At 34.3% G+C, this 144,179-nt stretch overlaps 1 protein-coding gene across 1 annotated transcript; it reads right to left on the reverse strand.

The window, feature by feature from the left end:
• Positions 1–2,430: 2,430 nt before the first annotated feature.
• Positions 2,431–114,641, reverse strand: DNAH3_2 (Dynein heavy chain 3, axonemal; the record flags this gene model as incomplete). The annotated part of the gene is made up of 42 exons (XM_051219062.1): positions 2,431–2,701; positions 4,087–4,178; positions 10,378–10,582; positions 15,656–15,945; positions 19,133–19,342; positions 22,299–22,460; positions 28,949–29,089; positions 33,464–33,764; positions 43,361–43,533; positions 44,770–44,995; positions 46,567–46,759; positions 48,352–48,566; positions 51,217–51,887; positions 52,788–53,316; positions 59,659–59,912; positions 62,746–63,108; positions 63,735–63,927; positions 65,894–66,075; positions 67,355–67,439; positions 69,034–69,314; positions 70,273–70,465; positions 72,175–72,341; positions 73,620–73,907; positions 75,416–75,922; positions 79,115–79,333; positions 82,781–83,026; positions 84,620–84,766; positions 86,017–86,109; positions 87,222–87,476; positions 88,299–88,646; positions 90,504–90,608; positions 93,434–93,724; positions 95,339–95,542; positions 97,396–97,782; positions 104,492–104,816; positions 105,654–105,988; positions 106,675–106,800; positions 109,792–109,927; positions 113,504–113,682; positions 114,261–114,352; positions 114,401–114,557; positions 114,633–114,641. 42 exons carry the CDS (start codon positions 114,639–114,641, stop codon positions 2,431–2,433), a joined length of 9,846 nt encoding a protein of 3,281 aa, XP_051069830.1.
• Positions 114,642–144,179: the final 29,538 nt, after the last annotated feature.

Consider the following 144,179-nt stretch of genomic DNA (forward strand, 5'->3'; position numbering starts at 1 on the left):
AAAAATAGCTTAGAAATCTACGAGTAAAAGATCTACTCAAAATGTGAACAACATGGTAATTTTTATTTACCAGAAGTGAGATTAAAATGTTACTGTTATAACTTGTGGAGCTTGTGCCCTATTAATATATAACGTAAAGATACCGCCAATTAGAGAACAGTGATTTATCGTGGAACGTAAATATGAATAGCTTAGGTACTTAACAATCATACAATAAGAATATACATATAGTATTAGTCCAGAAATAGATTCCAACAGTTACTATTCATTATCCTCATCAGGATATAACCGTTACATACAAAATTACTTCTGGAAAATCTCAACAACAACAAAAATAGTGTAAACTAATGCTTACGATCGTTCAGATAAAATACATTGAAATGAAATACTGACTACTTTACACTTATTATTTGTTGATTCAAGTGCATTAATTGAATCTAATTTTTAAATGTTAATACCATTTTGATAGTTATAATATAATTCATGTTTTAGGATTGAAGCTTTCAATACAAATCTTTCTATAAACTAGATTGAATGATCGAACTAAGTCAATGACATTGTGTTAATATGTGGTAGATTTAGATAAGAAAGTTACTTAGTTACTAAAAAACAATCAAATTGTATAAAAAACTTGAAAATCTTTTATACTTATGAATGCATCCGTTATTCGATACTTGAAAAATGATGAGTGTATTATTATCATCATTAAATGGTATTGGTACTTGCAAAAACCCTATACACGCTAAGTATATAGGGAAAAATACTGTATCATATTTTCACTAATGATATGATATAATCTAGAAGTCAACTTAAAATTGTATACATGTAAATAATACAGTTTACGAGAAGTAAAACAGGTAAACTGTATTAATATCAAAGTTACCCAAGCGATAAAACATTTCTGAATTGATGGACTTTTTAATTTAAAGTAAAGAAATCAAATTGAATAAGAATATTTTCATTCATTAATTAATCTTTCATGGCGAATTCAGATAGTTCTTATTTCTTTCATCTGGTTTTGTAATGAATAATGTTTCGTCTTTCAGTAAGTTTGGTGGTATCTTCCTAGTGTTTTTAACATGATTTGTTCAATTCACTGACTGAAACTATATCTACTGTATAAACAATTTGTGTAGACTATGGACAATCAGTCCTAATATTAATGCCAGGTTTCTGTCTTCATTAAGTTGATTGCTCGAGCAATTATAGATATTTCCTTTAGGATCTGTCAGATATTTATACCATACTAGTTTAGTAGTTAGGTAAGTTTATCTCTACTCCATATTTATATTTTTATCGTCAGTATAATTAACAAAAGGAACTATTCAAAAAAATATATTTGACAACCACTGACATCCATTGAATAACATCTTCAAACCCTAATGTTTCCGATTACTGCTTATAGTTTCACCACCTATACCACTATTGGGATTTGAATCGACAATTGTATCTCTGTACTAATGTGGTGTGGCAAATCGAGCTGATCTACGTACGTACGAAGTTCTACGGTGTTGCTGACTGACTGACATCCATTGAAAAGTTGTAAGAACTCATTTCATTTCATATTACTCAATATTGCATATAAATTTTCTGAACACAACCATGGAAATAGTTGAAAATCAGTTCACATTAATATGTGCAAAGATTATAAAAACATCCCCATTGAAATAAAAAATTACTTTATTAGATTGAAGGCTGTTTTTGGAATATTTTAAATCATCAATCTAATAGATAGGAATTTCCTAATATCCCATGAAATGTAATAATATCCAAAAGCACCAGATTTTAATTTATCAAATTTTGATGAATTTCAGTCAGTTTAATCGTGATCAAAGTAGCAGCAGACTCAGCAACAGTAGGTTTCAACATGCACAAAGCGAAAAGCAAAATTTTCCGATACAACACAACATGCAACAGTCCAATCACAATTGACGGAGAAGATTTGGAAGGTGTAAAAGCCTTTACATATGTGGGCAGCATCATGGATCAACATGGTGGATCTGATGCAGATGTGAAGGCGCGGATCGGCAAAGCAAGAGCAGCATATCTACAACTGACGAACATCTGGAACTCAAAACAACTGTCTCTTAACCCACACCAAAGTCATAATTTTCAATACAAATGTGAAGGAAGTTCTACTGTATGGGGCAGAATCTTGGAGAACTCCGAAAGTTGTCTACTCAAAATACTTCGGATCCATTGTCCAGACACTAACAATAACTAATGTCTATAATCTGTTAATACACTTTAATCCAACCTTTATTGATGCAATGAATAACAAAGTAAATATTTCATTGAAGATTTATTTTTAAGTAAATATTAGTTTGCATTAAAATACTCATTACTAGTTATACATCAGTACTTTTAAGTTTCTGACATGTTTAAAAAAAATTTAGTTTTTGTATGAAAAACAAACAAACAAACATTCGTTTAGTCATCTAACTGACACAAAAGAGCAGCTCCTCGTTTTATCCAATGATTTGGATTAACACTTGTTGGGAGTAATATCGGTAAAACAAAATTGGTTGAATGTCCAGTTGTAGAAAGTGTACCACGACGTTCACTTGTTTTATAAACTGGACAACTGTATCTAATTAATTTGGTTGATAATGCCTCAAGTTCCTCGCGAATTATAGGTTTCAACCAGATAATTGACATCGGTTCATTTAATATTTTTGGATATTGCTCACCAAGTTCCATGCTTCAAAAAATATATAAAACAGATGAGAAAATTCAGCCCAGATTAAAGAATGATAAATTAATTACATGGTATGAAACATTTTAAGGTGAAAATGTTGTGGCTAGAGTATCGTCATTAATATGTATGTATTGACTCTGTTGGATTCTCATTCTTACTGCTTATACTTAATAATCGGGAATCACTCCAACTCCTCGATTTAACCTCTTAACCTTTGAAACTTTGGAACCAATGCAATTTTCATTATGTAAAATAAGAACACGAAAGAACGGTGCATTGAGGACTGACTGACTCTTCGAAAACAATTCCCTAAACTAGACCCGAATCATGTTGTCACTAAACCAAAATACAATCATTTGCATACTAAAATTAACACATATATTAAAAATGCATATATAGAGGGAAATAAAGAGTCACTTTAAAAACAATCACAACGAATATAGGTCACATGAATCTATACAGAGAATACAAATGTTACAATGAACGAGGTTCCAACAAATTACCCTAGCCGAAAGTCATTGTAAATCGACACAAGAAATATTTGTCTATACACTATTATTTTGCTATCCTATCATGTCAGAAAAATCATATCAACACCTTAGTTAACAGAAAACGTATGGAATTCAAGACCTTTTCTTTGAATAATTCATATCCATGATATATAAATAAGATAAAAATAAATTCAGTGCTTATATACCTAAAAGAATTGCAATTATGTTTCTATAAGGCGGAGATACCATCTTTATTTTAATTGTCCCAAGAGTTAAAAAAACCATACCCGGCGAGACTATAATTTATGGACGAACCAATCACGTATGTGATAACTGATCTCGATTATTGGTGCGAAATTCACTCATTCATTCGGATAAATACAGTTTTGGCATTATAGTTGATGTCAGTTTGTTATGAAAATCCTAAATCTAATTTCTAACCTTAATCATCAACTGTAAATCATAATTCCAATTCTTCACATTGGTTTATAACCCTCATTTGATCCAAGTTATTAAGTGGACACTCTCAAGGTCAATCTGGCGTCTCTGAAAGGTCGTCCATAAATTATAGTCTCACCCCAAACCCTGTTATTTGTGTTTCACTGTACTAAGTTTCAATCTACAAAATTATTAAATCTCATACAAATAAGCAAAAAATTATCGAAAGTAGATTCATAAACTTAAGATTGAGAGCATACTAATAACCGGAAATTTACGGTAACACTAGTGTTTCAAAAAATATATATCCGTCCACCAATTAATGAACCGGTATACTGGTCAGTAGTTTGTTTTGTAATACAGTAAGAAAAACATGAAACCTTTAAGTTTTATTGATTGTCACAAAATAAAAAATATTTCATCTATCATAACAATTGATTATAATTGCAAAGGAATTACCTGTCATAGTCCCAACGACATCCATCCAAAAACAAGCCGTGAATATATGCCCCATCAGGAGGATCTTTAGTTTCTTTGTGTGTTGGACGAACCTGATTAAATCATACCAAAAAGTATCAATTTTTCAGAGTTCAGATTATGACTGGTTCCCGCCGGGATAATATATTATATTTAGTATATGTAAAAGTAAACATTGACCTATTCATCGTATAGTATGAAGACGAGTGAATCAGAATCGAAAATAAAGCTTTACGGATATTTGCCCAAAATTCATGTATATCGAATAACGGATGCTAGAAATATCTTCCCATAATATTCAAAGCGTTTAAAATGAAAGAAATCATGTGGAGGACAAATTATGGTGTTAAATATATAAAATATTCGGTTCTTCAATGTATATTGTACATAGTAGGCATATAGATAATATCTTAAATCTTAACTGTATACTCTCAACCCTATAACAAATGTTAACTCATTAGCATTATGTATTATGAATAAATTAATCATACTGAGTCACTTAAATTTCTAGGCAGAATTCATTCAGAAGGGGTTTTGTGGGGATTTTAGAAATTTCACTGGTTGAAGTCATGAGTCAACTGAAGATAGACCACCATGGAAAACCTGGAAGCACTGTACGGTGCCTAGCGCGAGACTAATAGGTCCTAGGTTCGAATCTCGCGGGATGCGGGATCGTGGATGCGTACTGCTCAGGAGTCCCATACTAGGACGAAACGGCCGTCCAGTGCTTCCAGGTTTTCCATGGTGGTCTAGCTTCAATTGACTCATGATTTCAATCAGTGAGAATTCATTCAATCATGTGACTATAAAGTATTTTTAACCAAACTTGATATCAATTCGTTTCTAACCAAGAGCAATGTGAAGAATAATTAAAATCTAAATGGTGTTCCTAAGAGTTTCATAAGATAGTTAATCAATGTGCATAAGTGCCAGTTTGTATGTCGTTTTTTTTGTTTTATAGGCATAGTTTTAATAGTAGAAGACTTTAAAAGATCCATTAATTATGTAAATTCTGTCTACATTTTGTAATATCTACTTTTCATTAGATTATTCGTTTACGAAATCTACTTTCTGATTGGCTGAAAACTGACTGAAAATTCATAATTGTTATTTTAACATAATCCCTATACCATACTCTTACTCTACTCAATTTGAATGTCGTTGGATATTGAACAACACTTAAATACAGTAATTTGTCAAGATATCAAGATAACAAAGTATTCATATAGCCTTTACAAAAGTTAAACAAAAGATTGTTAACGTATAAGAGATTTCTTTTGAACTCTATTAGACACTACTGATAATGTTGAGAAATAATGTATATCTTGCTAAAAACGAAATTATTAAATGATTCGATTTACGTCCAGACGACTAATAAGATCATCAAAGTATTATATAATATACTAATTGTCTTAGTAACGAAGTGAAAAGTTCTGAGTTGTTGAAAACCATTAAAATATAAAGTATAGTTTCCCTCCTAATCAGGTATATATATATATACCATTACATTGTAACGAATGCATTTATCACAATTGATTGATCACTGGGTGGTGATCAATGTCATGCTTGTCTAGTCCTTATTAGTGCAGATCAAATGCTATCGACTAAGTTGCAATGTGGCCACCAGTCTAGGTGACTCGACACTGCGGGCACTATATATTGAGATTTAGATGGTGGTTGAAATCTCGTCATCAAACGATTGAAACATGATACCATATCAACTATATTCAAATAAAGTTTATGGAAGAACACTATCTTCAAAGATAAAAATCATATTCAATGATATCAATAAAGACAAACTATCAATTACTTCAAAATCAAAAGCCAATAGATCAATGGGGATTTTTGTTCGACGTGCATAATTTTGTAAAACTCCAGTTAAAAATGCTTGTGTAAAAGAATCCAGATACCCAATAAGTTGATGGTTTATCATGAATAAACCATTCCTTAATGTAATTTTTTTTTCATTGTTGTTGTTGTTTGAAGGAAAACAAAAAAAATATAAAAAATAGAACAATCATCAGTTTATGTGAAAATTTGATTGGAAAATGAAAATGAAACCAAAAAAAAATAAAAAAAATAAAAATAAAAATGTATCTTACTTTGAAACTAGACAATTGGAATAGATTAGAATGGAATTTTAGCTGGCTTGGAATGTTTATTATTATTATTATTATTATTATTATTATTATTATTATTATTTACCATAGTGTCTTTGAATAGTGGCTTATTTTAAAGTGTGAGTAAATTATCCATTTTATTTTATTACACTAACTTTTCTTTCTTTTTTTTTCTTTTTTGGTATCTTAAATGGAAAGATATTAGATTTCAAATTTATGACAGAAAGGAATGAAGCAAAAATTTTGGAACAAATTTCTAGTTATCAAATAAAGTGGGTATTTTTTGTTGTTTCGAGAAATTTTCGAAATTATTGATATTTCACCATTTCATAATAATAATAATAATAATTACTATTATTATTAGTATTGAAGAACTACGAAAACCATCATCCAGAAGATACAAGTGTTTATTAAAAACCGTCTACGCGAAATATTTCGGATACGTTGGCCAGACATTATCAGTAACAACCTATAGTGGGAGAGAACAAACCAGATTCCAGTAGAGGAAGAAATCAGGAAGAACCGCTAGATGTGGATAGGACACACATTGAGAAAAGCACTAAACTGCATCACAAGGCAAGCTCTCAATTGGGATCCTCAAGGCTAAACAAAGGAGAGTCGGAAGATCGAATAACACATTACACTGATAAATAGAGACAGATATAAGAAGAATGAACAACAATTGGATGGAACTAGACAGGAAGGCCCAGTGGAGAGTGGGTTGGAGAATACTGGTCAGTGGCCTATGCTTCATTGGGAGTAAGAGACGTAAGTAAGTGAGTAATATTCTGAAAATAATAATTACAAAATCCACGCCAGTTTATAAACATGATCACCTTGATATACATAGTAACATTAAATGTAGAGAACAAACATGTGATATAAGATTCTTTTCAGTTTACTAGATCAAAAATTCTTCAGGTAGTACATTTAGTACATGTTTACAGTAATGAAATGTATCAGCCGGGAATTTTCGATTACTCTTGAGTGGATGTCGTGTTGATTTATGAACAGTGAATTTAAGGTCATTTCCTGCGCTTTAATGAATTTACTATAATCATCTGCAACTAGAAAAAATAAAGCAGAAGCAGATAGTATGGAACAAAAAAGATAATGATTATTAGGATAGGTTAGTTAGGTCAACCATAGTACATCTGTCAGTTTATTTTCTAATCTACTATTCATGTTAGATATTATTCAAATTAGTTAGAGTTGTCACGGTCGGTATTGATGTAAAGTAACAGCAGGTAGATGATTTTACTTAGTGAATTCTGTAATAAAAATAACTAAACTTTCAACGTTCCTAGAATCTCACTTGTGGAATAATGATACACTTAAAGGTGTTAAAATTATTAACGCTTTTACAATAGATAGGTAAGCATCAATGCAGCGAGCAAAGGATAAGAGAAATTTGTATTTTATGGATAGTATTATAGGATAAGTTACTTCACCCATAGTGATGGTGATGTGAAATGAAGGTAGGAATTTAAAAGTTACTGTTTTTAGTTCAATTTATATCAAATCTTAGTTATGTATATTGAATTTACCGCGAAAATTTCCGTTAAACATTATGTTGTCTTTATGTATTTATTCAAAATTTATTTGGAAATAGACAGAAATCATTACCTTCAGTAAAGATAATAACCATTATGAATACTATATATATATAGGCTTAAAGTTTATAAGTAAAGTGAATCACAGTGAACTATTTATTTTGTTCATGGAAAATTTTACTGAATATATTTTCAGTATGTTTCCTAATTTTTAAAAGCCATCTAACTGAAGATTTCTTTCTTTCAAATGAACATAAACTATCCTTAGTAAGGGATAATGATGAAATATGCTTATTAGAACAACACATATAAGCGAACAATTGTTTTCAATTAGATCGTCATCAGGCTTTACTCTAATATATATGAATATATATACGAAAATGTTAAACCAATCAAGGCAATGTGGGTCAATAATCACAATGAAATAAAGTTACCACGCATAATAGGTAAAATTCATGTTGATAATAGGAAGACAAGTGTACTGATAGTAGTAAGAATAATAAAATACGATAACAAAAGTCATCAATAGTTAAACATTCGAAATAGGAGGTCAAAAGTGGGTAAACAGACTGGGAATAGTCATCATAAAACATTAAAACCATTATGTAATAAGAAGTAAGTAAATAATTAGATAGTAAAGAATACAAACGGCAAGAGGTGGAAAATGACAAACAAATAATGGATGTGAAAATAAGGTTAATGATAAAAAAAATAGAATAAAATAAATAAACAATGATAATCATAGGAATTTAAAAAATAATCGTTTGTTAAGTTATAACTGTCCATGGAAGGGATAGGGGGGTTACGAATTTCTTCTGTACACATAAATTGAGGTTATATGTACGAATTCCCATGGCTTCAGCTATATGTAGGAGGTGGGAACGAACTCCGTTGGGAAATGATGGAGGTATACAATAGATCATTCGAAATGATTTCGATTTATCTACAGCATGACCGCTATCAATAATACATTTTAACAGAAAACCCTTCTGAAACTACTTTTTAATATATGTATACTTTATCTGATGTAATTTCATGATCTAATCTATAAACTAAAATAAATTTAAACTTATAAAAGATTTTGTATATAATGAAGAAAAAAAAGCTTAGTATATAAATTGTCAGCAAGAACTGTCACTTCCTTAAATCACAATTCTATGGAGATACTGTTAATGATGTTCTGCATGATAGATTAGCTATAATAGTAAAAATAAATGTTTCTTACATTAATATGTAAGTTGTGTCAAATAATTTAATCAATAAGCTATTGAGCATCTCCTAGCCTGGTTTATAAGGCTCTTAAAAAGTCAATACACGACTTCCTTTTATGATAGCTAGTCAGTTTTAATCAAATTGTAGATCAAATCAAATCATTCAACGTAATTTATCTATTCAATTTCAATTTTCTCAATACAATTTGATCATGCCTTTTTCTCATAAAGTTATAATGATTCATGTCAGAAAAACCCGAGTCGTTGTGTAGAAAAGCAGATCTGAATATATTCTACGACTAAAGAAGACCTAAATAGATGATCTCTACATACTTCTCATATATATATAATCGTATTCTTCTTATTGCGTAGTTTTTAATCAATTTTACTTGTTACGATTAGTTATGTAATCTATTCGATTACTATAACCGACACATAAATTCTCTTTTGATGGAGTTTTGTTCTCTGAGCTGGATGGTTTGGTCGTGGAGCTTTCATCGTTCTTCTGAACGACATCATCAGCACAAACTTCAGATAGAAATGAAGTGTTCGAATTTCTCCACATGTAGTTCACAGCTTGTTCTGTACACCTCGACGTTGATTGGTTCTTATTGACTTTAAATTTGTCATTGTTTACTTCTTTGTTTTGGTTGTGTCCCCCATTGGTTTGATATTTGTTCCTATATTTTCCTGATTGGTTGATAAATTGGATCGATATCAATGTGCTTATTGATTGCTGATTGACCTGAGTGCCAGGCTTCTAAAAATACTCTGGTGTTTTTGGAATTTCCTCTGTCTAAGATTTCCATATTTTTCCAATCGAATGAGTGTCCGCAATAAGAACCAATCAACGTCGAGGTGTACAGAACAAGCTGTGAAATGTATATGGAGAAATTCGAACACTTCACTCCTATCTGAAGTTTGTGCTGATGATGTCGTTCAGAAGAACGATGAAAGCTCCACGACCAAACCATCCAATTCAGAGAACAAAACTCCATCGAAACCATCCACCTGAGCTACAAATCTTTTCCACCATCACATAAATTCTCTATAATGATTTTTTAAATTTTTTTATATTTGTATACAAATATTAATGCAAATTAGAGTTAATCCTGATAAAAGTCTAACTGGAAATAGGTATTGGTTTAGTGCTTCCTAGTTTACAATAGTTATTTGATCATTCTACCCATGATGTAAAGCTTCATGTTCAACAATCTCCATAACACTATAATGGGAAAACAGTTTTATTTAGTCATATATGTGGGGTTTTTAAATAATGAACATTTTTTAAATGACGAAATATGTCTGACTATAATAAAGAAATATTCAAATACCTATAAATGATAATTGCTAAATATTACACTTAATATAAATACTACATAAACATACTTGAAAGAAGTTTAACCTTGCAATAAGATCACTGATATATGATCCAAGCGGCTTTAAACTTGGATATGATCGATGTGCCCATATAGCTGGTAACTTTCCAATAGACAAAGCAGTTGCTAAGGATTCTAAACTATCAGACATAATTGCAAGACCTTTGATTGCTTTTCTAAGATCATTCAATGTTGATTTGATAATTGTTGTTAAACTACAAATTAAAAATTAAAAAGTTAAATATCTTGGAGTGTTTTTAGTTACATTTCGGTTGTTATGTGTAATACTTTTATCCATTTAAGAATGATTTGATTTCATAATAACTTTCTGAGGTGTCGGTACATTTGATTATTATCAATATAACAGAAAGATCTAATATGACCGGAAGGATACTAATCTAATAATATGTCAGTGAAGTTTCTATACAATTCTCATAGTATTACTATACACGTTTTAATCGAGTCAATTAAACTTGCTAAATACTTTATAAATAAGCTTGTCTTCTTGTAACATGAAACTACGCTCTTTGTCAATCAAATACTTTTGTTTTATGATATCTATTCACTAAGAGTTTCAGATAAATCAAACAATTTCCTTCTCAACTCTATAAGTCTACCCAAAAATAATTCAGGTGATTAATCCCATATCCGTATAAGCATGTAATTTTCCTTTATCATGAAGAAAATGAATACTTATCAGCGTTTCATTAAGCGGGAAATCAAAACTTTCCTGTATTTGAAGTAGAGATTTCAAAAGTAGATAAGAAGTCAAGAAAAGATTAATTTGAAAGGTTTTATTAGCTAAATACAGAATTATGTCCGTCTGATATTTTGTCTAACTTTCAATTTAGAAAATTTGCATATCTTAATTCATCATTTTAACTACATTTCATAGTACTAGGAGAACACTATTCAAACCAAGAGATGTCATGTATCAAAGGTAGTCCTAATGAGACCTATCTCATATGAAGTAGTAAATAATTAAAAGAACCAATTTCTCAACTCATTGAGTGAGATATATGTAAACAACACTTCCAAGTGGTGTTAATTCACTCAACAAACATTAGAATTGATATTACGACTGAAAAATTAAGTCTTGTGAGGAAAATAATGACAATATTGATTGCTTACCATTCATATTATAAAACCAGAAGAATCACAATAAATTAAAACAGATTTCCTTTTCATTGAAAATCTAAGCATTAAAATACCTCATTACAAGTTATTAGAAACAGTAAAGTATGAGAATTTATTAATAATCAAGGTTGATCAAAAACAACAGAAAAGTGTAGTAAGGCGAAAACTAGGATCTATTTCATATTGGTAACAGACACTTCTACTATATGTGAAAATTATATTTGAGATAATCTCAGCAATTGAAATTTAAAATAATTCCAACGTTTCATCCAACAAACTTATCTGTACTTCTTCAGAGTAATAATCAATATCAAAATCATCAAAGAAATATATAGCATTTAACAATCAAATCAGATCAAATCTATACTGTGCTAATCCAATCATAATTGAAGAAGTTCAGAGAAGTTTGTTGAACGAAACGTTGGACTTATTTTAAATTTCAACCACTGAGATTATTTCAGAATATAATTTTCACATATAATAACTTCTCTATACTTGGCGTCCAATTTTTGTCAAACTATTCGTTCTATTATTGACGAATATTCGTATAGACACTTCTACTGTTCTAATGATATTTTAAAGTGCTGAACTAGATAATATCATCGTCCTCATCAACATCATCATCATCAGCATCCAGGGATAGATCTCCTAGGTTTACACTTTCACTCAAATAAATAAATTTCTAGGTATTAAGCATTTGTGATCACTTAAGACTGACCAGTTGATATCAATAAACAACTTAAAATTCAGTGGCGGATAACATGAATAGATAATTAGCATTATTCTAATTAGTTTATTTACGTCAAGATAAATTACATTGAGACGAATATAATTTTACTGAAGAATATATTGTTTCCAACCAAGATTATAGAAAAAAAACAATATATGCAAACTAATGTCGATACTGTCTAATTTATATGCAGAAATTTATTGACATACTTCTTTATCATGAAGGTATATTTCTGAAGGATAACATAGATTTTTGTGATTATTTCATTAATCAAGTATAACTTGGTTACATTTTTGCTTATTTTAAAAAAACAATGATATTCATGGTAAGCAACACAACAAAATTATGGGGAAGAATGGGATACAGTGGATAGCTAGGATGCAGCTGGACGAACTAGACTTTGCAGAAGACTTAGCTATTCTATCTCACACGCAACAACAAATGCAAGAGAAAACAGTGTTGCAGCAGATTCAGCAACAGTAGGTCCAAACATGCACAAAGCGAAAAGCAAGATTCTCCGATACAACACAACATCCAACAATCCAATCACACTTCACGGAGAACATTTGGAGGATGTAAAAACCTTTACATATCTGGACAGCATCATTGATGAACACAGTGGATCTGATGAAGATGTGAAATCGCGGATCGGCAAAGCAAGAGCAGTATATCTACAAGTGAAGAACATCTGGAATTCAAAACAACTATCAACCAACACCAAGGTCAGAATTTTTAATACAAATGTCAAGACAGTTCTACTGTAGTGGGTGGAAACCTGGAGAACTACGATAGCCATCATTCAGAAGATACAAGTGTTTATTAACAGTTGTCTATGCAAAATACTTGTGATTCGTTGGCCGGATACTATTAGCAACAACCAAATTTGGGAGAGAACAAACCAGATTCCAACTGAGGAAGAAATCAGGAAGAAGTACTGGATGTGGATACGACACACATTTAGGAAAGCACCGAACTGCGTCACAAGGCATTCCCTCACACGGAATCCGCAAGGCTAAACAAAGGGGAGCCGGAAGATTGAATAACACATTACACTGATAAATGGAGACATGCATGAGAAGAATGAACAACAATTTGATAGAATTAGAAAGGAAAGCCCATTACAGAGTGGGTTGGGGAATGCTGGCCGGCGGCCTATATGACACTGGAAGTAACAACAGTTAGTAAATAATACGGCCATATATATATATATATATATATATATATATATATATATATATATATATATAGAGAGAGAGAGAAATTGTATCGATTGTGTGTATTATACTCATATTTCCTGGAAAGTATATTACATAAAGTCCACTGTGTTGTAACGAGTTAATTATAGCTTCTTGTTCCAGATATCTTGTTGCATAGATGAAACCTACTTTTAATGTTCTTTTTTTGAGTGACATAATCATTGGGAATTGCAGATATGAGAAACATACCGACAAATGTCTTTTTTCAAATTTTCCTATGAATGTGAATTTATTCAACATTTTATATCTTCTGCTTATTCTTTTTTTGTGGTTTAGTAATGTGAAAACTAGCAAAGATAAAATCTTGTGGGATGTTGTTTGTTACAGACGTCTGTAGTAGTCGCTAAAATGTAATAATGCATAATCAATAATAGTTACTTTATGGATAAATATATATATTTTTTGGTGCTTATCTCATCTACTTTAATGTCAGTAATTTTCATCACCTAAGAAGGACGACTACTTATCGAAGGCATATTTGAGAGGAATTTAAAATTATTTTCTCAGTGAGTTACAGAAGCTATGATACTTATTATTATTATTATGCTTTACTCAGTATTGTATTTTTGGTACAATATAGAATTCTCAGCACGAAGTATTTCAACAAGTTTCCGTTTCTTAATTTTTAATCGATCCTGACGACAAATATTGAGTGATCGCCAGGTAGATGTCAGCAGTTTAGGAGTCGACTTTTGAATAATATTCATAATTTTCCACGCATATTTCCAGCCACTACTATATCTTTAATTGTACTTTATGTAATTTGTACAGAGATAGGCCATAAACGTTTTACGAACTCACCCGAAGAGGTTATGAGTATAATAGATATAATGATGTGTTAAAACAAACAAATCACTTGTTGAAATATCTAAATGGCAGGATCAGGTAGCCCAAATATTCAAGATGGTTACCCACGTTCTGCTGCTTTTGTTCGTATCATCATATTGGTAATAGAAACGGTTAATAATCCATTATTTGGACCATTTCAATAATTCAACTCACATAATTTTTTCTAAAAACTATTATATGTTAGTCAAGATTATATCGTAAGTTGACAATAAAATAATGATTTCTGAGAATATCTTATTGTATTAGCATTTCACAAGCTTCAGCAGGTTTGTTTTAAAACTCTGTAAATACAGTTTGAAGGAAAGCTGAAATATAATTTAATGACTTTATAGTGTGGATTTGACCGTTTTTCATATATGGTTAGCATTATCTACTGTTTCCCTAACATTCTGAGTGATAATCTAGGTTAAGCGATGTCTATGTTATCCACGAATACCCGAAAGTATCCAAACAATTTGAAACAACTGTAGTTTACGAGTAGTGTGAAGACTGTGGTGAAGTATTCAAATATTTCATTTCTCATCTCGAAATCCATTTAAAGATAGAAAAGGATTCTGCTGTAAAAAGATCAGTCAATAGGAGTTGCTTTCAGTACTACTTATGTTCAACCTTGTCACTGTGTTGACCGAATTATTGAGTTACTCAAGTGGTTTCCTGATCAGTTTATGTTTTAATGATTATTTTAATCGAAAATTTATATAACCTAGAGGAGGAACGAATAGAACTCTATGCAACCGTTGTATGGATGAGTCGTCACAAAGTAAAACAAACAGGAATTCCGAACATCTAATATTGATTTTTTAGATTGAGTTCATAGCAAAAACTATTCGATAGGAAAACTGTTGGGATTTTGACCAGAAGAAATACAAACATCACAGAATTTTTAGAAGCTGGTCACTTATATAAGTCAGTAATCAGCAAACATATAAAAATCGACTCAGTTCGCCAAACAATTAGAAAAATCAAGGACAAATTTAGTATCAAGATTCAGATCAAAGGGAGAGACAATCGTCATAAATATGGATGAACAACCAGTAAACATCAATATCGACATTACAAGCTATCAGTCATAGTTCACTTCTACACGAATTTAGTGGTGATGATATTGTGCAGAACAACAATGAGGGGATCACGAATATAATTATTCAGGTAAGAGAATGTAACTCCATCAAAAAGACTACGAGAACTAATGGATACGAATTGAATTCAATTTGAGTTGATTGGAGATGATCAATTGCTATCAAGAATTAATGAAATAAATTAAAGAAAGTAGTAACATCAATGGATGAACTAAATTCATATTTGCTTCAACTAACTTATTAAAACGTTCCATTTCTTGTACAAGAACAGTATTCATACTTTCTTCATACTTGACTGGATATTTTTTATATGCTTCAGATATATCAAAGGCGTTTGGTAATTTACCCAGGATATCATTAGCTATTGCATCAATTCGTGAATCCGTAAATCCACCCACTTCCGATGATGTCTGACCAACAGTTAATAGAATTGAATCAAACAATGTGCGTGTTTCACTCAACTCCCGTGTGATATCAACATTTCCATGCATTCCAAACACTTCAGGAGCTTGTATAGCGGGCAAACCCTAAATGTAATAAATAAATCATATATCATTAAGTTTATTTAAACATTGCTTTATACTAGTTGTTTCATCAATAAAATGGAAACCTATAATCTACTATACAACAAAATGAAAGACTGATTTTCTTTGATGATATCCACTATCTGCACTCAGTTCTGTAGACATTTGGGCTTGGAAACTAGTACTCTTTGTTCAAACGCTGGTAACATATGTAACTGATTTTAAACAATTATAATTGCAAAACTTATTTTATTACAATTGCAATCAATAAAGATCTATAAATAACGGCAAATAAGAACTTTCGTCTAAGTTTGAACGAATAGTTTCACAATATTTGGGCGCCGAGTTAATTTGAGACATTAAAAAGAAGAATATATTTGTAAAATCTCAGCGAATGAATTTTAAGTAAATCCAACGTTTCGTCTGGCAATCTGGTCCAAGCTTTTTCAAGGAAAATATAATCAAACAACAAAATTATCGAATATAAATAGGTACAAGGTTCTTCGGTTTACTGTATACTGAATAAGTCATCCAATCAACGTGAAGGATTTTTTATAAATAGGTATTTGTATTAATGTGTAAGAGACATGTTTATATGAAAATAATAAAGGTCAAACAATTAAAAGTTCAAGCAAAGATGGATAGTGGCCAGCAGTGGAATGCAGGACGCGCGTTTCGTCCTGTTTGGGACTCGTCATCTGGATGTACCTGCATCTCAGAGTTGATGTTCACTCTGGGACTCGAACTCAGTACCGTTCGCTTCAAACGCCATCGCGTTATCCACTTAGCTACTGAGTCCTGATAGCCACTTGCTTGTGCAATGAGTTGAAGTTTAATTCACTTGATATTGCTTTACTTGAATCTTCCCACTGATGTTTTTAGGACTGAATAACGCGATGGCGTTTGAAGCGAACGGTACTGAGTTCGAGTCCCAGAGTGAACATCAACTCTGAGATGCAGGTACATCCAGCTGACGAGTCCCAAACAGGACGAAACGCGCGTCCAGGATTCCACTGCTACCCACTATCCATCTTTGCTTATAATGCTTGTAAATTAAGGCAATATCGAGGCATACACACAGTATGCACATATGCCAATAAGAGACTGATCAATTTCAGTCCTAAAACATCAATGGGAAGATTCAAGTAAAAACAATATCAAGTGAATTAAAAGTTCATTTGAAAATAACCAAGGGGAAAGAAAGAATAAGAAAAATTGTCGTGTTATCCAAGGCCATAGAATGACTTAAGGATTACAAAGTAAATTCAAGGTTATAACAAACTTGTTTTTGTACACATAAGGACAAGGTATGTGTTATTGAAGCAAAAACGTGTTAAGACAGCAGAATGTGTTTATACGCAAGTGATGTGAGAAGAAATTTCATTCAACTAAATATTGACTACGGTCTGTGTATATTAAGAAAACAGATCATTTTTATATATGAAATGAATCAAAAATGCCACAGCCTGCATTAAATGAAGATAAATAAGATAAATAAACAAAATAAAAGAGGAATGTATATGTTGTCTTAACACCCTTTTGGTTCCATAACACATACCTTGTCCTTATGTGTACAAAAACAAGTTTGTTATAACCTTGAATTTACTTTGTAATCCTTAAGTCATTCTATGGCCTAGGATAACACGACAATTTCTTATTCTTTCTTTCCCCTTAGTTATTTTCAAATGAAGTTTTAATTGTTTGACCTTTATTATTTTCATATAAACATGTCTCTTACACATTAATACAAATACCTATTTATAAAAATCCTTCACGTTGATTGGATGACTTATTCAGTATACAGTAAACCGAAGAACCTTGTACCTATTTATATTCGATAATTTTGTTGTTTGATTATATTTTCCTTGAAAAAGCTTGGACCAGATTGCCAGACGAAACGTTGGATTTACTTAAAATTCATTCGCTGAGATTTTACAAATATATTCTTCTTTTTAATGTCTATATATAACGGTGTTACTTAATTAACGAAAACGTGGATGGTTCTCTGAACCTAAGTTTCTTCCTTGTCGATACTCATCAAAAAGTTGTGCCTGATAACTTGAGAGACTTATGCAGAAATAATAATTTCATCACACTTCTTCATTAGGAGCCATTAACATTGCACTATTCAAGCTGTCTAGATATCAAGCATGCGTCTCTGTGTCGAGTCACTTAGACTAGTGACTACGCAATGTAATGATCAATATAATTAAGCCAATCATATGGGGTAGACTATATGACGCTAGTTGTCGTTATTAGTGTTAAGTGGATTCCTCAAACATACATATCAAATAAATCAATTAAGTATGGCTGATTAGTTTTAAATGAAACTGAAAAAGATATTAATATTCCTTCTCAAAATATACTTCAAATTGTCATCGGCCTTGTGGCTCCCGAAGAATATCGACTTTTACCATAAGGCGTCATATTACTTCCTTCAACTTCCAGGACAGAGAACAAACTAGCTTGCAGCTGAAGAGGAAATTATGAAAAGATGAAAGAAGATAGGACGCACATTGAGGAAATCATCAAACGGCATCACGATGCAAGCCCTAACTTGGAATCCTGAAGGGAAATGGGAAAGAGAAAGACCAAAGAACACACTGCATCGAAAACTGGAAGCATACATGAAAAGGATGAATAGCATCAGGAAAAAACTGCAAAGTATTGCCCACGACAAGGTTGGGTAGATAATGCTGATGGGCAGTCTATGCTCCTCGACGAGTGGTAACAGGCGTAAGTAAATAACATGTAGTAAACAGCATTTCAGTAATTCGAAACAATGCAAAAGATACTGACAGAATTATTCTATGTTGTCAACAGTCTATCTTCTAAGGTGAATAGCCAAAAGATAAAATTTGTAATCTTACGCTAAATAAAGTTGTTTGGAACTTAAGTATGTCATTTTGTAACATATGAATGTGTACCTTTATTAATCAACTGTGTAGAACGTGAAACAGCTTAAATTATTTTACCTCAGCGAGGAGTTCATCTCAAGATTATTTGACTCGCACTTCAGGTTTAACTTCTTAGATCAAAATTTATTGAAAATCTTACAATTATTGAGCACAGTAAGATTATTAAAATACTCAATTACTACCGTTAGAGTTTCCATTCATAATTCGGTTTGTTCAGTTTATAAATTATATACACAGTATAAATGTAATAAAACACATTTCATTTGACTTACTTTAATAAATTCCAAATATTCATTATATTCCATTTTGGGTGGAGCATAATACAAACCACTTGGAGAAAATTTATAGTGTGGATCACTTACAACATTTTGACATAAGAAATCTAATAATATTGTCATTAAACATCTACGGTCACGTTCATCTGTTACTCGACCACCATAGTTACATTCACCAGTCATATACTGGATAGCATCATATGGAACCTGTCAATGAATAATAATAATAATATGAATAACAAATTTTACTGTTATCAGAGTGTACTACATGTATTTCAATGACAAATACATCAAATTTAAGAGTTATATGAAAACTAATTCAAATCTTAAAGAGAAAGAATGTATTTGTAAAATCTCAGCCGGATGAATTTGAAGTACATCTAACGTTTCGTCTGGCAATCTGGTTCAAGTTTTCTCAAGGAAATATTTACTTCAAATTCATTCGCTGAAATTTTACAAATACATTCCTCCTCTTTAATGTTCCACATCAACTCGGCAGCCAAATACTCTAAAACTATTCGATCAAATTTAGACGAAAGTTCTTATCTAATTCAGATCATTCTCTCTAACTTCGGCGAGACTATAATTTATGGACGAACCAATCAGGTATAAGATAATAGGTCTCGGAAATTCAATCATCCATTTGGCTAAATAGAGTTTTGGGCATTATAGTTGATGTCAGTTTGTGATGAATACCCGACATCTGATTCCTAACCTTAACCACAAACTTTAAATCATAATTCTAATTCCTCACATTGGTTTATAACCTTCATTTGGTCCTAGTTACTAGCTGTACACTCTCAGGGTCACTTTAGCGTTGCTCCAAGGTCGTTCATAAATTATAGTCTCACCATTTTATCTTATTTTCAAAATTCTTCTCTTCTGTTGAATATCTTTAACTTCATAAACTAAGAATACTTGTCAGAATTGTAGCAAATATTCATTTTGTTTCTTCATTACCAGTATTTAGGTGTGTAATTTTTAAATCCTGTCCTGTATTAAATGGATATAGAAGTTTCAAATTTCATTTCTTAATCAGTATATTGTCTTTTCGACTTGACAGTTCGGTGCATACGGCTTGGTAAATTAAAATTTACATGTAATGTTTTCATTATCAGTTCTTAATAATTTCTGAATTACGTAACTAATAATATAACAAATAATGCATCAACCGAGAAATCATCATATGCACAAATTCAGTACTACCTTTATGTATTACATGTATTATATTTTTCACGCCAAAAATTATCATTAGCTCGCTAGTGACTAACATCTGGAGGAAACCCCCAGATATCTAGTGAGAATGAGTGACCAGTGGAGTTAAACCTTCTCGAGTGTGAGGCAGGTGCCCACTGAAGACAATAAATGATGGTTACTCAATATTGTGGATTGTTTGGAGTTAGACATCGATAATGGTGGATGACGACTCAGTGATCTGAAGGTTAAATGTTTGTACTCGAGACCGAAGGTGATGGTTTCGATTTGTGGTTGCATGGTCGTAGATGTGCGCCTCAAGGTTAGTCACATATTAGGCCGAAACGATTGTATAGTGCTTGTATGTTTTCAATGGTGGTCTGAATTACATCGGTTCAGGATTTCAGTGAAATTCTACAAACTCCATATCCTAATGCTTAAAATTCGTGGATGTGTTAAGAATAAACTTTCACATTAGGCCATATCTATATACATCTCTAAGTGAATTTACTGTTGTGGAGTAGGTCATATTCGTGTTACATAACAAACGCTTTCCAAACGTATCTCATGACAATACCAAGCATAGTTTTTAAAATGGGATTGAAAAACAATGAGTAGCTCAATACAGGAGCACCTAACCAACTCTTGTTATATTACTTCCAAAGATCATACTTCATAATGATCTACAGCCTAAGCAATTGGATTGGAACGAAGCAAAAGCATTAATTCAAGTTTGAATTCTTTGTATAAACGTCAAACGTGCAACTATAGCATGTATGACTTGCTCCAGTATGTTTTGGTCTCGTTTTTTTTGTTTTGATTGGTAATCTTGTACTTTTTAAATCATAATCGGTTGTTATTTATTAACCTCCGACTTTTTTTCATGTTTATTAGTCGATTGTTATTATGACCTTTATGTTTTTCATTGCTTCCTTTATATTTATTGAATGAACGATTAATTTCCATATTTCTGATCCGTAAATTATTTTCATTCACGTAGTTTTCTTTAATATTTAAATCATTATACAACCTTGACTTTCTAAACATCGGATCATTTTATGATGAAATCTCTTTTTCATTGAAATCATGAACTGATCAATTTTAGATCATGATTGATTGATTCACGATTTCAATATAAATTCAACAATCGAGATTAGGTAGTGGTTGGGGGTAGTCGACAGGAAACCCTGGACTCGAGTTTCGTGCTATTTGGCACTCGTCAGTAAGGTGTACCTGTGATCTTGAGGGAACTGGTGCTCCCTGGCGGATTCGATCTCGTGTCACTCAGCTTCACAATCAAAGACGTTACCACTGAGCTATCCGGGCCGCGACCGACCTCTTGTAGTATTGATATGTAATCACAATTGATTGATCACTGGGTGGTGATCAATGTCATGTGTATCGAGTCCTTATTTAGTGCAGATCGAATGCGGGATTTAATCCGCCAGGGAGCACCAGTTCCCTCAAGATTACAGGTACACCTTACTGACGAGTGCCAAGTAGCACGAAACCCGGGTCCAGGGTTTCCTGTCGACTACCTCCAACCACCATCTGATCTCAATATATAGTGCCCGCAGGGTCGAGTCACCTAGACTGGTGGCCACATTGCAACATAATCGATAGCATTCGATCTGTGAATTACTATCGCTCAATTTTATGGACTAGTTGAAGTTAGATATTAACACCTTTGGATGCCGGCTCAGTGATTTAGATTTTCGTTTGAAATAATGAAAAACATGTCTTCATGCTGTAAATGTTGAAAAAACGTTATGTGGATGCCGATGATTTGTTTTACTTAAGTGCTCAATAGTTTAGTTTCATGAACAAAGTACACATTTCCCAACAAAAGATTACTAGGATGAATGTTCAATAGACAGCAGAACATATATTAAGATTAATGAATAATTTTAAGAGAGACGAAATACTCATGAAGAATTTTATGTAAAACTTAATTTTCACTAATTCTAACCTTATCATATTCGTTTACAAACATTTGTAACTGTCTGACTGATATACGTAAGTCTGATTCATTAAATCCATAAGGTATATTCCATCCAAGTGGACCAAATTTAATACGTTCTTGTACAAGAGCATGAAAGAAACACAAGCCGAATAATAATTTCTCAAAAATCTGAAATTAGATATATAAAAATACAGTATAATTAATCCAAAAGAAAACATTGGAAAAACATTTTTTCTCAAAGTCCAGTATTAACTTCATAGCTAATGTCGTTAATTACGAACAAGAATCTACATTAACGAACTGGTAGTAATTTTTCACCACAAATAATCTCGAGACTTGAAGAAGTTATCAAAAAAAGTTGTTAATGATGATTCTGATTGTAAATGGTTTATTTTGATACATCAATTCTAGAGATTGTAAAGGGACATTCAAGATATATATAAAGTGTTAAGTCCATTAAGTCATGTTTCATAATATTCAAAAACCACGGCAATGAGTAGGTCTGAAGTTATTTAATGCGTAGTTTGTTTCTTTCTCTCAAAGTTAAAAACGAAAATTTTATCTTAACCAGTCACATATGTTTCTTTTTTACTTTCTAATATTAAATTCGACCTCCACGACCAAACCATCCAACTCAGAGTACAAAACTTCATGAAAACCAATTTTTCTGTAGTAGTATTGAGTTTTACAACCAGGATAACCCATAAATAAAGGTTTCATTGCCTTTGTGGAATAATTGTTATAGGAAAAAATTCCAAGTGAAATTACTGATAAAGCACTTAACTTACAAAATTATCCTACGAACCCACTAACTTTTCCCTCCAATTCAGATTAATTCCTTTTAGGCTATACATTGCAATATGTTTTAGTTAAGTTATAATGTACGAGAACACAAGCGGGGACAACGAGATGTATTAAAGTTATTTAGTAAAATTTGAAAATCATATGTTCAATACTTGATTTGCAAAATGTTCATCACTTATCTCAAACTTCATTATTCCTTCATTTCCATAACAATTATCCTTTGTTCCTAATCCTGTTCTCTTAGATTCGATCTTACCAAACTTACGCTGTCAGCTGTTCCATTTCCGACTGGTGTTCTATACTACTTATATCGATATAATTGAAACAGACACAACACATAATTACTTGACTGATTCATATTTTAATGAGTATCAATTACAGATTGTAATCTAACAGTAAATAATTATCTTCCATTTATTAACTCATAACACTACAATACAATATTTAACATAATTAATAGTTTACCCTTATAAATTAAATACATAACAAAGTTCTAGATTTTCGGCCAGACTATACTTTATAAACGACCTTTGAGTGACACCAAAGTGACCTTGAAAGTGTCTAGCTAATTACTAGGGTTAAATGAAGGTTTTAAACCAGTGTGAGAAATTAGAATTATGATTTACAGTTGATGGTTAGGGTTAAGAACTAGATTTAAGGTTTTCATCAAGAACTGACATTGTGGTATGGGTTACTTATATCCACACAAGTAGTATATAACGGTGGTCAGGCATAGAATGTATTTCAGTAGAAAGTCGACGATGAAAGAACAGGAACGGAACGCAATTGGTATAAAAACGCATGAACAATTAAATCTGAGACAATGGATTGATGTTTGCAACAGGAACAGTCAAGTTCGATATGATGGATTGGTAGTTGCAAATTAACGATTTGCTATATGATTCTTAGATTTTATTGACGTGCTCTGTAATTTATTTTCAAATACATTCGATTGTCCCCCACTCGTGTTCTAGTTAATTACAACATCAGCTATAATGCCAAAATTCTATTTATCCAAATGAATGAGCGAATTTAACATCGAAATCCAAGACCTGTTGTCGTAAATCTCATTGATTCGTCGATAAATTATAGTCGCATCGATTTTTCTTTCATTAATCAATGGCTAACAGAACAAAAATCTACATCATTACAACAATATTACTTTTAATGTGATAACTACACTAATTTATCTAGTAAACTATCATTTTTTGGAAAGATTACATGTGTTAGTTATGCTATTAGCATTAATAATCAATCTAATGTAAAAACATCTTTATTTCATTCAAGATTTGTCGGGAAAACAATATTGCACTAAAAAGAAACATTTTACGTTCTCTAGATAGTGTACTATTAGGTAAGGTTGAAGCAAACTTAATTTTTAACCAAAAAGAAAAAGAGAACATGAAAAGACTATTACTGTAACGAATGAAACCAACTGTTCTCATCAAGTTAGTCACTTAAAATATTTTTTTTAAAAATCTGACTATCGACTTTCCCATCGAATCATCAACGAGTGGATTTCATTACCTCAGCACGTGGTTGAGGCTCCATCCATCGACTCTTTCAAAAAAAATTTTGATCAACTGAGAGACCATAATTGTCAGGACTAACACAGGCCATCAAGCCTCCTGTCCTTTCCAAACTGAAACTGAAGTTTCCAACAAAATCTCAAAGTAGTTATATATTTTCATCAAAATCCTATAAAGGTCAATGTGTAAAGAAACGGACACAACACTTACACATAAAAGCCAGTTACAAAAGAGTAGTGGTTGTAAATTTATTTTTTTACTCACAAAAGACATTTTACTTAAAATCTTACGGAGAGCCACATTAACAGAAATATCTAGTGAGTAAGAGTAACTACTAACTTATTCAGAGAATATGATGTTTAATTCATAATAGGGAAGCTTTGACTTTTTTAACGTCGTTGATATTAAGTGGTGAAACTTAATTAGTCATTGCTGGGAGTTGTGCATTATATGCAAAATGCCTAGATATAGCCATTATAAGTTATACATAATAGAAGGATTACGGTTAAAAGTGGAATCCAAGAGGCACATGTATCATAATGGCTGGATTGAAGAAATGCACATTTATCAATAAAGATTGATGGAATGTCGGTCCAGATAACTCAACCGATGTCAAATAATGATATGAAGTGAATGTTATACATATTTCATTGCAATCGTCAACTGAATAATGTTATACAACCATTGGGAAATGTGGAAGCACTGAACGACCATTCAGTCATCGAATAAGACTCCTCAGAAGTGAGCACACACGATCCTGTAAGACGGACGTGAACCCAGTTCTTTGGGTTTCATAGGCGAACTCCTAACCCTTAGGCGATTGAGCCGACATACGACGGCGCTAATATTTAACTTCAACCAATCCATAGTATTGCACCACCATATTTTGTTGCCTTTGTTGTGTGCTAGCTCAGTGATCTGAAGGTCAGGTATTCGCGTGCAAAACCGAAGGTCCTGGATTGGATCCTAGTGCGCACGGTCGTGGATACGCACTTCTAAGGAGTTCAATATTAGGAATAAATGATCGTTCAGAGCTTCCAGGTTTCCAATGGTTGTCTACCATTGATAGATTGATGGTATCAATGAAATTTGACAATCTCCACAACCCTCTACTGAAAAAATATATATACTTTGTTTCTAAATTTAAGCTTAGAAAAGTATCTCAGCAATTACATTATCTTTTCCATTATTTTAATTTCCGATTATAAAGTAATCAATAATATACACTTTAAGTTTTTATTTAGACTGTAGTAACAAAATATTCCAATAAGAAACTAATAGTTTAAAAAGTCTCCAAGATCCCAAAATAATGTACATCGTTTACGTCATAGGAACATTAAAGTAGGTGACGAGGAATTGAAAAAAAAAACATTTTACAACTTGATATTACATTTATCTATGTAGAATTGGATTACATCAATTTAAGAAGCTAAATCTTGTCTGATACACTATTATCTATTTATGTAAATGTTGTGCAAATGGCATCGAACCATAAATGATAAAGTAACTACTAAGTGAATAAAAATAGAAACGCTGGAACAGGATTATACAATTTTTCCCGTTGATAAACCTAACAGTATCAACGTATGTCATCTGCTTGATAGTATTGACAATTTTGATATTTCAAATCCTTCAAAATGATTATAACACAAACAACTTTGAATTCACAACATTAAACTGAGATCATCGCAACTATAAATCTGTAACCGAAACTGTGTATTACAAAAGATACAATTGTAAATTTCTTACTAGCTTGGTAGCTTCCATTTTTTTTCATTATTCAATTACGTAATATTTCGTTTTACAAACCCAGTAACAAATTCCTTTCTTTCGTTGTTGGGCCGATTTTGAGCTTTTCTCATATTACTCAGTTAATTTACTCAATTTTTTGACTGTTGTTACGTCACTTTAACACCAATATTCATTCTCCACAAAACAATCTTCATGGGCTTCAATTTTTATTCTTTTAGCATGTTCAAACTTAGTAATATATAAATACACATCCACCATATCACTGGATAATTTTTCCATACTCCTTGTCGTTATTTTAGTAGTCTTTTTAAATATGATATAATGTATGTATATTGGTTGTAAATGATAGCTACTTTCGTTTTTACATTGTAGGCGGTTTCTGAGAAACTACGGGAAAATGAATTATGAGGTTATGTGGATCATTGGGTTTTATTCAGGTCACGAATCGATCATAGTTTAGACAACCGTTGAAGATCTGGAAGAACTGGGTAGTGGAAGACGGTCTCTCAATATCATGCACTGTTTGAAGGTAGATTTGTACACCATCCCGGTTCAGAGGTCTAGAGATTAAGTGTTCTCGCGTGATATCAAAGGTTATGAACTCGATTCCTAGTTCCAGGGTCATGGATGTTCATTGCTGAAGAGTTTTATACCAGGAGAAAAAGTCAATCTAGTGCCTGGTTTTTCAATAATTCTTTAATTTACGTTGATTCATGATATCAACTAAATGAAATTATCTTATTTTGTTTCATATGTTGTTCTCTTTTAAATAAAAAAACGCTACGTTTCAAAATAAATTGCACACCGAGCCTGACATTTACAACGAATAATTTCAAAGTAGGGAGATATAGTTTGTCTAACCTAGGGAAGGAATCATTAGATATCTTCATATAATAGTTGATGACGTGAATCACTTGTGATAGTCAGGCTATTCATTCACCCCTTTTACGAGTTATTTCATTTTTTTCCCCACAATACATTTATATTGTTTTAACTGTGTTAAAGTACAGTGACAACATCAATTGAGAATTCGGTCTAAACTTTGATCCTCAAAAATACACCATGTATTTCATGATTTTATCCAATTGAATTAAAAACTGTTTAGTTGCTCCTTTTTAAGATCACATTCTTCATCATAAAAATTATTATGAACGTAGATTAATCCTCTACACAACGTTATTTTAAGTAGTCAATTAAATGGTACATAAATATACTGGATAATTGTCATATCTTTGAAGTAACTTCTGACATTGAATCAGGTATTTTAAAAACACAAGGATCAGGTCTAAAATCTTATCAGATATAACTATTGATAAATATAGAAGTTTGTGAAATACATATTGGGTAGTAAGTTGTCCAAATGAAAAGTTGATATTTCATCAAACACTACACTCGTAGGTACTTACTTACTTACTTACGCCTGTTACTCCCAATGGAGCATAGGCCACCGACCAGCGTTCTCCAACCCACCCTCTACTAGGCCTTCCATTCTGGTTCTATCCAATTGTTGTTCATTCTTCTCAAATCTGTCTTCACTTCTCGGTGTAATGTGTTATTCGATCTTCCGACTCTCCTTTGTTTTGCCTTGAGGATTCCAATTGAGAGGTTGCCATATGACGCAGTTCGGTGCATTCCTCAATATGTGTCCTATCCACTTCCAGCACATCTTCCTGATTTCTTCCTCAGTTGGAATCTGGTTTATTCTCTACCACATTAGGTTGTTGCTAGTAGTGTCTGGCAAACGGATCGGAAGTATTTTGCGTAGACAGTTGTTAATAAACACTTGTACCTTCTTTATGATGGCTTTCGTAGTTCTCCAACATTCCGCTCACTACAGTAGAACTGTCTTGACATTTATATTGAAAATCCTGACTTTGGTGTTGGTTGACAGTTGTTTTGAGTTCCAGATGTTCTACAGTTGTTAATATGCTGCTCTTGCTTTGCCGACCCGCGCCTTTTACCTACATCAGATTCACCATGTTCACCAATGATGCTGCCCAGATATGTAAAGGCTTTTACATCTTCCAAATGTTCTCCATGAAGTGTGAATGGATTGTTGCATGCTGTGTTGTATCGGAAAATTTTACTTTTCCCTTTGTGTATATTGAGACCTATTGTTGCTGAGTCTGCTGCAACACTGGTTGTTTTCTCTTGGATTTGTTGTTGTGTGTGAAATAGAATAGCCAGATCATCTTTGAAGTCTAGTTCGTCCAGCTGCATTTAAGATGTCCACTGCATCCCGTGTTTCCCTTCAGATGTTGACGTCTTCATGATCCAGTCGATCACCAGGAGAAAGTGAAAGAGTGAGCGTAAGCAACCTTGCCTGACATCGGTCTTTACTTTGAACGACTTTATCAGCTGTCCTCCATGCACGACTTTGCAGTTTAATCCATCATAGGGATTCTGTATGATATTGACTATCTTCTGCGGCACGCCGTCGACACACTTGTAGGTACACATTACTTTTATTATTTGAAGATAAAGGTAATAATAATGTATAAATATCATGGATATGTATAGTCAAAAATTGTAATCTTATTTTATTTCAATCTAACTAAAAATATAACTTACAGCTTCTTTATTTGGACAGCCATTGAAAAACTCTGGATCAGATATTGGATCATTTAAATAAGACTGTAAAAGATTTTGTCTTAAACCAGTAGGTGGTTCATTTGTCATTTTAATACCATTTTGTAGGACAGTAACTGGAAACTAAAAGAAATGTTTAACATATTTAGAGGTAGTGTTTTATTAATTAGTTGGAAAAAAATATACTACAAAGTAATAGTGTACTGTAACAATTGTAGGTGGTGTATAAAAGATATATTTTACGATATCCAATTACATGTACCTACATTTTTCTACAAGCATTTCCCTCCTTAAGTGTTTTAGATTTAATATACTTTTAATTACATTTGGTCCGATCTTAGGAATTCGACAAGAAAACGTTTAAGCTAATTTTTGTGCAGGTTCATACATATAAGGAGGATCTGGAATTGTGAGATCGCTGATACTTCTCATGGGACAAACACCTGAATCACTGCATAGCACAAATGATCATTTATAATTCTGAAAGTATTTTGAAGTAGCTTACAAATGAATAAGTAAACAACTATATCAATAGTTGATTCCTGGAATTTTTCTTTTCTTTTCAACATTTCAGAAAAGTAGATATTTGTGAGAAGATGAACAAATTATGAATACTTCGTAAAAGATATAATCAAAGTTCTTTTGGATTACTAGCAACTACTTGATTACACATTGTAACTCATTAACTTTCTAAGAAAATAACAGTCATTTTAATCTTTGTTATAATGAAAATGGTGTTCATGTAATGATAGATAGTAACTGGAAGATAATTGATTGTTTATTTCAAATAGACACATTTAAACAATGTCAGACTATTATTCCTATATGACATTGACAATTTAGTTGACTGGTGTTGGAAAATATAGTATTCTATAGATAATAAGAATCTATATGAGAACAATATGTGCATATGAAAGAAGTCTTTATATTTCACTAAGAAAATAGTCTTTTAATTAATATTTCTTATCAGTAAAGGGTTGTGAAGATTGCTGAGCTTAGATTTTGTTTATTTGTTTCCCGTCTTTACAAGTAAAATCAATTTAAAGGTTCCTTATGATTTACGTACGAAAAACTGAATATTAAAGTCGTTAAAAACACTATTAATAATTATAACCAAAGATAGATAGTGGCTAGCACTGGAATTCAATGTGAGTTACGTCCTGTTTAGGACTTGTCAGCTAGATGTACTTGTATCTCAAACTGATCAATTGCAGTCCTAAACAATACCAAGTGAGTTTAAACTTCACCCTATTGCATAAGCAAGTGACTATTAGGATTCGGTAGCTAAGTGGATAACACGATAGCGTTTGAAGTGAACGGTAATGGCTTCGAGTCCCAGAGTGAACATCCACACTCAGATGCAGGCACATTCAGCTGACGAGTCTTGAATAGGATGAAAAGTATGTCCTGAATTCCACTGCTAGCCACTATCCATCTCTACTTATAAAGTAGAGACTGAAGGCAATATCTAGGTTATCCGCACAGTATGCACATATACCAATAAGAGACTGATCAATTGCAGTCTCAAGCATCAATGAGACGATTCAAGTAGTAAAACAATACCAAGGTAAACTAATTTTAATTATCTAAGAAAGGTAATTAAAATTTATGTATGTTCAAAATAAAAAGTAGTTTACCCATCAAATGTTTATTACTTATTTCTTTCCTTTATTATACAAGGAAGGAAGAAAATCACACACACACACCTTATTACTAATTCATAACTATGTACGTATAGTCAGTCAGACAGCTTTATATGAATATAAGGTTACATTCATTCGATAACTAGTAAATGTTCTTTTCTCTTTCTGAACAACCATTTATTCTAACAAATATAGAAAATTGGCAAAAATGTTTTATTACCAGTGATAAAGTGAAATCGTATGTAGTGAAGTAAATCTATTCATCTATAGATAATCGTATATTAATAAGGTTTGTGGTTATTGATTCCAATGAAAGTAATATATATGAATTTATGATTAAGAATGTAATTGATGTGAACAGAGAAACATGAAGTCTTGACAAACTGTCGAAGTTATTTTTAGGGACGTTATTTTAGTTAATTTAAAGCTTGTGAAGCAGTAACATTTATTTTTATCCCTAGTCTATTCTATAGATCATAAGCTTTTGTTTGATGTATGATTCACTGCTATAGCCCTTTTCGTTCCAAAGTTATTGTAGTTTAAAAGTAATACTTTGTACTCTATTTTCGACGGTAATCCCCAGTTTTGGACATAATTGTATTTTCCTAATTATTGTACGTTGTGGTCGAGTTAGTCATTTATTTATTCACGTATCTTTTTACACTAATCTGAAATCGGCAACCAGATCGGAATTGAGAATAAAATCGAGTAGTGTTCTAGTTGAGTTCTCTTACTTGCGTGTTTGTCGGCTAACCAGACTATAGAATAGTTTTCTTTTCTCAAATCCACTTCGAATTCACGCATACTAGCCTAAAGTTCAAGCAAGTCAGCCTATCTTAATCTAGATTATACAAGTACCCTCAGCATTAAAAGTGGGTAGAAATATCAAGGACGTAACAGTAACTCATAATCACTCAACTATTAGAGGAGTAAAAGGTTTGTGAAGATATTCACTTAATGTTGTTTACTTGTATCTTCCCATTGTTAATAGCTAAGTAGGTAACGCAATGGTGTTGGAAGCGAAATGTAATGGGTTCGAGTCCCAGGTGAACATCAACACTGGGATGCTGGTACATCAAGCTGACGAGATCCAAATAGAATTCCACTGCTAGCCAATTTACATCTTTGCTTACGAAGTTTGTGAAGACAGTTAAATATCCCGGTTTCCGTTATAAACTGATCATAGTCAAACCGATATTGAGAGCCGAGCAGTACTGGATAAGTTTTGCAGTAGCAGAAAACTTATCAACAGCGATCATTTATAACTCACAACACTTGCTGTGTGACCTAAAAGTCTCGGATTGAATAATCGGTTATTCCAATTGTAAGTGCGTTTAAACTGATGAATAGTGTTAATTCCGACTAAACCAACTATGTTCAAATACTGAAGACAGGGATGGTTTTATCTCCGCATCCACTGTACATTAAGTGAATAAAAGCACTGGATATTTGTCATCCTCAAAATATCAAACAAATTCCACTTTAACGTTCTACTCACAAATATTTCCGCTTACATATTTGTTCATTATAATATATGTCACAGTTAAGTACACTACCTTAGTATAGAACGAACGTAACATGTTATTAGTCTAATTATACTACGATAATCACTAATTCCATTGTAAATATACTAAAATCAATACACAGAGAAATAGATTATTATTTATACAAACCTTTGGTGATGGATAACTCGTAAGCCATAGACGAAATGATGCATTCGTATTTGCCACAGTCATATCTTCACAAATTTTCTCAAGTGCTGTCATCCAACTCACAGCTAAATGACAATTCTGCAACAAAACCCATGATCCGTCTTGTTTACCCTGTGCTATCATTTTTGCCGCGATTGGACCTTGACCCTGTCCAAGACTAATAGACTGAAATCGTGCACCTCCAAAACCTTTGTCTGTAGCGAATTTCAATAACGCCATTGTTGGATCAGCTCCAGGAGAAAGAATAAAAATTAGTGGTGTGGTACAACTTGAATCTTGATAAGATTTCGCTAAATCAAATGGTGGAGGTTCAACAAATTTCCTGCCCAACTTCTCCCTCACATAATTCATTACACCAGGAACCACCTAATTTCATTTGAGAAAGAATCACATAATTGTGAATTTTATTTAATGAAACAAAATAAAAAGTGTTTGTAGAACACTTAACTATATTAAATTAATTCACATAGTGATGAGCTCAAAACGGTGTATACAGAGCACCAACCTAAATCATTCAGCATTGCTATCGAGGTTTCAGTGTAATGATTTACAGATAAGGTTAAGAGTGTCATAAGTAATACATTCTTTCAGCTATCACTACTTAGATCACTGTTATATCCAGTTTAAATTAATCATAATCTCTTAGCATCATTTCTCCTCAAACAAAGTTATATATATTCACTATTTTTCTCTTGTTAAACTCCGATTATGTTATACGTTCCACACGAAACAAAATATTTGAGAATATCATAACTGCTACGACTTCTCCTAATCTATATTCAAACTTCTCCAATAGAGGCTTTTTTCATCAACAAACGGTGATGAGAACAAATTTTTCAATATAGAATGGTTGAAGTTAGATATTAACACAGTTGGACTACGACGAGCTCAGTGGTCTAGTGGTTAAGCGACCGCTCACGCGCGAGGCATAGATTGTGGGTTGGAATCTCACGCGGCGGTATCGTGGATGCTCACTGTTGAGGAGTCCCATATTAGGACAAAACGGTTGTTCATTGCATCCAAGTTTTCCATGAAGGTCTAGCTTCAATTGTCTCATGAATTCAACTATTAAATATAGAATAAATCAAACTGATAAGCGGACAAACTTTCGTTTAAATCCAGTATTAAAAAAAGATTCAAACCTTATCTGGACGTATGCATCGAAGTATTATTAAACTTTTAAAGACATCTAATTTATCCCATGGTTCAGGTAGTTTATCTTCTTGAGGTTCTTTACTATCATAATATTGTTTCCATTCATTTAAATGTGTTGTAAAATGTTCACGAAATGTTTCAAATCCTTTTAATGTTGATAAACGACATATTTCATCCCAACATTTATCCGATAACCAATTATTAGCTGGATTAGCTAATTTATTTTCTAATCCAACACCTCCAGTTAAAAAGAACATAAATTCATTCATTTCTAATTCACCTCGAGATCTATACATTTTATATAACGTAATACAAAAGTAGTATAATGAAATTAAAATTAATCAAATAATGTTAAATTATGTTTTTTAACTATAATTTAGTTTAATTCATTAGATAACTTGAATAATTTGACTGCTGTTGTGTTGTGAGCTACTCATATCCACATAAGTAGTATATAATGATAATCAGGAATAGAATGTATTTCAGTAGAAGATAGAGAAGGAAAGAACGGGAACGGTTAGAAATTGATATGAAAATACAAGAACAATGAAATCTGAAACGATAGACTGATATTTGCAAAAAGAAATAGTCAAGTTTGAGACCATAGAATGGTATTTTGCAAATTAAGTATTTACTGTATGGTTATCAGATTTTACTGAGATATTCTGTAATTTTGTGTTCGAATACATTCCGCTGTCCCCACTCGTGTTCTTGTTTACTACACTGTCAATTTTATGATCAGGTATTGAATCTTGAGACTAACAGATTTATTCGCATAAACTTTTTCCTACTTTAAACTCTTTTGATATGAATACTGAATACCTTCTCTACTAAATAATTCAGAAATACAATAAAATGATTTCAGTAGTTGAGATAGTGAGTCAATTTAAGCTAGACTACTATAGAAAACCTAGAAGCATTAGATGGCCGTTTCGTTCTATTGTGAGACCCCTCAGAATCGCGCATTCACGATCCAGTCTTGTGAGATTCGAAATCAGGACATATCAGTTTCGCGTCCGAGCGCCTAATCTTCAGACTGCTGAGCCGGTCGGCATTCCAACTGTGTCAACGTCTAACTTCAACCCATCTATTTGAAATTATCTTCAGTGAGTTACTATTAACTCAATTGACTCATGATCTCAACTACTGAAATTACTATAATCTCCACAAAAACCCTTTCTGATATTAATAAAATGATTGTAAAAGATTCCTATATATTTTTGAAATAAATATAAGATAAAGGACTAAAATAAACCTATATCCATATTTGTTTACATATGAAAATCAAAAGTCAACTGATAATCAATTCTCATATTCATCGAATACATCATATTTTGATTCACTGGTATAAAAAACAGCAGAAAACAATCGAAGAAGCTTGACTAGTAATGACATTTGATCTATTTTATTGTAGTGAAAAACTCTTTGAAGCAATTAGATACTGGAGAGATACACTTCTGTTTTCAATATTTAAGTTACAGAATATCTAACTTTTCTAGATAGAATTTTATGTAAATAACATATGGTTAAGAATTTCAGTTTTTTTTTGGAAAGATCTTTCGAAGACATCTTGATGTTTAACACTTTACTGTTATCTAGTAATAATTATCAAGATCATTCAGTTGATTCACAAATTTCTATTTATTATAAGTGCTAAAACCATGAGAAAATACTTATTTTGTTGGAGAAAATTATTCATTTTATCCTTCTGATGAATGTTTTTCCATTACGACGAAACGTACATTGAAAGAGTTGGAACATTCAAAACCATTTTCCAAACTTTTAGTATCTAAATTTTTATAAACGTTTAATAGTATTTAAACGCTTTTTTAAAATCACGAATCTATCGAAGTAAAAAAAAATACCGAAAATCTGGTAACACTGAATAGCCGTTTTATCCCTAGTATGAGACTCTTCAATCTTATTTTACAATCTTAATTTTAGATTATGCATTGCGAGACTCTAATTTATGGACGAGCCACTCACAAGCGACTGAGGGATTTCAAGGTCACGGGGTCAATTTCAGTACATAATGCTCATGTACTATTGCTTACAGCGGATTTTAGAAAAGACTTGATTATTGAGCGGCTATAACAGATGGGACTATAAGAAGTTCATTTATTTGTGACTGCAGTTATCAAATGACTGCTGTACCGTGTTCACAGTACCCTGATGAGATTTCCTTTCGATGTTATTTATTTTGGATGAAGAAGTTTGCCCGGACGGACTGAAGGAGTTCTTGCGACCCTAACATGGTTCGAGAGGTCGATTATTGTGGAACCAGATAAATGAGTCCCTCTTCCGTATGCACTACGATTTCGGAATCTCTGAACCTTGATGTTTTTTTGAACCATGTACTAACTGTCTTCTGATTGGCTAATATTTCTCAAGGTCATTTAAGAATCCTTCAAAGGTCGTCCATAAATTACAGTCTCGCTGAATATTCGCGATATATAATAGTTTCACTTATTCAAATTCTACAATCAATTGTCCAGATAACCAGAATTTGTAATCTCTACTTTCACAAACGGATATCACACAAATTCTGCAAATCAAATGAAGATCATGGTAAATATGTTAGTTAATAAAATAGAAAAAAGTAGATGATTGACTAATTCATTAAGTTTAATTAGTAACTATGATATTCTGTCAATATATTAAATCTTTAAAATAAACAATTGGGAGATAAAAATTTAAGGAAAAACAAAAAACAAAATATATTTAAGGAAAAAAACAACTTTATCAACCTTAATTACCCATCACGTGTAAGTTTACTCAACGAACCAATCAGAGATAAGATAATAGATCTTGAATTGTAGCACGAATTTCATTTATTTATTTGATTAAATAACATTTCGGTACTCTTTAGCTGATGTCCGTTCGTGATGAATTCCTAACCTTAACTATCAACTATGAATCATAATTCTAATTCCTCACATTGGTTTATAAGTGTTTTAGTTAGTAGATGGATATTCTCAGGATCAGTTTAATATCGCTCAAACGTTGTTCATCAATTATGGTCTCATCAAAATAATTTTGAGTCGTTAGTTTCCACGATTAATGGTTATCAATTAACCAGGTTATTATGATTATTATAAATAGTACATATCGTTTATATGATTAATTTTCTCATTTTAGTTTCTAGTCAGTTGATTGATTAATTACATCAACAGTAATTTGATCTTATATATTATAAACATTTAGACTTATTTAGAATAAATTTCATTACGGAGATTTAAAATGGGAAAAATGAGGAATAGGATGATAATTAAATATTTATAGATGACTAGCTATGAGGGTATGAAATTCTAGTAAACATGAATGATATATGAATTCATTTGAGTTTTGAGTGAGTTGATCATTCATCGGTAATAATGGATAACAGTTAAGTTACATCATGAATAGTTGGAAATTCAAATCTATGAATAAATGAATTGTTATGCAGTGACTGAGTATGACTGTAACTCCGCCTGTAGCCTCTATGGGGTTACTGCCGGTCCCAAGCCAGGATAAAAGAAGAAGGGTTGGGCATCTGGTTAGCGACCCCATCCTGTAGAAAACTAACACGCTTGAAAAACACTAACCAGAAAAAGTAATTCAAACCATTTAAACTCTTCCCTGGGAGTTAGAAGGTCTTTATTTAGAACAGTTATGAAGTTTCATGATGAAAACCGAGTTTCTTCGAGAGTCACAAGGTTGATGTTCCTTCTGACAACCACAGCGATCATTAATTTAGGCACACGGAATGTTCGTACAATGTGGGAGACAGGGAGAGTCATCCAAGTTGTTGCAAAAATGGAAAGATTCAACATGAAAGTGCTTGGAATCAGTGAGTATGAACGTGGATTAGAAATCCAACTTTTGTTTATTTATGCTGTTTTTCGACCATCATTCGTTAACATCAGTGATAGGTTTTTAGAACGTTATATATGTGAACTCCATTGGTTACAATTTCTCACAAGAAATGCTGGAATATGTCTCAAAGTTATTTACTGGTTAGTAGTAGATAAACAATACAGTATTCTCTGTTTTCAACTGTTTATGTAGGTCAAGTCAGTTTGAGATATAAACTGTCTTTAAACTAATCTATAAGCAGTCCGTAGGAAATGTTTCCCAAAACCCTATCTATAAGATAATGAAACTACATTTATATATCATCATTATAAAAATATCAAAATATATACAACAACTTACTTAACAATATTGATACACATACTAAATGCGAACAATACTTTATGCTTTTCAAATAATGAACGACATACATTTGTATACAGATTATATTCAAAATGATCTTTTAAATAGCGTAATCGTCTTTCCAATATTTTTGATTTATTACTGACCAAGCATAATAGAGTAAACATAATAAGAAAAATTGTAATTATAATTTACAAAAATAGTAGTGCAAGCAATCAGGAAGTTATAATCAATGACAAATTATGTATTTGTGGTAAATCTTATGGAATATTTCGCATGTTATTATTTACATTAACTAATCCATCAAAATGAAACATATTCCAACCAGAAATTATTAAGTCAAGCATAGTTTTATTTTTGATTGAGATCAAAAACGGATTGATGTTAAACCACCATGGGAAACCTGAAAGCATTGAACAACCGTTTTGTCTTACTATGGGACTCCTCAACAGTGAGCATCCACGATACCGCCGCGTGAGATTCCAACCCAGAATATATCAGTCTTGGGCACGAGCGCTTAACCACTAGACCACTGAGCTGGTCGGCATCCAACTGTGTTAATATCTAACTTCAACCATTCTATATTGAAAAAAATTAGTTGTCATTACCGTTTGTTAGTGAAAGAAAGCCTTTATTCGAGAAGTTTGAATATAGATTAGGAGAAGAGAATGACAGATTAAGTCGTAACAGTTAGGATATTCTCAAATATTTTGTTTCGTGTGGAACGTATAACATAATCGGAGTTTAACAAGAGAAAAATAGTGAATATATATAACTTTGTTTGAGGAGAAATGATGCTAAGAGATTATGATTAATTTGTTTCGGTAAATCAAATTCACAATTATGTGATTCTTTCTCAAATGAAATTAGGTGGTTCCTGGTGTAATGAATTATGTGAGGGAGAAGTTGGGCAGGAAATTTGTTGAACCTCCACCATTTGATTTAGCGAAATCTTATCAAGATTCAAGTTGTACCACACCACTAATTTTTATTCTTTCTCCTGGAGCTGATCCAACAATGGCGTTATTGAAATTCGCTACAGACAAAGGTTTTGGAGGTGCACGATTTCAGTCTATTAGTCTTGGACAGGGTCAAGGTCCAATCGCGGCAAAAATGATAGCACAGGGTAAACAAGACGGATCATGGGTTTTGTTGCAGAATTGTCATTTAGCTGTGAGTTGGATGACAGCACTTGAGAAAATTTGTGAAGATATGACTGTGGCAAATACGAATGCATCATTTCGTCTATGGCTTACGAGTTATCCATCACCAAAGGTTTGTATAAATAATAATCTATTTCTCTGTGTATTGATTTTAGTATATTTACAATGGAATTAGTGATTATCGTAGTATAATTAGACTAATAACATGTTACGTTCGTTCTATACTAAGGTAGTGTACTTAACTGTGACATATATTATAATGAACAAATATGTAAGCGGAAATATTTGTGAGTAGAACGTTAAAGTGGAATTTGTTTGATATTTTGAGGATGACAAATATCCAGTGCTTTTATTCACTTAATGTACAGTGGATGCGGAGATAAAACCATCCCTGTCTTCAGTATTTGAACATAGTTGGTTTAGTCGGAATTAACACTATTCATCAGTTTAAACGCACTTACAATTGGAATAACCGATTATTCAATCCGAGACTTTTAGGTCACACAGCAAGTGTTGTGAGTTATAAATGATCGCTGTTGATAAGTTTTCTGCTACTGCAAAACTTATCCAGTACTGCTTGGCTCTCAATATTGGTTTTACTATGACTAGTTTATAATGGAATCAGGAGTGTTTGACTATGATGCGTTAAATTCTCAGTCATAAATTCATAAATCATACTTCCCTTCTTACTAATTTCTTTTCTACGAGCACAGGACTTATTAATATACAAATAACTATCCCATGGAAAAGATATGGACATATTTACTTCACTTCATAAGACCAAATTATCGCTGGTAATAAAGAAATTCGTCAATTTTCTGTATTTGTTAGAATAAATCGTTGTTTAGAAGAAAAACATAATTTGCGAGGTCCAAACGTGACTCAACATGAATGAATAAACTGTTCTCTACGGAGACTAGAATAACCGATTTGTGGTTCAAATCGTCAGTCAGTCAGTCATCTACAACGTAGGACCAGGCACATATATGCATCGGTTCAATATGTCATACCTCATTAGTACAATAAAATGAATAATTAATTCATAGAAACAGTTACTTTAACGACGATATATTGTAATTTGTCAACCTAATGGCAAAATTCCGATATAAACCTCTGTATAACCTGACAGTAGGAGAATTGGTAAGTAGAAAAGTTTGAAGCAGAATGATTCTTTTCCTATTTTCTTAAGTTTTTTCTTAAGACTTTATTTATAAAAAAAGAAGTATTTAGTGATTTCTCAACGTGTTGATTAGAGGCATTTATTGCTGGGAAATTTAGCTCGATCATATCTAAACCAAGCTGATGCTAGTAAATTATGGTATGCTTATATGTATACTCTTGTGGCTCTACGTTCATTAGCAAAGTACCTCATGTTGATGAACCTGTATCTCTATGTCCGGTAAAAAAAGAAGGTATGAAAATTAGAAAAAGTAAGCCAGTTTTTTCATTCAACAAATAATAAAAGTATTTTTTAAAGTTTTATTTCAACCTTCCCACAATTTACTAAAATTAATAAATCATTTTAGTATGATAAATATGAATGAATTAAATCTATTTATCTTCTTTATTTGTCTTGTCCAGTAATAAGATCATTCTATTCCTGACCAAATTGGTTATATCTGTGATGTGTGCTACTTATATTGACATAAGTAGTATATGATGTTAGTCATGAAAAGAAGGTCTGGCAGCAGAGAGGTAAGAGGATCGAACAGTAAAGAAAGGAAACACAATGCAATTTGTGCGAAAATACAAGAACAATGAAGTCTGAATCATTTTGAGACAAACGATGGACATTTTGCAAATTGAGATTTTACTTTATGATTGTTAGATTTTATTAACAAGTCCTGTGTTAAGTACATTCGATTGTCCCCACTCGTGTTCTGTTCACTACATTATATTATAAATTATTAGTATTAATCTCTTTCTATTAATCTCATTTCTTGTATTTCATTTTTACTACAAATTACTATTATTAGTAATATCACAATAATATCGATATCATATTTCTTCCATTCCACATAATCTTCACATGATATTTGTTTAGAATTCACTACTTTCTATAGTAAAATGTTTTCATTACTTCTTATATTCTAAATGATTTGTAATAAATACTGATAACATAAACGATATCATCTATAAATGATCACTACTGAAAACCTGAAAGCACTGGATGACAGTTTCGTCCTAGTACTGGACTTCAGTAGATCGTGGATTCATACTGCTGACGAGTCCCATACTAGGAAAAAATGGCCGTCCAGTGATTTCAGGCTTTCAATGGTGGTCTAACTTAGATTGAATCATGAATTCAACTAGTAAGATTGCTACAATCTCCACAAACCTTCATTCTGAATATGTAATTGTGTAAAATAAATTAAAGCTATCTGATTTATAATAATTATGATAATAAAACATTTTCTTGGTATCATAAAAATGGGTTCTGAAGTTGAAGTTATTCAAAGCAGTCTATACAGTTTAAAGATTCACACTGTGTCAAACGCATTTGCTTTTGAGTATAAGGTTATGAAACTGTTAAATTTCATTAAAGTTACGAACTGATGAAAAGTTAGATGAACATCGGTATGCTGGAAGCACAGAACGGTCGTTTCGTCCAAGTATAGGACTTTTCAGCAGTGAGTATCTTTGACCTATCAAGAAGGAGCCGAACCTATGACTTTCAATCACATGCACAACTGCTTAACTTATAAACTACTGAGTTGAGGTCGATTGGTGTACAAGTCTAACTTCAATCAATAATTGTCTTCAAAGTTCCTGGGTTCGATTCTCGGTTGTGAGGTCGTGAATGGGCATTACTAAGGTGTTCCATATTAAAACGAAGTGGTCATTCAGTGTTACCAGATTTTCAATGGTTCTCCAACTTTGATCGGTTCATGATTTCAATGAAAATAAATATTTTTATTTGTAATATAGCATATAGTCCTGATAAACTGCCTTCAATACGCGTTCTAATTATGACCATAACAATACTGTAACAATTCGTTAACATTGTTCCCTTTTAGTATCAAATGCAACTCTTTGAGTGATAAAGATGTTTAATAAAAGCATACAGGAATTCTCAAATATCAATCAAGTATTTGATCTAAAACAATTAGTCCCTTTGATAAATTTCGTTAATCCAATGAGAAGACGAAGTTTATCAGAGTTATGTGATATATTTGTGCAATGCATTCCGAACAATTTGATCGCATATATACTTGTTAAGACATTTTTATATGAAAACTAATAGGTCAACTAGACAGGCTAAAGGTAGGTCGTAACAAAAAAATAAAATAATCAAGTACACATTAATAATGTGATAATCACTCTGGGTAATAAATCAGTATTACCAGGGTAGGGTAAAGGTAAGGGCAAATTGTTTTTGAAACCATAAAGGAGGTTTCAGTTTCCGTATAGTCAAGGCTTCAATAAACCTTAGTGTACGCCTTTGAAGGCCTTTGTACAACACTACAAATTCTGATTTGATTTCTACCTTATGACTAGTCTCAATCAAATGTTTCGCAACGGGGGATGATGTCTGTCTATCGTGTGATCTTATTCGACCGTTGGAATTCATTTGTTACTGAATTCATTTAGGTTTGCGTTCCGCCACCCTTTCTTGCAGATCACGATTGCTCCTCTCTATGTACGTGTTTCGCACATACATAGACACAATGGTATGTGACACAATCGCTTACCTGCTATTTGGACATTCGGTGTAACATAGACCTTGTCTTTTCAAATATTTGATTGGGACAGGTCATAAGGTTGACTTCTAATCAGAATTTGTAGAAGTATTTAATCACCAGACATCCTTATCGTCTTAACTTTTACACTTTTTTAACAGTTTATTAACGCCTAAGTGATATTAATGACAGTAGTGTAATATAACCTAAAGAAATAGAATTAAGCTATTCCATAGATTTATAGGGGTTTTGTAAAATGGTTGATATAGTTCGAGTCTATATTTAACAACATCTATCATCACTTAGATAACCGATGCAGCTGATGTCCACTGCCGATGATACGTTATAATTTCGTACCTATGTGCAGTCACAGCTACATAATGCTGAAAAGTCATATACAAGTACGAAACTGCTGATATGTGCTACTAATTTCTGGATTTTTCTCAAAATGAAATGTGCCAATTAAGTGTCCACAATGTGAAACATGGTTTGAGTGATGACTAGTGTCACTCACATTTATATATCCTTATCTTCAGACCTAGAATGATTAATATACCAAACATTTGTTTGGGACGACAAAACCCTAATCGAATCAAATCATAACAGTAATTCTACGTAAAATGGGCTTCAATATCAAAGTAACGCTAGTGAAAAGGTATTCTTTTTACATGTTATGAAGTTCATAGGTTTCATGATGACGGTGAGAAAAACCAGTGCTATCAACTGCTATGATATCGCGATAAATTATGACAAACCAGTTCTTCCATCTAGTTCACGTTAAAGTCCATATCTTTGCATTTCAGAAAAGCAATATCTACTGAGTACAATGTTATTGTTCTACACTTACCTATCATGAATTGAATTAACGTAGAGATTTACAAACCATGCTAATGAGTATTGATACATTGGATCAATATTAGGTAGATCTGTTAATGAAAAGAAGAGTACAGCAGAATGTTTAGCAATTGATGAATAATCCATTCTCGCACTATCAATCTTCTTTTGGGTTTCTTCAGCAACCTATTAGTTAAAAGAAAAGGAGAATGACTAATGTACATAGTAACATAGTATATAGACATTCGTGTCTTAAGTAGTGTCATTTCTGCTCTCCAGTCAATCAGTCATAACCAACACAAAGTCTGGTACAAAAGTGCACTGACTCAAGTTACCAGACCACAATAGTGCGATGAGATGAAGTTAAGAAAGACTGAACAATGGAAATATGATACAAAAGGCTGAACAAAAACGTCTTTGAGGAAATGAACGAACTTTGGATTTAGAAACGGATTAGTAATTAATGCAAATGCCTCGGTGTTATCGGTTTTGAGTCATGTTAGTCATTGCGTCCAACCACTAGTTGAGGTCACCAAGCATACCCCATCCAAGTAGTCTGAGTTTATTGACCAGTCCAATGTTTCGGTTTAACTCTGCCCAACTTTCTTTCAACCTTATCGCACACCCGGAAACATTGTCCGTCCAGGAAGGATGTGTGTTACATATCCTCACCATCTAAATCGGTAAAGATTTACAACTTCAGAAACCGATTTGGTATCTTTAACTGGTTCTCAATGCACGACGTGGCTGCAGATCTAAAAAAGTGTGTATTTTACAAGTAAGCGTAGTTTGAAATCGATTTTATCAAATTTATAAGTGGATTCTGGCTAAAGAATTTCATCTTCATTCGTCAATTGAAAAGTAACAATGACATAATAGTCATCCATTTGAAAAAAGTTTAAACCACTGATTTTGCCGAGTGTAATTCAAAAGATATAATTTTGAGGATTTCCTGCTTTCATAGATTGAAAATTTGTTACGTATAAGCTACTAATATGACATCATTTTGAAGATATGCTTCGTCACTAATTAGCATTAAACAGAATACCATTAGAACTCTGGGAAATTCTCATTGATCAACCATAAACGTTACAATCTGTTGGGAAAAAAATCACATATCTTCGACCACTGATTTGCATTCAAGTAGTTCAGTTTTCATGCATTGTAGTGTGGTAAGTCTATAGTGTTAAAGCACTCTATGATAGGTGAAAATAGTTATTCAATAATTATAAGTATCTAACTGTTATCCTACTGATATTACTCCGATACAGAAGTGTTAACCTGTATAAATGTTCACAAAGCCTTAATTAAATAAGAACGTTATGTTATTACTACGGTACAATACAGTTTATGATTATTTACTGACGCTACATTCATACTAGTTATAAGTAGTAATAATGTGTATAATTATGTTTGACTTACTTTTTGCTTTTTGAAAATATCATCTGAAATTAATTTAGATGAATCAAGTATTTCAATAGCAGCTTCATTCTCTAAAATATTCCCTTCAGATTCTGATAAAGTAGCTAATATCTTGTCTTCAGTTTCTTTAAGCATACGTTTATTATTTGCTGTTGTTATTATTAATTCTTGACGAGCTTCTTCAAGTTCTGGTCTATAATGAACATTTTTTAAAGTAGTAGAACGTCTATACTATTAAGTTAAATGTATAATATACTGTGAAATTGAGTATAGGCTTAATTAGGTTGAATGAAATCGATCGATAATTAATAATAATAATAACAATAATAATAATAATAATAATAAGTGTATACCCTCGTAAAGGTCGTGATTGCTAGATTACCTCATACTGAACATTTAGGATAAACCTTTTATTAAAGTGAAATATGTATTGGGATAAGTGAATGATTTCATAATACAGCATGATTACATACATTCCATAATAACAGTTTAACAAGCATAGAATCCTGATTAGTATACAAAATATAATCTTAGAATAGAATAAATGGAAATGATAAAATGTGTTATTTATGACTTGATGTATGTATGTATCATTATTATGTGTTTTGGTATGATAGACAGAAAACATTTTTGCCTCTGAAGGTAAATGAAACAGTCTAAGGAATAAATTGTGGGCAGCCTATATTCCTCTACGATAGGGTAACAAGCTTCAGTAAGTAAGTAAGTAATTACGGACTAAAATGGTCAGTTTGATTATTCGCATTATTTTATAGAGCAAATAATTGAGGGTTTGCAATTTTTGTGAGCTGATTGTATGATGCATTAAGCAGTTGTCTTTGTAATCAATATATAGGTCATACAAGAGTAGGTCTGTTCACAATTACAAATTTTCATTCATTTTGGTGTTCTTATATAGTTTTGATATCTTCCTCTATATTCTTACATATTTCTATGTTTATCAAACCTTAAACTACATATTCCCACTGTTACTACTAATATTGAACATTGAATCAAGTGTTTTATAAATCCGAATATTAATTTTACAACTATATATCTAGATTGTTTCTTCTGTAACTTTTATTTATATTCCACTACCTGCTAAATATTTTGTCATCTTTACTATTATTGATCCTTTTATGAATTCATTTATTAACTAATATCCGTGAATAGTTATCACTTTATTTACGCCATCTTCAAACTGTTTTGCTCAGTGAGTGACAATCAGGACTCAGTAGCTAAGTGGATAACGCGATGGCGTTTGAAGTGAACGGTAATGGGGGTTAAGTCCCAGAGTGAACATCAACTCTAGGATGCAGGTACATCTAGCTGACCAGTTTTGAATAGGACGAAACGCGCGTCTTGGATTCCACTGTTAGCCTCTATCCATCTTTGTTCATAAAGTTTGTGACTGAAAGCAATATCGAGGCAATCCACACAGGATGTATATATGCCAATAAGAGACTGATCAATTGCAGTCCTAAATCACAATGGGAAGATACAAGCAACGAACGCCAAGTGAATTTGTTTTGTTGAGCATTTAAAATTGTTTTCATGACTATTGAAATTTGTGATATTATCTAGCAAACCACCTGGCTGATATCTTTAATCATGCGCTTGAACTCTTAATTAACAACCCGACATTCAAATGTCAAACATTTGTAAGCGAGACTAAAGATCCTGGGTTCTATAACCAGATGCAGGGTCGTGGATGTGTATTGTTGAAGGGTATTATGCCAGGACAAAATGCAAATAATAAAAAAATCTTAACTGTTTATTTATTTAAAAAATACAGTTTACTTTTCTTTAGCGACAACAATACCCAGTAACTGATCTTCTAAACCTTCTAACGTAATCATAAAGTTTAATAATGAAACTTTCACAGCAATTTCTGGTAAATAATGTGGATTTCTTAGTTTAGTTGTGATGTACAAACGAAAATCTTTTGAATATTCAATGATATTTTCACCTAAACGTATCATATCCACACCACCTTTAAAATAGAACAGAAAAACATTATGATAATAATGATTATTACAACAACAAAAAATCAAAACTGTTTTATCATATTCTTAGTTTTTCGTACTGATGTGAAGTCAGATGCAGTTTGTATTGAATAAAGTCAGTTAGCAAGCAGCTTAGGTTGTTTCCAAAGCACATCTCGCATGAAATGAATTACATTATTGAAATATTGATTACAGGATACCTTCACTGTTGATGTTAACTTAAGCATAAATAAACTGAAGGACTACTCTGAATCGAACTTATACTTTAAAGTTCTTTTCAAGAACTGTATTTTCAAGATATTGATTTTTTGCGTCTTAAGAAGTATAAATAAATATTAGACCTTTATTATAGTAATTTAATAATTGAATTCATTAGTCGATTAAAGCTAGACCGCCATGAAAACCTGGAAGCACTGGATGGCCGTTTCGTCCTAGTATGGAGCTCTTCAGCAGTGCACATCCACGACCCCACTCTCGGGACTAGAACCCAAGACCTTCGGCATAGTGCGCGGACGCTTAAACTCTAGACAAATGAGCCAGTTGGCATCTGACGGTGTTAATGTCTAACTTCAAATAAAATGTAAAATTAAGTACATTTTAGAGATTAGTTCCGAAATTTGTTCTTCAATATTCTTTGGACGATATATGTCATCCTCTTATCCAATATTAAACGCTGGTTTTTACATTAAAACAAAACCAAGTAATGGTGAGTTCTTGGTTTTATACATTACGAACACTATAAATTTCAATAGCATACATATCTCATACTAATAACAGAATCATTTTTCCTATATCATATGTTTTCTACCATTACCGATACTATTACTATTGTTGTAGTGCGTGCTACTTATATTGATATAAGTAGTATATGACGCGAGTCAGGAATGTAATGTCTGGCAGCGGAAAATAGGGAAGATCAAGAAAAAAAGAACGGGAATAGAAAGCAATTAGTATAGAAACGCAAGAACTACAAATCTCAAGACAATTATTGAACATTTTGCAAATTAAGTATTATAGTATGGTTTTTCTAATTTGTCAAGTAACTCTGTAATTTTATGCTAAGTATAATTCCATTGACCACATCCGTGTTCTGTTTGCTACATTGTCGTGACTGTCTTGTCAGTTTATTATTTATGCACCAATATGGTTTGGCAACTTGAACTGTTACACATATGTATTAGAATCTGCGTTGTACATGACTGATTAACTGTTAGTTTAAGTACTACCGAAAAACATTTGGATGTTGAAATTCTTTGTATTTACTACTAAAAAAATAACCTGTTAAATATTAGCTAAATACTTTTCAGAAATGATAAATACTTCATACCAACTTAGAGATTAAATGGTCATAAGCTTAGTGTAAGATTCTAAACCTTAACGTTCGCACTCTCCAATTGTATAAAACGCACTCCACAGAAGAATTGACAGGCTTAGATGAAAATCAATTATCATTTATGTGGTTCTCAATATTGCATTAATCGGTTTAAGCTAATAACATCATCCAAAGACTTAATTATTCTTAACAATCATTAGAAAACATAGTTGTACATCTTCATACAAAAACAAGTAAATATATAACCTTGTTTAAATGTTTGTTTTAGTAATAGAGGTTCCAAACTTGGATCTAAATCTTCACCGACATTTTCCAAAAGTATTGGTGTACCGAATTGAATACCATTTTCTAAATTTCTAATGAAATCATTATCTGTTAATTTGACAACAGTGATTCCTGTATCTTTTTCCATATTCTTTATCCATTTATTAGCTTGACCTTGTGGATCAATCATCAGTGGCCTTGTGATTAAACATTTGAAAAAAGAAAACAACACGTCATAAAATACTTATCCGTTTCATACTACTTATCTAAAAAAAGGTTACGTTAGGTTTGGTTACAACCTAATAATCTTTAACAAATATTGATGATAATATTTATTTTCAATAAATCAGTTACCGGCCTCATGTTTTCAAGTTTATATACCATATTAGATGAATTTATGGAGCTAGTCATCTTATTCCTACATCTCTGTCCTTGTAAGGAAGAAAATCGATAACATTATCCTTTCTTAACTGATAGTACGTGAATATTGTACTTGTTTAGTTATATATCATACTTCGAACAATTGACTAAAAGAGAGAGAAATTACGATTCATCTATTCAACTAAACACAATGGAGAACAGCTCGAGGAAAGCAAAAAATATGGCTAGAAGTAGAGTATTAGGCTTCTAAGTTTAAACTAAGCCACAATACTGTCATTGCATATCTCTGTTAGATAGTATAAGAGTTCATTTACCAATTTATATATGCGTACCAAAGCAAATACATTGGAAGAAGCGAGAGAAGAGTACATGTTCGCATATCCAAACATGTTTCAAAGAACTTGAGGCTGCGATGCTTAATGGCTCTTAGCAACGTAATAGCTCGTCATTTATTTGACACCGGGTCTATCATTGACATTCCCCAAGCCTTCAAAATTATTAGAAGACAAGGAAACACAACTTCTCTCCGGTTTGTTGAAGCAATCGAGAATAAAATAACTAAAACCTGATTTATGTAACTTATTACTACCCTGGTAAATCATTTTTTTGGTCATTAGTTTTGTTCTATTAGTGTTTATTTTGTTATGTGGTCTTTCCTTACGGAATTCTTATTTTACGTATATTAAGACCACTCCTTCACTCATACATTTCTACTCAATTAATTTTCAGAATTTATGTAAATTCTCCAAATATTGTTCAATCATTACGCAACCCATCTTGTCAGCTTTTTTTCAGGACTCTTGTGTAAACCCTTCATTACCTCTAAAATGATCACACAATTTATCTTATCTATCTTTGAACCTCAGTTAATTATTGCGTCACCAACCCCTCATGTTTTTTTGATTCTAACACTAAAGGACATCCGACCTATATATATATATATATATATATATAAATATATATATATATATATATATATTTGATAACCTTTGTCAATCCAATTCTTTTCATTCAACTATGTCAAATGTTTCACACTATATCTTACCTCAAAGTAAACATAATACATATTTGGTTGCAAGCAGCTGATAAGAAACCATGAAATATAATGGTTTCATATTACTCTGGGTTCGAGTCCCAGAGCGAACATCAACTCTGAGATGCAGGTACATCCAGCTGACGAGTCACAAATAGGACGAAACGCGCGTCAAACTGGATTCCACTGCTAGCCTCTATCCATCTTTGGTTATAATGCTTGTAAATTAAGGTAATATCGAGGTAATACGTACAATATGCACATATGCCAATAAGAGACTGATCAATTTCAGTCCTAAACATCAATGGGAAGATTCAAGTAGAACAATACCAAGTGAATTCTGCATTCATGTTTGTTCTGGCTTTATTTAGATAGTATAAACATTTACTTATGTTAATCTCGTATCCATCTTATGAATCATTTTTAATTTCGCACTTGAACTCCTTGGTCTCTGTCCGTGTGAGAATTGTAATCAATAGTTGGAGATCTTAAGTGACATTATTCCAAATAGATTACAGTGACACAAAAGCATGCATTTCACACTTTTAAAGTATTTACCTTTAATATAACCTCCAACTGTACTGTATGAAATTAAAAAAATTTTCCTTTTTGTATTTTCTAAATTAAACTTCACAGTGCAATTAACATCATTCTCTCTTTATTTATGCTTATTTTGTTAGTTTCTTGTCCCTTTTTAGTGATATGTCATACTATTTTGTGGTTAAATATGCATACATGTTGCGTTCCACATTGTCTGTGGCTAAAAGTATTTTAACATGCCATTTGGAACTGAACAGTCAGTTCATAATAGACTTTATATACTAATTTAACTTGTTTTACTTTTCTCATTTATATATGGATTCAATCTAGAAATTAATAGTAGTCATAACGAAACATTAGTGTAACTATGATCTCCCATCGGCTGTATTCTAACTGTCTTCCGTTATATTTAATAACTATAGATCGTTAGAATCAGTTAAATTGTCCTATTGGCACATAACGTATTACTATGAAATACACTTTTTTGACAGTACATTTCTCCATCCCATAGAAATCTTATGAGTGTATTACACTTACAGTTATCTGAAAGTAAAAGATTGAAGGCTCCATAAGAAAACAGTTTTTTGAAAAATTTTAGAAGAAAGGGGGAAATTAGATGGTAAAACCAATGTCCAAAAGTATTTAGTAATGATTTTCTAAATATACCGGTAAAGGACGGTGGGTGGCCTATGCTCCCGAACGAGGGATAACAGGCGTAAGTAAGTAAAGCAACTACCAGTGTGTTTTAACAAACTTTGGAATTTGGTCACTTACTGATTAATGGACCTACTATGATCAAGTTGATTTCTTTTGCTGTCTTCTCAAAGAATTTGTACTTAAAAACAAAAATAATTGTATGTTTAGCAGTTTACAGAAAATTGAAAACAACCTACCATCTTCTAGCATTTGCTACAATAACACTATTGTCTATTGAAAAAGCATCACGTGGCAAACCATCGATATTCCATTGTTGAATTTTTACCGGATCACCAAGACATTGAGTTAATGAAAAAGGTTCAGAACAAGTGATATTTTGTTGTTTACATTGAATAATCCAATTTGAAATACATTCTTCTCTGTAAGTCGATGTAAATGGTCCCAAATAAGCAATTATTCCAGCTGATATCAGTACATCACCAATAAGATTATCATATAATTTTTCAAGATATTCAGCTGCTTGACGCCAACGGTCTTTTTCACCACCTAAACCACCTATCAACTTTGTAGCTCTTTCTAATTTAGTTGCACAATTTGATACTTCATCTTCCAGGCGTTTTTTCTCGTTTTGTGTAGATTTAAGTTTATTTTGTAAATTTTCTAATTTAGCTTCAACTTCAGCTAATGCATCTTGTGTCTTTTTTAAACATGCCATATTCTCTGTTAATTCTGCTTCAGCTTCAGCTAGTTTAATACGCTTTGGTGCTACAATTTTAGCTACACGATCATACTGTTCCATAGCTAATATCCACTTGCATAGACCTTCAGCAGCTGAACTAGCACGAGCTACTTTGGTTGGGTCGAATTCAGGATTTGTCATGAAATCTTTTCGTATACGTTGCATGATCTAGGGAAATATTAAATACAACAAATAATGTTATTCTCAAGCCCTGGTAAAAAGTAGACGTTCATGAATAAACCTGACAACTAATAAGAATACCATTAGATCAAAATAGAAAACATATGCAGATTTTGAAACGGATTTGTAAACAAACCTAAACTCCTCAAACGTGAACTAACATCAAACTACTAAAGTTAAATCAAATTATGTTTAATATTGTAAAGGTCTTTCAATCAACATAGATAACAGGAACTCCGTAAGTTCTGACGTGAAAGTAATAAATAGTAAACATGACTAGTTGAGATGGAATCCAAAACATAGAATGTCACAATTCTTTATCAGTTCGAAAAGGATCAATATGATAACATAAACACTTACCATGATTTACAAATTTATGAATATAGCAGTTTCAAAATTAGAATATGAGGTAACCTGTGGTTAGATAAACATACTACTGAAGTATGTTTAAGATGAGATCATACTTTATATGATAAGGATCAAATCTAATTCATGTAACCACATAGATTATTAGTTGAATATTTTATTTAATCATTAATGATATATCGATGAGACTACAATTTATGGACGACCTTTGAGCGGCGCTAGAGTGACCTTGAAAGTGTCCACCTAATAAAAAGGACCAATTGAGGGTTATGAACCAGTTTAAGGAATTAGAATTGGGATTTGAAGTTGATAGTTAAGGTTAGGAATTAGACCTAGGGTTTTCATCACGAACTGACATAATCTATAACGCCAAACCTTTTTTCACCCAAATGGATAAGTGAATTTCGCACCAAAATCCAAGACCTGTTATCTTATATCTGATTGGTTTGTCCATAAATTATAGTCTCGTCGACATATCCACTTAGAACAATCACCTTAATCCTAAGTGTTTTCATATCTTACCGTTGGGTTGATATTATCTTTGTCATACTCCTTCAATAGATTTAAAAAATTCAAATCACCAAGTAATTTCTTTGATGGTCCCCAATAATCATTAATCTTTTTACCTGTTCCTGATGGATCATTTACTTTATCTGGTTTAATATCACGCATAACACAAACACCTTCCATGACAAGTTTGACACCAGGTGGAGGATTTTGCATTGATTTCACTATTGTAATATCAGATGGTTTAAGTGTGTCTAATGCAGAAAGAGCCGCTTCTAATGCAGGTTGTGCTTCAGCTAAATCAGCACGACATTCATCACTTAATGCTTTAGAAGCATCAGCTTTTTGATTGACAATTTCTTCTTCAGCTTTTACTTTAACACGTTGTTCTTCAACTGTCACTGATTCAGTAGCTATAACAGTTAAAAGTTTTTCATTCTCTTCACTGGCTAATACAAGCTGAGGTTGAAGTTCTTCTAATTTGATTTGCATATCAGCTACTTGTTCTGCAGCGAACGCTAATTTATCTAGGCCATTGACATAGCTAAATTATAGTTATGAAAATAATTATAAATATCAAAGTCAAAAACATTTAGATCATTATCTATATTGAATAATTACAAAAGTGTTATATCCTAACGAACAATAAATGCATAGCAACTACTAGGAATTATTTATGGACTATTATCACATATATTTCTATCGGATAACTATTAAGTAACTATATTATATGTATATTCATATTCCTTTTATTGTAGGCTTTCATTTAACCTATTGACTATTATTTTACGATTTACTATTCTTAACTTATTCCCAATTTATTAGTTACAGTCTCTCACAATCACAGCCATATTTTGGCTTGATCTTGTATAATTGTTATTCTCTATTTTTTGGTAACGATTTGTTTGTATATAAGCCAAGTATGTCTGAAATATAGTATTTATACAGCGGGAGCTGATATGGGTGTTCTGGGCTCAATAGTCAGGGCTAGATGAGAAGGACTAATAAGGGCTCTAGGCTGTTCGTACCGATCAACACGTTATTGGTTAGGCACAGTGCTAAAACTGTATAGGTCCTGTCCTAATTGTCGATCTTATCACGTGAAAATCAACAGGGTAAAAGTCAACAAAAGTACACTTGGGACTGATGATTTATAAAAAAATCAACATTTGGTCATGAAAGAAGGTAGTCTGTCTAGATTACACTATTACTCTGTAAGCTGATTGACAAATGTCCGAGCGGAGATTTGTAGCACAGTTTGATGAGTTTGATAGAGTTTTGTTCTCTGAGCTGGATGGTTTGGTCGTGAAGCTTTCATCGTTCTTCTAAACGACATCATCCAGCACAGAGAACAAAACTCCATCAAAGTGTCCAATTGTTCAACTAATTATTATGAGTATAAAACAGTGATTTTTATACTTCATTCGTAAGTTATAATTATACTAGCGTAACTCTGTTAATTAATCTCTTAAGAATGTATTTAATTCTGAGCTGATATACTTACTATCTGATATTCAAACTCACAAAACAACCTGACCAGATTGTTAATAAGCCTAACAGCTAGTAATTTCTCTATAACCATTTCTATATTGAGAAATATTTTGGATGTAGTAATAATGTAACTAGAACATAACCATTCATGATTTTATGATATAGTTATGGATTTGTTATGTAAAGTTTAGCTGAAGTCTAACATGATATAAACTGTTATGGAAGAACGGAATGGTTCTTAAACATGAACAATCTTAGATGAAAAAGGTAAATAATTAACCGAATCATACTAAGTAACGACGTATTAAGTTTCAGATTCAATGGTAGGTTTGATGACAGTGTTTTAAAGGAAGTAGTTTGATTTTATCTGTCAAGACGCAATAAAGTTGTAATTGGATGAAGAAAATGAGACGAAACAACCTCTTCCGTTTTTTTACGTTACTGTTACTCACTAGATCTTATAAAACTGTCCATATTTTTGTGTATTGAAGCGTGATTTACAAGCAAACATTATGATATTCCCTTGGTTGATTTATATGGACTGGTTAAATCATGTCCATAGTTATTTAAGGAATATAGTAGTTTATTGAAAAATCGATGAGAGATTCGATTATAGGGTGTTTAAGAGTTTAGAGTATCACAGGAAGATTGTGTAATAGTCTTACATTTAAAGGAAAATAGTGAGACGAAATTAGTTTACGGGCCACATATATGAGAGATAATTATCCAACCGACAAATGTAAAACAGGAATAAAGAAAATGAGTAACGATGATAAAAGTCTGAATGGAGCTAATTTACTCAACTGGATTGGGTATCGTACCAGTGTTGGAATTAATATTCTCTTTGCAAATCTTTCATCAATTGTTCTTCACATTGTGTATGATTCTCCAAATTCACAATCCCTTCTTATTTTCCTTTTTGTTTCCTTCAATTCGATCTTCTTAGCTTTCTGCTGCCATACATTTCACTTCTGATTGGTGTTAAATACTACTTATGTCAACAGACATAAGTAGCATGCACAACAAGATGACCCTCATAACAAGCAGATGACACTTTTTGGACGTATTTAAGTTGTAACTGATGTGAATGTTCACTTTATCGTTATATAACGTTATCTTATTTATTTATTTTTGTGAACATTATTTCAGTCATTGTAATACAATAATTATGGATTAAAAGTTTCCAGCTTGATGGTGAAGTTATTGAACGTAATTGTTCAATTAAACGTACTTTATCTTTGAGGATCACTAAGCTATTTATGTAAGACAGAGTAAAAAGTCAGTAGACTATTATGAGGTTAATAAAAAGAAATTGGACGCCTTTGTAACAAAAAGTAAATTCAACATCAAACTTTCTGAAACGGCTAGGAAGTACCTGAACGGTTAGATATTTTAAAACACTGGATTTTCAATAGATAATGAATTGATATTCAAGTTTTATAAGGAAAAAGTAGATAGGTTAATAGGTGCTTCTTCAAGATTGACATGATAAACCGAGGACGGGTTTACTGCGCAGCAGTTCTTTCCGTCCTACCTTATGGTAGTGAAACAGTCAGTCAGTCAGTCAGTCAGTCAGTCTGTCTGTCTATCTGTGTGTCTGTCAGTCTATCTGTCTGTCTGTCAGTCATTCAGTCAATCAGTCAGTCAGTAACAAAGTAGGACTTCGTGCGTACGTACATCAGTTCGAGTTGCCACACCACATTAGCATAGAGATGCAGTGGTCGATTCAAATCCCGTAGTGGTAGAGGTAATAAGAGTATAAGCAGTAATCGGAAACATTAGGGTTGGAAGATGTTATTCAAGGAGTATAATCCAGTGAAATAAATTTGGAAAGAGGAAAATCAGGGATATGAAGAATTCAAAACATTAAAATTTGGGAGAACGCAAAGAGTGGATGCACCTGCATCATTGCAAACGATTTTGAGCCATGTCATTCAAGGTCTCTAACCATCGGTTGCTATCGTCTTTCGGATCACAACCCAGTTGTCTACTTCTATCAACATGGCTCAGACCACTTGTCAGTGTCTTCATGGATTTGTGCCATGTTTTGGTCTGGCCATCCCTAGCCTTCTCCCAACCGATTCCTACACCATAAAACATCGCTCATCGGGGCATTCGGTGGTTGAGCATACGTAACACGAGTCCCAGCAATCTCAACTGATGAAATTTCATTACTTCATCAATTGATTTGCGGTTTTCACATAGTACTCGTTTCTTAACAACCGCATTACTTACTCGATGGTCCCAGGATATACGAGCAATACTTCGAGGACACCTATGATCGAATACTAGTAACCTACGAATATCCTCTACTCTTATCGGCCATGTCTCACTGCCATAAAGTAGGATGGAACGAACTGCTGCGCAGTAAACCCGTTCTTTGGTTGATGGACGGATATCTCGCCTACGCCATAAATGACGAAAGTTGATAAAAGCTAGTCGAGCCTTTTGTATCCGTGCTGAGATTTCGTCACACACCAGACCACAAGGGCTGATGAGACTTCCAAGATAAGTGAAGCGATCGACACGCTCGATTACTTCACTCCCTATCATTAGTTCGTGTGTCAATGCAACCCAATCCTGAAGCAACATTTTGCATTTCGAGGGGGAGAATCGCATCCCGAACATGCTTGCATTATTGCTTAGAGAGGTCAGAAGACTCTGCATTTTGTCAGCGTCTTCACCAAATAAAACTATGTCATCAGCATATTCTAAGTCAACAAGTGAACCTCTCGATAGAAGTTCAGCCCCTGTAAATTTAGATGAGGAGAGTGTTATCTCTAAAAGCACGTCCACGACAAAGTTGAACAAGAATGGAGAGAGTGGACAGCCCTGACGAACACCACTTGAGGTAATCATTTCTGATGACAGTTCGCCATAAGCTCTCACTCTACCAGTTGTGTTCGAGTAGAGAGCCTTTACAAGGTTAATGTACTTCTTTGGTACCCCTTTCAGTGACAAACACTGCCATAGAACCTTACGATCGACAGAGTCGAATGCCGCCTTAAGGTTGAGAAATACTACGATTGTAAGGCGTCTGAATGTGTGTCTGTGTTCTAGAACCTGACGTAGTGTGGTCTATACAACCACGTCCAGATCGAAAACCAGCCTGTTTTTCTCTAGTCTGTTCTTCATGAGCTTTGGTTAGGCGTCGAAGTATTATTGAAGCTAATATTTTAGACACTATATTTGTCAAACTGATTCCTCTGTGATTGTCACAAGTGGACTTTTGTCCTTTCTTATAGACTGGCACAATCAGTGATTGAGACCAGTCAGATGGGATTACTTCCACTTTCCAAATTCTACCTAAGACCTCAGTTAATCTCACTGCTAATACTGAACCACCATCCTTAAAAATCTCAGGAGTAAACCTGTCAGGGCCTGCTGCTCTCCCTCGCTTCAGATTTCCTATGGCTTTTTCAACTTCGTAAAGAGACGGACGACCTACATTAACTTGCCATTCAGGTTGACTAGAGATCGTGGGAAACCGAAGTGTGGATGAAGGCCAATTGAACTGGTCCCTAAAGTGTTCTGCCCATCGATCCAATCTCCTGGATTGAGAATGTATAATATGTCCATCTTTCTCTGAGAGCGTTTCGCTAACAGTCGGGTTTCCAATACCGGTTTCCTTAACAAGTCTGAACAATGGTCTGCTATTACCTATTGCTGCTGCCTTTTCCATCTCTCTTGCTTTCGCTACCCACCACTGTTCACAGTCATTGCGTAGACTTCTTGTCAGCTTGCGCTTAAGCTGACTCCGCTCTTCATTATGTTCAGAGCCAGGTGGAATGAGTTTCCGAGCATCTATCAGTGAGATACATGCTGCTGAGATCCAGTGTTGCTCGCTAACCTTTTGGTTTACCTTATTAGCAGATATCACTGCTGTTTCCACAGCTTTTCGGATATCATTCCATGCTGCCTCAGAGTGGGCATCACATACACGGCTGCCTAACTGTTTTTCTAGTTGTTCCTGAAATATACTCTTAGCTTGACTATAATGAAGTAGGCCCCTAAGAGGTTTCCTGGCAGCGTCTTACCTACGTCCAGTAAGACGCAGACAAATACGCGCTCGTACTAGAGCATGATCTGAATCTAAGCATGTGCTGCAGAATGAGCGACAGTCTTCTATCGAGCCCCTCCATCGGTGGCTGATAGCGATGTGACCTATTTAGGTCCAACGTTGGGACGAATTATGGGGTAGCCATGTCAAAAGATGTTTTTCCTTATGCTTAAAGTTAGTATTTGCAAGGGACTGGTAAAAGTTGAGGATATTCGTAGGTTACTAGTATTCGATCATAGGTGTCCTCGAAGTATTGCTCGTATATCCTGGGACCATCGAGTAAGTAATGCGGTTGTTAAGAAACGAGTACTATGTGAAAACCGCAAATCAATTGATGAAGTAATGAAATTTCATCAGTTGAGATTGCTGGGACTCGTGTTACGTATGCTCAACCACCGAATGCCCCGATGAGCGATGTTTTATGGTGTAGGAATCGGTTGGGAGAAGGCTAGGGATGGCCAGACCAAAACATGGCACAAATCCATGAAGACACTGACAAGTGGTCTGAGCCATGTTGATAGAAGTAGACAACTGGGTTGTGATCCGAAAGACGATAGCAACCGATGGTTAGAGACCTTGAATGACATGGCTCAAAATCGTTTGCAATGATGCAGGTGCATCCACTCTTTGCGTTCTCCCAAATTTTAATGTTTTGAATTCTTCATATCCCTGATTTTCCTCTTTCCAAATTTATTTCACTGGATTATACTCCTTGAATAACATCTTCCAACCCTAATGTTTCCGATTACTGCTTATACTCTTATTACCTCTACCACTACGGGATTTGAATCGACCACTGCATCTCTATGCTAATGTGGTGTGGCAACTCGAACTGATGTACGTACGCACGAAGTCCTACGTTGTTACTGACTGACTGGATAAACCAAGATAAATAGATTTATAAAAAAGCTTAATGAATAAACTGTGTTTTATGGATTTTATTGTTATCCATAATATGTAAAAGTAGTCCGAATTGAAGCATCTATTTATGGAGATTACATTACTAGAGATTAGTCACGAATATCAACAATATGAAACCCGACAGGGTTTTGTAGAGATTGTAGTAATTTCAACAGTTGAAGTTCGACATTAACACCGTTGGATGTTGGCTGAATGGTCTAGTTGGTTAAGCGCCTGGCGCGAGACTGGTAGGTCCTGGGTTCGAATCCCGCGAGGCAGGGTAGTGGACGCGCACTGCTGAGGAGTCCCAGAGTAGGACGAAACGGCCGTTCACTGCTTCCAGGTTTTCCATGGTGGTCTAGCCTCAATTCACTCATGATCTCAACTGTTGAAATATGAAATCCATTACGTAATAAATGAAATTATATTACTTACCGCATTTTAGCTTTCATTGTATCATTTTGTTTTTGAGTTAATAATCTTTGAAAACTATCAATTAATTCTAAATATGACGTTGGTGTTACATAAGTTTTTCGACCTAAATTCATTAAAAATTTCTCAGCTAATGGTGTAATTGAAGTATGAAAATATTTGAATAAATGTACAGTGCATTCACGAATATCACTTTCCATATCCAAATTTTGAAGTGCTTTATTGGCAACTCGAACTAAACCATCTTCCGGCCAAGGCTAGTAAAGTAAGTGATTTGATATAAAAAAAGTGAAAACGTATATTCATTCGTTTATTAAATTGACCGTAAACTGTAATTACATAATGATATACTTTGAAATTAATCAGTTTTCGGACTTTTTTATACCGACGCAACGTAGAACCTGGTAAATGTGTACACCAGTTCAAGCTGTCAATATCATATTAACACAGGGAGATAAAACTGTTAGAACGAATCCCAGAGTATTAAAGGTAGTAAAAGAATTAGTGGCTATGGGATGGAATAGACATTGAAAACAAGATTCAAAAAAATAAAAATTAATGAAATAAAAAGACTATGAGAAGATTATAAATATAGGATCTAAGATAGTGTAGTGTCTGTTATTATGTTAAGCCCATATACCTTATTCTAGCTTTCGGACAGCTCAATCTATTCATTCTGACCTTGTTAATTATTCGCTTATCAATCTTCACTGTTTTTATACGAGCACGTAGGTGTGTGTACACTTCTTATCCCATTACTCATCACATGTCTGTAACTTATTTTTGTGTAACTATAGATATTCGTTAACGCTTGACTAAAGGGAGTGGGCTTACCCGCCATCTCCACTGCGCGTCGTTTCTCTTCTCCCTGAATGACATGGCTCAAAATCGTTTGCAATGACGCAGGTGTATACACTCTTGTGTTCTTCCAAACTCTAATCTCTTGATTCCTCCTTGTCTCTTTTTTCTTTTCCCAAATTTATTTCACTGGATTATACTCTTTAAATAACACCTACAAACCCTAATCTTTCCGATTACCGCTTATACTCTTATTACCTCTACCACTACGGGATTTGAATCGACAACTGCATCTCAGTGCTAATGTGGTATGGCAACTCGAACTGATGTACGTACGTACGTAGGTACGTACGAAGCTCTACGTTGTTACTGACTGACTGACTGACAAAATATATGTATTCACAAGTCCGTTCTCGTCGTTTGACTTATTTAATTCCGTTATTGACTAACGCGATTAAAGTCGATGATTATATACGAGGATAGGCGACATATATATTTAAATAACAATAATTCATGCGATGTAATTGGAGTCAGAACTCGGGCCACTAAAGTGGAGAGCCCGTCAACAAACATCCTCCGACCTAAATAACGAAAAAATTAAGGGCCTCACAGGAGTACAAAAAATGGATAACTTTGAACCATTACAAATGATTTCGAACATTAGCACTAACCATTGGTTACGAAAATCACGTGGACCCCAACCAGATAGTCTACACCTGTTAATATGGCTAAGTCAAATTGTTATAGGCTTCATAAGTCATTGGCACTTCTTAGTTTGGGAGCTACTAGTTTTCTTCCAACCTACTCATACACCAGACAGCATCATCCGTCACGGTAGGCTGTGGTTAGGCATATTTAACACAAGTACCAACAACCTCAGTCAATGAAGATTTAATATCTCTTCAACTGATTAACATCGTTAAGTAATATTACATCCCTAACCCAGGCATTGCTTACTCGGTGATCCTGAAATACACGAACGATGCTTCGAAGACATGCATAATCGAATATCAGTAACGTGAAAATATCCCTTATATTCGGTGACCATGTTTCACAACTATGAAGTAGGAAGGAGTGAGCTACTGAGTAATAAACTCGTCCTACTCCACAATTGATGCAGTTTGAAGAAAGTTGATCAAGCTTCCTGAACCTGTGCTGAGATTTTGTTAGACGCCAGACTATCAGGATTGATTGGACTCTTAAGATAAGTGAGGCAGTCAGTATGCTCAACTACTGCATCCCTTACCATTCATTTGAGGGCTGATACAGGCTAGTTGTGAAGCAATATTTTGAATTTGGAGAGAGAAAGAATCGCATCCCAAACATGCTTCCATTGTTCCTTCAGATGGTCATAAGACTGCATTCCATAAGTATTTTCACAAAACAGAACCATATCATCTGGGTATTCTAAATCAGCAAGCAAATCTCCTGATAAAAGATCAACCCATGAAAAGCCAGCCGACTAGAGATTTTTCTCTAGAAGGATGTCAAGAACTAACTTAAATAAAAATGGAGAAAGCGAACAAACGTGACGAACACTACTTGACACTGCCAATCTTGATGACAGTTCACCATAATCTCTGACTCTACTAGTAGTGTTTGAATAGAGAGACTGTACAAGGTTGATGTAATTTTTGTTACACCATTCAATTATAGACACTCCCATAGTACCTTATGATCAAAAGAGTTGAATGCTGCCTTAAGTTCAGAGAATACGTCTATAGTCGAACGTTGTAAAATATGTTCATGTCCCATAACCTAAAAATGGTGAATATCTGATCTATACAAATTCAAAAGATAAATAGATTTAAATTATTTTCACTTAGAGAATCTAGTTGTGAATGATTTTTCAGAATACCTATCAGAGTTGAAAAACACAAGAATTTTGTAGAAGCCGTCTAATTATGAAGTAACTTCATTAATAACTCTGTGCTTATCGATTATTTGTAAATATTCATAAATATTTCATCCAACCACTTCAGAAACGTCGGGTGGATCCACTGACTAAATACTTCCTTTTATCAACTTGTTCTTATCACTTTTATTCTCGTTCCGTGTATCATTAGCGTAGGTGATTCTTTGTTTTCAAATCTGTTGATGTTTGTGGTAAACGGATTTTCCTTGCTTATAAGTAGCGTCATTTCATGAGTCTGTCTCACCACAGGGTTATTAGATCACTGAAATGAACGATATCAACCTAGTTAACTACATGTTGACTAAATACCCTAAAATAAGGATAAATAATTAGCCAACAAGAAAATATATTAGATAAACAAATATAAATTAACTAACCTGAAACCAATCAATGGTGCAGCAGTTAATTAAAGCAGGAAATTGTCTTAAACGATTTCTAAATGCTTCTCCTATAGGTGAAAATGCCATAACTACATGCAATTTTTCTCGACATCTATCCACAAATAAAGCATACAATGCTAAAGGTGATAGATCAAGTGATTTATGTCCACCTGATGCTGCAAGACTACTTTGTATGATATCCATTAATTCAGCTTTTTCTTCAGAACTATAAAGATTTGGAACTTCACCAGAATTGAGTAAACTATCTATATCTTCTAAGAAAGTTTCTTCTTTGATTTGACTATCAGTCATTAGAAAGACAGTATTTTTACCTTCTGCGCCAGCTCGTCGTAGTAAAGTCTAATTTTAGAAAACAAATTTATTAATTCGGTTGTGAAAAATTAATTTAACCTTTTATCAAAGAATATACACTGTGGGGTGAGTGAGACTATACCGAAAAATTCACTTGATTTCTCCTGTCTTGGATCATGTAAATACTACCAAACAGTTATTCCCTTTTAATCTTTTATCTAGTGATCCCAGGTTGTGAATATGAATAATCAAAATATTTTGAAACCCCAAACTACTTGGCCTGGTGGCTAAAATGAGAACTGTGTGGACAGAGACTGACCAACATTGCCTTCGCATAAATTTTCCCCGAATATAATGTCTTTTAGTGTTGCTATCGATTAAATTAAAGAAATATGGACTAGTAAATATTGAGTCAGTAGACTGAACATCGTATGATCGTCGCGAGTCGTAAATGTTCTACGTTCTATCTTATATAAGATTATTGGTGTGCATTGCTAATTTCAAAACTCAGCTGAAATAATTGTTCATTAGTACTTTTGCATTTGGTATTCGTTCTTGATGAAAGCTATCCATCTTTAAAATCTCCGTACGTCATTTGTTTAAAAACCCAATAATAAAATTAAGTATTAAGGTGAAAACAATGGGACACAATTGATCCATTTTTTATAGTTTACCTTTATATCTTCACGCCATTCATTTTTACCATAATTTTTAGATATTTCAGGTTGAAATACTGTATAACCTGCTATTGCGGATGCTAATCTAGTTAGTGATTGACGCCCAGAACCACCAACCCCAACTAGTAATGCGTGACCACCAGGAACTCGAAGAATCCGACAAATTCTTGATAAATGCTCCAGAACATATCTATTTTAATGGAATGAACATTTGCTAAATTTTCACAGCTACTGACAACTTTAATGATAAGACTTAAAGAACAAATTGAAGTATAGAATATTGACTATTGATAAATAAATAAATGCGTAAACACGAGACAATGGTTGGTACGTTAAACATAATTATCATCAATTGTTGAGGACTTTAGATGATAATGGCTCCAAAGTAGTCGTACAGATACATATCCATTCATACTTTATCTTCCTGTGAAATATTCCATTTTAATATTAGACCATACTGTTTATTTAGATGAATTCACTTTTTTTCCTTTATTATCCTGTTTTCTACCTTTTATCAAATGATGACAGTCAAAGTTACAAATGCATAACTGATATGATCAATTATAAGGTTTCAGAAAGTTATGATTTTCTATACAAAGATTAGAATACTTCACGTAGGCATGTAATAATAGAAGTTCCAACAGATAACGGCGAGACTACAATTTATAGACGAACCAATCAGCTGAAAGATAACAGGTCTTGGATTTTGGCACAAAATTCACTCATCCATTTTGATAAATAGAGTTTTGGAATTATATTTGATGTCAGTTCGTGATGAAAATCCAAAAATCTAATTCCTAGTCCTAACCATCAACTGTAAGTCATAAATTGAATTCCCCACACTAATTTAAAACCCTCATTTGGTCATAGTTATCAGGTGGATACTCTTAAAGTCAGTCTAGTGACGCTCAAAGGTCGTCCATAAATTATAGTCTCGCCGATTTCAACAACAGGGTGATAAAACCAATAGACTTAGTCGATATTTTTAAAGTGAAACCATACTGTTGAAAAAATCATTTACCACAATAAATTAATATAAATAAGAACTGTAGGGCTTAAAACAGTTTATGTTAAATTCTGAAGCGTATTATGTAAAACTACATTTACGGTTAAACCCTAAATTGATGAAATTTATTGTATTAGTAAAGAGATAATATAAAAACCACAGATTGAATATTGAATAAAACATCTGTTGCTTATCCATCATCATATTTCCAGACTTCATTCTATGTAAATTTAGGGGGAATTTGAAGACAAATGTTGATCGTAAAAATGTCAGATTATATCATTATAAACTAAATCAATTAGCTCTAGAAGACTAATCGGTCTTATTATCTTTTATTATATGTGGTCCTTATAGTTTCTGACTACTACATTTTCTACTCACTTGATATTGTTTTAATGTATCTTCCCATTGTTATTTAAAACTGCAATTGATCAGTCTCTTGTTGGCATATGTGCATCTTGTGCGGATAGTGCTAGTCACGATTCATTTTTGCTTAAAAAGCTTGAGACTCAAGGCTACATCGAGGCAATCCGCACAGGATGCACATATGCCAACAAGAGACTGATCAATTACAGTTTTAAATAACAATGGGAAGATACAAGTAAAACAACACTAAGTGGATTTAAACTTCACCCGATTGCACATTCTGGTGGCTATCAGGACTCAGTAGCTAAGTGGATAACGCGATGGCATTTGAAACAAACGGTACTGAATACGAGTGCCAGAGTGAACATCAACTTTAAGATGCAGGTACATTCAGCTGATGAGTCCCAAAAGGGACGAAAGGCGCGTTCGGATTCCAGTGCTAGTCATTATGCATCTTTGCTTACATTTTCTACTGTTGAATCAATCAGAAATGATAACCAAAAAGCATGGAGAACTAATCATTCCCCAAAGGCGTAATATAGTATTTCATGAAGTTACATAGGATACTTTGTTTTTTGAATAACCTGTGATAAAGTCTGTTCACAAATCTAGGAAGGTATAATGCCCTTCTAGTAAAAAAAAGAATAATACCAAGCAAATGTATAAGTTTCAGACTACTTGGAGATTATTTTTAATCACAATCTATCACAACAACCTACACTAAAACCAATAAAATCGTTGGTTGGTTTTGTAAATTTTTGATTTTTATAAAATTGAAATCTACCTAAATATGACTAATGACATTTTCTTTTTGTTAGCATTGTTGTAATCTTCTAAACAATGTTCCACAATAGGATACATTGCTTGAATATCTTTAATTTCTTCATAGACTCTATCTTCTGGCATTGATTCAGGATTCATAAAATCACCAAACATTAAATAACTACTCAAATGTGTTTCACGGATCTAAATGCATAAAAATAAATTATCGATAATAAATACATGACAATATTAAAAAAAACGTAATAGTTTTACCAAGGAAGTGGTCATCCACAACCTCATCATAGATCATATTCTACTTATCCAGATCATGCTATGATCATGAAATAATGCAACCAATCAGTTGTAATCTCATGATTCACGCATTTATTTAATTAACAATCAGTCAGTCAGTCAGTCAATCAGCTACAACATAGGATCAGGCATATATATGCATCGGTTCAAGTTGCCATATCTCATTAACACAACAAGATGGACACCGGATTCATAGAAGTAGTTAATTCAGTGGTTGTAATATATAAAAGAAAGATTGCATGTAAGGACATAGTATAGGAAGGAAGAATTAGTTCGCAGAAAGAAAGATATAAAGCGATTTTAATCTCTTATTTTAAGGGAAGACAAAGACAATGTGACCGATTCTGAACCATGTCACCAAGAATCTCCAACCATTGGGTACGATAGTCGTGTGGACCCCGAACCACTAGTCTGCATCTACCAACATGGCTCAGACTAGAATTTAGTGACGCTGAGCACTAATTCCACGTTTTGATTTGGTCGCCCCTAACTTTCTTCTAATGATCCCCAACACTAGTTAGCATTGCGCGTTGTGGTAATCGGTGTTCAGGCATACACAAAACGTGACCCAACCATCTCAGTCGATGAAGATTCACAATATAAGCAAACAAACAATACAAAAATGAATTATCAAAAGGGGTTTTGTGGAGATTTTAGAAATTTCACTGATTGAAATCATGAGTCATTTGAAGCTAGACCACCATTGAAACCCTGGAAGCACTGGACAGCCGTTTCGTCCTAGTATGGGACTCCTCAGCAGCGCTCATCCACGATCCCGCACCCCGCGAGATTCGAACCCAGGACCTATCAGTCTCGCACTAGGCGCCTAACCAACTAGACCACTGAGCTGGTCGGCATCCAACGGTGTTAATGTTTAACTTCAAACAATCCGCGAAGTTGCGCCACCGTACACCATTGTCATCAGTGAATTGATATCTCACAACAGACCTGGTTGAACTCCACTGGTAAAGGCTCACTAGAACTCCAGGAAATGCCTCTTGAAGTCAGTCACTAGTTGATCACTAGTTTTCAACAACTGTCTAGCTCATGTCTGTCAGTAATTAAATGAATTATCGATAGACAACTATTCATAAATGCCATTTCTAGAAAGTAAATATTTTAGTGATAAAGAAATTAAAAAAACCAAAATTCAAAATGAATCCAAACTTACTTCTTCACCTTCTTTCATAGTCAAATGAGAAAACAATTGATCAAACTTCTCTTTAAAATTATTTTGTAAACAACGTTTAATGAATCTGTGAATAAAGTTCGAAAATAAAAATAAATCGAATTACACTGTAAATAGAAAAAATGACATTTCATTATATTTTCAATAAAAGAATTCAATAATAAGATCATTGCTTGAACAGATCATCCAGAAGATACACGTGGTTAATAATAGTTGCCTACGTAAAATACTTCAGATCCATTAGCCAGACACCATCAGTAACAGTCTACTGTGGGAGAGAACAAACCAGATCCAAGTGGAGGGAGAAATCAGGAAGGAGAGCTGAGAAAAACACTGAACTGCGTCACAAAGTAAGCCTTCGCTTTGAATCCTCAAGGCCGAAAGGAGAGTCGGAAGACCAAAGAACACATTACACCGAGAGATGAAGAGAGACGTGAGAAGAATAAAGAACAATTGTATAGAACTGAAAAGGAAGTCCGAGGACAGAATGGGTTGGAGAATGTTGGTTGGCGGTCTATGCTTCATCCGAAGTAACAGGCGTAATTAAGTATGTTGAAAAGATCACAATGTTCATAGATGCTTTATTTATGTGAACCAAGTAGCATTAGTGGATTTGTGTTAATTCAGTTTGACAACATATAACTTAGGTCTAGTTGTTAAGAACCTTTTATAAATTGAAAAGTGGAAAATATTTACATACTAAAATTCTATTTATTTATTAAACAAAAACAAGGAATTACTAACATCCCAGATTTGAAAACTTCTCGCTCAAAACAATAAATAAGCTGATGATTCACAATCGATTGATGACTGGTTGGTGGTCAATGTTATGTGCGTTAGGTCCTTCTTAGTGCAGATCGAATGCTATCGACCAAGTTGTAATGTGGCCACTAGTCTAGGTGACCCGAAATCGCGTGAACTATGTTGAGATAAGATGGTGGTCGTAGGTAGTCAATTGTGAATATATCTTAGTCCTACAGGAGATCAGTCGCGGCCCGGATAGACTAGTACTAACGTCTTTGACATTGAAGCTGGGTGATACAGTATCAAATCCGTCAAAGTCTACAGTCACACCTTGCTGAGGAGTGCCAAATTGCACGGAACCCGGGTCCACGATTTTCTGTTGACTACCTCCAACCACCATCTCAAGCTGATGATTGCTGGGCGCCTTCAGTCAGTCAGTCAGCTACAACGTAGGACCAGGCATATATATGCATCGGTCCAAGTTGCCATACCTCATTAACACAACAAGATGGACACCTGATCCATAAAGGTAGTTAATTCAGAGGTGGTAATATATAAAAGAAAGATTGCAATAAGGATATAGTACAGGAAGAAAGAATTAGTTCGTAGAAAGAAAGATATGAAGCGATTTTAATCTCTTATTTTAAGGGAAGACAAAGAGTGTATACACAGACGCCATTGTGATCGATTCTGAACCTTATCGTTTACTTAAAAACTTAAGATTTGTCCTCGTTTGTTTTGAAGTTAATCATTGTGAAGAAAAAATTCCAGGTCAATTACTTCCTCATTTATTTATCAGTTAAGACCGGAATGATATTACTTTTCCACATCAAATAAATTATTCCGAGATACGAATTAAGATAAACAAAATTTGAAAGAATAAAGCAAGTTTAATATTTGATTATCAAGAGACTTACTCATATAACCACGTTCTATCTGCATCATCTGTTAAACGATCATAAAATACTCTCATTACTTCATGAGCCCACAAACGTGAGAAAGTATGTTTACTTTCAACTCGATCTTTTTGTATCAAACAAATACCTAGGATAACACGACTAAAATCACGCAGATTGAATAAATAATGTGATTTAGCTGGTGTAGGCAATAGATTTTCAATTGCAGCTTTATAAACTTCTAACGTTGATGATACAATGATTTGACCAACTGTTATATACTCTGAACTAAATTCTTGTGACTACAGAAAATATACAGCAAAAGAAGAATAGTAAAGATAGGTTGTTATATGTTACTAGCATGTAATACGATTATATCACAATTGGTGAAACATATCCAAGAGTACATAAGAGGAAAAATTTGAACTTTACTACAGCATAAACTCATTTTGTATTGGTCGTTTGAACCTTCCCATTGTCGTTTAGAACTGCAAGTGGTCAGTCTCTTATTGGCGTATGTGAATCCCATGCGGATCGTCTGGATATTGGCTTAAGCCAAAAACATTGTATTCAAACATTCTACAGCTTTGTAACAACATTTGTTACATTCTTTTTATTATCCAAGCTATCTCAAAAAAATTTAAAATGAGAACACGTTTGCCCTATTTGGATTTATGATTAGGTTTGATGAGGATCTTAAGGGTAATATATAAGTTGAGTCATAGAGACCATATCTCATTAAGACATATCCGTAGGTTGTTGTTATATTTCTCTTAGTACATAGATAGTCTTTCATTTATTATTAATCATTATTAATTTTCCGTAAAAATTGCGGAACAACAAGTATGCCAACTCTTTGAAAGAAGCGGGTAATAATAACTTTGATGACTACATTATTTAATGACTTGATTTTAAATCTCAATTGAAACACGTTGTTCCTGACTACTAATAAGCTAGTTATATGAATCGAAGATTTTCATTTATTTCAAGTTGAATAAATTAATGGATAGTCTACTAATACATATAAAGTACTGTTCTTTTGAATTTATTCAACGCGCAGAACCAGATCACTTCTATTACATGGTAATCGAGGGTAATGTCTTGGTGTTTTACTAAAGATAGTCATATGATTGTATTAAATGAGATTCATAAATATGTCACAATTCTTCATTAAAACATTAAAAGTGTTTTGTACAATTTATGCCTCGAAACTTATCTTCAAAACTGTAATTAAGAAAGAAAACAATTAAAATGACATACGCGTATGTAAATATTCATTAATGTTGAAAATATTCTTGTCATAGTTTCATCATTAAATGGTGTCATACTGATTACATGAAAATGTCTCATAAAACGTTGTGTCACATCATTACGTCCACCTCCTGGAGGTCCCATTGCTCCAATTAAATGAATGTCTTGTAATATTAATTTTGTGGTGTCCTTTAAATCATACCTAAATTAAAATCAAGCAAGAGAAAGAAACAGTACAATATAATCAATCTCAAATAATTTCTGCTCATTTATCTATATTACTAACTTCTGGTCAGTAAGTAGTTTGTAAGAATACAAATATATTCCGTATTTAACAAAGTAAAACAAATTTATTGGAAAGAACTAGTACGAGATTTCAGATATAATGATTAATTTAATCAAAAACGTTCCGAATTCGTAAGACTAACTAAATCTGAAAGTACAATTCTGTTATTAGAAAAAAAATACGAAGTATCGACAAATTATGGACCATGATGTATTCAAACGTCAATTACTATGGTGAAACATCTCAAAGTAAATGATGTTTTCGACTTGATCGAAAGAGAGCAGTTTGTAAAGCATAATATAAATCGGAAAGCAACTCTTGTTTATGTATCAGTAATAAATAGGGATGAATGAAGATTCCTGTCTATGAAACAGAATATCTCTTAAAGTAAACGAAATTTCTGAGAGGAGCACATACACATGAAAGTAAACGACAAAATAAAGAATAAACTCTAATGTTAATTGATGAATGAACCGAAAATCGAATGAAAATTATAAGCCGAAAATGTAAGCTTCAGAAATGATTGAATCTAGCTCAAACTACTGAGTATAATGTAGTATATATATATAATGACAGAGCAAATAATAGATAGTGGCTAGTAGTGGAATCCAGGACATGCGTTTCTTCCTGTTTAGGACTCGTCAACTGGATGTACCTGCATCTCAGAGTTGATCTTCACTCCAGGACTCGTACCCAGTACCGATTGATTCAAATGCCATCGCGTTATCCACTTAGCTAATGAGTCCTCTTATCCACCTGCTTGTGCAATGTGGTGAAGTTTAAATCCACTTGGCGTTGTTTTACTTGTATCTTCCCATTATTATTCAGGACTGCAATTGATCTAAGTGACAATGGGAAGATACAAGTAATACAACATCATGTGAAATTAAAACAAAGAATTACTGACAGTCAGTCAGTCAGTAACAACATGGAACTTCGTACGTACGTACATCAGTTCGAGTTGCCATACCACATTTGCACAGAGATGCAGTTGTCGATTCAAATCCCGTAGTGGTAGAGGTAGTAAAAGTATAAGCATTAATCGGAAAGATTAGGATTTGGAGATGTTATTCAAGGAGTATAGTCAGGGAAATAAATTTGGCAAGAGAAAAAAAGGGACATGAAGAATTCGGAGGATTAGAATGCACAAATTCATTAGCGATTAATCTGAAAACTTAAAACAGAGTCACATAAACTTGAATAACTAGGAATATTCAAAAGAGACAGTTTAGAGAATTAAATATATCAATGATACAAATTACAATAGTCTATGAACAGTTATCTGCGGTAAATAATTTTAGTCTTTGCACACAGATGTATTTTATACATCTGTAGAGATCTGATCTTAATGTGTTTTAAATTGCTTTATGCAATTAAATGTACGAATTATTAAGGGATCAAATATCAAAAGATTTCCACCTGGTTTTTAGTGGTTTTCCAAATAATGTTAAACTATACAGAAAGTCCCAATTTATTGAAACTTAACATAAAGTATATTTATGAATATGTTTTTATGAAGCAACAAAGTATTCTTCAACAAACACCTTAGAAATATAACTCATTTCATACAATGATATAATAAAAGATCATTTGATCAAACAATAATTATTTATATATAAACTAACCAATAACCATGATCAATAAACATTCGTAGTAGTTCAATGGGCGGTTGAGCTCCATAAATCTCTTTAGTTGGCATATTTAAATCATCAACAAATAAGACAGCTGTTTTACCCATAGGTGGACCATAAACACCTTTACGTCTTCTATCAAGTTTTGACATAACAATAAACTGAAAAAAAGAAAAGAATTTCGAAAACAAATAATGATATACACTTGTTATGAAAAACTTCGCCTGGAGCCCCTATGGGGTCAACTGTCGATCCCAAGCCCGGATAAAGAAGGTGGGTTCGGCATGAGGCTGGCGACCCCATCCCGTAGAAATCTAATTTGCTAAAAGAACACTAACCTATTGTGAATGGAATATTTCTTTAGTTACAAAACGAGCGTTTCGTCCTATCCAAGACTCGTCAGCTGGATGCACCTGCATCTCCGACTGACGAGTTCCAAATAGAACGAAACGCGCGTCCTGGATTCCACTGCTAGCCCCTATCCGTTTTTGCTTATGCTATCATTAATATTGTCAACATAAATGCGTGATCACGATTAAACTGAACTCAAATAAATTATTTTTCATAAATTAATCACTAATGATATTAATTTTAAAGTATAAGAATCCAAGCTGGTACAACAACTTAGCCATATTCTTTGAAATTAATTTTGATCAAGAGCTTATACTTAATGTAATTCTTGAAACAAAAATTGTAGTGATGAAGCTTATTATAAACATAATCAGACTTTAAATAAAGCAAGAACAAATATTGGTGCAGAATAGTATGAATTCATATTATTTCGAGGTTTCTCGTCAGCTGCTTACAAAACAAAAATGTGATAGAATTTTTACTTTCTGTTTTAAGTTTGGAGATAAGTTCCTTGGTACATTCAATTTGAGATATTGTGACGCGTCGAAGATTTTTTAAGGAAGGAGGTATTTTGCAAGCACGGACAGCTTTAATAATATGAAGAGGAAAGCAGTCATCATTCAAGCAACGTAACAGAAACTTTAATCTTGTTGTTTCTCTTAATATCCTGCAGACTTTTCTCACATACCTGATTATTGAGAAAACGAATACTCCCCTGGATTTGTTCACCATTTACACTTTTATGAGACATGAATGATACTGTGTTTCAAAAGGTAGGTAGTATTAGTGATACTTTGACTATCCTAATAACGTACCAAACGTATTTGATCTACTCAATATGATATATAGCAGAGAACACAATTTTTTTGTTCACCGATATAGGTTACAAGCTATTAACCGAATTTTCCGACATTGATTTTAGCTTATGGCAGTGAATACAATTATCAGCCTAAATAAATATCAAGGCAATATCTTTTGTGCTCGAAATCAACTAAATTTCAGATTCTATCAGGATTTTGTTTAATAAAATGGAACTACTTATATCATAACCAATAGTATATTATCTTTAACTGCAAAAAAATCATTACCTGAGTTTGATTTGCACTTGTTTGAGCAGAAAAGTTGACAAAATAGGCTACATACTTATCTTTATCAATATCCCTCATTAACTTTTCTTGGACATAAACTGATTTTCCGGTTCCAGTTGGACCTACGTACAAAAGTGGGCGATGTTTCTTCATGCATAAATCAACTATAAATTTATAACGTGCTGTATCCATTGTAGGTACAATAATTTCACGTATTTTTCTATCAGAAACTCGGTCATCATTTTTATTCTTTTCATTCCAGTGTCTCCAGGAACCGCGACTTTTGAACTAATTACGAGTTTGGAAGGCAAAAGGTTAGAGGTTTTGGTCATATTTACAAAATAATATGATAACAGTGAAGCTATTAAATTGATGATAATTGAGTCGATTTTGTTTCTGTATTTAAGCAAATGGACACGACTGACATATAACATTAGGGTTTCTCTCCAGCTACTTATATAAATAAGACATTAACATCTAGTTTGTTTCAGGTTGTATTCTTATATTACACCTTCCTACTCGACCATCGCGTTGTTCAGACCTCCTATTGAGGTCCTAATCTAATATTTGTATCACTTTGGTTTATCGATTGTTCATACTTTCGAAAAACCAAAAGCAGCTTGTTATCTTAGTCGGGTTGTTTATCTCTTCTAATATAACGCATAGGACAGAAAATTAAAGACCCTCTGTTGACTCATAAGTCTCAATGAACTTCAATTGAGATTTCACGACTCAGTATCGGTATGAGTTTTAGTGTAGCGCAAAATAATAAAATAAGGACTTTAAATTCAGTTTTTTAATATTTAGGTTTACAAATGTGGATTTATAAATAGTCGATGGTAAGTAGCTTATTATAGATTCACCTAATCATATTGAACTATGGAGATCAAATCTTATTGAAGTTTTTGTATACGAACTGATCTAACAAAATAAAAACTTAGTTGGACATCAGAAGTATCCGTTATATTTATTATCGATATTAAGTAGCAAGGACCATGATATTGTACTGATTTTTCATTGTTAGCCATAATTTTAGTTAAACAAACATGTGTACAGTTCAGTTTGCTAGCTTACCCCACACATACTGTCAGACAGTGTTGATAGTGCTAGGTGGTTGGAGGCAATTAGTAGGAAACCATGGATCTAGGTTTAGTCTACTTGGTACTGATCAGTCATGTATTCCTACAGTCCTAAAGAAACTGATTCTCACAGTATGATTTAAATACAAGTCACCCAGTTTCACAGCCAGAGACATCACCATTGAACTATTTGGTTTTCGTATGGCTCAAAGCTGAACTGAGATATTTATCTTCATTCATTATTGCATAATAACCAACGTAATATATGTTGGTGTTTTTAGTATTGGTCACATGCTTCCTATCTAACTGATCGACAACAGTTATTACTCAGTAAGTGGTATATATGTGTAAATTGGACATGTTGGTATATCAGCACTGTTCAACACTGTTCCAACATCTGTCGAATAATACTGAAAATACAATTTTCAGCTTAATTTACTTAAAACCATGTCTTTTTCAATTTGACGGGATGTCACTTGTATATTATGTAACAAAGTCTCATTTCCTAAGAAGAAAATAACACTTGAATATATAAATCATATCTGAATATAGAACAACATGAAAAGTAAGATATAATCTTTACTGATTCTGAGGCTTCATTTACCAGTTAAGTGCAATCACAATACTGGACGATAGAAAAACTTTATGGCAGTTAGTCAGATGTGTAAAGTATTCAATTGAGTTTTTCAAAAAAGTATTCATTTCCTACACACTTACTTTATAATAATAATCATAAACGAGACCAGATTCTGGAAATGGAAAATCAAGTTTTTGTCCCAATTCTTTTGGTAAAGGATGTTTTTCATTTGTACCAGACAATAAATTTCTTAAGAAATGATCGAATTTTTGTCGGCTATTATAATCTAGACAACCACCAATACCCCAAATAATACCAAATACAATAGATGTTTGTAACCATAAACGTAAATAACGATTTTCATTTGCATCTTCTTCATTAGCTACATCTTCAATAAGCATATCAATGAATCCTAAACACGATGTAACTAAATTGCCTTGACGTGTAGCTACTAATGTACGACAATTAGTTTGTATGAATTCCATGCACGGGTCCAGAGACCATTCAAAGAATGAATTGATCATATCTTTAGTGTCACCAGTTGTTAATGATATTGGTAAACGATTCATCCATGAGCGAACTAGTGGACGCCAACCTAAGGATAAAGGCTCCATATATATCATACCACAGCGTGATACTGTAGCTGGCTGTTAACATTAAAAGATGATATAATAAAAATATATATAAGCGACAAAGAATAATTACAAGCACGAAGTACTAAACTATTTCACTGATTTTAGACCACCAACAAAAACCTGGAAGCACTAGACAGCCATTTCGTCCTATCGTGGGACTCCTCAGCAGTGTGCACTCAGGAACCCGCTCGCAGGATTCAAACCCAGGGCCTTCAGTCTTGCGCGCGAACGCTTAACCTCCAGATCACTGGGCCGGCATCCAACGGAGGAGTTCCACAATAGGAGGAGACGGTGATCTAGTGCTTACAGGTTTTCAATGGTGGTCTAACATCAATCGGTTCATGATCTCAGTCAAAAAAGAATATAATATTATCTTGGATTGGTTTAAAACTTTTCAATTAATACAAAATATCTTTGGGTCTCATGATTGTTATGAATGTTTTTAGATTTTATGACAAACAGCTCTTTAATGTAGTGAATTGAAATACAATACTTGTCTTTCGGATGTTGTGCTATGACCTGGATAACTTTATTTTAAAGGTTTCTGTGTCTTTCTAGACAACATTATCAGTGGATATTGTCAATAAAGCTATATAATCAAACTATCCTGCTATGAGTTACATATTTTATTGATGAACTCACGGTAGTTATCATCTGTTAAATGTATTCATTTTGTGCTTATTGTGATTAGATTCAAAGTTTCATTACAAAGTGTATTTTCTGGATTAGCTGGTAAGTTATGATTTGGCTTAATGGTCAAAGAAGATAAGAATTATAATAAATAATATTAAAGTGATCATTATTAGTTGAAGGTAATTTACTACTGATTTCAAAACTAACAACTATTTTTTAGTTCTTATTTAAGAGACTTTTATCTTTTGAATTCGATTCAATGAATACCTAGAAGATGAACAAAATAGTTAGCCCTATCATCATTGAAGACCAAGGAACACAGGATGGTAATTGTATCCTAGTATTGGGCCTTATAGCAGTGCACATCCTCGACCCAGTATCCGTGAATCGAACTCAGGATAACTCCTTTTAGGCCACAGAGCCAGAATATTGCGCTACCTTCATCTACTACCTATGCTGGATACCTGTGTTGAACCCGACATGGGTTGAACTCGGTTTCAAGATACGGACAGAGTTTCTCACTAGACCTCTAGCAGCTAGATCTTGAAGCTAGTTAGTTTTAAATAAAATTCAGTAAAGTAATGGGTAATATGATGTTGAACAAAATTGACTTACTGATGCTTGCGATAAGTCCATTGTTTCAAATATAAGACTCATTACACGAGACATTTGAATAATTTCACCGGACATTAGACATAATTTCTTATTATCATCTAATACAGTATTCATGCTTTCAATCCATAATGTATCAATGGGTCCGTCAAATACAACCCATTTTCTATCTGGTGTATCGTTTGATGCAAATTCTCGAAATGTATTAGCTGTTACACCATCAGTCCACTAAAATATCAGGAATACTACATTAAGAAAGGGTATAGTACGTATATAAACATGAAACCTCATTAAGTGAAAAAATTTCTGTACACTTCATGGTAAGAAGTAAGAGTGGACCGTATTAAACATTCAGTGGAATTAATACCAAGAAATCCGTTTAAAGTCTGATAACACATCTAAGTAAACATGCAGTAACAGACTCATTTATTTGGATCTACAGACTAGGAGCCTATTTCTTAAAGCCATAGATAAACTAAAAATGACATCCTATTTCGTAGAGTGAAATCATCAGTATAGGCTTGTGAAAATTATTGAGTTTTTATTGAGATTATGAACCGAACAATGTTAGATCACCACTGAAAACCCAAAAGCACTGATATGCCGTTTTTTCCTAGTATGGGACTCCTCACCAGCCCACAACCACGATCCTGTACGTAAGACTCAAACTCAGTAATTTCCGTGTCACGTGAACTATTAACATCTAAACCACTGAACCGGCATCTAACAGTGTTAATGTCTAACTTCAGTCAATCCACGATATTGTCCAAACATCGTCCGCTGTGTTAAGTGGGCAACTGCTCCTCACCCGACACGGTTGAATTTCACTGATCACGATTTCTCACCAAAACTCCGAGAATTATCTCTCGAAGCTGGTCACTGTTGAGCATTTCTTTGGAGTCCTTTATTAGGACGAAACGGCTGTCCAATGCTCCCAAGTTTCCAGCAATGGTCTAACCTTGATCGGGTAATGAAATTAACTTTATATAATAACTGGTAACAAGTAAGTAGTATAATGACCATCAACATTAGGGTATATATTGTTTTATGAACAGTCATTTAAAATGACAGAACAAATTGATGTGAACAACAGTTTGATCTTTTTAGGGCTTCCGATTTTAACTTTGATCAATTATGTGTTAAATGAGAAGTGACTCGTAGTCATGCTATCTTACCTTAATATCCCGAGCAAGAAGGGGAACTTAGTAATTCCCTAATGATATTCAGTCCATTGGTACGTGAAAACTTTTAACTTAGGAAATAGTGGTTGATTTCATGAGTTAACTAAAACATTGAGTTCATCATTCACCTTATAAAAAAATATAGACCATATATGATATAAATAAATGTTTCATGAATAGCATTAGGTCTGGGATATCTTAACAACTGTAACTGGGTGATAGATAAACAAACATTATCATATTAGAGCTTGACACAGATGTTCTTGGCATACGTTTCCATAAGTGATCGATATGACAAGATGAAAATCACAAAAGAAATGAAAATAATGCAGCGACAATGAGGAAAAGAAAGGTTAAATGTTGAGAATATAGTGAGAAGATCAAATAACTTTCTTTTTCGATAAACTTAAATTCAAATAATCAGGTACTTGAGAATAACCAACATAGAAAGTTTATTCTTGACTGAAATTTGTAGTAACGAGGCTAAGCGCCTTTTATGTACTTAACTTTGATCTGAACTATTTTTTGGTACGAACTAGCTGTCCCATCTAGAGTGGGTAGGCTAGGTTTCGAATTTGCGAGCTACTTGTCGGAAACTAATTACTTTATCTGTGCAGCAATCAGAGCTTAAACTAATAACTTATGACTGATAATTCAGTTATCAAAAGAGTAAGCGATAATAAAAAAATTTCAAAATATTGAATAAAATAGCTCCTAGGAGACGTTATACTGATCAGATGTAGGAAATATGATTGTTAAATAATTTAGTCCAAATTACTTCATGTGAAACAGGATCGAATTCACCGAATAATTGTCCCATTGTAATTGCTTTAGGGTTAATTGTTTTATAAATCACTTTTTCATATTCATCGTGACCATTTTCATTTAACCGTGTCATCACTGTAGCTAATGTATGCAGCACGGTAGTTTTAGATCCAAATGGTTCACCAACAAGCATAAAACTAAGTAATGAAATGGCGGAAGCATAAAAATGAATCTTAGAAACATGTTGATAACATAAAAGATGTTGTGTGAATAACTCAAAAGTTTTATTCTGTTCAGAAATTCAAAACAACTAATACTTCGGCTGGTGTGTACGTCAAATGGATCTGCTTTTATAAATGGATGATATAAATCATAGCCCATTTTGTACTGTGATGGATGAGGATACTACTTACTTGTTCAGACCTCAGTTGATAATTATGGACGGGGATCTAAAACACCTGGGTTGCAAGTCAGGTTCCTAATCCCGTGGATCACGGATTCCAATATGCTATTTTTTCGCTGGGTCTTTACATTGAATACTCTTAAATGTTTTAGATTAATTAATATTACTGAGGACCATGATGTATATTACACAAAAAGCAACATGGAAAAGAGTTACCGTAGCTGAGTTGGGCTTTTTAAAACATGATTTAGTTATACTGCAAATGTAACAGCTTTTAATGCTGATAAAATTAGATTAGTTGACTAAAGTCTCCTATTTAGTAAACGTCAATCGGGGGAATACTTGGCTTGAAGATCAAGAGCTCCTTTAATGTTTAAATGCAGATTTTATGGCTCATCCAGTTATCAGTATTTTGCTCCTGTTAGACCTTTTCATACTTCTGTTTAAACTGACCTACTGTTTGATTCCAATACTTGACTCAATGATTCAAGTAAACGAGAAACTACTTTACATCACGAATAGCTAAATGAAATAATACTGCTTACTGATCTGTAACTTTTCACTGTGTCCCAAATAACCAATTTATAATGACTTTTGTCATTCCTCAAAGTGTTGTACGTTCAGATTACCATCATTTATGAAATAAATCTTTACATTTACTTGTCTCTTTGTAATATTTGAATTCATGAGTCTATGTAAGCTATTCAACTGGACGGCTGTTTCGTCCTAGGATGGTACTTCTTAGCAGTACACATTCACGATCCCGCATGCGGGACTCGAACCAAAGACCTTCGGCATCGCATGCGAACGCTTAGCGAAACAGTCTAAAGTGCTTCTAGGTCTTTAATGGTGGACTAGCTTACATCGATTCATGAATCCAACTATTAAAATCACTACGACCTCCACAATCCCTCCATTTTGATCATAAACTCATTTTGTTTAATAATATTTTCACTTATATATACTTACCCATGTCGTACAATCATCATTTCATATGTTTGTATAATTTTTTCAGTGAAAAAGTTAACAGCTTGTATATTTCTTTCTTGACATACTTTATGTACTTCAGCTAAGAAAATACTATAATCTGCTTCTGGTAACATAACACCAGGAAATAAATCTGATATAATACCACGAAATAGAGGAATATCATGCGATAGAAATTTTGGCAAATTCACATCGATAATTGAACGTAAGAGCTAAAATTTAAATGAACAAGAAGAAGGAAGAGATATTCTATTGAAATAAAAGAACTCAGTTATATTTCCTTAAAAAAGCTTGGACCAGATTGCCAGGCGAAACGTTAGATTTACTTCAAATTCATTCGCTGAGATTTTACAAATACATTCCTCCTCTTTAATGTCTCAATTATGTTTAGTTATTTATATGTATAATCTCTATCATTTGTAAGGTAGAACTACCGTTATAGTGTTTCACATGATAATAATGAATAAATAGTGATGTTTTCACTAAGATACTATTCATAAATATACTCTCTTGTTAATTTATACTTTCTCATTTATATGTGTAACTTACACCATACGGTTATAGATATTTCACAAACATGCCAGAACGTTTTGCGAACTGACTATAATGTATACAATTGATGAGGAATAATTGAAGAATAACAAGACAATGTGAACGTCAAGATAGTTCTACTATACTCGGCTGAAACTTGAAAAACTATCACAACCATAATCAAAAAGGTATAAGTATTTATAAACAGTTGTCTATTCAAGATAATCAATGTCCGTTGAATGGATACCATCAGCAATAACCTATTGTGGGAGAAAACAGATCAGTTTGCAAGTGAAGAAGATATTCGGAGAAGACACTGGAAGTGGGTAGGACATACATCGTGGAAATCACTAAATTGTATTACAAGGCAAGCACTAACTTGGAATCCTGAGGGTAGATAGAAAAAGTAAAGACCAAAGAACATACTACGTTGAAAATTGGAAGCAGACGCGAAGAAGATGATTAGCAGATGTAAACAACTGTAGACGATTGTCCAGGATAGAAAAGGAATGAGAATACTGGTAAGCGGCCTATGCTTCTTTATTAAGGGTAACAGGCGTAAGTAAGTAAGTATAATAAGATGTAATCACAATTGATTGATCACTGGGTGGTGATCAATGTCATGTGTGTCAAGTCCTTCTTAGTGCAGATCGAATACTATCGACCAAGTTGCAATGCGGCCACCAGTCTAGGTGACTCAACATTGCGTGCACTATGTTGATTAGCACGAAACCCGGGTCCAGGGTTTCCTGTCGACTACCTCAAACCACCATCTAATTTCAATAATACGATTTATAATAATTTTTAATAGGTAAAAAGAAAGTTTACAATAAAAGAAATACAGAAACATAGTATTCTAGTTATCTAGTAACTATATAAAATATATAAACAATTATATCCCAGAAAGCAGTTTTGAAAGTCATAACTTATTTAATGCTCTTTCCATTATAATAGTTTTCTGTAGTTATTTATTTAAGGCTAAACCATTGTGTAATCTCCACAAACCTCGTATACCAACTATCTTACAGTTTAGAAATTCAAGTATGAAATTATGATGATTACATCATTCGACGTCTGTGTATTAGGTTCGTAGACATTTACAATGTGAAAAATGATCATAGAAACATATCTAAATATTATTAAGCACAATACAATTTGAACTAATATGACAGTGACTCTTATGAATCAAAAGGGGGTATTTGTTACTGTTATATCCAGATGAGAATAATGAATGATAACTTTGGGATCCATTTATTCACCAATACTATATGTATATTTTTATCGTATAACTGATAAGTAACCAAACTATTCATATTCGTGCCCACTCTTTTCATAAGCTTTATTTTGACCTATGAACTATTACTAAACAATTTACCATTCTTGAGTTATGCCCTGTCTATCAATTATTACCTCTCACATTCACAGCCACGTTTGACTAAATCTTGTACAAATATTGTTTCCTATTTTATGGTACGATGTTTGAAATAAACGATTCATATCGCTGAGGCTGAGATTGGTGTTCTGGATTTAACAGGCTGCGCTAGGCAGGAAGCAGGATCAATAAGGACTCTAGACTGCTCGTACTTGTTTTATGCGTCATTGGTCCGGTCGATAATTCACTGTACTCTAATTGTCGGTATCATTACATTATTCATTAATAGGACATAGGGCTCAAGTTATAACAGTTACTTGTTGAATTCATTATATACTTCTATAAAATACACAATTCATAATTATTAAAATTTAATCATTACTTACAATAATATTTTCATTTTCATCAGGATATTTTAATTTTAAATTACCGGCTGCTTGCAGAACAGCTTTGACAGCACGCATACCATAATCATAATGAGCTTGAGATGATAGTTGTTCTGAGCATAAACGATATGTGGTAACAATTTTTACAGATAAACTACGTGCATCCATAAAACCATAAGAATAAAGTGATATTTCACCAATCATAGCATAATCTGGAACCATCATAGCTACTGGACGAAATAAAACCTAAAAAGATATTGTTTATAAAGTATAAATTATATTATCTATATTTAGAATCAACTTGATTGTTATTTAATTTCTTTTCAAGGAACATTTGAATTTTCTCGTTTTTAACATTAGGGATAAGGCTCTTGTGATGGATGTCGATCTTGTGTGGATTGCCTCGATACTGTCATTATTCTACAAACATTTTCAACTTTGGGGTACAGTTACATCCTGTTGACAAGTCCCAAATCGGATGAAACAAGTATCCTGGATTCCACTAGTGGCCATAAATTCATCTATTCTTGATCATTCTAGTTTTACATCTTATAGATAAAGTTAACAGGAAGGGGTTCATGAAAATTGTCTACATTTTGTAGCTAGTCTGTAATGTAAACCACGGAAATGGAAGAGTACAAAAAACTATAGAATTATCATAATCTACAAACTTTTCAGAAGTTGGTCTTCCAAATCCTGAAGAGCTGATCGTTTTGAGTTATCGGTTAACTATTTCATTGAGGATCGTAATGTTTTTATTGAGTAAATGATCCTAGGATAACGAAACACACAATTCTTCTACAAGTGTAATTCATGTGTAAGTCACATCAGTCGGTACAGATTCTTGACTGAACAGATTTATTAATTCATTTTATCTAAAACATTTCACATGTTGCTTGTGAATTTCCCGAAGAACAGGGCTAAGGTTTTATATTTCAGAACTTATAGACCCGTTTTCAGGGAATACTATAAAGCGAGCAAGTCCACCAGGGTGCTTGGTACCTGTGTGGTTGCGCCACATGATTGAGCTGTACTATCCAGATTGTAGCGTTAAAGCCCACACGGTGTCTGGGTCTGCTGTGAAGTGGGACTGTGATGTACTGCTCGGGCTATAAAATTTCAGCCTGAGTGGTATCTGGCTTTCCTAGTAAACGGGATTGAGCTGTACTGTTTGGGTTGTTACATGAGAGTCGTTATGGTGTCTGGTTCTCCTGAAAACCAATGTAAAATTATCCTGGACCACGAGGATATATTATATAACTACTTATATAACTAAATATTATAGAAATGAATATGTTAAATGTATGCAGTGTACTTCTTTTTAATGCCATACATACCCAGCATTACAGTCAAAAGTAGATCAATTAGGATAACTCTATTTATGTTCGAGTTTTACCATTTCTAAAGAGTGTCCGACAATAGGACGAAACGGCCGCTCAGTGCTCCCAAGCATGGAAAAATGCGGAGGGTTGGGCGTTGGATCAGTAACTCCATCCCGTAGAAAACTAAACCGCTAATAAAATGCTAACCAGAAAAAATAATTAAAACCATACAAGGCAAGCCCTCACTTGGGATCCTCAAGGCCAAGGAGAAGGAGGACGACCAAAAAACATATTAGGCCGAGAAATGGAGACAGGCATGAAAAGAATGAACAACAACTGGATAGAATTAGAAAGGAAAGCTCAGGACAGATCGGGTTGGAGAATGCTGGTCAGGGACCTATGCTCCATTTGGAGTAACAGGCCTAAGTAAGTAAGCACGCATAATTTGTTCTATTCTCTCGGAGTGCAATATTCCAAAACTTCTTTAGCTTATCTTGATAAATCTTAAATTACTTACTTTTAAATTATCTGGTAATTCAGATCGACCTGCATAACCAGGATTCATTGTTATACACACATAACAATTACGATTTAAATTTAATTCAGTTCCTTCAAATATGAATACTTCTAAGTGAGATTGAATAGCTCGTATAATACAAAGAATCTGTTTGGAAGAAAAGAAAACAACATAACTATGTTATAACTGGTAGATTGAAATACCAATAAAACTAAATAATCTTACATATACCTAGTTAACAGTCCATGAATTATGTTTACTCTGTAATAATCAAATTACTGAAATAAGTTTCCATTAATTGGAAAATTAAGAACAGTTTTGAGTAATGTTAATTGCGTAATGGGATATAGTTGAAACATTTAAATAACTGACTACAAGGTTAATTTGAAAATAACTAACTTAACAAAGTATGAAATATAAATTTATGTGTGGTTAAATTAAAAACTATCGGGGTCTTGATTCAATTATTTGGCGAGACTACAATTTATAAACTCAAAGTGTAAACACAATTTGAATAAATGGTATATTAAGCAAGTATCTGAAAAACAGTGAAACTTATTTGATTTGCAGTTTGTATGCTTACATTCCCTTTTTTTTCGAATATATATACACATATACCTCATGAGCACTGCTCTAGATAACTTTCCATTAAGGGAAGAAATCCTATTGTTTTGCTTATTTGTTACTTCATGCTTGTTATTCGGACTATTATCATACTTTATATTAGATAAAACAATATATTCGTATATGACTTCAAATGTCAGCTTATCGTTCTAATTCAACAGGAAAAAAACCATATAAAAATCAAATATAAATCATTAGCGGACATGATAGCGGCTAGCAGTAGAACCCAAGACTCTCGTTTCGTCCTAATCGGGACTAATCACCTGAATGTACCTGTATCCCAGAGTTGGTTTTCACTCAGAGACTCGAACCCAGTATTGTTCACTTCAAACGCTATCACGTTATCCACTAAGCTGCTGAGTCCAGATAGCCGCTAGCTTGTGCAATGAGGTGAAGTTTAGTTCATTTTTGTATTGGTTGCTTGAATTTTCCCATTGATGTTTAAAACTGAAATTGATCAGTCTCTTATTGGTATATGCATCCTGTGACGATTGCTCAAATATTGTATTCAATTCCAAGCACTGTAAGCTGTATTTTGTCTTTAGAGATACTGAAATCAGTTCTAACGGATAGCTTAATCTTATGGCATATACATATATTCCTTCAGTATCATGATTATTACATTCATAAAATAGTAACTGATTTACCTCAAAAGTTAAATCTATAAAATGTTCAACAACAATTTACAAGTCTAGAAATTTTCGCAAAAAATTATTTTTAGTAACTAAAATTTATCCAATAATACGCATAAATTTTTATTTTTTCATTTTTACCTGTTGGGCAACGACAGATAAAACTTCAAGTTCAATACGATTGAATTCATCAAAACAAGCCCATGCTCCAGAAGAAGCAAGTCCTTTGAAGAACTAGTGATACATTAGAAATGAAGAAAACAAATTTTTATCAATGATATTTAATCCCAAGTGTATGTAGTGCAAAAAGTCTCCAAAGCTAGTCAAATGGAGAGAATTCCGATATGTCAAACGGCTGGAGTAAGCAGAACACATAAGACCAGACAAGACAGTTCGGATTTCGGAACATATACCAAGATCCAAATGGATGATCAAAGATTAGGTTTACATATTTTATGAATCACTGAGATATTCCCTGTTTATATGTTTATTACTCGACACATATAGTTATTCCCGGTAATTAACCGGATCTCATCTAAATACTCTGAACTTTCCATGGATTCCACTTAGTTGTGCCGATCCCTCCTGGTTCCTTGAGCGTTTATATCTTTCTTAATCTACACATTCATCTTTCCGAATTCACAGGAATTCTTTCTTTTTTCATAATTACCCTGATAACATCTCTCTTATTGAACATAATACTCACACAACGTAATTGTTATTATTACGTGGACTGAAAAGAAGAAATTTTCATATTATACATTTTATTCACACAATTTATTGTATTACTATTATATTGGTTATAACTTGACACTACTACGGATCATTCTAACCTTTATTCAATGAGCCTTCTAATTTACAAATAACACAATTTTGAAGAATTTATGTCGTAACATATGCGAAAGCTTAACACTTTAACATACACCAATGTCAAATTCAATAATGGATGGCCTTTGTAAAATATCACCATAATCATAGATTATAACCGTAGAGCCTGATGAAAAAGTGATGGGAAACAATTTTTCGCTTAAATATTCTTTGTTTTGAATATAACATTATTGTTACTCACTAGATTGTCCTAGAGAATGAGACCAGTGGTTTGATGGATGTAGAATTAAATACAACTACTCTACGAATATACCCTATTTCTATAGGGCACGTTTCACAACAGTAATATACAGCACAGAGTATTCCTACTCAGTGTATTGGTCTTTCGCTTGACAGAGGGACATTGATCAAACACAGAATAATTACTGTAATAGTATATTTAAATGCATTCCTAAAATCTTCACAATCGTTATATATTTTAGAGAAAAAAAACGTAAAAGTTATTTACACTTTCTTACTTTACCCATAGCAATGTAATCTAAGCCATCCGAGCAGTTGAATACAACACATTGAACAGCAAGTGCTTTGGCCAAATCCTTTGTCGTTTCCGTTTTACCTGTTCCAGCAGGGCCTTCTGGAGCACCATTCAAATTCAAGTGATAAGCACCAATTAATGTTCGGTAACATCGATCCGTAAGTGGAGTAATCACAAGACGGGGAGAATTACCCAAATATTCATAAGCATATGATACTTTAGCATTTGTAAGTTTGACCTGTTATGTTTAGCAAAAATATATTAAAATTTAAATATCTAATTGCAATAAAAAGGGAATAGTTTTTCTACATAAAAATTTTACTCATCTTTAACAGAAGACTAAAACACTGAGTTCGATTATATTTGTGATTCATTCCCGGTCAAGTTACTGATGATTGATGTAAGCTGTTTGATTTTAACAAAAATGAACATTTAAATCGAGGTTTTGTGTTCATGAGCAGTTGTCAAGAAAACAATATTTCCAATCTACAATGAAACATCGACAGGTGAGTAGAACACTTTTTACCCTCTATCCTAGGTATATATATATATATATATGAATAAAATCACAATTGATTGATCACTGGGTGGTGATCAATGTCATGTGTGTCAAGTCCTTATTTTAATGCAGATCGAATGCTATCAACCATGTTGAAATGTGGTCACCAGTCTAGGTGACTCGACATTGCGTGCACTATATATTGAGATTAGATGTACCAGGGTTTCATGCTACTTGGCCCTCGTCAGCAAGGTGTACCTGTAATCTTGAGGGAACTGATGCTCTCTGGCAGATTGGATCCCGTGTCACCCAGCTTCACAGTCAGAGACATTACCATTGAGCTATCCGAGCCGTGACTGACCTCCTGTAGGACTGAGATACTATTCGAACAGTGATATTTACACTAAATGATCACTGATGTGTAAATATGCTTGTAAACACTCAAATTATATCTACGTGGAAACAGCAACAGACACTGAACTTTTACATGTAATATATATACAAATGATATGTAATTAATAAAAGTGAATTCATAAAATCCTATTTGACAACATGAATTACCTGAACATTTTCATTTTCCCAATAATATCTTAATTGTGATAACCAATTGAAATCATTTTCTGATGTAACACCTAATTTAATCATATCATGAACAACATCACGTGCATGTACATCAATAACAACAAGTGCTCCAAGTGTTATACGTTGTTGTGCATTTAATTTTCCACGAACTAATTTAACAATAGCATTCATTTGTTGATCTAATTTTTTATAATAATTTTCTAAACCTTTAATACCATAAATAAGTGATTCATGTACTTCATATGTCCAATAGATTTGTGATACACAGAGAACAACTTGTCCAGGCCATTGACAAACCCATAATTCACGTTCTTCTTTATCATAAGCCTTTAAAAAATTAGAAATTAAAAAAATGGAACTGAGTTTTGAGACTGTAATTGTAGCAATTAGATTATTTACTGTTTGATCGTATCTAAGTGGTAGCAGTCTTGTTAGCATACAACATGAGATTTATTGTAACCTTGAATATATGTATTTTCTTTATTGATGTTTGCCATTTTTATAGATTTATTCTTCTGAAATGAGTGTTATACTTTATATAACGTGTATTGGATATGTATTAAACCTGTTAACAGTTACTATGAGGGTGGCGGAATATCACGAATTGAGCAAAGGAATAAATATAAGTCTTTGAATAAAAACTTGATGTTTTGAAGTTTGAATGCTTGGTTCAAGAACCTTAGGTGTTTGGTTTGATTTGATTCTATGTTGGTTCTTGGATAAGCACCATTAAGCTTAAGTATACTAGGACAAATCAACTATCTAGTCTTTATGGGTTATATTATTTAAGACCGGTCTATTATGTAAAACTATATAATTTGCTGTGAACTAAGTTTATTGATGAAACCTGTATTTGAAAACAGAGTTATACAAACAATTATTCTAAAGGAAATATGAGTAGTTGGAGGAAAATGAATTCTTACTAGTGATTGCTACAAATGTGTAGTGTCGGTTACTATATTAACCCCAAATAATTTATTCTGGCTACAGGTCAGACCAATTTATCCATTCTTCTTGAGTCACGTATTGACCTACTTTAATTATTCGCTTATCAATATTGACTGTTTTTATATGAGTGTATGTGTATGCACTTCATATCTTACTCATCACATCTGTAAATTATTTTTATGACTATAAACATTGATCAATGCTTGGTTAAAGGGAATTAGCTCATACGCCTTCTCCACTGCACGTCTTTTCGTTTCGCTTAGCTCTCTCTTCTTCGCCTCATTCGCTGAGATTCTCTGATTGTCTGTTCAAAACAACGAGTAAAAGAAACATACGTATTCAAACATCCATTATCATATTCGACTCATTCAATTCGTTATTCACTAACGCGGATTAAGTCGATAACTATATATGAGGACTGACGATATGTATATTATCAATAACAATCATTCATATAATCTAATTGGAGAAAGGTATCGGGTAAGTAGATTATCACAGGCAATTTCTTAAGTACCACCACTTGATTGTCAATATATTTTCTGTGTGCAGCTTTATTAAGCGAAATTGAATCAAACCTCAACTAATGTAATAACATTCATACTGTATAACTGGAAACAGATCTCAGGCCACTAAAGTAATGAGCCCGACGTGATTCGAACCTGCAATCTTCTGATATGAAGCCGGATATAGAGCCACTAAAAATGAACTAAGATATTAAGAATCATTGACTAAGGAATTAATTCTTACATTTAACTCACTACTAGTTATATTCCCATCAAACATTTAGATTCATTGAATTTCTCAACGATTTTTAAATACCGAAAAGTCGCTTATGTACAAATAAATATAGAAAGAAATCTTTGTCAATCTTATAACCTAATAAGGTTTTACCAATGGACTAATGAGTTACAAAGGCGTTAGCATGTGAGCATAAATAACAAATTTAGAAAAGCCTATGAATGGTTGTAACATGTCAAGAGATCATCAATCTCAACATATTCTGACGAAGGTATAACGCCTAGTCACAACTTTTTGATAGTTGATACAAATGGCGTACAAAGAGTAGACTTTCTAATTAGAGGATAAAAAGTGATAGTCCAACTGATTTGGAATCTCAGATAGCTTACCTCATTTCATGTTTATTCTCAAATGAATATACAATGAAAACCTTTGCGTTTCTATTTCTTACCTCTATATTCTTATTTAAAACTTTTGCTACAAAATATGGAAACTTACTTCTCTAGCAGCTGCTATCACATCACGAACAGACATGAGCATTATCTTTTCTACTTGTAATAGCCATTTTTCTACTGAACCACGTGCTTCTGACGTACTTATTGGCTGAGAAAAGTATTCATGAAAGAAAGTATACTGGTATTGGAAACTACCATATGATTAAAGGGTACAAAATTAGAATTTAATTCCCATTTATCTGTGTTAATCTGACTGCTGATAAATATGGCATAAAGTGAACTAATATTACTTATTAGATTGATGGGATAGATAACATGTAAATACGATACGAATTCAAACAATAATTGGTTCGGTAACTTTATACGAACAGGAAAAAAATATGTAAGTCAATGTTCTATACGAACTTAGTTTGACCAATGTTATAAGTTGCTGAGTGTAAATTATTTGCTTCTGACTTTCGAACTACTCACTAATTAAACGTAGCATAATTTGAATTCACTTTGTATTGTTTGTTTGAATCTTTTCATTAATGTTTAGTACTGCAATTGATCGGTCTCTTAATGGCATATGTACGTCCTGTGCGGATTGCTCCGCTATCGCCTTAAGTCGCAAGCAATGGTGTTTGAATCGGACAGTACTGAGTTTGTGTCTCGGAGTGAAAACCAACTGTTAGATGCAGGTACATCCGGCTGACGAGCATCAAGTAGGACGATACATACGTCCTGGACTTCATTGCTAGCCGCCATCCATCTTTGCTCGTAACATAATTTGGTTTACCAAAATCCCACACTGATAAACAAAAGTCTACACAATATAATATTATCACGAATCATATCTAATGTTTCAAAACCTTTCAAATTTATTGACCTAATATGTTTAAAAACTGAGAATTATCTAATTGCCATAGTTTTGATGACAGTAATTTAAGTTCAGTTAGCGCAACAAGAAAATTTTGAACTAATACATCCTTATTACAAGGTGTATGTGGCACTTTTAAAAGCAGTCATCATAATTGATTAATTTTAGTCAGTCAGTCAACAACAACATGGAACTTCGTGTGTACATACATCAGTCCAAGTTGTCATACCACATTAGCACACAGATACAATTGTCGATTCAAATCCCATGGTGGTAAAGGTAGTAAAATTATAAACAATAATCTAAAAGATTAGGGTTTGAAGATGTTATACAAGCAGTTTAAACCAGTGAAATAAATTTGGCAAGAGAAAAAAAGGGAGATGAATAATTCAGAAGATCAGAATTTGGGAGAACACAAAGAGCGGATGCACCTGCGCCATTGCAAACAATTTTGAGCCATGTCATTCCACGGTCTCTAACGATCGATTAATATCGTCACGCAGATCCCAACCAGGTAGTCTACAGCTACCAACATGGCTCAGTCTACTTGTCAGTGACTTCATGGATTTGTGACATGTTTTAGTCTGACCAACCCTAGCTTTCTTCCAACCTACTCCTACACTGTCAGTGGTCGAGGATTGATTTTAACTAGAGATTTATTAAATATTGTGAAGTAGCAGACAATTATTTATTTAAACGGAATACACCCATTAAGACATTAAATAAGAAAGATTAATTCAGCGAAGAGTTCTCTTTTCGGTGAATTTATTTTCAAAGCTGTACAATCACAAATATATATACTTATTTTACAGGATGATAATAAATATAATAATACTACTAATAAACTTCTGTTATACATGGTGGCAGTGAGGTTAAATAAACAAAGGTATTAAAATTTCTTCTAAAACAAGGAAAGTTTAATAATTGTTTGATTGTTAATGGCTTAAGTATTCATCAAATGATAGATTGGGAGATTATCATTGGGAAACAATGACTCCGCATGATAAAATAAAATGTTGAAATTGAGATGAAATGTAATCAGGATGATCATAGAAACAGAAATAAACAAGTTAGGGGGTAGTATGGCTTAATTCAAAAACCCAACATTTCTCCACAGACCATAGATCAAATCGAGAACTTTTAAGCCTTACTACAACTTATAATCACAAAGTCATTCACAATAAAACAAATACTAACTCTTCTTTGCTATTTAGGTATCTATCTAAACTTAATTTGTGATTTAAAATGATTTTATAATGATTAATTAATTTTCAATGATAAAATTCTTGTACTCACTAATTCATTGAATTGGTGAGACTATAATTTATGGACGACCTTTCAGCGATACTAAAGTGACCATGAGAGTGTTCACCTAATAACTAGGACTAAATGAGGGTTATAAACCAATGTGAAGAATTAGATTTATGATCTACAGTTGATAGTTAAGATTAGGGTTTTCATCACGAACTGACATCAGCTATAATGCCAAGACTCTATTTAACCAAATGGATGAGTGAATTTCGCGCCAAAATGCAAGACCTGTTCAGTCAGTCAGTCAGTCAGTCAGCTACAACGTAGGACCAGGCACATATATGCATCGGTCCAGGTTGCCATACCGCATTATCACAACAAGATGAACACCGAATTCATAGTAGTTAATTCATTGTTGATAATATATAAAAGAAAGATTGCATGTAAGGATATAGTACAGGAAGAAAGAATTAGTTCGTAGAAAGAAATATATGAAGCGATTTTAATCTTTTATTTTAAGGGAAGAAAGAGAGTGTATACACCTACGCCATTGTGATCGATTCTGGGCCATGTCACCAAGAGTCTCTAACCATCGGTTGCGATAGTCACGCGGACCCCCAACCAGGTAGTCTGCATCTACCAACATGTCTCAGACTAGAGGTTAGTGTCTTCAAGTACTGATGCCACGTTTTGGTTTGGTCGCCCTTAATTTTTTTCCAACCATCTCCAACACCGGTTAGGATTGCGCGTTGTGGTAATCGGTTTTCAGGCTTGTTATCTTAAATCTGATTGGTTTGTCTATAAATTATAGTTTCATCATTAAAATTTATTTATTAAATAATTCATTTATCAAAAATAATTACCTGACTAAATTGAACTTTTTCACCTTCACTTGAATACATTGCTTTAATATCCAATTGTTTATCAAATTCTAATTTGGCTATACCTTCAAAACATTTTTTCAAATGTGGTTGTACACGTAATGGATCTTTTGTTTCTGATAATATTTCTAACATTTCATCATTAGATAAAAAGAAAAATCTTGCAAAATATAAACGTTTCTTTTCTAAATAAGCATTTAAACCTTTATTAATTTTATCTAATAATCCATTACTATCTTTAATTTTTTCTAAAATTCCAAGAAAATCAGTTGCCTATATTGATTGATTGATTGTTTGTTTGTTTTTGAGAAAGAAAAAAGAAAAAAAGGAAAAAAAACAAGAAAATTCTAAGTTTAAATGATAGTTATACATGTCAATTAAAGCTAGACCACTAAGGAAAACCTGGGAGCACTGCATGGCCAATTCGTCCTAGTATTGAACTTCTCAGCAGTGCACATTCACGATCCCGCCCACCGCAAGATTCGAACCCAGGACTAATCAGTCTCACGAGCGAGCGCTTAACCACTAGACCACTGAGCTGGCAACCAATGGTGTTAATGTCTAACTTCAACCAGTCCACGAAATTGCACCACCGTACACCATTGTCTTCAGTGAGCTGATATCTCACAACAGACTTGGTTGAACTCCAGGAAATGCATTTTGAGGTCAGTCACTAGTGAGCAGATGATTATTGGTAGTCTAGCTTCAATTGACTCATGATTTCAACTGTTGAAATGTTTAAAATCTCCATAAAACCCCTTCTGATAATTATGTGTTTTTCAAATTCTTTTTTCTAAAGCAAAACTTAATATTATATTGATATTCATTAGTCAGTTACTGATAATTGGTAGATACATGTATGATCTCTGTATGAGTTGTCAGTATGAGAGGAAAGTTACACAAAGTGTAATTTGAAAATAAAGGCATCATTGAATACATGTTCTGTATCTATGTGTATATTTGATTAAAAATATGCGATCTCTCATGGAGCATGAATAATTTAGACTGTGAAAAGTGATCACATTTATGTATCTCTCGTACATATAGCAGATAGGCTTAGGATTTTTAGATTAAATAAAAATAAGGATTGAATTAAATGAAGGGTTTAGTTATCTAGCTTTTCAAAATTCAGTAAATAAGGGACAGTATGTATGTGTCCTATTGAGATACGCGTTTTACTTCAGCTTCAGATAGCAAACCGATAGCGAAACCGATAGGTTCTAGGTTCGAATCTAGCGAGGCAGGATCGTAGATGCTCACTGCTGAGGAGTCTCATACTAGGACGAAACGGCAGTCCAGTGCTTCTAGCTTTTTCATAGTCGTTTAGCTTCAATTGACTTATGTTCTCAACCATTAAAATTACTTATTTTATGCTTGCTTTATATTAGAATGGAGGGTAGAACTGATAAAGCTACATAAAATACCACTCATATTGAATTATTTGCAATATCTATCTAATGAAATGCTGAAAAATCGAGCCCAAATTTTGTCACAGGTGTCTAGTGATACTATTTTTGATTGTTTTTTGTAGTTCACTTATGATTGATAGGGAATTAAAAGTTAATGGTTGTTAAGATACTTCCACCCGGTAAATGTTTGTATGATTATCAATATGGTGGTTTGGTCATTAGATTAAGTTTGTGAATATTGGGGTTGGGATGAAGCTTCTCCATTGTTTTCGTCAGATCTCAACAGATTTGGTTCTAAATAAACACTATCTACAAATTTGTGGAATAACTTAACTAGAATGATTCATTATGATGTATAATTTCACTTTGTAACTGAATATGTTGGTTAGAAATTAATACACTGAAATAGGGAATAAGTATGATGTCACTATATGCGTTTAATCAAAGCAAGTAAATAAAATTCACATTTTTAATGTACCTTCAAAACATTTGGATCTTTAGCTGTATTTTTCATGATATCTTTGAAATTACGATTAACAACTTGAAAAAGACGTCCTTCTTCAGGCATTTGTTGCATAATATCTTCTGAACTAAATATCGGATCTAGATATAACCACTGAGCTTGCATTTTTAACCATTCATCCAATGTTTCTTGTATATGCAGAAGACGTTCTTCCCATTCCTATCCAAAACAAAATTATACATACTTGAAAACACTACAAAAATGAAACAATAAAATTTTCAGTTGTTGAGCAGATAACTTAATATTATTGTCACTGGTTACTTCAGTTTTGTTTTCAAAATGTCGGAAATAATTTGATGATGAGTACCGACTTGAAAAAAAGTATATATCCAAGGCTTCATGTTGATCCTCTACAACCACCTAACATCAAGCATGATGTATCATGATGTTGAGCCACATTGGCTGGTAATAGAACTTCAATCAGACAATTTTTAAGTCAGAAATAGTTAACCTTTTCGTTTTGTAAGAAGACTAACTAAATTTATGATGAAAAGCGTTTTCAAACATTGAGTTCCTACATATGTCAAGGCCATTAGTAATCAAGTAGTAATTTAAAGTTGTGAATTGTCCTAGTTATAATTAATCGAATCAAAATATTGTTTCACTTGGTATTGTTTGGCTTGTATCTCCCCATTGAGGTTTAAGACTGCAATTGATCAGTCGTTTGAAGCGAATGGTATCGGGTTCGAGTCCGAGAAGGAGAACATCAACTCTGAGATGCAGGTACATCTAGCTGATGAGTCCCAAACAGGACGAAACGTGCGTCCTGGATTCCACTGCAAGCCACTATTCATCACTGTTTACAAAGTATTGTTTATTCCTAGAACGTATCCAGAGTTTTCTTGCATTATTAATACGTCAAACGAATTTGTTGAGTTTAAGGTTATGTGTACTAAATGACATTTGTAATACCATGATATATATATGGAATGTTGTATCCCATATACTTAGTTCTCTTCATATGATATCAGTTAAGGTTATTTTGGTTAACATGAGAAGGATAAATGTTATTTAATTCTGTAGTTTTTTGTACATAGGTTCAGTTTTTAAAGAGAGTTCCAGCTACAAACTGACATCCTTAATAAAACCAGTAACAACCTATGAATTCAATCGTGTCAAATGTAAGAGACAACGATAAAATATGGACTACTAAGTTCTAACTCAGTGGTATTGAACCCCTTATACTCAACTTCATTTGTGATCATAGTTCCTCATTGTTATAGGTACATACCTGAAGACAAAGTATTTGTTTATTGCTATTGATATTAGTATTTGATCATAGGTGTCTTCGAAACATTGCTCGTATATCCTGGGACCATCGAGTAAGTAACTCAGTTGTTAGGAAACGGGTACTAGGTAAGGATGGCAAATCAATTGATGACGTAGTGAAACTTCATCAGTTGAGATGGCTTGGACACGTGTTACGTATGCCCAACGACCGACTGCCTCGACGTGCGATGTTTTCTGGTGTAGGAGTAGGTTGGAAGAAAGCTACGGGCGGCCAGACCAAAACATGTCACAAATCCATGAAGTCACTGACAAGTGGACTGAGCCATGTTGGTAGGTGTAGACTACCTGGTTGGGGACCGCGAGATGATAGCAACCGATGGTTAGAGACCCTGGATGACATGGCTCAAAATTGTTTGCAATGGCGCAGGTGCATCCACTCTTTGTGTTCTCCATAGTTTTGATCTCCTTATTCCTCCTTTTCTCTTTTTTTCTCCTCTCAACTTTATTTCACTGTATTATACTCTTTAAGTAACATCTCCAAACACTAATCTTCCCGATTACTGCTTATACTCTTATTACCTCTACCACTACGGGATTTGAATCGACCACTGCATCTCTATGCTAATGTGGTATGGCAACTCGAACTGATGTACGTAACTACGAAGTTCTACGTTGTTACTGACTGACTGACTGACTATTGCTATTAGACTTTTAAGGTTACTTCAAATGATATTAGTTTATGACAAAAAAATTATTATCAAATATTTTCTAAATAAACTTACTTTAATTTCTTTTTCAAATGGTTTAATAAATGGTGATCCTCGCATTGTTTGTGTTTTACTAATCTGATCATCTAACATTTGTTGTATATCATCAACAGAGGCAAGTATAAATATACCAGATTCACGATATGGAATTAAATTAAATGATATTTCAGTCCAATCATCATGCATTTTATTCATATTAGTCTCTAAAGTAAATTCTTTACTAGCTCCACTTGATATACTAGCAAATTGTTCCATAAATGAGTCTAAATTTAATTGAAGCATTTTAGCTAATGATGTACCACTATCTGGTGTTAAATCTTTACCAGCTATCTGTGACATTGCATCCCAATGTCGTTTTCTTATACCTGGATTGCATAATATCGCAATAATTGGTATATTTTCCTTTAATTTGATGGGGAAAAAAATTATACAATCACATATTTATTTCAATCAATGATTTCATAATTTTAAGCATTAGTCAAGACTCATAGGCTATCAAATGTAATGTTGCTTTATAATTAAGGTGATACCGTATTTATTTTACAAGAAATAAGTTTCAAGTCATTTGAAGATCATTTTCACAATCGACTGGAGTACGCATCAAGTTCAGTCAATAATTTGTTCTAAGTGGGAATGAGTAATTGGCTTATGATCCTGATTGCAATATTCGAGTTGAACTGCGTTCAAATGTACGAAAAATTCATTTCACTTTTCTTGATGATAAGAAGTGAAGATTCATTGTACCAGTTTTTTTGTCAACTACAAACAACCTATCATACTAAAGATGCTACATTGTAGATTGACTAGAAGATCTCTTCGACAATGAAGATTTGTCACTACGATAATTGATACTTAATGATCTTGAGTATATACATATATGGTAAAAAGAATTGCCACTGTTAGAAGTACTGGCGAAAATGTTCGCTGCTGAAAATTATGTATCGTTAGTTTGCTCCATACTTATAAGGCTTACAAAAAAATTACGACATGATGTTTTTATACTGATATTTACTTGACATCAATGTGTTGTATAAGTTAAGAAACTGTTGGGGACGATAGATCCCCAAACTCATATTTTTAAATTTTATCTTATCGATCATCGAATCGATTAAATGTTAGATATTTTTATTGGGGTCAATTCATGAACTATCGATTAAAGGCGCAAATAGGTCAATTGATGAACTATCGATTAAATGTACAAATAGGTCAATTGATGAACTATCGATTAAATGTTCAAATAGCAGTCAATTGTTGATTAATGTTCAAAATCTTCCATGACAATATCGATTGTAAATATTTGTATAAATACGCTTGACTTGTATGCTTGATCTGATCTGCCTGCCTGACTTGTTATCTGCTGTTGTCTGTAGAATACACTTTCTACACCTTACCCAGACTTCTTGATCGAGTTAGCAGAGTTGGGGACAACGGACCAGAATAGGCTATCGAGTCGCTGAATCATTGATCCTTCGTTCGTTCGAGTAAGACGCATCAGTAATCGCATTCAAGCAATAACGAAGCATAACAAATTGGCGACGGTGGTTTTGAATTATGGACCCTGCCAAACTTGAACTGTTACTTGAACAGCAGCTAAAATTGATGCAAATGTTAATGGAGACCAAGGTTACGCCTCCCTTACAGCCAAGCACGTCTAGTTCAACCACGGCACCATCAGTAGATGGCATCGCAAATAGCATAGCTGAATTTCATTACGATCCTGATTCTAATGTTACTTTTGATATGTGGTTCAGGCGATATGAAGATCTATTTAAATTTGATTTCGCCAATCAAGATGATGCTTGGAAAGTGCGGCTGCTACTTCGTAAACTGGGTGCAAATGAGCTGGACAAGTATTGCAATCTGATCCTGCCGTTGAACCCACGAGACCGATCATTTGCAGACACAATTCAAACATTAAGCCAACATTTTGGCGATAACTCGTCACTGTTTAATACTCGTTATCGTTGCTTGAAGCTAACTATGAACGAAGATGATGATTTTCTTACGCATGTGGGCGTCGTCAACCGCGAATGCGAACGCTTCCGGTTAAAGTCCTTGACTGAAGATCAGTTTAAGGCCCTGATACTTATTTGCAGCCTACAGCACCAAAAGTTCAGTGACTTACGAACAAGGCTATTAAGTCGTTTAGATCAAGAGCCAAAACTCACCCTGAACGATATAGCTAATGAATATCAACGTCTCATCAATCTGCAACGAGACACTCCTATGGTCCAGAGTGGTGGATCTAGCCGATTTGAAGTACGAGCGGTGCAACAGACACCTCGCAAAAACAAACACGTCCCCGCTTCATCCAGTCCATCTCACTCCAGCTCTAGACGACAGACTAAAGCAACTCCTCCTGCTCCTTGGTGGCAATGTGGTGCATGGCACTACGTTCGAAACTGCCCATTTAATCAACATCGATGCAAGAAGTGTAAGGTTATTGGTCATAGGGATGGTTTTTGTCTGACGAGGAAGACTCCAAGTCAATCCAGAAATACCAAAAAGACCCTTCCTAGATCCCGCACCAATTCATTGAGCTTAGTATCTTCGTGTCAAAGCTCATCACCAAGTCAGAGAAAATTTATTACTGTTAACATTAATGGGCATTCATCTAAATTACAAATAGATACAGCATCAGATGTCACTATCCTTTCTCGTAAGACTTGGATCAAAATGGGCAGCCCAAACTTGCAGCATACAACGCAAAAGCCTCGTACTGCGTGTGGTAACTACCTTCACCTGCTAGGACAAATGGAATGTACAGTCACTTTCCGTGATTTGGCATTTGTTGGGGTATGCTACATAACGCCAGCTGACCTAAATTTGCTCGGGTTAGATTGGTTCGACCACTTAAATTTAGCTGATGTCCCGTTGAATACCATATGCAACCTGGTATCACAACCCCAACTACGACAACAACCACACGACTTGGAAGCTTATACGAGGAACCTAATGACGCAGTTTTCGACTATTTTCCAACCTGGATTGGGTCGCTGCTCTGCCATGAAAGCAACACTTCGATTGAAAACTGGGGCTAAGCCTGTTTTTCGCCCAAAGAGACCTGTCCCTTATGCAACATTACAAACAGTAGATGAAGAGTTGAACCGCCTTCAACAACAAGGAGTTATCACTCCCGTTTCCTACTCTGTATGGGCAGCACCTATTGTGGTTATTAAGAAGGCCAACGGCACGATACGTATATGTGCTGACTTTTCAACAGGTCTCAATGCAGCTCTAGAACAACATCATTATCCCCTGCCTGTTCCCGCAGACCTATTTACCATGCTGAATGGGGAAGATTTTTCGCTAAGCTGGATCTAGCTGATGCTTATTTGCAAGTGGAAGTAGATGAGGCATCAAGAGAGCTGTTAACTATCAATACTCATCGTGGTTTGTTCCAGTATAACCGTCTACCTTTCGGAGTCAAAACTGCACCATCTATTTTCCAGCAACTAATGGATACCATCCTATCAGGTATCTCGGGAGTCGCGGCTTATTTGGATGACATTTTAATTGTAGCAACGACATTAGAACAGCTACGAGAACGCACGACATTGGTACTGCAACGCATCAGTGACAACGGTTTCCGGTTACGCCTAGAGAAATGCCAGTTTTATTTGCAGTCGGTAAAATACTTGGGGTTCATTTTCGATGCCGACGGCCGCAGGCCGGATCCTGAGAATATCCGAGCTATCAAACTGATGCCAACTCCTACTAATGTCTCGTCACTACGTTCCTTCCTGGGACTTGTCAGCTATTACTCAGCGTTCGTTCCATCGATGCATGATATTCGCGCCCCACTGAATAGCTTACTGCAGAAGAACAGCTCTTGGAACTGGACTAAACAGTGTGACGCTGCCTTTTGTAAACTGAAGTCCATTATTAGTTCGGAATTGCTGTTGACACACTACGATCCAGCCATGCCGATCATCGTAGCTGCAGACGCTTCCGCCTATGGCCTAGGCGCTGTTATCTCCCATCAGTTCCCGGATGCATCGGAAAAAGCCGTTATGCATGCTGCCCGCACACTAACCCCAGCAGAAAAAAATACAGCCAGATAGAAAAAGAAGCGCTTGCACTTGTGTTTGCTGTGCGCCGTTTCCACAAGTTCCTGTACGGTCGGAGATTCACGCTTCTCACAGATCACAAGCCTTTACTCGCAATATTCGGGTCGAAATCTGGCATTCCAGCTCATTCAGCAAATCGCCTTCAGAGATGGGCTTTAGCACTCTTGGGGTATGATTTCGAAATCCAGTACCGACGCACTCAACAATTCGGTCAGGCGGATGCCTTATCACGGCTCATTAGTGACCAGTTGGCGGCTGAGGAAAACACGGTAATCGCAGCTCTGCTAGCGGAAGACCACGCCGAATGTTATCTGACGACCGCAATACGAACTTTGCCGGTATCTGCAGTGGACATACAAAATGCTTCTAAGAGCGACCCCATCATCAAGAGAACTATGAGCTATGTCACCAACGGTTGGCCGACTAAGAAGTTTGATGGTGATATAAAACAGCTGTATCAGCGGCGGGATTCTCTATGCATTGTGAACGACTGCTTGATGTTCGGAGAGAGAGTGGTTGTGCCAGAATCCCTTCGTGCAAAAGTGCTGAAACAGTTCCACCTTGGTCATCCGGGGTTAGACGAATGAAATCCATAGCCAGGAGTCATGCGTATTGGCCGCTAATGGATCAACATATAACAGAATTGGTTGGGAAATGTATGCGGTGTCAGCAAGCGGCAAAAATGAACGCCAAAGTTCCACCAGTTTCATGGCCACAACCTGATCATCCTTGGTCCAGAATACACGTCGACTTTGCAGGCCCGATTAACGGAACCATGTATCTAGTTGTAGTCGACGCCCTTTCGAAATGGCCTGAAATCAACCCTATCATACCGCCAACGACAACTAAAACAATACAGATCCTCACAGAAATTTTCTCCCGAAATGGTATACCAGATGCTATTGTATCTGACAACGGTTCACAGTTCACCTCAAGCCAATTCCAGTCATTCTGTCAACGACTAGCCATAAAGCACTTACGCTCGCCACCATACCACCCGCAGTCGAATGGGCAAGCAGAAAGGTTTGTGGATACGTTTAAAAGAGCCTTGGCTAAAACAAAAGGGGAGGGGACGCCAGCAGACGCATTGCAAAATTTCTTATACGTGTATCGAACAACACCAAATGAGATGTTGCCGGAGCGAAAGTCCCCAGCAGAGATCCTAATGGGAAGAAGACTGAAGACGATCCACAGCCTGATGCATCCAAGTAATGCACCTACACCTGTACGGATAAAGTTTGAAAAGCGATCCACGTACGAAGTGGGATGTCCTGTGTTTGCCCATGATTACAGACCGACCCATAGTCCATGGACAGAAGCGCGAGTGGTCAGAAGAATTGGTCGAGTCATGTACGAAGTAGAGGTAGGCAGCGACAGGTGGCAACGCCATCGGAATCAGTTACGCAAACGGTTAGCACCAGACTGCCCATCAACAGAATCAAGTATTCCTCTTGACATCCTGCTAGACACATTCAACTTACCGGCAAACCCACCAAAAGAAAAACCTCAACAACAAGCTGAAACACGTCACAGACGGTGGCCTATCCGAGAACGGCGAGCAACAGTCAGGATGCAGGTTGACCCCAGGAAAGCCCGCTATTAAAGGGGGAGGAGTGTTGGGGACGATAGATCCCCAAACTCATATTTTTAAATTTTATCTTATCGATCATCGAATCGATTAAATGTTAGATATTTTTATTGGGGTCAATTCATGAACTATCGATTAAAGGCGCAAATAGGTCAATTGATGAACTATCGATTAAATGTACAAATAGGTCAATTGATGAACTATCGATTAAATGTTCAAATAGCAGTCAATTGTTGATTAATGTTCAAAAATCTTCCATGACAATATCGATTGTAAATATTTGTATAAATACGCTTGACTTGTATGCTTGATCTGATCTGCCTGCCTGACTTGTTATCTGCTGTTGTCTGTAGAATACACTTTCTACACCTTACCCAGACTTCTTGATCGAGTTAGCAGAGTTGGGGACAACGGACCAGAATAGGCTATCGAGTCGCTGAATCATTGATCCTTCGTTCGTTCGAGTAAGACGCATCAGTAATCGCATTCAAGCAATAACGAAGCATAACAGAAACCAGTGATGAACTTTAGTACAAATCACAGTTCTAATGCAGATATCCAGAATTTCTAAAGTGCAATTAATTGAGTCATTACAATAGTTCTGGAACAAAATTTGTATGGAATGAGGGGTTAGTTGAAAAAGTAAAATATTACGTATTTAAGGTCTGATTACAAGATTTGAAGAGGTTGTTCTTCTTAGACATTATCTTAACACATATCATGTGAGAATTATTCTCTAAATGTTAAGTACTCAACCACGATGATAGGTCCTCGGTTCGAATCCCACGAGGCGGGGTCGTAGGCGGGCATTGATGAGGGGTCCCACAATGGGACGAAACGGCCGTCCAGTGCTTCCAGGTTTTCTATGGTGGTCTAGCTCCCATTGACTCATGATCTCAACTACTGAAATTAATACAATCTCCACAAAACCACATCTGATGCTAAGCAACATATGCTCACTAGTGACTGGCTTCAAGATGTATATCTTGGAGTTTTAGTGAGAAGCAGTGACTAGTAGAGTTCAACCGGGTCATTTATGAAATAGTAACTCACTGATGACAATGGTGGATGTGTCGCTCAATTTTGTGGATTGGTTGAAGTTAGACATTAACACCGTTGAATGCTGACAGGCTCAGTGGTCTAGTGATTAAGCGCTCGCGTGCGAGACCGATAGATCCTGGGCTTGAATCCCGCGAGGCGGGATCATGGAGTTTGATACTATGACGAGACGGCCATCCGGTGCTTCCAAGTTTTCCATGGTGATCTAGCTTCAATTGACTCATGAATTTAACTAATAAATTCACAAATATTTAAACGTTAATTGTTAATGTTTCAAAAATCTGAATTTGGTTGTCTGTGGGTGATAAACTTTAAATGTCAAATATATATGAATGATAAGTTTCAATAAGTGTCCATTTTAAAATAAATCATTTTTAAGTAAAAGAAGTTTCACCTTAAATTTTTTCATTTCATTTTGAACATCTTTAATTATATTTAAAGCTGCAGGTGGTTTAACCTCTTCCATTTCATCGTCTTCCTGTTCAACTATCGTAGTAACATCTTCTTTTGTCACAACATCTGGAGCTGTTGTACCTGTGTCTATACTTGCCAAACGACGTCGCTTTTTTCGTGCTTTATTTCTTTCATCTGCTTCCATAGTCATTTTTTTATATTTCGCTGTGAAAAATTTTTGGAGTTTGTATAATTCACGCCAATATTCTTCTACTTCAGCATCGATTGCTTCAGCGTTTAACTTATCAAATTCACCATAAAGCCAACTAGATTTTTAATATTGAAAAGGTTTGTTGAATATAAAGTACTTATCTGTTATTTCTACAACAATATTCCATTTTCAAACATAAATCAAGTTGATGTCATGAATATTTTAGATAAAAACCACAAAAATAATACCCCAAAGTAATAAAGTTTCAACTGGGAATACCATGAGAAATTACAGTTTTCTAAACAATCTGTCTACTATTCTCTAACAATACGTTTATTCAGGTTCGTGAATGTCTACTCTTCATAACGTAATAGTAGATAATCAGACATTCCGAAATAAATTTTTAATTTATTGTAGTAAATTCCTAGAATCATGGTCGTTAATGCAGGAGTGAATTGGGAGAAAATGAGGGGTGGCTAAGTGAAGATATAGAATCAGTCGATGAAATCATGGACTAATAGTCTGAGTCGTGTCGACAGATGAAACCTAATTAGTTGTAGCCAGCTTCATAGCCTCCTTCACCATTTAGATACACTAATTTACATAGATCGAAATCACTCGTGGATTCATTCTACATGTTCCCTTAGATCTTGAACTTCATTATAGCTTTTTACAAGCCTTTCCATTCGATTATCTTAAACCGTTTCTCAATGTCCAATTTTCTCTGTTGATCGTTTCTATTACTCTATTTAGATCTCATTTACTGTTCATTTTGTTGTTTTCATCTCTTTGTGTAAATTTGGAATGGCAACACGAGTCAACGTGCATCAGTTCCAGATTCTATGTTGATCATACCTGTTTCCTTGTATAAATATTACGTTATGATGAAATATTAACTTAATAAATTTCAAATATACAACAAATCATTTACATATCAAAACACATTACTTACCGTCTTTCTGATTTAGTATACTTAACTACAGTAGTAAATAATTTGAGAAATGGTTCTGCTGAATTTCGGATCTCTTCCACTTCAGGATAATTACTAATTGGAAGTTTGTATAAATCCTCTTCTTTATTAATCCACATTTTTTCATTTTCTGCATCTTGAAGACGTTTTAAAACTCCTCGAACATCTTGAACATATTGATTTTGCATTTCAGCATCTACTTCACCATAATCATTAAATTCATCAACACGATTTTTCAATCGATTTAATTCAGCCATTAATTTTTCACGTTTTGCTACAACAGCTGCTTCACCAACTGAACGCATTCGTTCTTGTAACTGAAAATAATTATGCAGAACTTCATTTCTTTTTTGTCAGTAAGCAATTAAATTACATCAATTGATTAGTTTTTAGTAATTAATGGTTGTAAACGTCTTAGTCATAAGAGTAATTAATAGCAAATAGAGCACCTCAAATTATGGCACTCATTGATAATACTTGGAACCCTTTATAGGAAATAAATCACCTTAATTGGATAGATATGTTGGTGAGACTATAATTTATGGACAACCTTTCAGCGGTACTAAAAAGACCTTGAGAGTGTTCATCTATTAACTAGGACCAAATAAGGGCTATAAACCAGCGTGAGGAATTACAATTATGATTTACAGTTGATAATTAAGGTTAAGAATTACATTTACGGTTTTCATCACGACCTGATATCAGTTATAATACCAAAACTTTATTTCATCAAATGGATGAGTGAATTTCGCACCAAAATCCGAGACCTGCTATCTTAAATCTGATTGGTTCGTCCATAAATTATATACTCGCCGATATGTTTTATCGATGAATGCTAATAAACAAGAAACATACACTCTTAACTTTCTAATCCCTGCCTCCAACATAAAATTAAGTGTAACATAGTGGGAATTCATTTGGTCTAATGGTCACATACCGATTTTCTTAATAGACTTTAAACTATATAACATGATACGGGATATCATTATATAATCAAAATTACTTTGTCATTTGCATCAAATTCAGGAATAATTCGTGTTTTCCATGTTAATACAGCGCTGTTCTTGGCTAGTTCCTCAGGACTAAAGAAATATACATCGAGTAAATAACTTAAATATTCCATAGTCAACTAAAAGAAAAAAAAGAAATTTAATAAACTATTCAAAAGAATATTCATGATTATTTAACACATATAATAGTCTATTGTAAAACTAATAGTCTTTATATACACAGTGAATAAACATGATGATGTAATAGAAAGACTCATAATACTACATTGTGTAGTGGAAATAATAACGAAACAAGATTATAGTGTAGATAGAGTAATATAATTAAAATACTTTTGTTACACTAATGAATAACATCATAGAGATATGAGATATAATTAGATAGGGGGATATTTTGAAATAAGAAATCAAATGAAATAATAACAATAGTCTATGGCGAAGATAAGGATAAGTTATGGCTTCAACACACATGGATGGCAAGAGTTTTTGTTGTTTTAAGGTGACTACGACGAAATCTAGCTAGATTTGAACGATCTGTATAAACATCCATAAAATAAACTTATAAATTCATGGAGTTATTAGGATCAATTCAATGTTCAATAATCGGACTCCTGAATGCTGTCCTGCCAAGTTTGTGGAACCATATTAGAACATAATCTCGTATACTAGTTGAAAGCAAGTACTGGCTAAGGCCTATGTACCTTGCTCCATCAGAGCGGGTGAACTGGTAGTTGCCTATAAATGGGATCAGAGCTCGACCCTTATAGATACAGAAAACAAATTAGTCGCAGTTTTTTGCGCATACAACGTTATTTTTATGGTTGTCGACAGACCATTTTTTAAAACATAATTTTGGTCACTTTGAATTTTAGATTCATTTCACCATATTTCTTTGAAAGGGAATTATCGGATTCTTTGTTTCGACATCCTTTTATGGCTTGAATAACTGTTTTTACCCAACGTTTTTCTGAGGAATGCAAGTTCTTTTAATTGTATTCCTCCATTCACACTATAATCTGTTGCTAACTAATTAATTTTACATGACATTTCATTTGCACACACCACAAAATACAACACACACATACAATCTTTTATTGTTACTATTTACGCTACATAGTCTAGAATTACAAGTTTTTTTATATCATCATGTACTCACGGGATTGACACTTGAAAATAGACACAGAAGATTTACAGGAATGAGGTAGTAATACGGTGAATACTACAGTTAAGATTACTTGTGAGTAGTATATAGCGGAACATGGCATTGAAGCTATCACAGTCAGAATTCAGAGAGAAGTATTCCGGTATGTCAATAGCGCAGTGTGGACAGAAGACTTGAGAACTATCCATAGTTAACTTAAGTCCAGAGAATTAAGTGTTGTTCATGCTATATTCACATACGTAAGGAGATCCGAATTTGTTGTCTTTAACCGATATTCAAAAAAATTCGAATCAGTGTTAAGATATATTGCAACGACCTGGAGTCTAATAAAAGACTTTAATTTGAAATTTTACATTAGATGAAATAGTTAACTGATCATTTGGCAAACATACAGTAGATGAGGAAGAAGAATAAATGATTGATTGTTGTTTTATTATTGAAAGAAGATTTAAGAGCATAATGGTATGAAGGGTTGAATATACTACTTCGAACACTAGATTTAATCTTTAATTGTTGAAGGCCCAATGGAAAGGATTTTTAAACATTATTCATGACCATAAATTATTATTTTGATGGCATTTGTTTCACTTATTACTATGGCCATTATTCCTAAGATTTTATTCAATCTTCATTTAGCTAACTGCAATTTCATTCATCTTTCCGTTAAGTGAATGGTTTTTTTACGCTAACAATTTCTAAAATGTATGTAAACTACTCTCAGATTGGCAATTGACTGATCACTGGATGGTGATCAATGTCATGTGTGTCAAGTCCCTACTTAGTGCAAATCGAATGCTATCGACCATGTTGCGATGTGGCCACCAGTCTAGGTGACTCAACACTGCGTGCACCATATATTGAAATTAGATGGTGGTTGGAGGTAGTCAACAGGAAACCCTGGACCCAGGTTTCGTGCTACTTGGCACTCGTCAGCAAGGAGTACCTGTAATCTTGAGGGAACTGGTGCTCCCTGGCGGATTCGATCCCGTGTCACCCAGCTTCACAATCAGAGACGTTACCACTGAGCTATCCGGGTCGCGACCGACCTCCTGTAGGACTGAGATCTAACCACAATTGATTGATCACTGGGTGGTGATCAATGTCATGTGTGTCAAGTCCTTATTTAGTTAAGTGACCAATCTTATTAATCTAACCGATTTTTGTTTTCTAATTTTGTCTTCAAATGATCTTACACGAATAGATACATGTCATTTCAATTGTTGTTTTATTCTTCAGTACCAATGCAGGGCTTATGAAATATCACTGAACCTTAGCCAACTCACTTGGCAGTCAGGTCACTGAATATAAAACAGTTTACCAATTCTCGTCATGTTCAAGGACAACTAACGCGCATCAGTCAATTACACGCCATGGATAGGCGCATGCGACACTGGTCGTACTTTATTTCTTGTACCTATTCTTAATATTACACTTCTGTAATGACGTTGCTTGTGTTGTAAAGTCATCAAAGTAGACACAGTACCTGGATACGACGAAAGGGTAATCCGTATGGTGTGACCTCGGCGTAAGCTGGAAGGTTACGCCATTCTTATTCAGCTCGAGTAGACCGTCGATCATTCACGTCGATCACCTAGATTAGTGATCCATACAAAGAAGGCTGTAAGCAAGTTGGAGAACCCATGAAATGACATGAATTCGTTATGTTTTTGTGTTATCCTTAATCGATCTAAAATTAGTGTAAAATAACTGACTTCTCTTTACGCCTCTTAGAAATTATCAGGAAAATGTAAGGTTCATTTAGTTCCCGTAGTGATTCGTCAAATCGAATGAATGATGAAAAACTAAGGAATAGAATAAAAATGACTTATTATTTTGGTAGTAATTTGGTCAAATAATAAATTCGAAAAATATGGTCATAGTAACAAACAATCTCTATAATAATGAGCAACATATCTCATCAAAAAGTCATTAAAATACTGAGTTCACTCACTGAAATCTTCTCTGTCATACGAATCATACCCTGACATCGAGCTTCTTCCATATACTGAATCATATCAATTAATTCTTCACTATTTTGTGGTATTGTATGACAGCGGTCCCGGATTTCTTCGAATGTTGCACAGATTCTTCATTATTTAAAAGGGATAAGATGTGTTAATAAGTTTGAACATCATGTGTTTCATGTCGTCAATATATATATATATATATATATATATATATTGAATTTAGGAATTCTGAATGATTGTGATGTGAAGACTATTTCTAAACAAAAATTTCATTACAATCGTTTTCACTGAATTCTCAATCATGCAATCATCAGTATCTCATTATTCATTTAGTGTGGTATCAGCTAAGTAAATCAAAAACGTTTATTTTTAAATCTAAACGTTACGCAATCTGTATTCTTAATGTAAAACTTGAAAATATACATGTTAAGAAATGAACGGTTTATTATACTACATTATTTTATGCATATGAAACAAGGATTGACAAAGTAAGAGCAGCATCCCCAAAGTCGATGAACAGATCGAACTCAAAACAACTGTCAGCCATAAGGATTAGCAATTTGAACGTCAAGACAGTTCTAATATACGGAGATAAAACTTGGAGAATTACCACAACCATCGTCAAAAAGGTACAGGTATTTCTAAACACTTGTCTACGCAAGATACTCACTATCCGTTGGTCGGATACCATCAGCAACAGTCTACTGTGGGTGATAACAAACTAGCTTCCATATGAAAAGGAAACTAGGAAGAGACGTTGAAGGTGGATATGACATACAAGCGGAAATAATCAAACCGTATCACGGGGCAAGTGTTAACTTGGAATCCTGAAGGGAAAAGCACAAGGGAAAGATCAAAGGACACATTGAATCGGGAGTCAGAAGCAGACATCAAAAGAATGAACAGCGATTGTAAACAACTGGAAAGCATTGTACAAGACAGAGCTCGATGAAGAATCCTAGTTGACGGCCTATGCTCATCCACGAGGGATAACAGGCGTAAGTAAATAAGTAAGTGTTCATAGAATTCTGACTGAATACCATTAAAAATATGATTACATCCAAGTACTAAAATGGTGTTATGATAGGTGGAAATAGTTTAACCAACACAAATACTAAAAATAAACCAAAACATAATTTACAGTTAAAAAGAAAAACAAAAAAAATTGATAAGAAGGAAAAATGGATACAATCATTATCATCATTGAATAGAACATAAAGCATCAATCTCTCTATATCACCGAAAACAACTTTTTCTCTCATGTTAATCACTTAAATTTTCTAGTATTTGCACGAATAATTAGTGACTGTTAAGTTTATCTTACATTGATCGTACTCGCTCCCTTTCCACTCTTTTGTATATTTCTTTTCAATTAGTTTTTCATCATGGCTCTACACTAATATATATACGTTTTACAATAATAATATAATACTCATCGAGTAGATATGTTACGTAATAATTACATAATGACATTTAAATGAACATTGATTAATTGGAAGAAAGAGGATTTTTAATAATCATAGTGATCAAGAAGTTGCTACGTTGCGTAATATAAGAAACAAAGAAGGAACAGAATTATAACGGATGGTCAATAGGATAGTAGTTACGTAAAAATCAAGAGATGAATGTTGAGAAGTTATAAGGTTCAAAAGCAATTGAAACAAAATTACAAAAGTTAAAAAAAAAAACCAGTGGAAGAATTATGAAAAATAGTTCTTTTGAAGGAAATCTTAAACTGGTGGCCAGGGCAGAGAAAGTGGTTGTACGAATCTCTTTTGAATGCAAAGGTCAGGTTTGTGAACATGGATTGCGATGGCTTCCGGAATGTGCAAGAGGCGCACTCGTAAACCATGTGGCAAATTAGATGGGATATTGTAGATAACCTTAAAAGCTTTATTCAATTCGACTTGATGACCTCTCACTTGGTTGACACAGGTCATCAAGTCGAATTGAATAAAGCTTTTAAGGTTATCTACAATATCCCATCTAATTTGCCACATGGTTTACGAGTGCGCCTCTTGCACATTCCGGAAGCCATCGCAATCCATGTTCACAAACCTGACCTTTGCATTCAAAAGAGATTCGTACAACCACTTTCTCTACCCTGGCCATCAGTTTAAGATTTCCTTCAAAAGAACTATTTTTCATACTTCTCCCACTTTTTTATTTCTGTTGCTTTTGAATTTAATAACTTCTCAACATTCATCTCTTGATTCTTACGTAACTACGATCCTATTGACCATCCGTTAAAATTCTGTTCCTTCTTTGTTTCTTATATTACGCAACTTAGCAACTTCTTGATCACTATGAATATTAATAATCCTCTTTCTTCCAATTAATCAATGTTAATTTAAATGTCATTATGTAATTATTACGTAACGTATCCACTCGATGAGTATTATATTATTATTGTAAAACGTATATATATTAGTGTAGAGCCATGATGAAAACTAATTGAAAAGAAATTTCTTCGCTCAATTCGTTCGTTCTTTATTTACCAAATGGCAAAATGGGAATTTTCACTTTTGTATATTGTTTTGTACTACTTATTTACATACAGTAAGCAGTTGTATTCCCAACAATTTTTATACCTATGTTGTAACGCAAGTTGTAGTGTAATATTGTGAAACATTCACATATATTTGTTACGTTTATTGTACTTATCATTGTATTTATCATTTTAATTACTGTACCATAATCACTGCAGCGGTTATCCACAGTTTCGTGCACTTGTTTAAACGCAACAGTTTCCATATTGTTTTGCTCTTGGTTCGGGTTTCGGTTGTTCGTAAACTGTTATCAAATTTAGACACAGCTATCAGCTGTCTTTTGTACTATCGTATGTTATAATTATTCTTTATGTTACTGTTACAGGAAGCCTTTTTATTTTCATACTTGAAGGACGCGTTTAAACGCCCCAGACACCTCACAAGTTGAGGTTTGTAACTAAACTTTGTGTATTATTTAATAAAGAACCGTTATTGTAGACAAATCATTGTTTTGGAAACTTCGGTTTTACTCGTATCTCAATCAGGCGACTTGAACGCTTCGATAGATCTAACAGTGACTATGGTTTAAAGATATGAAAATCTATCGTTAAAATTAAACATCTAAGGTTGAACAAAATGTATCGTAGATCGCTTCACTTGAGCCCTGGAGTTAACATTGACTGAAGTTAACACCCAGTTTTAAGAAAACGATATGTTACAATTTACAATGGTATTAATCAAACATGCTAAAGGGATATACCATTAAAAACGTAATATCAAGTGATTCCATTGATAGTTACAAACTATAGACATAAGTCTTTTTCTAAAATTCGATATGTTTATTTCATTTCCAAAACAGGTAACTGAGCTTTCTGAAATGATCAGTATTCTGTTTAGAAGTAATTCGCATAGTTACTCCAGGGACTATTACTACTGATAAAGATTAATCCTTCTAGATCCGTATTTTATTCATGAATTGACCAAGAAATACACTTTCAAATGAAAATACTTTCAATGTTATTGTTTTATAAAAAGTAAACTGCCCAGTAGTGTTTCGTGTGCCAGTATTTTATAGTTGTCAGCTACAAAAAACCAAAAAATTAAGTCAGTCAGTAAGCTACAACGCAGATGACATAGTCATTCACTATAAAACATTCAACATCAGTAATTGACCAATGGACAGATATTTCGAACACATTTCACTTACTCGTCATTATTTCGTGTGAAATCTGAAACTACTCGATCTAACAATAATTTCGCCAATCGATGACATTCTTTGTATAGGCCAGTTTTAACATCTCCACAATCAAGTTGTATTAAATCAAAATATTCGGTATTTGGTAAATTCATCACTTCACTTGCTAAATCATGCAATTTATTTATGTACTATAGGATAGATAGAAAGATGCAAATAAAGTTATCTCCTATGATCATGCTTAGTATTCTAATGCATCTATTATCTACTAAATCTAACTAAATTAAACGTAAAATATAGGAGATAAAAAATGGTCTTAAATCACACTTCAGAAGTCCATAAATAGTACGAAGCAGCTGACTACAATCATTGTTTCTGGCCTTAACACGCCCCATATGTGTACGTCGTCAGCCTCAAGAATGTTCTTATTGAGCGACTGATTGACGATGAACTTGTAGGACTTAAGGAAAACTTCAAACAGCTTTTATTATATTGTAACTGTTTACTTTCATCGAAATACAGTCGATCTAATCTCTATCATGTACTAGATAACAGTGCTTATAGTATAAGTTACTTTCAATTATATTTCGATTAATAAATAGTAATGAAATTAAAGACTCATTATTTTGTCTCTGTTCAGATCTCTTCAGTTGGACCTATATACATCATAGTATTGATTTTCACAGTAAATTGAGAACCCAGTATTATTAAGGTATTGCAAAGTAATACAAACTCATTTAAAGATAATAATAATAATAATTTAACATACTTCACAGTACTGCCTAAATGGTTTGTTACTTCCTAGAAATTCTTCCACCTTCTTAGCTTCTCTACCATCATATATAAATGAATATGGTTCAACTATAAAATAAAGATAGAACAACTGAAATTATTGTTGAAGAAACTTACCAATAACTTTAGTTAAATATTGTTGTGGTACTTCAAAATAACGCTTTACAGCTTCTTTTAATTTTTGTTTACATATTTCATAAACATCAGTTGGAATTGTTGTTTCTATATACATTGGAATCGGTGATGAATTCAACCAACTTTGGACTGTTTGAATCTATTCAGATCGAACAATGAAAAATATATGAAAGATAAATAACCTTTAAAATGAAATTATCGTTGTGGAACTTACAACAGTCATGTAATTGTAAAGGAGTTGTATTTATCCACGTAATTTGTACTTGATGAGGGCTTGGAAAGAATTTAATCCCATAAGGGATTCGAACCCATGTCAGGGTGTTAAGTCCTTAATGCTGACCGAATTCTTGTTATCAAACTATAATATGTCCCCTAGTTCACGTTTTTTATACTTGTTGATTCACATAACTGAATAGGCTTTACTGCTTTCACAACCTGGGTTATTTTCTACTTAGCGAGCAATAAATCTGGATAGTGTTTTGAAAATTAAAAGGACTAGGTAACGCATAACGCATAATGCAAAATATCAGTGCGTTATATTGTTTGTTGAGTTTTGAATTTATCACCGAAATGTCTATTATATTCTAGTTTGCTCGAAGTTGGTTGTCCATCAGCTTTTGAGGCATACTATAATTTATGGGCTAAGCAATCAGATTTAGGATAACACGTCTTTGATTTTGGCGCGAAATTCACTCACCCATTTAGCCAAATGGCATCGTGGCATTTTAGCTAATGTTAGTTCGTGATGAAAAACCGGAAATCTAATTCCTAAACCTAACCATCATCTGTGAATCATAATCCTTATTCTTTAAATTCTTTTATAACTCTCATTTAGCTCTGGCAAGCAGGTAGACACTTTCAAGATCAGTCAAGCGTCGCTCAAAGGTCGTTCATAAATTATATTTTCACCATTTTTGAAAATTATAAGCTTATTAACTACAATTATTAATGCAGAGAAATTATTTATAGTTGGACAAGTCATATGCGCATAATCTTGACGTCTTAATTTCATTGTTTAATCTTAAAAATTATTTTGATTTTACCGGCGTCAAACAATACCTCTCATTTAACAGACAAATGATCAGCGTTACTGATAAGTAAAGGAGTTTTGGTTAAAATCCCTAAATTTGAACTTCATGTCATTCAGGCGTTAAAGTTTGTTCTAGATGATCCTGCATTTACATAGTTTACCTCGCTGACTTTTAACCTCCTTTCTATGTCTCAGACCTGTAGGTGAGCTATTGAGAATACTAAATGATATAAAGTAGTGAAAAGTGTGAAAGTACAAAAAATATTAGTGAAGAAAATTTTGAAAAATAATGCTTGAATTAAAATGTGATCTATAATTTATAATTTCGTACAACTGATTAGGCTAGTAGATCTCAATCCACAACTGTGATCACATTATTGTACCCTTTAGTTCAAAACTGAGGACTGATTCCATCAAACTATACAGAGCTGAAAATATTGTATCAGTCGTAAACCATTGTTCTGTCATGTTGGTAGATCCAGACTACCCGGTTGGAGTTGGCATTATAAGCGTCGTCTGTGGCTTAAAACGATGGATGATATAGTTCAGAATCATTTACAATACAGATGTATTCACCCTCTTTCATCCTATCGTGAGTTACAGTGTTTCGTAACATATTTTTTATCATGGCTATCATACTACTCAGGCCTATTTTGCCATTTTTGTCCCATCATGTTAACGTGGTATTCGAGCCAGGATAAACATCCATCACTGCCATGCTCTATATTAATGAAGTCTGTTAGCATATCTGACAATGTGTCAAAATGTCCTATCATTCAAATGAACGGTTGTATAATGGATATAATCCACAACCTTTGGTCAGCACTGAAAAACGAGGATGATTATTGTATAATTGATCAGTTTACTTTCTAATCTCACTACATCAGAACTTACATGGGATGAATCAAGGTAGACTTGTTTACTTCGTTGGTACAGAGCATTTTTTAATATATACGTATATTTGATAAGTCAAAATAAGTAAGCAAGCTCATAATTTTCTTTAATTTATATTTGGACGTTATTTTATTATCGACGTAAAATTTCACTCAAAATAACATTAATTTATTTCCAGTGTAGCACTTGACATTGGTTCTATCCCCAGAATCACTTTAGCTAGTATGATGTTGAGTTTATATTTTCCATGTAATATTATTTCAGGTCAGCATTTTTTGTATCAACTAGGTATGAATTTTTGTTCTATATGACAGGAATGAACTTTGATCAGTGTAACAACTGAATTCCCCATACTATACTCTGTTAACTTTAATTGTTTTTACAGTAAGTCTGTGTATCTTGCGGTGGTTCCTTGTTTTCAAGTACAAGCAATAGGACGATATGGATACAACTGTTGTCTTAAATTTTGCATAAATGGTCTGTACTATGAATTAATCACTTAGTGATATAAAGGGGTAACTTTTAGTGAACAATGTTTATGCTATATTAATCGCCGTTCTACTGAGTGACTTCGTCTACATTTTCAGTGATTCAGTCTAATCATCGTGAAAAGCCTTGCACAAATTGTTTCGTGTATAAAGTCATACGCAACCGTAATCATTCGACTATTGCTTAAAGCTTTCTTTATACTGTATGTAATCGATCATGTATCAGTAAGTAATTTAGACATTTCGACTGGAAGTTCTTCCATTCACTAGTAGTTTATTATAAAATCAAAGGTGCTTTCCAATCAAATAAATAATCAGAAATAACCACTGAGTGAAACAGTCCACATCACAGTCAGTGAGTACAACAATAACAGTCGATACCATTTATTCGTTTAGAGCGAAAAATTCTCATTTATAAGTGAAAAATCTAACAATTAACTGCCTTTCATTGACAAACTAGTTTTATAAATATGGAATGCATCGTTTCTTGTATAATTACCTATTATTTCTCGTAAAGACAAGTAGTGAGGAAAATAAACAAGCAGTTTTCAGTAATTTGTTGGGATACTGAAGTGTTTTTTCGGAGAATGGTTACAAAAAAAACATTTTCGCTCATCTGGTAATATATATATTAGAAACTTCAATGACCTTGATTCGCTCGCCAGAGCTTATTAGTTGAAAATGGGTCATGCTTCTTTGTTAACAACTAATTGGTGACATGTGACTTGTTAGTTAGAGAAAATCTAAAACGGGAAACGATATTGTTGTATTAACACAGTCGGAAAATATACATCCAAGAGGTTTATGCTAGTCATTATATGTTCCTGAATCTAGCAGATCATTTGAACTCACAAAGCCTAAATGAAAACATCCGTATGAAAATAGTTAATAGTGCTTTGTTATTCTTTTCAGTAACGTTTGGAAATCCGAATCCCAAAACAATTGTTATCATATTCGTATCTGATGTTTCATGAATGTACTGGAACAAATTAAAATTAGTAAAACAAGTATTTTTATAACTGTAAATCTATAGTTCACTATGTCATACTGCACAATAAACTAGACGAGACACCGAAGTCAATATGTTTTTTTCAATAATTGAAGCTTGCTCACTTGGTTAAATTATTGGTATGTGTAAAAATTGCTGTAGTATTAAATGGTATTATGGGGTCTCTGACTTACTTAAATCTCACTTCCTATAGTACCATTTATGCCTGTTAACATTTTGACACATCATTCTTGCAATATTAAAAGTTTTTACCCGTATACCTCAGATCTCCAGTCGTAGAGCTAATTGACTGGACAACAATGTCAGCACATCTTGACTAGGTTTCATGCCAGTTTTTGCCCGTTACGGTAGTCTAACTGCAAGTAAATAGGAAATGAATTTTTGCAAAAGATGCATCTTTTCATTTTGTCGTGAAATCAACGTCGTCACTGGTGATCAGTTTTGGTGTTACCAATCTACTTTTATGAAAAGTTAAATTAGCTACATCAAAGTATCATTTGGGAGAAAAATACACTATACGGTGCACAATGTAATGGTAAAATCGAGAGATCCCAATATTAATGAAGCCAAAAAGCTGAGTAACGAGATATAATCATGGGATTTAGCAGGTCATAGACTTTTCAGGGCTTAATCCACTACCTGGGAACCTATTATCTATTTCACAATTCAGAGGAATCCCAGGAAATGCAGTCAGGGGACACTCTAACTGTTGTTTATGGGATTTGAAAAATTGAAGTTCTACATTACTAATTTAGTGCCAAATCGAGAAGCACAATATATGTTTGGTAATACACACTAGAAAATAGAGTAAAAGTTAAGGGTCTTGTGTCACATAAATGTAGATTAAAGTATGTGGTTAATTACCATAAAAATTTTATATTCTTAACGAAGCACTTACCAGGACCCATATCTAAATCATTACTAAGAAAACAGACATGAAACAATTTTTTTCTACAGCTAGCATATACGCCCATAAAAACCAAGTGCACACTACAACTGTTACTTTTCATTACTTACATTCTGAAGGGAATTGGAGATGAGCCCAGTAATTAAAAATATTAAATCTTCAAGATCACTGAAACTAGGATAGAAAATGATGGTTTGATCTTCATAAGTCAGGTACATTTTCAAAATCGGAAGGTATTCTTTGTGATCCTCGTCAAAAATTTCAACCCATTCCAATAGATTTCTTTGCAAGAATTGCTTTATCTGTAACACATCTCTATTAACACATATAGCTCATACCTGAATAGATAATAGTGTTGAAACACAATTGAAGAATTTTTCAAGATTTTTCGTCTTCAAATTTGGTACGGACTTTTTGTCCGAGAATAGTTTGAGTATCCTCGGGTACCAATTATGCAGCAGGTATTCACATTTCGTGTCTATCTCTTTTTGTACTAAAGTTCGTAGTTCACCAAAATCGATAGCTCCCAATTCTCTAAAAGCGTGGTCAAGAATTTTCAGTATTTTACGAACCTGTATTTCAGAACGTTAGTTAATCTCATATTAGAAAATTCTTGATGGCATAAACACAAAATCTTCTGCATGTGGTGGTGTGTTATTATTAGTTGAGAAACAAGTTCTTTTTTATACTTGACAAGATCGGAATGCCACGACTGGTGAGAACTTATTATACTACATGTAATAACTACGGGATATCAAGACAAACCTTGAAAATTCTCTCTTGCCAATGAATTCATCTTCTGAAAATTGAAAAAGATTCGGCCGCTTTAAAGTCTGAGAAGTCAAAGATTTTCTCAAGCTCTCCAAAAAGTGTTCTTTAACTTCTATCAAGATTTCATTTAATTTGTATTCTCTTCCAATTTTTAGCTTTGACGGAGTTTTCGCCAAAACATTTTGCAACCAGTCATCCTGAATTTGAGGTATTATGCTACTTTCTACATAAGATTTCATAAGGTTGTAGTTTTTCTACGGAAAACAGAAGTATAGATGTGACATTTGTACTCACTGTTAGTTTTTGCTTCTCGCTAACCATCTAAAAACAATAAAAAATTTATAAATTTTCATGAGAAAACATGGATCCTACAAAATTTGGTACAAACGGTGATTCTCTTGGAATTGGTAATGTGGCTAATTTAGTTTGTGTTCTTCTGTATTCAGCATATGCTCGCTTGATACTGAGAAAAATCAGCACCGAAAAATGATTACTTTAATAAATTGACCTGCTGCCTTTTCTGACTTTCTAACGAGTATGACAGGAATTTTTGTAGTTGTGGATCTTTATCCTTCTCAGCTATTTCCAGTTTGATTTTTTCCACTTGTGGTAAAGGCATCAAGTGACGCTTAACAGGAGAATTTAGATCCATCATCACTAAAGATGTTAGTATGGGTATAATTCAAAATTAAGCCAACTTTGAAAAGATAACTCAGATACTTGTTATAATCTATCACCTGTTCCCAATTCACATTTGTGCTATCATCAAACTATAGTGATAGCTGCGTTGCTTCATTAAAACAAGAATAAGGGACTGGATCTATTGAGAAATGGCCTAGTTTATGGTACTGGCTATAACGTCTATTTTATTCCAGACGTACCCCTATAATCTGAAATGCATTTCTTCCTGATATTATACACACCCTACGTTTTGATCGTTCAAATGGTTCAAATAGTTGTGGACGTTATAGAAGAAGCTTTCTCTTAACGGGTTTCCGTGCCTAGTAGCAGTGGTTCACCAGTACCTCCAGGCAGGAACGTAAGGATATTATCGAGAACAGAGGAAAAAGAAATTGGTAAATTATAGTAAGACATTATCCATAGTCCTTAAGAATAGACCAAGTTTCCCCTTAAAGGACTCCTGGGAAGTCGCTTGGACTAGCTCAGCCAGTAGCGAATTCCAGCGTTTGACAACTCTTAAGGAGTAGAAGTTGTGTCTACAGTTCGTTCTGTAGTGTCAGGTCCCTATTTTCCGGGTGTTACCCATTTAGGTTTGTGTTGGAGCTAAACTTGAGTATGTGTTTAAGGGGATGTCCAGAAGTGTCAAGGATACTGTAAACCACTAGAAAGTCACCTCTAAGACTCCTATAATCTAATGGATAAAGGTTTAGTGACTTGAGGGCACTTCATAAGGCTTGAATTTGAGTCTCCGAACTGATTTCGTGGCTCGCCGTTGGATACGCTCCAGAGTGTCTTTATCCTTTTCGAGTGGTGGAGGAAATACTATGTTTCCGTACTCTAAATGGGGACGAATGAAACTGTTTTTCAAATTTGGATATTTCTAGAGGGGAGTCGCCTAAGTTGTAGTTGTAGTCTGCAACATGTCTCAGACGGACTACTTTACACTTCGAAGTATTAAAAGTAAGTCCGTTGTCATCTGCCCAACTTTGAGGTCGAGTCAGACCACCCTAAAGTGCCAGTATATCCTCCCGGTTGCGTACCTGTTATGGCAGATCGTTTACATAAATCAAGAAAAGAAGGATTCCTGGTACTGAACCCTGGGGAATGCCACTAGGACATTCCGAAGCCTGAGAGAATGTGAACTTAACCCTGACCTTAAAATGTTGATTGTTTAGATATGAATTAAGCCAGTCAATTGGGAAGTGATTTGATAGCCAATTGTTTGGGCTTATTGACAAGACATATATGGTTAGCCCTATCAAAAGGTTTTGAGAAGTCAAGGTAAATGACATCCACCTTTCCCTTGCGATCAAAGATGGTTGTCCATCTGTCCACTGCAGTCAGCAGGTTGGTTATACAAGAATGACCCTTCCGGAAACCATGTTGTCGAGGTGAAAAGAAGTTTAAGGATAAAAAAGTCGTGTATACCATCGCATATCAGGGACTCCATAATTTTGAAGGTATAGAGAAAAGGGCCAATGGTCGGTAGCTTGAAGGTTCGCTGAGTCGACCTTCTTTGAAAATAGGTGTGATGTGGGCCGGCGTCCGAATTTCCGGTAGTTGGCCTCGGCTTAGAGAGTGTGAGGACATCACGCTAAGCGGTGTACCGGGATGGAAGGTGCTTCCCTCAATACAGCAGAATGAACTATATCCGTGCCAAGAGAAGTGTCTTTTCTTAGGTGCTGCAGTTTCTGGAACACCAAGTCAGCGCTCAGATTCACTTCGGAAAGTCCTATGCAGTTGCATATGAAGCCTTCATCAATACAGTTAATTTGGGTCGGCTGAAATGTCAGAGTATGGATCAGCCAAAAGGTTAACGGCGTCACCGTTTTTATTGGTCAGCCATTAGGACCTAGCAAATGGGAAACCCCAATTTTGGGTTATCGAAGAGAGGCTGTATAACGGAGTAAGCCTTTCGGATTAAGGGCAAATTTATTGGTGAGTTTCATCTGGTACTTAAGCCTATCCCCTCTTACTGCCTTTGCGCATATGTCCCTTATATGTTTGTACTGCCCGTACGCGCCGTTGTTATCAGTTCGTTTGAAATCCGTCCAACAGTGCCTTTTGCGACTTAGCAAACGAAGAGTGTGGTTCTTGATGATTGTAGATTGCTTGTAGATCCCGAGGACGGTTTGAGGAGCAGACTGCTTTGTAGCACATAGGAGCATGTGCATTAAGAAATCCCAATGAGCATCCACATCAATCCACCTGTTGTAGATTGCCCTGTAAAGCTAGCACATTCAACCACTTGAAATTCCAGTACCGGTTGTTGGTGGGACGTCTTGACTCGATTTTGCTGATAAGGCTGGAGGCTATGACGGCGTGATCGCTCCTCCCGAGGGGGGGGGTCAAGGATCGAGAGGGTGTCAGCTAGGAACTCTTAGTTTGTAACTACTCAGTCTAAGCGCAGTGGCGTCCGACTCTTTCTCCAACAAGCTGCCGACTTCACATTTCCCAACAATCCCAAATCCTCAATGAGGTTGAAGAACCGAGCTTCAGTAGAGTTTTCACCCTCAATATACGTATGTCCCTTGGAATTGACTTAAGAAGGATTGAAGTCTCCTGGAATCAAGATATGAGTAAATCCGAGGCGCGTAGAGCGAGATAATTCTTCCAGCATGCGATTGTCGTACTCGATGTCAGCTATGGGCTTCCAATAGATGACTCGTTTGATCTGGTTCCTGCAAACTGACTAGGAATAAACGTGTTGGTTGGAGGACTTGTCGTTTCTCTAATGAAAATGTTAATTTGTCGTAATTAACGGTGGCGAGTAATACATTTATGCCGAAAAGAAAGAAGACAAAATACTCCATCAATCACTCACATTGCGCGCTATTAAAAAAGACAGTGTTGTTTTTCGTCTGAGTATATTTTATCGTGTTAATAATCTCACTATGCATCAAGACTACTGTTTTTGCTTAAAGTGAATGTATTTCGGGTAGAGTGGTCTCCAAGACTATCACTTTTTTCTAGAGAAGTTTACCATATGTACTTGTGAGTACAGATGCAAAAAAGAGCACCTTTTTTTACTCGTTGAGTATATCTTTTGGTATTGTTTGCATTCTAAGATGTTAAGGCCTACTAAAGTCGGATGTTTTATTGTTGTTATGTATAGTAATATAAAAACCTCTGTTTTGCTGTGTTTATTGCCTATTACCCACCAGGCCTTGAAAGACACATTCTAGAGGTTAGTTTTCTCTGTTTTTCTTCCCATGAGATTGCAAAACAATTTTATGGCTCAAGTAAAATATCGTTATATATCGTTAAAAAGAAAGATCGAGATAATATAAAATGTCGAGTAGTGCCTTACGTGCAGTAGTCGTTTAAATGTTCTGGAAATCTTACTCTTCTTCCGGAACGCGTCGTTTTAGGTTTATTTTCAGATACATTCGAAGTATCATCGCTAGTGTTGGTTGTCGTTGAGAAATTATGAATGGAGTCGTAACGTTCGATTGTACTGAAGGAAAATCGACGTGGATAGGATTTCCTTCTAAATACGCTGCTTTTAAGCAATCGATGCTGATGCTATCGTTTGTTCCGTTCTTGTCGACTATATAGTACTTAGATTCACGTTGAAGAACTTTGAAGGGTCCTTTGTATGCTGATTCGAATGGTCGTCGATGCGAGTCTCGACGAACGAAAACGTGTGTACTATATCGTAAGTCAGGTTGGACGAAAACATCAGTTGATTGAGGTCGAGTGGAAGCAGGTTTAACTGAACGCATTGCGTTTGTAAGCCTGTTCGTGTAGGAGGTTAGATCCATGTTCACTGAAGAGGACGAAGGATCCACGAATTCTCCTGGAAGTCGAAGTGTCGTTCAATAAACGAGTTGAGCCGCAGTGTATCCAATGTCAGCTTTCACTGCATTGCGGATACCTAGTAAGACGAGTGGAAGAGCGTCCGTCCACTGTGAAACGTTTGCAGCTGATAGTGAAGCTTTTAGTTGTCGGTGAAAGCGTTCTACCAACCCGTTTGCTTGTGGGTGGTAGGCGGTCGTTCGAAAGAGAGTGATTCCTAGAAGTGTGGTCAGACGACGGAAAAGTTCAGACTCAAACTGACGTCCGCGGTCTGTGGTGATGGTTGAAGGGCAGCCAAAGTTTGCTACCCATCGTTCGACGAAGGTGCGGGCCACTGTTTCAGCAGTGATGTCCTTAATAGGTACTGCTTCTGGCCATCGCGTGAAACGGTCTACGCAGGTTAAGAGATAAGAGTATCCATTTGAATCTGGTAAATGTCCTACCAAATCCAGATGAACATGGTCGAAACGAGCATCGGGAGTCTTAAATGAGCCTAGGGGACATTTATTGTGTCTGATAACCTTAGATTTTTGGCAGCTTACACAGGAGCGTGCCCACTCCCTCACGTCTTTATTCATTCCAGGCCAGCAAAACCTTTCTGCTATAAGCTTGATGGTTGCACGAACACCTGGATGAGAAAGTTTGTGCAATGTATTGAAGACATTGCGTCGATAATGTTTCGGCACGATTGGGCGATCCCTACCTGTAGATGTGTCACAAAGTAAGGTTTCCTTACCTGTTCCCATCTGTTTGATGCGTAGTTTAAGGGTTGTGGACGATAACTCGTGCTGAAGATCAGTGTCTTCTTTTTGAAGCTCGGCGAGTTTAAGAAGGTCGATTCCTTGGAAACTGTTCAAGGAAGTTATGCGAGATAAGGCGTCTGCAACTACATTGTTTGCTCCAGAGATGTGTTGAATGTCTGAAGTAAACTGCGAAATGTAGTCCAGTTGTCGAGACTCATGGGGAGAGTACTTGTCTGAAGGAGAGCTTAACGAGAAAGTGAGCGGTTTATGATCCGTGAAAAGAGTGAATTCACGGCCTTCGATATAGTGTTGGAAATGCCGTACAGCACAATACATAGCTAGGAGTTCCCTAACGAATGTGCTGTACCTCGATTCAGTGTCTAGCAACCTTCTAGAGAAAAATGCCAAGGGTTACCAGGAGTTGTTAACCCATTGTTGTAAGACGCCACCGATTGCCGAGTCCGATGCGTCTACTGCGATACTAATGGGTGCTTCGGTGTCCTGATGTGCGAGCATTGTTGCTTTAGCGATCAGTTCCTTAACTGTGGAGAATGCTTTTCGTGCGGTGTCGTCCAAATTAATGGATTTCGCATTTCCACGAAGTTGGTCGGTTAGCGGTTTCATGAGTAATGCGCATTTCGGTATGAAACGTCTATAGAAACTTACGAGGCCGTTAAACGTGCGTAATTGCTTGACGGTGGTCGGTTCTGGGTAATCCAGAATGGCCGCCACTTTGGTTCTAAGGGGTCGGATACCTTGAGCATCGATAATGTGTCCTAGGAAGTCTAGCGAGTCGGTTCTGAATTGGCTTTGATTGTACGCTTTAACCAAGTCGATTTTCGAAAAGACAGTTGTACCTTTCAAGGTAGCTGTCAAATCGTGAATGTGAGGCAACGGGTAACGATCGGGAATGGTTTTCGCGTTCAATCGCCGATAGTCACCAGTTGGACGCCAATCGTTGCTGTCCTTTTTAGGGACCATGTGCAACGGAGATGCATATGGGCTACTTGACGGTCGTATGATTCCTAAGTCTATCATATGGTCGAACTCGTTTTTCGCTAACCTTAGCTTTTCGGGAGCTAGTCGTCGTGCTTTAGAAAATACAGGTGGTCCTGTAGTCGTGATGTGATGTGTAACGTTGCTGGTTACACACGGTAATCTCGGTTGCGTTTGTTGTATCCCAGGATACTTATCGAGAAGTGGCTGATAGAGTGGGTCTATCATATGTTTAATTGTGACTGGGGATACTCTACAACCAGTAAAAGAAGTTACGCAAACGGATAAATTAGTGTTTCCGTCTACTAGCCTCCGTTTGCGCGTGTCGATGACCAGGTTATGGTGTTGTAGAAGATCCATACCAATGATTGGCATAGAAACATCTGCAACAACGAAAATCCAGTGAATGGGTTTGCGTAAACCCACATTAAGGTAAACGTACCTTTTGCTATACGTAGCGATCGGCTTTCCGTTTGCCACCTGTAAGTTTAGGGTCGATTCGTGAAGCCGATCGTTAGGATTTGCTGGGAGAACGCTAACTTCTGCGCTAGTGTCGACGAGGTAGCGAACTCTCGTTGTCACATCTGAGACGTATAACAGACGGCTATGTTCGCCGGCTACGGTTGCCGTTAACGCGTGCCGGCCTGGAAGTTTCCCGAATTGTTTTTCGAATCAGTCGGTTTCGTGTTGGGAAAATTGCAGGGTTTTCTGCAATTTCTGGAAAACTTTCCATACTGCTTATGATACCAGCACCAGTCGGGGTTATCTGTCTCTCGTGGTCTAGAGACAGATCGCTTACGTGAAATGCTTCTACGTAAGGTGCGCGATCTCTTACGGTCGGTACGAAGACTAAGATAACGCGTGAGTGTGTGACATAACTCGGTTATATCATTCTGAGTCGTTTGAGGTTTTTCTTTGACTGAAAATACCTCGGTAGTAGAAGGTTTCGTAATTTCTAAAATGCGGTCGGCAGATGCAGCTAGTTCGTCTAAGGCGTTGTTCTGAAACGAGACCAGAACTGCTTGCACCTGTTGGGGAAGTTTTGACAAGAAGAGTTGTTTGAATAGACCTTCGTCGAAAGTTCTTGGGCCTATTACCTCTCTCATCCGTTGCAACATGTCCGTCGCAGAACCGTGTTGCAGGTCGATGTTATTGAAGAGTTGATCTAACCTTTGTCGATCGGTTAGGTCTCCTCGTTTTAGAATCGAGCGTTTTAAGATTTCGTAAGGTTCGGAAACATCACTAGTAAACATACTAGGTGTTACGTACCTGTTGAATTCGCGCGGTAGTGCCTTGACCACTGCGAGGAATTGTGCACGTGTGTCGATCACGCCGTGCTCGTGGGAGTCGGCTTCTGCGTAGCAGAACCAGGCTTCGATGTTGTCGGGCCAGAAAGGCATCAATTGAAACGAAGGCGGGGACAAAGTCTTAAGCTTGAGTACTTTAGGTGTCTGTTCAGTCATGATGAAGTATGAAGTACGATAATGAACGATGGGAAAAAATATATATATCCAAGAAAAAACACGAAAAAAATCACAATGTTTAAAAAAAATTAAAAAATAAGGCAATGATATATGAAAATCCCAAAAAGGAACAGACTCACAGTTGCAATTAGGTGTACCAGATCACGTCGGGCTCACCAATGATGATGTCACAGATATTCAGTGTTTGACAACGCTTCTACCAGTAACACCTTCTAATATATTTCGTTCCCACCCAGAGAAATCAAAAGACAGAGTCGAGGAGATCGGAAGAGTATATTTGGCGGTGACCAATATATCGGAATTCTCTGATCTAATCTGGCTAGAGATTGCGGTTGATGTTGAGCACGGCGTTACCACACGTGATCTGGTGCGGATGCCTGACCGAGCGCCTTCAGCTAGATGAGTCCACTAAAACATATGGTCAGCATCCAATGTCGAAAACTTAGAGCTATTTATTTTGGGGATTTATTTACTGCTACACTATTTACAGGTCTATGATGGGATTAAATTTGACAGCTGCAATGAGTGGTATGACACTGTGTGCACCGGACTCACATCGGATGCATAAAGGGTGCTTCGAGCCACTTTCACGTTAGGTGAGCAGGACATTTTGTTTAATTACGGCTCCTCATGGTTTAGTGGGATGTCACGAGCCTAAAATATTAATGCTGATTTATCATGCAGAATATTTCTTTAAATCGTGTTACGAACGTTGAATTGGTTTCACTTCCTACCCAGTAATCCTATTACAAGCAAATCAGACAATTCGCCAATATATGAAGCCTACTCAAGACCCTATGATACTTTAAAAAAAAATAATGCAAAAAACTGAAAAGCGCTCCAAAAGCTTCGATAAAGAAAGGAAGATAGCCAATTGTATATCACGATACTGTTCTTAGCACTATATTTTATAACCACACATAATCCCATACTCTCAGTTCCTTTCCGAATCGCCCGCATTTGTCAGTTGTATGTTCACTCATACCTTGTTTACAGTTATTTTCTTTAACCTAATAAAATGCTCTTGATTAACAAGTACCTTAATAGAAGAAAATTAGACTGAGTAATCATACCTTAAACATTCCTTCATGAATATTGACTACTCTGCCTCTCGTGCTTTCTTTTACTTGCTCCCTCTTTCAGCCCCCTTGAGATATGGAACGGGTGACTTCATCCCGCAACATCCTTAAAGCCTTAGATATTCCAAAGGGACATAAGGTTGCGATTTCTAGAAGCTCCCACCTTCAGTGGACCTGTAGTGGCATTGGACCATAACCACACAATCTTCAAAGCTGAACACGAGACTACTCAGAAAATAGATATTCAATATTTAACGCGTAGAAATACCTAACAATGGAGAAGGCGCGAACAAGGAATTGAATGGACTGGAGTTGATCGAGTGGCATGGCTCGGCCATGCAGGCGTGGTCTCTGCTGAATGTAACCTTATATCTTCTATTCATATTAAATATATTGTTCTTTCTCTAGCTTAACCTTGTCCTACATCATGTATTGGTAATTGATACGATACAGTGAGTTGGTGTAGTCGATGGTGTGACTTCCACGTAAGATCTTATATATTAGGCAGTTATATCATGACAAATCTACAAATTTAGGATTAGGTCTATTATTACAGCAGTACTAATATCATAGCAGACCATAATTCTACAGACCTATCCTTGACTATCAGTTGCGCATTCGCAACGCAACTTTCATGAAGCGCGCTAACTGTGATACTTACTAAAACCATCTACATTCATATCTTATAAATTATCAACCCAGCTGAGTAATTTACTACAGTGGATATTGTATCATTTGTAACAGTTTGATCTTGCCTGTAAACTGGCATGCCTCATATAACAAACTTATTTGAGAATAAATTATTATTATTATAACTCCATTTTCGAGGAAATAGCGAGCGTTGTCATGAGCCCAGCTCTGGATTTGAATGAGATAATCAGTATGGACCTCATTAGATAGCAAGCACACCTATGCAGGCATTGTTGCAAGGAAAAAGAAGCACACTGAGGCGAAACAGATTTTAGACTGCACTAGGGCATGTGGATCTACGGTTTCAGTTCCAAATTAACATATCAACCCAAAAATAATATGAGGGAGCAAAGTATGGGTGGTGTAGAGGATGTAATCAAAAGACAAAATAAGGAAAATTATTGGCTTACAGTCAACGCAGAAGAAGAAAAGTAAGAAAAAATAGTGAGACCTCTGCGTTAGCACCCGTAAGCTTTATATAATAGGACAAAAATTAGATTCTGAAAGTTCTCAGAAAAGCCTCCTTTTAAATGTTAGCCTTGCTTCGGCTGAAGAAGAGAACCTACTACTGGAAAACTCACGCAAACTGATTGAATCTAAAACGTACTTCTTTGAGGATCTCAGCCTATTTGACCGTATTAAGAGACTGTCAGTAGAAAAAACGATTCCCTAAACTTTCTAGGTGACAAGTAAAAATGTTTCATAGAAATCGATGTGTGCTGTACAAATGCTCGCAACCTAGTAGGTAAAATGGTTTAGCTTAAGACAATGGTGGATATAGAAAATCGGTATGTCATTGCTACCTCAGAAACATGGCTCACGTCAGAAGTGTTTGATTATGAAATTCACTTGATTGGTTTTTTATCCAGTAGTGCTGGTGGACTAAACCGTAGGGGAGGTGGGATTATCCTTTAATCGAAAATTGCCTTAACCGTATTAGCTGTCGAGAAAATGGCACATGATTCAGGGACATGTGAAAAGGTGTGTTTCAGGCTGAAATGTAAACGGTAAGATAATGAATCAGTTGTTATATCCCGCAGTCCAGAATATGTAGTAGATGACTTCCTTTTAAGCAAACCTAGGTCCTAGCGTAATAGGGGTAGACGCCTTATGGTAGGCGACTTTAATGCACCGTATATAAACTGGGTAAACTTAGAAGTAGGGTCATCAACAACCTCATTTGTTTGCAAGTTGTTAAAAAGCACTATTGCATTCACTTTACTCCAACACATTGGAGATCCCACCAAATATGATTTACGCAGCTCCTCGTCTCTCTTGGACTTAGTCTTCACACGCGGTGGTGACGTCGGTCAAATGACTTTTCTCCCACCTTTAAAGAGAAGTGACCATGCAGTCATCTTACTCAAATTCATGGTTGATATGGCCTGTCAATCAGTTGCACCGCTCCGTCCTAACATATAGAAGGCATACATGGAGGCAATCAACTCTGCAGCATCTACTGAAACTGGGATATTGACTAAAAGGCATCAGTCCGAGAGGCACTAACTCATTTCAGGCAGTCATACAATTTGGTAACTCAAACATATACGCCCTGGACAGTCCCAAAGAAAATAAATCACAACCATCCCTGGATAGACCGAGATAATCAACGTTTACTGAGAAAAACAAGAAATGTTGGGATGTTGCATTAGCCTCGGCACATAAAGTAAAATGGAACGCTACAGGTCAGTAAGAAACACGCGCATAATTAAAATCCGGGAATCTCAGAGAAAATCTGAAATGCAGTTGTCACAATCTGCACTCAAGCAACCTAAGAGACTATTCTCAAACATTAACTACAGAACAAGAATGCAGTATTGGATTGCCAACCTAGTTAAAGAGGAGAGTAGATCTGAAATGATAGAGGAAAGTCAGGAAAAATAGGAAGCTATTGCGAACTATTTCGAGATAGTTTTCAATCAGGAGACTCTTGTGGACGAAGAACTAGACACGAATACAAAGTCACCGTGGACTTAGGGCTCTTGGCAATTTAGACACGGGAAAGACAACGGGACCGATTAAAGTTTACCCCAAAACCCTGAGACAAATTGCACGATAAATTGGAGCCTCAATAACTGTGACATCCAATATGTCACTTGACTAATGTGTGTTATCTATGGAATTGAAGGACGCAATAGTCACCGTGATACATAAAACAGCACTATGACAATTTTCATGAAACTACAAACCTGTCACCCTCAGCAGTGTTGTGGTTAAAAGACCGGAAAAAAAATAGTCAAATAGATCATAACGACAACTTGTTAAACAGAGAACAGCATGGTTTCAGAAAGGGTTTATCTTGCACAATAAACTTTCTCATAGCAAGGAAGCAATGGAATAATGCTCCAGACAATGGAAAATCGGTGGGTGTTGTGTACATAGACTTCAGGAAAGTATATGATGTGTCAACATACAGACTGCTGTTGAAGTTAGAAAATCTAGGCATTGCTGGATCTTTCTTAAAACGTCTGAAAGATTTCTTGGCAGGTCGTAGACAGAAAGTAAGAATAAATTCCAAGTGCTCCAGCTGGAGACTAGTCTTAGGAGAGTATCTCAAGGTTCTGTCCTAAGTCCTTTACATTTGACACTGTATGTAAATGATCTCCCACGTATAGTACATTCAGCAATGTTATTATACGCTATGTAAAAATCTGGCGAAAAATAAAAAGAGACGCAGGTGCATGAGCACTTCAGGTAGACTTAAATAATGTGATAAACTGATCTAAAGAGTGGCTGATGCCTTTCAACGCGGCAAAGTGTGTCTACATGCACCTTGGGGATGCAAAGGTAAATAGTTGCAGCATAGAGGAAATGCCTGTACCCATGTTCCGCTTTCACAAGGATCTGGGGGTGACGGTAAGTCATGATCGTATGACCACGGACAACTGACCGGAGGATACAGTTAAGGGATTTTGAACCGTATATGTTTTAAGACGGATATTTACCAAGTTGGATACTACTATGTTCACTACAGTGTTCACAAGCTTAGTGAAAACTAAGCTTGAAAACTGTGTTCAGGATGCAAGCCCCTGTTTCAAAGTGACTCCGATATCCTGGAAAAATTACAAAAGGTAGCTACCTGTGCAGTTCCACAACTTCGGTGTCTACCATAGAATGGGTGGCTTGAAAAGCTAGTCCTCTTTACTCTGTCCTATTTCAGATTGAGAGGTGATCGAGTTTCTATATATAGAATGATTTGAAATGATTTTAGACCTAATATATCTCCCCTTTTTCTTCCCGCTAGATCGAGACGTCTCTGAGAGCATAACAGGCGAGCAGGAACTCCATAAACGAACAGGTTTTCACAGCAAGTCATCAATTCTTGGGACCTGTTAACGAAGCAGTGGTGTCCACACCTTCAATTGACTCATTCTGATGAAGACTAGACACTCACAGAAGCATACGAGAAAATGAATAACATAGACCGTGGGCCTACTGTCCTTACTACACAAATCTGAATCTGAGTCTCGTCCTATATGGTCTGTTCAACGTAATCATAAATTTTTGCACGACTTCAATAATAAGGAAATGCAAAGCATGTGAAATATCTTGGGTCAAGATTTTGTTGCAGCACACGGCTTCTAGAATGAGGTTGTACTGAAGATTCGGACTTTGATGTCGTCTGACGGTTGTTTGAAGTTCCATATATTCTTCAATAGTGGGATCACTGCTCTTGCTTTGTCAAAAAGTACATTCAAACTTGCATCAGATTCCCTTATGTTTCGCTAATGGTCCCCAAAAATGTCAACGTTTCCATATCTTTAAGCGCTACTCCGTTTAGTGTAGTTAGGTTGGTGCTCTCTATGTTGTGTTTTGGAATTTTCGTTTTTCCCCTGTATATGTTGAGTCTACTACTGTAAAGGCTGTCTCTACACTGGCTGTCTTCACTTGAATTTGCTGATGTGTATGGGTTGGAAGGGCTAGGTCACCTGCAAAATCCAGATCGTCTAGTTGCATCTAAGCTGTTTTCTGTATACTGTGACTTTCCTGAGATGTGGAGGCCTTCATAAACCAAGCATACACGGGAAGAAAGAGGAATTCCTGGTTCGATCGATAGTTCACTGCTCCCTGATTGGCGGTATCGTTGCGTTATACAATAAACAGGGCACACTGTTTCACAAGTTATAGCAAATCTAGTGTCGAAGAATATTTTATACGGTTCTCCTATCTGCCCAGCCAAATGCCTTCTCTTAGTCAAGGAAGCTGATATTTAGTCATGGGTTGCGATTTTTCGAATGTTTAACAGTGATTGTTCTTTTGATTACCTCTGGCGCGCGACAACCTCACTCAATTCCGTATCCAACCAACGTCACATTGATTCTGCTGGGAGAGTAGTGTAGTGTGGTTGGTTCCTAGCCACATGATTTTGCAGCCAAGCATATAATAACTGAAAAGATTTAGAAATGACATGCAGCGCAAACGGAAATTCAAAAAGGATTAATGCGGGGAAATTTAATCCAATCAACCGTTGGACATAGCCTATACCTTTCCACATTAAATATATTGTTCTATCCACAGTCAAAATGTGTTCTTTCTTAGTGCTAAACATCATATTGCTGAGTGTCACGATGCGACGACTAAGAATAGACAGTGATAGGACTTCTACACAAAATCTTATAGATCAAGTAGTCACACAGTGAAAAATCTACAATATTGGGATTAGGTAGACCATAATTCTACAGATGTGTAGTGTCACAATTTGGCCTATGCTTGACTGATACTCACAGAATCCATTCTGTCGATCTCGAAGCTGAGTGTCTACTGAATCTTTCAGCCAGCTCAACAAGGCTGTTGAAAACTCCTGATACCAAGTGTAGTGTGACGCCTGTACATATCTTAAACTTCCTGTGATCTCTGTTATTCGGTACCTTTATAAGCTATCATTCTTTCTAGTTAACCAGCACTTGTTCTACCCCCCAAATTCTTTTGAATAGGATGTGTAGCATCATCGTAGTTATATACATGTCTGACTTCAGTGATTCATCTGGCATGCTCTCTGGTCCTGCTGCTTTCCCACACCTGATTTCTTCGATGGCTATACCGATCTCTTCGACTGCTGTTGAGCTGACATGTATTGCAAGGTTTGTGTTTGCTATTTAGATGTCATGTCGGTTCAGTAGGGCCGGTCTCATCAAGAGTTTTTCGTGTCTATAGGTAACCCTCGTGCTATTGATAGAAGAAACCAGACAAGTAGTGAATAGGTCTTTATTTCGATCTTAGCGCAGTCACAGTGGAGCGTGGGATTATCTGTTCAGACAAACAAAGGCTCTCAACATTCAATATAAGATAATAAGGGATATAACGCTTATACAAAACAAGGAAGTGAATGAATACTTGAACAATACTGTTTTGGCATATGCTTGGTTGTTTGAGGTCAACTCTTAACCAACCAACCTAAGCTGTTACAAGTCCATCAAAATGCTCCTCTTTACTTGAATTACAAAAATTGACTTGCCCTTCTTGTCCTTTACCAGTCTCTCTGATTTACATTATTCCCTGCTAGTTTCCTCGTCGTGTCATATAGTTGTCTCATAGTTCCTTCTTTTACAGCTTTTTCCGCTATCGTTTCTAGCTTTTTCACGTATTTCTGCTTGTCGGTTCTAATGCTATTCTTCACTTGTTTGTTTGCTTCTGTGTAGTCAGCGTGTGCCTTGACATTCTCTGTTCTTGCTCGGCTGTTGTTAATTGCTATACTTTCGATCGTCCTTTCTTGAATCTTTTCTAGGGTTTCGATAGAGATCTATTCCTTATGATGATGTCTTTGCGGTCAACAACTTTCTGACACGTTGAAGCTAGTGCTTCCTTGATCATTTTCCGATTGTCCTCCATAGTAATTTCTACTTCTTTGAGCAGATCTTGTAAGGTTTAGAACCTGTTGTAGAGAGGTATCATGAATCCGTTTAGTTTGTTAGTATCTCGTAAGAAGGCTGTATTGAACCTATTTAGTGTTGTTTTCCCAGTTGTTCAAGGCTTCTTTATCTTTGGTTTCATCTTGACCACAACCAGATGTTGATCCGAAGCTATGTCAGCTCCTCTCCTGATTCTTACATCTATTGTTCTCTTGAACTTCTTAGTGATGGAAATATGATCTATCAGGTTCTTCGTGGTGTCATCCGGTGAGACCCATATAGCATTTTGTATGAGTCTGTGGGGGAATATTGTGCCACATATAACAAATTTGTTGAATACAAATAAATTTGCAAACCTCTCAACATTCTCGTTCCTTTTTGAACAGCATCTGTGCAACTTCCTGTGTGTGAAACACTTTCTACATCATGACCAGAGTACAACAGCACTTTCCTTAAATTTAATCTCTTCTGCCCAGCTTGAGTCTAATGGGTCTCACTTATTCGGAGAACCGCTAAGTTGTGTCTTATCATTTTCACAGCTATTTAATTGGTCCTCATAATCTGTCACATTATGTGAACATTTCATGAAATCATATAAACTTTTTTTCTGATTGTCAGAAGAGGCATCGATCTAGTGAATCTTGGCTTTCACCCTTAGGCATCTCAATTCTTCAAAATAAAGACAGCTCAACTCCCAGGAAAGATGTGAATGGTTTAAATCGTTTGTTTCTAGTTAGCGTCTTTAAACAAGACTTTTTCCTATGAGAGTGGGCTACCGACACCATGCTCAACCATTTTCATTCATCCAGCCTTGGGACAGGCTGTAATCCTAGAAGGGCTACAGGCGGAGTTAGTTATTTGAAGCATCACTAATTGAAATTGTCGTGGTTGAATGTGTCATAACGAAACATATCAGTTTGTTAAAATTTATTAGACGTTTATGAGTACCGAAAATATTGGACGTTTTGCTAAAATGTATTGCTAATTACGAAATGAACATAATATGAACATATGACTAACTGACACTAAGAGTCAATGACTTTGGTCTGATCTACTATTTCTGAATAACAGATTTGCCTTGTATCCATTATTAAATGTGAATTCTACGTTATCCGTACAGTAAATTAGTGGATTAGTGTAAAGATCAGCTGTGTCGAATGACGGCAAAAATTAAAAAAGAATATCAAATGGAAGTTATTACATACAGATTTTGTTACGCGTATGACGATGTACATCAAAATGGCTTTATATTTTTTTCGAACAAGCACATATTAGTAAATCGGATTAGAATGAAATAATTATCAGTCACATGAAGGTTCTACGTACTTTTACATATCTGCTTCCAAGAATGTTGAGTATATAAGTTAAAGAACAGAAAGTTTAGTACATCGTCTGTGTAACACAATGAAATCATCTGGCACAATGTGTTTGGCAATCTTCTATCTTATGAATTTGCTTGCCATATTTTCTGACGGTGAGTCGAAAAGATGTTATAGTTATAATATTATAGTGACATTTAAAAATGTTACTCTGTTCTATATTAGTTTTACCATAGTACCACTAAACTCGTAAAGAGTTTATGTAACGCGAAATTGTACTAATATCGATCAGTCAAAATCAAATTCCAGGTCAGGTGAAAGATGAATTTCAGGCGGCTAGTTTCACCAACGTTTTCTTCCACTTCTCATTTATATACGGTGATGCTTTTCCCTTGTAATTACCAGTGCAATTTGCTTACATATTTTTCGAAACAATATTTTCAATCATGTCAAGTTATTACATTTCACGTTTGGAAATGTAGACAAAACCTTTCTGTAATAGTACGATATTATGGGAAGAGTAATTTATGATTTTGCTGAAGGTTAAAAGTCACTAAAAAGACATAGAGCACATCAGTAATAGGTTATTGAGAAGAGTCAATTAACGTTAGTCAAAGTTTAATTGAGAAAACCATTTATGTTGTGTTGTTTAATGATAAACTCTTGGATTTTACGAAAAATACCAAGCCATTTCTTTTTATGCTTCAAACGTAATGGGACTTTCGAAGTTCAGGAATAGATGTACTTTGCAGGATCCAAGTCTGTAGATAGTATCAGTTAATATTATTCGACAAGTTGAATGCACGTTTTAAGCGGTATCTAATACATCGACTATTCTTTCATCATATTCACACATGAAAGCAACGAGCATAAATTCTAAGAAGATAATAATAACAATTTTAATTCCTGTCTGAAATGAATAATTTGAATAAACGCACCAAAATAAATGAAGCGCAACTTCAGCTCAAAATCTGATTGTTTTGAGAATGTCCATGAATATCGTTTATTGAAAAGTACCTGATATTTGAAAACTACAAGCGCATTAAACCCTTCACGAGTCATTATAATAAATATATAGTATGAACTCATTCAAATGAACTCATTTAAATTACTAGGTGCTGAATGGGGTGAGTCAGTTTACAGTTGTTCTAGTTGCGATCGCATATGAACACCACACAGCCTCATCTCTTATGCTGATTATTTGATATCTTTATCGAATAACATTTGCTTGTCTCAGATACATAAAACGCTAATGCGAACTATAACCCGAATGTCCATCATTTAATGCTTAAATGTTGTTGATCAGAACTAAATAAAACCTAATCTGTTTCTTATAACGAGATGTTATCAGTTTGATTGAGTATGAGAGTTTTTAAAATTTAAATTATTTTTATGTAATATAAGAAGTAAAAACTAAGCTACGTTATATTGGCAATGTGCTTTTGCCAGTACTATTTGAATTCCTCTTTATGGGATATCAGCATATTCTACTCATTTCCTGTCAATCACCCGACACATTTCATAGAATAGAGACTGATTTCACATTATGAGATGGAATCGAAGTCAAACTGTTTTCTATTGATAGAAATCTATAATTAAAAATTCATTAATCAAAATACATCAACGTCTTCATTGAACGTTTTTTTTTAAGTTATCACATGTAACAGTAAGCTGAAACATTTTGAAATGATTTTCATTATTTTACTTTGAATTATTTACATTTAAAAGGTGAAGTTTGAATATGAGATACAATAAGCTTCTGGTAAATGCTTTGAGCTAAGAGAAATAAAACGTGCTGAAAAATATATGACCTTAATGTTTCGTTCATTTGGTGTTGTTTTACTTGTATATTACTGGCTGACGAGTCCCATATAGGACGAAACGAGCGTCCTAGATTCCACTGCTAGCCACTATTCATCTTTGTTTAATGTTTAGTATAAATGTATTTTAATTATTTTTGTTAAGTGTGTAGTTGTGATTTATTAAGACTAAACAATGATGTGAATGTTATATGAAGGTTTATATATGATGTAGAACTTCATTAAGACAGTAAGTATTTCATGCCACACTACTGACACATTTATTTGTTTTGATTCACTATAGCTGTCCTGTGCTGACCACTTAGAATATATGAATAAGTCGTTATATTCTGATATAATTGGTAACATGAAACATTGCGAATCCATAAATTATCATGTTTTCAATGATAAATCACATTGTTAATTTGAAGTGTGAATTACATATTTGTGTCTGACAGGAACAACGTGTTGTGGTATGTGTAATTTATACTACTTTTAATTTTTTAAGTATGTAAACATTAAACTGATTGTTTAATGAGTGTTTTTGAAGTGTTAACTATTTCTGGGCTGTGGTAATCTACGAAAATACACGTCTTAGAATGGAAATGAATAAAAATGGGAACAACAAACTGATGCAAGAGTTTGAGTGCAATCAAATTTAAGTCTATTTCAGTTCTAATAGTATCAGAACTTAAATAATATGAATTTATGTTCATCTCAATACAATCACTTATTGTGAAAATGTATTATGCTATTTCAGAGGTGTATTTTACTAGTCATACATAATATACGAATAAGTTTATCTAGATTATATCGAATGTTTAATTTTATGACTCTGAAAAGGATATAAAAACAGTATGTTTGCTTGGGTTACATCATCAAACCAGAACGAATAAACCATTTGTTAGGTATATGACACCCTTATTTTAAGCTAAATATACCATAGTCAGTAATCAATATGCAAATATTCCTATTTGGCAACCACTACAATTTCATATGACAGAACAACATGTGTATACCGGTAACTAAATTCAAGAGATAATTCTCGACTTTTTCATTGTAAACCGAAGCTAGAATTGTATAAAAATGTTCGGTGTTCAATGAATATCACTAATTTCAATACAGTTTCACAATTCTGGAAGTTGACTTGTGTTAGAAATGTAGATAAGTGGATATTAGCTCAGTCTTCCAGAGATTCAGTGCTAGCTGCGAGTTTCTATCTGATTGAGGCTGGTAAATGTACACATCCGAGATATTCTATTCAGTGACTCGACAACTTGCAAATACCTCTAGATTTTCAATAGTGTTAATTAACTTTGTAAACGTATCGTTTCTATCATAGTGTATTCATTCAAATTCACCTAGCTACTCAGATCATGCTATTCAGTTGAATAAGATACTTCAGTATTTACAAGGCTGTACAACCTATTTCTTATATCAAGAAAAGTTTCCCAATATTTTATTTGGTTGCATCAAAATGAGTGATTATTAGAAAATAGAGGAAATAAATATCGATGATGTACAACAATTGCTTATGAGAAAAAATATACTAATCATCAGGATGACAAACAGATCATTAACTTCATCATAGATGTGTAGTGACTCACATTTATCACGAGAACACGACTGGTTTAATAAAAACAATTATTATTATAACCAACTGTACCAGTGCTTGTTTTAATGTGCTTTTGTTTGACTGTGCTAATGACAGCTATATTGTACTTCCATTCTTCTTCTTACATTTTGATTGTGACTTCGCGCGAATTCGGCTACGTTCTGTAACCAAGCTTGTATCCTGGCACGATCTCGGTATCCTTTCGATACCACGAGATTGCCAGCAAATATATCTCGACTTGGTCCATTAACTGCCTTCTGGTATTTGGCTTCTCGGGGATTTTATGGGTTTCTTTGGTTACGTTCAACCTACGCCTTCTGATCTACTTGGCACGTGTTTCTTGGTAGCGGTGTTCATAGTTAATCACGACTCGACGCCACGCTACAGATGGATATATTATTAAGTACTACTAAAAATAAAACAATGAGTAGGTTATTTTACTGAATATTAATGAGTAATTATGAAAGCTAGCCATAATACTAAGTTATTCTACAAAGACCAACTCTCAAACATTTTAAAGACTAGAGGAATCTAACCATTGATAATGAATTTCTTTTCTCTGTTTTATAATTAATCACCATACATTTTCATGAATATAATATTCATTACTTTACCACTTCTATAATAGACGAAGATGGAAACTGTAAGTAATCAGTAGTTACATTATTGTGCATAGTAATTTATTACAGCGTAACTCAACTGATTAGAGTTATAATTTACAATGATATTACTGTTGACTGTTTGTTTGATTATTAATGTAGCTAAGATATGTTGTGGTACGTCAATTACATTTTTATATACATTAAGAATTTATTTGTGATTAACTAACAAGTTGACTTCTTTATGACAAATCACTGTTCATTTTGTCCGGTCAAATAGATGTAGTGACTACAAAAGTAAAATACGTCTTTAACAAAGCTGATGAATGAATCCTCTAGTCTAAGATAAACAAGTTATAAGTAAATGTCCTCTCTATTCTATCTTAGTCGGGAATAAATAAGATAAGATTGTTGGGATTTACACCACTATGATACATCAACTTACTATTCTATTATAAAGTTGGTAAAGATTAATTTACGAAATATATCAGTATTCACATTCCAATAACGTGATGCTAAATGACATTTACCATTGAAAAAAAGCCCATAATTTAAAATCATTTATTTTAGAATTAATTATCGTTTTGGTTCCATCTTATTCAATGACTTCAGGATCTTCAGTTATTTACCTGGAGTTTCAATGAAGCTAGATATATGTATTTGTCTGACGTTGTATGCTATCTGGTTATACACATGATTTGGTTTCTGTAAACGAAAATACATTAAAAACACACAAGACTGTACGAACGTGATTAATTTGATGATTATTGTTTTGTGGATGAACTTTTTTATGGTGATTTTCACTTACGTTTTTTCTTCTTTAGTCGGTAATGATTGTAAGGGTAAGTTGTATCCAAGTTTCACGCAAACAGATACCTATCTTGCTTTCTAAATGAATTTAAGCCATTTTAGAATGATTGAACCATAATTTATATTAGTGTTTTGCTTTTATTTATTCTTTATCAATCATGCTAGTACGAATCGGACAGAACTGTTCTTTATTATTATAAATTGATTTGTAGTGGATGGTCTTATGTCGAGCCCACATAACTTATAATAGCCTTCTGACAAGCCAGTTTACTCATTCTACTTAAGCTACATTTTGACCTTGTTAATTAACTGCTTATCAACCTTAAATGTTTTTGTATGAGCGTATGTGTATGCACTTCTTATCCTATTCATTATATGTCTGTAACTTGTTTTTGTGTGACTATAAATATTGACTCACGCTTAATTCAACCGAGTTAGCTCACACGCCTTCTCCACTGCATGTCTTTTCGTCTTACTTCGCTCTCTGTTCTTCGCCTCATTCGCTGCGATTCTCTGATTGTGTGTTCAAATCAACGAGTGTACAAAGTATACATATTCAAACATCCATTCTCATATTCGACTCATTCAATTACGTTATTCACTAACGCGGATTAAGTCGATAACTATATATGAGGATTGACGATATGTAATATTATCGATAACAATCATTCATACGATCACATTGAAGTCAGATATCTAATCAATAGATTATCACAGGCAATTTATTAAGTACCACCACTTGATTGTCAATATATTTTCCGTGTACAGCTTTATTAAGCGGAATTGAATCAAACTTCAACTAATGTAATAACATTAGAAAACTTTCAGTTTTTGTTATGAAGTATCAATTTGAATCTTAGTGATAAATTAATATTTACTTGTTTACATAATTCGACATTTTAGATGTCAGAAGTAAGCTTGGCATTATGAAATAAAATAAATTGATATCAGCTACGTGTTTGTTTGCCTTTGAATTCCAAACAAGCCATTTTTAATCAACAATCAATATTGCATTATGGAGATATTTCCTGCCAAATACTAAACTTGATTCAAGGATTTTGTACTGTATTGGATTAATAATGTTAGGCTACTATCAGGTTTATCACGAAATAACTAGAAACATTCAGTATCATTGGTGTATTGATAAGATATTTCAGACTAAGTCATAACATACGCTTAACTGTGTAGAATGTCTACTGATTACCTGTACAAGTACTACTGAGACTGTTGCAAATTATATTAAATATGATCATTATAAAACTTAATTGATAAATGTGTGTTTAAATTCAACTTATATCTATCTACTTCTAACAATCTGTTTATTTATTTGTATTATCATCTCAGAACCAAGACGTATGTTCGGTACTCTGTTTACAAATTATTTTCTTAAAAGATGTTTCAAATACTTTCAGTGATTTCAAATATGTCGCTCTTATCCTTTATTTCTTGTTTAGTTTTAAACTTTTTTGTTGTTGTTGAAAGAAACCTTAATTTTTATAATTATATTATTTAAACACATAAACATTGGTACAAGGAGGCAGCAAATAGATATGCACCATATAAACCATCCAATTTGTGTAAGAGCTAGGATACTGGCGGGGTACCCAAACCGAAGCAGGTCGTTTTTTTCAGGGGACCATACCCGGAGCATTTGACCTGAACGTCTGATCCACAAGGCAGTGGAGCAACGCAAGGAGATGCAGTCCCATGGTAGCCGGTAACCAACAATTGGTTCATAAGCCATTTTTCCTTCAGGGTCCTGGAGCCCATGTGCACCATTGGTTTGGAATCAAGGTTTTTCAACTCCCCTAGTTAACCCTCCGTGTCCACCAACCCGGTTAAACAACCAAAAATTCGCTTTTCGTACTCTCAATTTCATAAACAACACTCCCGCCACGAGAAGACAGTGAGTAGGACTTCCCTGGTAGTGGTTGTATTCACGTGGTCATGTGAGAGCATTTCAAGGAGGAGAGCTGACTCTTCCCACTTTCGGTCATATCAGGGCATTTGGGGCATTTGATTACGAATAAGTATCTAATAAAATACATTGCATTTTTTATATGTTTCTAATAAACTTTTAGTTATTCCAGTAAATAGAGTTTTCATGTTTTACTTCAATCTTCGACTCTAACCATATAGGCTCTGGAGAAGATTATCTCGATTTATGTAAGAACATATTACTTTTCCTTTCATATATTTTAGTCAATAAGTTTGGTTGTTTTTATTTTTCAGAAATTAAGTGTCAGTATAAGTAAAAACTGGAGTTTAGGACAAAGTATTTGAAAGGAAACGATCTTTGGAAGTAAAATTACTCTTACATTACTGAAAATTTGTTGATAAACAAGTCAATTTAAGATGGAAAATAGATAGACATATTTGGAAGTTTAGGTGATTAGTTGATCGATTATTCGTGGATGAAAGCGCATTCAGATTGTCGTTTAAATGAAATTCAGTGGTAATTGCTTCACTGAATCGGACGTGAGTGAGGTCATTTGCAGCTGGTTTTATGACTTCGTTCTCATTTATTTGATAAATAACGTGAAAATTTATTACAAAATTTCAAGTATAAAGTTTTTAAAAAAATATTTCGATGAATTATGGATTGCATGATATGTAGTTATTCGGTAGCATTTGTTTTAGAGGTCGTACTATTTTATAAGTACCCATCAAATTTGTTGATCACGTTGTAAGATAGTCACCAGTGAATGTGAATTTTCTATATTGAGATGTTTAGAGAGTACAGTTAGTTCGTAACAATCAGATGTCTCAATCTAAATCAATTTATGATAGTGATTTCTACTTTGCTCAAAATATTTGGCATGCTTCGTAAAGAAAATGTGCACAGGAAATGACAAAGTGAGTATTCACAATGGGAATCTTTATTATTCTAAAAAGTGAGTATCGCTTAGATTTCCTTCAAGCACCTGATATCTACTAATGTGTCAAAATGCATAAACTAGCAGTCACTTGTGCTAGGTTTGAAGCTATCATGAGTTCACTTAATCTGCGAACGAGAACAAAGACTCAATGACCAAAGACCAGTAAACTAGCTATTGATGTGTCCCAGCCCCGCTAACTAGAGGGAATGGGAAAGTATATTCTGCAAACAGTGAGAAACGAGCGATCCACAAACACAATTCAAATGTATATATATCAATTATATGTATATAATCGATATTACCATGGAAGTATTTCCAAAC

This window comes from Schistosoma haematobium, chromosome 3, assembly GCF_000699445.3.
Source record: "Schistosoma haematobium chromosome 3, whole genome shotgun sequence".
Lineage (NCBI taxonomy): Eukaryota > Metazoa > Platyhelminthes > Trematoda > Strigeidida > Schistosomatidae > Schistosoma > Schistosoma haematobium.